The 144,179-nt window shown below is 38.2% G+C and overlaps 1 protein-coding gene across 4 annotated transcripts; it reads left to right on the top strand.

Moving 5' to 3' along the window:
* Nucleotides 1-32,836: 32,836 nt before the first annotated feature.
* DTHD1 (death domain containing 1) lies at nt 32,837-97,769 on the top strand. 4 transcript variants are annotated; one of them, XR_006887849.1, is made up of 11 exons: nt 32,837-33,223; nt 35,205-35,820; nt 39,508-39,838; nt 42,416-42,595; nt 43,710-43,954; nt 58,210-58,374; nt 60,071-60,360; nt 67,240-67,484; nt 85,645-85,930; nt 92,084-92,141; nt 96,155-96,229. XR_006887849.1 is itself a non-coding variant. In XM_046655663.1 (10 exons), exons 1-10 carry the CDS (start codon nt 32,953-32,955, stop codon nt 96,472-96,474), a joined length of 2,658 nt encoding a protein of 885 aa, XP_046511619.1. In that variant the 5' UTR covers nt 32,837-32,952; the 3' UTR covers nt 96,475-97,769. The 4 variants fall into 4 exon arrangements, 3 of the variants coding, with proteins under 3 accessions (XP_046511619.1, XP_046511618.1, XP_046511620.1); XM_046655663.1 differs by lacking the exon at nt 85,645-85,930 and having other exon boundaries at nt 42,479-42,595; nt 96,155-97,769; XM_046655662.1 differs by lacking the exon at nt 85,645-85,930 and having other exon boundaries at nt 96,155-97,769.
* The last annotated feature ends 46,410 nt before the right edge of the window (nt 97,770-144,179 follow it).

The raw sequence follows: 144,179 nt of genomic DNA, 5'->3' as shown, positions 1-144,179 counted from the left end.
TCCCGTAGAGAGAAGGGATAACCATGCCCTGGTGCCTTCTGGCAAACTCTTAAGGTTTCTCCCTTAGAGCTGGACCTTGACATTGCTCTTAGAAGTGATCATAAGAAAGCAGCAAAAGACAATAAGGGGATCCCTCCCCAAAGAATCCGTGTGTGCCCCCGAATACCTGAGTCTATAAAATCCACTTGTTTGCTAGTGAGTTCAAAGGCCAACTCCTTATTTTTATTTTTTTAGTAAACATCTCTTCACAGACTGTACCTGAAATTCTCTCCCTTAAAAGATGAAATGCCCTTATCTTTCCCCTGTACCTGTTGATGGAAGTGAAGCAATTAGGGAGGGCGGTGAGCTTATTATGAAAATGAGATAATTGGTGAAGTCCAGCGTGTGGGAAGCTTCCCAGGAGCCCAGGCCCTGGGAGGCGTCATCTTCATCAAAATACCTGCCAAAAAGCAGCCCCCTGCCCTGGGGGGGACTCAGAAGGCGCTGTGACACGCTCCAGAGACGCCAAACCTCCCGTTTCTTTTGAGCCAAATAAACTATAGCAAGCCCTATTCCACCAGGAAAGTTACCTTGACATTTCCTCAACCTCAAGAATTGTCTTTTCTTTGGATTCCTGTAGAATGTTATTGATATGGTTCTTTCCTGGCTTCATTGAAGGTCCATACTCTGTTTTGTTTTATTTTGTTTTCTCTCTCAGAGTTCTCACATACTTTTCATTTATTTATATCTTTGTAAGCCATCTTAAATCCTTTTCTGAACAAGGTGGGTTATAAATAAACAGAAATTCTGACATCAGTATGGTATGTCTCAGAAGGTCAAGCATTGCTTTGTCCTCAAGTTACTTCTCTTGGTGGATTTTATAAACTAATTGGGACTTTGTTCCACTTTCCAACAATATCTTAGTTTCTTCATTATTATTGTCATTATTGTTTGGAAAATTTATTGAGCACTTACTTTTTGATGGTTTGAGAATACAGTGGTTAGCAAATACGCCATGACCTGTGGGTTTATAGTCTTCTCTTCAGGGAAGTAAAGTTAAGGGCTCTAAGGCTCACCAATGATTTAATAATAGCTCTGGGAAGTGAAAGAAAAACAACTGGCCCTCCGTTGAATGTATACATCGGTTATAAGATGCATTCTGATTTTAAGAACCTTAATATATGGAGGAAAACAAAAGATGTCTGAGAAAATATGGCAAAAACTACTTTTTATTAATTGCTCATTAATCATACTAGGTTTTAGTCAACGCCTAACATGTATGTTCTATATGTACAACAATTCTATGAGTTGGAATTCTTCTTCCAATTTTATAAATCTAGGCTTAATTGAGACTTAGGTTAAGTAGTAAATAGTGGATAAATTGAACACATATAGGCTGTATTCCTAGGCTATATTTATTTAGCAGCCCTCACAGTGAGGCATTCAGGGAACAAAGTAGAAGGAAAATTAGCTTTATAAGAATTAAGGTATGAAAATCTGTTTACTGCCAAGGCCATTGGAGTATATATTCCCAGTAATTTCCATCCAGGCTGGATTTATTCCAAGGTGACCCCTCCCAACCCCATTTCCTTGAATTTTGGTAGGACGGCAAGTATAGCTATGTCCTTGCCAGACCATGTGTCTTTGCTGGTCCCATCTCTCCTACCCAGAGTGCACTCTGCTTCTGAAGGAGGCAGTTTGAGACAGTGGAAATCCTCCTCTCCTCCTCCTCTCCCTCCTTTTCCTCCTTCCCGTTTTCCTTATGTCATGGAGGCTAACACCCATAGAATATTTACTCCCGCCCATTGCTATTCTCAGCACTTTACTCATAAAAGTTCATTTAACTATCTCAGCAGCTCCTTGAAGAGAAAGTGTTATTATCCTCGTGATAAAAAAAAATTAGAAAGAGAGGTTGAGTAGGACCATAAGGAAGAAAGAATTCCAACCCAGTGTTCTCAGGGTCCACCCTCTGCACTGGATGGCCTCCTAGGGAAAGGGCAGTGCAGGAACTGAAATGGCCTGTGCTCAAAATGAAGCCTGATCGGGTAGGTTGCGGCATTTTGAGTAAACTCATTAACTTATCTGAGTCTCAATTTCCCTATCTGTAAACTGGAAATAATAATACCTAAGAGAATTTAATGTGATTGCATATCTAAGGCTCCCAGAAAATAGTAGTCCCTCAGTACATGGAGTTCTATCCTATCTTCTCCAGTTATCCTTCAAGACTAGGTTCAAATTTTACCTCCCTCTCAAGTCTTTCCAAATCTCTGATACCCAGAATTATTTACACAACAGAATTTAAAGTAATCTCTCGATTTTCCTCTAAAGGAAAATCCAATGTTATTTTTGCCAAATATAAAGTTTTAAGAATGTAGATGAAATAGATGTCTACTTATAATATTTAATTCATCATTTTAAATAAATATTTATAAAAGTAAAATTACATATTAATGCACAAATACTACTTTTCCATTCATATATTATAAAACAATTTTATCCAAATTTTAATCTTTTTTTTTTTTGAGGAAGATCAGCCCTGAGCTAACTGCTGCCAATCCTCCTCTTTTTGCTGAGGAAGACTGGCCTTGAGCTAACATCCATGCCCATCTTCCTCCACTTTATATGTGGGACGCCTACCACAGCATGGCTTGCCAAGTGGTGCCATGTCCACACCCGGAATCAGAACCGGCAAATCCCGGGCCACCAAAATGGAACTTAAGCACTTAACCACTGCGCCACCAGGCCGGCCCTTATCCAAATTTTAAAATGCAACTTTGACATCAATGACTTCATCATGAAAGCCACATTTTGAATCATCAGTGTTTTTTTTTTTTTTTCAGAGCATATTATTTTCACTTCTGTCTGAATTTTTGATGATACTTAATTTTCTGAATCCTTTTATGATTCTGTCACTGGGAATTTTATTACAAACCACAAGTTCCCACTTGCTTTATATTAAGAAGTTGTTTTTTCTCATTTATCTCAAATATGTACATTAGTGATCTCCACCAGTTTTTGTTTTTTTGAATGGCTTTTAAAATGATGCTTGTACTAACATGGAACACTTAAAATTGTGAGGTCATGTCCCCCCGCAAATAACTACTTAATCTGTTTTAAATCTCTTCACCTCCTTATTTTTTAAACCAATTTTGTGAGATGACCTCAGTGTGTATCCTAAACTAGAATCGATTGAGGATGTTTCAGGCTACACACCGCTAGCCCCACTCCAGTAGGTTACTGGTTTGCAGTTCAGACTAATGTACAAGAATTGAAGGGAGGTAGAGATCCTGTGATACATAGATTCCATGTACCAGATATTGTTACACATTATGAACTCTTTTAATCCTCTCAAGGGGCTAGGTGGTAGATACTATCATTATCTCCTTTTTTAGCTGGTAAAGAAATAGACACAAAAAGGTGTCTCATCTAAGAACTCACAAGCAGTAAATAAGGGAGAAAGGATTTGAACCCATGTAATGTGGATTCAAAGTCTAATGCCTTAAGCATTCTGCTCTGATGCCCCAGAGAAGACTTCTAAAGTTTCAACTACAAAGACCTCTTTTCTGGTGCCTAATTTTTAGGGGAAAATGATGTGACGTATTCAGGCACATACAACGCTCCTTCCCAAGAAGGAGCCTTTTCCCATTGCCTTTTGTGTTTACCACTATTGAGGTACCCTTGTCAGTAGGCTTTGCATTGGGGATATTGAGAAGCTTTTCTTATTACCATCTGTATTCCTGAAATACCATCACCCTTACAGAGTGCTCTTGTCAGTCAGCCTTGCATTGTGGCTACTTGGAATCTTTTATTTTGATTTGAATTCCCTGAAGTACCTATCATAAGGCCTTAGATAAATGTTTGTTTTATTAAATTTAAATGCTTATATTCATTAAGTTGTCTCCTTTTGGTACTTTGTTACAAGTTTTGAGAGTTGCTTTGAAAGTTTTTTTTAATTCTTTCTCATCACCAGAGAATGGCTTAGTAGATGTCTAAAGGAGACGAAGGACCGGTGTAAAATATCCAATTCAATGATTGACCAAAAGTTGATGGTATTGTGGAAGTAATTTATTTTAAAATATAAGGTTTTCAGAAACTGTTAAATAATACCAAGAAAAAAGTGATCATAAGTTTGTCTGTAAAACTAATATTTCAGAAACTCATTTAGGCAGTAGAGATTAGAGGATTTCATTGATACCAATACACAGATTTTTACATTTTACTACTGCTGAAATGGGGATTCATCTTAAAATGAATTGTTGTTGGCCAGGCAGTAGTCAAAGCATCGTTGTCATTGCCCACATGTCCATAAACTTGATCACAGGGGCCAGCCCGGTGGTGCAGTGGTTAAGTTCGCACGTTCTGCTTCTCCGTGGCCTGCGGTTCACTGGTTCAGATCGGGGATGTGGACATGGCACCACTTGGCAAAAACCATGCTGTGGTAGGTGTCCCACATATAAAAGTAGAGGAAGATGGGCATGGATGTTAGCCCAGGGCCAGTCTTCCTCAGCAAAAGGAGGAAGATTGGCAGTAGTTAACTCAGGGCTAATCTTCCTCAAAAAAAAATTTTTTAAATAAAAAAGCTTGATCATAGATGTTTGTGTTGTCACCACTTCATTTAAGTTACTTGTATTGACAATGCTACACGTTGAATTTAATTGTCATTTGAAATGTCTTAACAGGATTATACTAGGTTTCTGCAGAAAAGCAAGGAAACAGAGCATATGATATTTGATAAAAATCTATGTCTAAATAATTCTCAAAGAGCATTTTCATGTATATACATAATAAAAATTCTCAGTGAATAGTGTTATGTCATAGTTTAGGTGACAGTGATATATTTTTTCTCATGGTATGGGAAATATTCATGTATCTGAAAATATATTGCATTTTAGAGTTGTTGACAGCCAATAGTTTCTGCCACTGCTAACATAAAAATCTAATTTTATTTTTCTAAGCAAAAAAGTTCCTTAAGGAAAAATCATTAAGAGAAATCCAGAAAGCCTAACTATTGCCCAATGGATTTGCAGATGAAATACATCAACTGAATGTAAAACCATTGTAATATGTCAAGTTTTCTCATATCTTTCTGAAATTGAGTTTACTAAACACATCACAAAATTCTATTTCTGTGTGCTATAGCTTGAAAGCACTGTATAGCTCCACTTTTTTCCTTTTTGCTCAAAATGCTACCTTTATAATAGATAATTAACCTCGAAAGCTCTTCTAACATCTAAAAAAGAAAGGGGAAGGGATTTAGAGAAACAAAAGATAGAGAGATAGAGATACAAAAGCAACAGCTATAAATAGATCCCTTATAAAGCAATGAAATGAAATTGTTGAAAAACTTGTTTGAAAGCACAGAATAATATCAGAGTAAGAGATAAATGAAAAACAAGAAGAGGATTGATAACACCTCATACCACAAGACAATTGCATAGAAGCAGAGGTCACAAACTAGCTGCCCCCGGGGCAGCACGAAGTCCAAGTATCTTTCAGACCACATAGACCTCAGCAATTTTTAATTAGTTTCCCAGATTTAGAAGATTTTACATTACAATATGAATTTTAAGTTTCTCTTGAAAAATCACAATGTCTGGTAACACTGAACTCGCAGTCCCACAAAGCAGGTCTTCACAGATTGGAAAACTGGCTGCGCTTTTTGGACTGGATGTACACTCTCTAGTTTGCTATTGCATCTACTCACCCTGTTTCTCTGTGAGGTTATAACGTAGGAGCTGTGGAGATTGAACTGTGGGATGTTGCCTGAAATTATGATCAGTGAAAAGACAAGCTGTAAGTGTGACCCTTGAGGCAAGCTGGTAGATTTCTGAAATGGAAATCTTAGAATATACAGTCCAGATCAAAAGTTGATACCAAACATATTAAAAATGTTTTATCAGCAGAAGCAGCAGCAGCATGATCATCATAGCTAACATCTACTGAGCTCTTAAAATAAGTCAAATAACCTGTTAAACACTTTGCAGCTATTATTCATTCAATTAATTTTTGTAGGTATTGTCAGATGTGATGAGTCATAGAGATGCAGAGATAAACAAAGTAGACATACTTCACTATCTTTTTGGAGCTTACAGTATGATAACAGAGGCAAATATTACCCAAATAATTACATATATATATATATATATATATGGCAGGCATATATGTTATTATACACACATATAGAGATATATATATAACATATAGTAAGAATATACTATATGTATAATATACATATACAGAGATAAATATATAAGATATACTACATAGTATATCTATGCTTTCATACATATACATTTGTATATTTACATGTGTATATGACATACATATGTATGATTATGTTTAAACCATATGAATTTGCTATTTGCCTATATTTAACCTCAAAAATGGTCACTGCATATGATTCAAATTAATACATTTTAATTGAGAATGGAGGAAATGCTTTTCCCCTGCTCCCGACCTTTCCTTCATGCAGAGGAGTTGCTAACCCTCCTGGCCTCTCTTTGCCCCCATGCCCCTCTGTCCACACATGCTGCCCTGTGATGGTGTAGTAAGTGATTTATTCTGTGTATTTGGAAGGAGGAACTAGCCTTAGGAGCCTTGCTTCTTCATCTCCTCTTTCTCACAGGGAGCCAGAATTCTGTCTGGCTCTTCCAAGCTGTAAGGCCTATGGGAGGTTTGAATTTATCCATAACTTCCAGAGCCTGACGTGTTGTTTAAAAGTAATAAAAGTAACATTTGGTTCCTCATCTGCCTGATTTCTGTCTATCTTTTCATTCATTTCAAACAAGGTACCTGTTCCGCCACACGCCCAGCTGAGTGAGCAAAGTGGACTAGGTTGCCAAGAGACCAACAACCTGGAGACAGTGAACAAGACATATGGCTTTACTGGGGAGTTACTTACAGGGAAGGTCCAGTGGCGGCTGGCTGGACAGGTGATGTGCATCCACTATCGCTCCCTGAGAGAAGCTTCCTTAAGTAGGCAGAAGAACAAGGCCTGCATGCTTGCCAAGGGGGACTGTCCTGTATGACCTGCATTCAAAGGATCAGAGGCATCCCCCACCCCAGAGGGCCTCCGTGTTCCCTCAGACCATGAGGGTCTCTGCTAACTCTCCCATGAGAAAGCAGCTGTGTTGGCCAAGCCCAGGACTATTATCAACATGAGTGCTGGCACATAGCCCTGACAAGGAGCCTCAAGGACATGTGGTTTTAAAGGGGGCATGCCAGCTAGCACCCCTACAGTACCCCAATGCTTCTGGTATTAGGAATGAACAAGATTCTATGCATGAGAATAATAAAGGGTAAGAATGGGTTTTGACTGGTAAATCAGAAGAGTTCTCTTTAAACAAGTGATGTTTAAACTGAGAAGTAAAGGTTGGGTGGGAGTGAGCTCTGTGTGCTGTGTGTGCTTGTGGGAGGACAGAGATATGTTCCAGGCAAAGAAGAGCATTTGTAAAACCTCAGAGGCAGCAAAAACCAGGAACTTGTGAGGAACTGAAAGAAGGTCTTTCAGTCAGATAGTGAATAAAGTAGAACAAGATGAATTTGGAAGGACAGGCGGGTACATTATGTGGAGCCTTATAGGTCATGTCTGGGTTTGGGGATGGGAAGTCATTGAAGGGATTGAAGCAGGGGAGAACATAATTATTTCCCTATCTTATCTAGTCTTCAAAACAATTCTTGATGGAAGGTATTATTATTATGCCCCTGTATCAGCTGAATAAACTGAGATGCAGAGAGGTTAAACTGTAAATGTATTATTTGGTAGCACATATGTATGATTCCAGGGGCCATCCTTTTAATGACTCTTCTATTCTACCTATCAAAAAGAAGTACATAGTCTAATCTATAGAAATTTCAGGGCATATGTGCATTTGTAGATTATGACTTTCAAATAATAGATATGACTAACCCACCAGCTTTTTTAGGGATTGATAAAAATTATTTGGTATTTGTAATTCCATACCTCTCTGTGTTTAGGGAAATAAAATGGACAATCAAGGCAATTCATCCTTCCAGTCTCTACAATAGTATTATAATGTTAGGGAAGATTTAATTTTTTAATTGTGAGGTTCCTCTTTTGTGTTACATAAACAAATTCAATAATTTCTCCCAAACAAGGTAATTAAAAATAGATTGAAGGAAGGGGAACAGAGGATAAGAATGTCCTAGCACTTCATGAAAAGCTTTGGTAGACTTGAAAATGAAGATGCTAAATTATTCTCTTCATATCTAAGAGTGCCAGAAATGGACACATGATTTTAAAGTTCATTCATCATTGACTTCATGTACAGTTTGTACATTGGTTACTGGTAACTTCTATGCCATCCGTGTCTGCTGTTCTTAGGTTAGAAAACAAAGATCCATATATCCTGTTTCTCTGTCTGAAAAGGTTGTGTTGTCAGTTTCTTTAGAAAAGATATCCATCTGCCATTTGATCATTTTCTATGTGTGAAATATGACATACCGTCTCGGTTATGCTGAACAGCAGGTGCTCAGACCTTCAAAGACCTGACTCTCGAGCTTGCATTTCCTTCACTCCACATGGCTTCTGTGGCATCCTGTGTAATGGTTTTGTACTTTTTCCTGTGGAAACTCTCATACCCGCACTGCTTCAGCTTCAGTCTGGTTTAGCAATCAGAATACATGGTGTCTGCCCAGGACATTCTGTAAGCATAGTAAGGAGACCGTGGCAGTCATGCCTGACTGAATTTTCTTTCTCTTGTAAAGGAACTACTGCTCATGCGTTCATTCAGCCGTGAATGCTTGGCTTTTTCGTTACAGTTACTAGGACACTGAAAAAGGAAGTTATTTTTGTTTTTCATTCATCTCCAGAAAAGCAAGAAAGTAAAATAGCACTGGAATCAGTCCCTTGTCTTCATGCCCTGGGTGGGGACAATTTTTGCTAAAGCAATAATAAAAAGAAAAGGACACCAATTTAATTCATTAGATTATCTTCATCAAGTGCAGAGTGCATTTTCAAATAAAAAGCAAAACATTTATACAATCATCAGATGTGTAAATATTGTATTAAATCAGCTGAATTCAATAGAGAATTATTAAACATAAAGAACTCTGGTCTTTCTTTCATTGTCCCTTCCAAACTGTGTTTTTAGACTTACTCCTGCTCCTGAATGAAAGATAGGGCAATTCCCCTAAATTTTCTGATCTGTGTTAATGAGAAGAACAATCTAATTTATGTAATAAAAAATGTCCAATCTGAGCTAGCATAACAGACTAATTCCAGTACTGTTCATTTAATATAAAATGCACTGTCCTCAATTACCACCCCCTTTCCCACAAGCTTGCTTCAGGTCTGGAGGCCTTCCTTGGGGTGGTGGGGAGGCTCAGAGGGCTAGACTTTTTTCTCTCTCTTGCTCCCCTCTTCCCTCATTTACTAGCTGCTGCATCAGACCCTTCGAGGGTCAAGTCAATGTGAAACAGAGAATGCGAGGAAGGGCAGTGTCTGAAGTGGTGGGCGCAGCGGTAATTTTCTGAGTCTTTCTCTCCTAGTTCTCCGGACTCTGTCCCCTCTCCGCTCTCTAGCCCCCTCCACCAACCACTGCTGGAGTCTGGGCTCTACCTGCTGCTCCTGAAATGTTGGAAATACTTCCTCTCAGCCGGCAGCTTTTGACACCCCTCCTCAGCCCCTTTTTAATACATTGTTTCTTTCTTTCAACAGACTGAGCTCTTACCTCAAACTTCACCCATACTCTCCACAACCTTCAGCAAGATCCAAGATACACAGCCAGCATTTACTTCAGATGTGTGAACTGTTGTCCTACCTTCTTCAAGGCTAAGACTTCAAACTGTTTTACATACTACATCTAGCGTGACTAAGAATAATAAGCAAGAGCCTGTGGCCAAGTACACCATTGGGTAGCCACAAATTATAAAAAGAACATGCCACTACATCAACAAGATAGAGGTCTTTCATTTTTGCAGGAGTGCATGCATGCGTGCATGTGTGGGCGGTCGTATTTATCAACTACTACTCATATTTATTGATACTAGGGTCATATTTATTAACCACCCATATGCAAGCTCAGCACATAAACTATCTCTCTTAATCCTCACACTAACTCTATCAATTAGATTCTATTATTAGCCTAATTTTATAGATGAGAGTACTTAGAGGTTTACGAGTTTAAATAACTTGGCAAAGTTCACACACCTTGTAAATGGTAGAGCTGGAACTCAAGCTTAGTACCACTGTCAGATGCGTAGGCCTAGCTCACTGTAGTTCCTACATCACCTTCCCTTGGGACCAGAGTGTTATTAGCTTAAGTAATGAGTGGAGCCGGGCTATTAAAATGGATTCTTGCATCCGTAGCCAAAAGTTTGCCCAGATAATACTTTAACGGCAGCTTTCATCTCTGTGTTATTGATAGAAATCTTTCACTGAGCAAGGTGTGTCTTGGGTACAGGCCTATACATGACTGTAATCTTCCTATTAAACAATACAAAACAATAGCAACTCCAAGTATTCAAGTAGTCCATCCACTCCCTCACATGCCTTGTTGCATATTGTATCAATAATATAGTCAACAATGTCGTTATTCAAACTTCTTCTGACAGTTAATGAAATTTATAGTTTATTTGGTTATGATTTCTAGGAGTCCAGCCATGCATTTTGAATTCCAGTTTACAGGTAACTTGTGGCATTTTTGAGCATTGAAAGTAATCTTATTACTCATAATAGCTCCTGAGAAAAAATGAGTTCAGTCAATAATATTACCAAGCAGGTCATCCACAAGCCACATTAGGATCATGGTGAATTCAGAGCAAGTGGATTTGCTTTATAGCCAAGACAGCATATTGAAACCTTGAAAAAATTAAGGTTCTTGGCTATTAGGTCTAAAGGAACCTTGGTGGCAAGGTTCAATGGAGAAAGAGAAAGTCATAATTGGTCCGGAGAACAGGCTCTAGGAATGTTCCTTATGTTAATGCATACTGTCTAAAGGGATTTAAGAAGCAAAGTATAGATCCAAGAAACCACTTGACTAACGGTTTAATCTGACAGGATGGTTGTGCCAACAGAAAACCCATTCAGCTCCCCACTGGCCCTGCTTAAGCCAACCATAAAATTAGCATTTCCAAACTAGGGTTTCATGTTAGTTCTATACAATGCTTTACAAAAACAAGAGCTACTTGATCAGGTAAGTTTGGAAAATATTTCAATCAGTACTCTCACCTAAAGATTTATGACATATATTATTATATTAAAGCTTTCACAGGAGTCCTGAAAACAAGAAACCTGTTTAACACTGTTCGACTTAGGATTTCATAGATTTGTTTGATCAGGAAACCATCTTTTGTGCAACACCTTTAGTTTACTGAACGACACTTTCAGAAAAACTGATCCAGTGTAATTAGGGAACTCTATATCCTATGCTCAAAGAAGTCATGCTCAAGATTAGTGATTATTACTTCTTGTAGTAAAGCTATTGAGAATGTTTTGGTAGCATGGTTTAAAGGAAATGATCTTTAAAATGTTACCAGCATGGATATATTCTAGATGTCTGTTCAAGGTCCATAGACTTCAAGGTGGAAATAGGTTGACAAACTTGAGTGAAAATTAGAGAGCCTCCAGGAATGGGCCTCAATAGAAGGTCCATCTACCTCTTCATATAAATGAAACAAGATGTCCCTATGGATAAAGTTAAGGTTTTTACTTAAAAGTCAATTCTAGAATCCAATCCAACTAAAAGCCAGAAAGTAATAAAGATTACAAAGTTCTATACCATAGAAAAATTTAACCTAGAAAATTTGTCAGTGGATCTTCCTCTATTTTGTGTGTGGGATGCCAACATAGCATGGCTTGACGAGCAATGTATAGGTCTGTGTCAGGCATCTGAACCCGTGAACCCTGGGCTGCTGAAACAGAGTGCATGACCTTAACCACTATGCCACCAGGCTGGCCCCCTAGCTAATATTTTTGAAGGCCTACTTTGTGTCAAGCACAGAGGTGAGCACTTACACGAATTAACTGTTAATCCTCACAGCAACACACATTTTATAGAAGGGAAAGGAAACTGAAGATATGAGACTTTAAGTAATTTGTTCAAATTCATATTGATAATAAGTAGTTGAGCCAGAGTTACCACTCTATTCAATAGCCTAGTATGGAATTTTTATGTATTTGGGTTTTATGAGTTAGGGTACTTGTTTGGATGTAACAAAAGTCAAAATAACAGTCACCTAAATAAAATAGGTTACTCCTCTCTTAGTTCATGTAAGAGTAGTTCAGAACTGGATAAAGCACTTTCCATCTTTATTAACATGTAGTCTATAGCTCATGGCCAAATACGGCTGCTCCAGATCTCACCATCACATCCACATCCCAGCTGGTAAGAAAGGAAGAAGACAGCGCAGTGTACTCTTTTAGAGGCCAGATCTAGAAGTTGCCTATTACTTTTACCCATACCCTATGGACTAGAATTTAATTGAATGGCTATATCTAGCTTCAAGGAAGGCTGAGAAATGAAATCTTTATTCTGGGTGTTCATGTGCTTGGTTAAAATCCCAGGGTTCTTCATGCAACTCAACAACAAAAGAACAAACAACCCAATCAAAAAATGGGCAGAGGATACGAACAGACATTTTTCCAAAGAAGATATACGAATGGCCAATAGGCACAGGAAAAGATGTTCAACATCACTAATCATCAGGGAAATGCAAATCAAAACAACAATGAGATAGCACCTTACGCCTGTTAGAATGGCTATAATTACCATGACAAAAAAATAACAAATGTTGGAGAGGATGTGGAGAAAAGGGAACCCTCATATGCTGCTGGTGGGAATACAAACTGGTGAAGCCACCATGGAAAACAGTATAGAGATTTCTCAAAAAATTAAAAATTGAAATACCATGTGACCCAGCTATTATGCTACTGGGTATTTATCTGAAGAACTGGAAATCAACAATTAAAAGACACTTGTGCACCCCTATGTTAATTGCAGCAGTATTCACAAAAGCCAACATGTAGAAGCAACCCAAGGCCCATCAGCTGATGATTGGATAAAGAAGATGTGGTGTATATATATATTATAAAGTATTATAAAGTCGTTGGAAATTATTGTCTGATCAACCCAGAGATCAGAAATAGTCACCATGTCTTTGTGGTGCCATTACGGTACAGATTGTGTTAAAGTATAAACGATAAACGTTGAGTTAATGCAAATGAGTCCATGAATGATACATATTTACAAGGGTCAAGGAGTAGTCACTAAAGCTATTAGCAGTCTCATTTATTCCTACTGGATTAAATGGATCACAAATAAGAAAACTAAATGTGAGTCAGGTGTTACCAATTAAAAGTCACATCATAGGCAATAAAGAATATTTATCCTAACTAAATACACATGTGAAAACCATCAAGCTAACTAAGAGATTAAGTTGGACAACATATTAGAGAAAAATCTACATTAGAGCAATCCATTTTGAAATCCATGAGGATAGAACACATCAAACAACTCTGTGGTGGGGCCAGCCCTGTGGCCTAGTAGTTGAGTTCAGCATGCTCCACTTCGGCAGCCCAGGTTCGGTTCCCGGGTGCGATCCTACACCACTCATCAGCAGCCATGCTGTGGCTGTGAATCTTCCTCAGACAAAAAAAAAAAAAAATTCTATAGAAATGTCTATTAAGAACCATTTTCCTTTGGGAAAAAAATATGTGAAAAATCTATGGAACTACACAGAAATTATTACAAATATCATAAGTAAATGGCTCAATGTTTGAAGAATAATATTTTGCTTTCTTTATCTGAAAAACACTAATAGGCAGTGAATTTATCAGTTTGACAGAAGTAAGTCAATATATATATACATATATATATATATACATATATATATATGTATATTTGTGTGTGTGTGTGTCTGAGGAGGATTGGCCCTGAGCTAACATCTGTTGCCAATCTTGCTCTATTTTATGTAGGATGCCGCCACAGTATGGCTTGATGAGCAGTGCTAGGTCTGTGCTTGGGATCTGAATCTGTGAACCCCGGGCCGCTGAAGCCCAGCACGTGAACTTAACCACTCAGCCACTGGGCCAGCCCCAGAAGTAAGTCAATTTTAAAAAATTCTGTTTTTATATGGCTTGCACTGATAAAGAGTTCTGATTTCTTTTAAATTTCTATATCTTCATTTCCCTTTCTTTTCTTTTTTACCTTTTCAAATATTTTCCCAGGTATTCACTTTTCTTGAGAAAAGCACTTCAACTACCTGCACCTCACTTTTGTTAGTACTTTGTAGCTTTCAAATCCCTTTCATATGCAATTTTCATTTACTCCTTGAAACTAACTCATGTTAATGCAAAGTGCAATGTCTTATTAGAAATCTTTGAAGCTCAAAACATTTCTTAATTTTCTCTTCTTTATCTAGTGAAATCCAGGCATTCTGATTTATGATCTTTTTAATTGATGGGAGTTCTTGTACTCTGGAGCCTCCAAAGCACTAAGTGTAGCTACCACATGTTCTCTAATAAGTTCTTTGGACCCACAAATACAATTTCAAGGAATGTAGACCTTGAGTTTCCTGGGAGGTCATGTACACACAGCAATATTCTTTAACAGATAAGAGGGAAATTTATTCTTTTTAAATGTTATAAAACTTGGGGGAAATTTTTATATTGAATCCTAAGAATCGTGGGCCATGTAAATATTTTTTTATGTTTGCAGTAGTGGTCTTAGCTTGAAACTTAGGTATTTTTATCTTTGGATTTAGATAAATTTGGGCACATCTGAAGGTTCTATGCTAGTAGTTTTGAAAATCTTTTTGTAGCAGAAGATTCCTTTGTTCTAAAGAAATCTTCAGAGGAAATGAAAATAAAACAGATAAAATTGATGATAACCTGGTTGAAGTAGGGCAGGCGTGGGTGTGGGACCTCTTCCCCTCTGTGGGAATGTGGGTAACTCTGAGTACTTCACTCTATCAGTGACACAGATTGCCCTTCAGCTCAGCCCTATGACTCAGACCTCTACCATAGGGTAGGACCTATAAAAGAACAGACTGCAAAAGTGAAAGCTGTTTCTTACATGTTTATGAGATACTGAGAGTCCAACACAAAAATAATATGTACAGTATGTCAAAGAAAGCAGCCCTGGAGAGTGGAGGTTATACTATGATGGATATTTCTGAAGCAAGGAGCAGGCGCAGCAGATTGAGCAGCAAATTGAGTAGTAGGTCCATATTTGGGCCTTTAAGGGCAATCTCATCTTTGATGCCCATCAGCAGGACCTAAGTTTCACAGCTTTCAAGGCCTTGATAGCAGAAATCCCAAGGAACTGGGAAGCAGAAGAAAATTGCAGATGTGCCATAGTAGCTGATAGGATGTTTCTTGAGGACATTTAAGACATACCCTTGACTTGAGCTTGAGCTTGACTGATCATACCTGCCCTTAAAATTTCCTTGACTTAAATGCATTCCTTTACTTTCTAGGATACAGAAATCTGGGGTTTCAACCAGGTACATTTGTAGGTATTTATATTTATTTAATTTTTTTGGGCAAAATTTTGACCCCACACATCACATATTGTGAAACGGTAGGATGAACTCTTATATGGGAAAACAAGTAAGGTACTTTAATCTTGATGACTTCTGGTCAGTTTTCTTCTTGCATATTTGGCATTTGAAACAAATGGATTGTGCTTGCTTTAATCCAAAACATGAGATATCAGAATCTGAAGGCCCACCTCACAGATCTCAATCCCTAGGCTAGGCAATACACTGCCCATTCATTCAACAGATGCTTATTGCACTGTTACTCTATCAGTCAGAATTCAGGCAGGGGAGGAGAATCCCTATGTGTTCTGGGAAAAGGGCTCTATTATAGGAATTAGACTTTGCAATTGTGGGAAGAGCTAGGAAAGTGAAGATCTGGAAGGGAGAGTCTAGAAGATCAGAGAAGTTAGCAAGCAGCCAGTCTGAGAAGGCAAGTACACCCAATTGCTCAATTAGAACCATAAAAGAAGATCCCATGGAAAGCTTTATGGAGAGTTGTTCTTTCTATGGAGACCAACTCCAGGAGGCCATAGCCAAGCGTCTGGGGGTCTGCATGAGGCCACTATTGATCATCAGGGCCAGCAGACCAGAAGATGTACCAGCAGAGCAGAGGAGAACCAAGACACGCTCGATCTCACTGATGACCACTTCATCTGTCCGTCACCTCATCTGGCTGCAAAACAACTTTCAGAGAGTAATGTCTGCTGCAGCACTAATTTTCAAACCTCTTGCAAGTTCTTTTGGCTAACTCTATAGGTAGGGGGACCATAAGGTGAGTGGACTCTGGAAACTATAGCTTTAGGTTTTACCAAGATGACATAATAGTCCATCATAGCTTGTCTGAGCAAGAAACTTATTAAGTAATCCTCTGTAAAATGGGAATAATAGCAGGGTGTTTGTGAGTGTGAAATGACATAATGCATTTAAAGATTTTAACAGTGTCTGCCACATGGTGCACACTCAAACAGTGATTTCTATTATTATATATTAAATAGATAAAGAAAATTGGAAAGTAGTATGATTAACACTACTCAAGGTAAATTAAGGCCATTATATGTACATTGCTGTGGTGGCCATGAGAATATGTTTCTTAGATCTCTGACTGCTGAAAGTGTAACTAATGGCCCCAGCTGCTAAGCTCCGGAACCCACTACCTTAATTGTGCTAGGGCCATGCCTTCCCAGTGGGCTTGAGCCAATGACTGGGTGTGGCAGGGATACTAAGGCAGGTCTGTTCCTGGGAGATCAGGGATTCCTCTAGTGTCACTTTGGCTGAAGACCTCCCAGATGGCCGTGCTGAGATTTTCTTAGAACGTCAAGGCCCATCTAGATTCCTTCCTTCAGGAAGGAAGAAGGAAAGAAGGAAAATCCTGTTATCCTGAGACCACTCTGATGAAAACCCATGGAAGCCACTCCCACTCCATGTCTCCCTACTTTCTTATCCACTTTCATTGGGCCTTTGGCTGGAATGAAGCTATCCTTGGGAGAGTATCCTGAGAAGAGTATCAGCTTTTTCCACATCCCAGGAAATCCAAGTAAGTGTAGATACAGTTCACCCTGCAGTTTATAATACATCAGTAAATAAACTGGCATCTATTCTAGCCCAAACCATAGTTAATATAATATTTGAATAAGACTGTAAGAGATGTTAAAAGATAAACTGAGGTATATTAAAAATTTTAAGAGTTTATTTGAGCAAAAATCAATTAAAACTGGGCAGCACCTAATCCAAAGCGGTTAGGAGCGCTCCCCCTACAGGAGCCAGGGGAAAGACACATATGGAGAAAGTGCAGAAGCAAAGAAAAGAAATTACTTGATTGGCTACAGCTTAAAGCCTAGCTGGCTGCTTGTGATTGGTCATCCTTAGCGTTTTGATTTTGTGACCCTGAGGCATTTATAGCCCTAGATTTTGGTTTGCTTACCAAGGCCACCATGGCATTATTACAGCCACATCAGTCTAATGGCCTCCTTGTTTAACGTTCAATGTTAAGTGCAGGGATAAGCTAATCCCCGTTTCTTCAATTGCTTTAACCTCTATTCCTGTTTCAGTTGAGATTATTAGCAATACGCTATCTAAGTGAATACTCTGTTGTCCTAAAGAAAATTCTTTTCCAGGAATACAAGTTAACGTTCAAATGCTTTCACTGGATTCAATCGAAGAACCATGAAGAAATTTTGATTCTTTTTCAAATTCTCTTTTGGAGACCTTCATTATTTTAGTGTTCTTTACATAAAGATCTGTATGTCAAAATCATATAGGATTCAGTACCAGAATGTTTTATTCTGTCTTTCATCTAAAAATGGTAACAAAAGATTTCATCCTGCCATTGCCCTGCTGGCCAGGAAGCTCAAGTTGAAGTTCAATGCTTAAGAACAATCTTCTCTCTTTTCTAGTAATTTTTTTCTCTTTTTCGCTGTATGATTTCTTATTTTCCTGGTTTTATTTGTAATGATCATATTGTATATGAGTATAAGTACCCTAAAATATTTGGATTTTCTCAGAGGGGGGGGGAATAAGTAGGCTATTTTAAATTAAGATTCTTAAATTATGTATACCAATGTTTACTCCAAACAAACTGCGATTACAAATTACTCACCAAGTTTTGGAAAGAAATACTACTTAACAGTTGTGAATAATTTAACAGTTCTAATTCCAATTCAAGTGAGTGTGTGAAGTTTACATCTCATAGCTTTTCTATTTAAAAGAATGAATCTTTCCCTTTCTCCTGAGTCAGGTACCAGAAGTGGGACAGGGAACTAATAGGCAGCGAATGCAGCTCTGGAGTAAAACTCATCCGCCCCAGCTGGCTCTTCCCTCAGTGTCCTCATTCATAAAATGAGGAGGTGGGAAGAGAGGGGCCTAAGGGATCATTGCCAGTCCTGGAAGTGTACATTTCCTTATAAGTTTAAGCTAACTTGATTTCAATATTTAATTCACCTCTAATTATCGTAAGAGAACTCATTCAGGAACGACAAAAAGAGGTGGCATGGGCGAGAGGAAGTTTCCAAACTCGCATCTATTTACAAAGACCCGCTCAGGAAATGGACTCTAAGGAAGCATTTCTTTTCAAATTAGATTTGAATATTATATCACATAAATCACATAATGAGGCTTTTGAAGTTCCAAGAACTCAAAATTCCATCCAGTGATCTGACATCATGAAAATGGATCCTTAACCAGTCAAAAGAACTAATTCATTATGGGGAAAACTGATACTAAAAACATCTACAATTTCTTAGTGATTATAGTACTTTTGTGAAATATAATCAGTTTGAAAACACACTTTTTTGATATGTATCGTGTAAAACAGATACTGTGCTTGACAACGGTGGAGAATAGTCTTAGTAAATATTTGGAAATAGAGCGATTTTTGTTTCAAGCATAACTCACCAATTATTTTATTCTAGCAGTCAAGATAAACAAAACAATCAGACCTGAAAGAATTTGGTGTTAACTTAGTTGTGAAATGTCAGATAAACTTTACATGCCGCAACAGGTTGGGAACTGCTCTTTTCCCTGTCACACTAAGATAAACTCCAAACAAAAGTATATAATAAAGGCAGATTACATAGCATCAGAACTGCTAAGCTGCTGGCACACAGTAGATACTTAGCAAACATTTGTAATGAATGAACATAATTGTATGTTATCTGCTCAATTTAGGGTTTAAAATTGAAGTTATTAGTCCTCACCAAAATGGATGGATTTTATTTCTCTACAGCACATGGAACACATTTTAGAATGTGTAAATATGTAGGTGTATATAGATACCACTGATATTATATTTTTGGCGTGGTGTACAGTTGTTTGAGGTGGTTGCTGTTGGCTATTTCTAAAATATTGAAAACGAACTTTTTACTTGTGGGAATTCCCTTGAGTCTGAACTTACAAAGTGCTATAAGCTCTATTTTATCTTGGTATTGAGGCTCTCCAAAGGATGTAGTGTTAAAAACCTCAAAGGAAACTGTATTTTATGTAGCAGATGCAATCAGCCACAGCACAAAAACAGCACTTTACTGAAGTCTTCTGAGAGAGCCAAGTGCTTTGAATCTCAAAATTCAGCTGAAAGGGGCTGGAAGCAGTTACTGGACATGGTATACTTCCCTTGGTTTACTATTTCTATATCCCAGAAAACCATTTGAGAGTAAACATAGGGAAGAACAGTCATATTGGCAATTAACGTAGAGTAGTGTTAGAAATCCAGCGATCCCCTAGAGAAGAAGCAAATGTAAGCACAACTGTTTCTTTCAGTGCCTTACACATTGTAGGTCAGAAAAAACAAAACAAAACAAAACAATGCTTACATTTTCATTCAAACTCACATCCACCAGGTTTTTTCTGGGCCCACCGAATTCAATGATATAACAGTCTGAGAGTTTGCAGGATTGAGCAGAAAAATGTCATTGTTAAAAATAAATTGGTATATAAGCTAGCAGAGTTTTTTTTTTTTGAGCTTAAGATGTTGGCTGCTTCACAGTTCTTGTCCCCACGGAAACAGGATGTGCTTGGTATAGCTCGATGACGAGTGAAATAACAGCCTCGTTGCTGCGGCTGCATCCCTGGGGATGGTTTCGCTGTGGCTTTCTCCCGACTGCTGCACTCTGGGTTCATCTGTGGCTCGGCTGTTCTTTCTACAAGTTGGGGAGTTTGCCACAGGTTTGAAGTTGCATTTGAGGGTGTCTAAAGTTACTAATATTTAACATCCACCACTCCACTTGTCTTCTTATGCTATTTGTTGTTTCTTCCCTTTGCTTTGCTTGTTTAATCTATAGCATTTGTTCTTTTAAAACTCTATTTAATATATGGCTAATTTTCTCTTTTGATGTAAATTTACAGTTTCCTTTGATCCTTATCAATGCCTTGTTTAGTCACTCCTACTAGATTTTTAAGATCCACAAGGACAAGAATTATTTCTTTTAAACCACCGACAGGATTAGGACAGTGCTTAGCACATAATGAACCCACAATATATGTGGACTGGTGGGTAAACATCTCACTTCAGGGCTCCTTGCTCTGTAATATGTAGATGTACAGGTCAGTTGTCCTCACGTTTATTCAGCAGAGATTTGTTGATAAACCCCTGGCTTCTCTCGAGTGGATTATCCTTGATGATCTTGTTTTGCTGTTTGTGCTACTCATGGCTCATGGGTGATCTTTGTCCCCAGATGGATTGCAATATTTATTATTGGCCTAAATCTGCAGTAAACTCCAGGAAGGATAGCACCACTATCACATTTAAACAGTTAACATTGTATGGAAGTTGAAGCTGTGTCCACACAGCCAATTTTCTCAAGAATTCACTTGCCTTATTATATTCTGCTTCTTTGTTTGTTTTGTATCAAACAAAAGGCCTTTGCTACAGCTGCTGGATTAAGTAATGGCTCAAAATATCAGTCTTCAAGGTCATGCAAACACACTGCTATTTTTTCCTTTGGACAAGGATAAAGATTTCAACTCCTGTAAAAATCCTCAAAACATCCCTATATACTCATAAATAGCCTCGCATGGGTCACCTCTTCCTCTCAAAAACCATACGAAAGATAATTTTCTTGTTTTTTTTTTTAATTCCCAGCACGGTCCCTGCTATCTATCTTTGAAGTGTTCCACTCGCTGAGTTCTTAAGAATGTTGAGATTGTTTTCCAGGTATGAAGTTTAGAGCTTGTTGCTGAAATGAGAGCAAATGAAGTACAATAAAATATTTGAGAGTCTAGTACTTTTAAAAAATCTAGAATTTCTTAATGGGAATATTTTGAATATGTTAAAAATGCATATTTAAAATTTTATAGCTTATCCTACAAAGTAAAGTCCGAAGGCTCTTTGCGCTTCCAGTTATTGAATTGGTAATTATCAATTCTTTGTAAATTGCTCCTTTTTACTATTCTAAGCTATCAGTAAAATTTTAAAGCTTTAATGAATGAAGTGTCGTTTTTAAAAGTGCCCAAAGGAGTCAGTTCTTCCCATGGATGAATACATTTGAAATAAGAGAAATCTTCTAGTATTGAACGTACTGGCATATTTCTCCTAGTACCATCCATCCCTCTTAGGAGGTAAATGAGACAATTAAGGATTAACTCCTTCAAAGTACAGGGAAACCACTTCCCATACAGAGGAGTTGATTTACTGTACTGTCCTGTGTAATCAAATGAATTCATATGGCACCTTTACTGAAATGCAATTAAATCATTAATCCCTAAGCACCTAGTTTATTTCCCAGGAAGGATCTTAGCCTTTAGGAAAATACAAACCAGTTTGAGATTAAGGAGGTATTGCAACCATGTGTTCGTAGCAAAAGAGAGTATAAGAGGAGCGGTGGGGAAGACAAACTGGACTGCACTGTTTAAACTAGAATTCTCTTACTCCCACCTCTACCTGGACAAAACGGCTTATTGCATTCACTTTCTGTATGGATTTTTGCTTTTAAAACAAAAGTAATATTTTTAAGCAATAATTATGTGTATATAGTAAAGATGCGATTTTAAGACTTGATTTTCAAATAGCTCCCTTAGTTTCTTTGGAGGTAGCAGCCAAAAGTTGAAAACGACCCTCATCTTATGTTAGATAATACCACAGAGAGTATTTCTAACTTCAGCTTTAGTTTCTGTCTACTGGCTAGACCTATTTTAAATTTGCTAACCTGTTTAATGAGCTCCAAAAATAAATGTATATTATAAAGATCACTGAAGCACACTCACTATATACAGAGAAATGACACGGAGAGGGCATTTATGCAGTATGTGACCTCAATAACCCAAAGCAGATTTAATTCAATCTGGGAACCTGGGATTACATTGGAGCTGGTATCTGGGTCTGCTAGTAACTGTAACAGTATCTTTAAAACATGGCAGAATCTTGGATCGTCTGTGTCCTCACAATGATTGAGTCCTTTGTGAAAATAGAAGTTTGTTCTTGTTCTTGTTTTTATCACGAGGAGTTAAAAGTAAAATTTTTAAATCAAATAAAGTTCCCTTAAAATTTTATAGCCAATTCTGAATTAAGAAATGAACCAGTAAAAAGTCATGCATTTCTGACAGTGCTCAAAATAACAGGGGGAAAAAATGTTCCCCATGATATCACTTCACTGTGCAGACATAACACATAGGCTGAGAGGTACCTGGAAAGGTAGCCCATAGAAGCTTCCATTTTACCATTACAGATTCATTCTTACAAAATTCAAGTAATGCTGGTGAGGAAACTCACAGACCTGCCAAGACTCTGGTGCAAATGGGTTTATCCAAGTGATTTTTGGCAGGTGATTCAAGGCAACAAGAGAAGAACAACACGGAAGATGTGCTGAAAGGGAGAGGCAGGCGGGAAACAGGGCCAGAAAGGAGACGCCAGTGATCATTTCATAATAAAAAAGCTGCCTAGGACCAGCTATGCTGGCTGTTCCTCCCACCCATTTCTGTTCACCAAGATCCTAGGGTGCCTTGACCCTGGTGATGAAAGCAGTGAGGAGGGGAAGAGAAGCAAAAAACAAAGATTGATAATTTTTTTTTAATGATACTGCAAATGGTTAGCATGGTAGTGGATGTAAATAATTTAAGACAGCAGTTGATAATGTAAGATCAAGTGCGTCAAGATAACAATGGTCTAAGAAGGGAGAATCTTGTGGTTCTAAGGACCTTAATACTTTCCATTTATAATGAATTTCATTTCTCAGCAACAAAGACACTTGAGGATTCAGTGTGTACAATGTCATTCCCCTAGTAATGATGGGCACTGGCGGGGAGGGGTGGGTCCTGAGGTGGTCTCAGCCAACTTGAGTTGTAAGTTCAATTATTTCCGAAAAGCAGCAAATTGGGAATCCTTCAGCATCCTTTCCCCACTTCAAAAAAGAGTTTTCATGATGTCGAGGGTGTAGTTCATGTGGAAGAATTTGTTTTTTGCAAATTTATTCTTGCAAGTTGAGGAATAAGACTTCTGATGACAATTCAACTTTCAAAGAGAAGAGTCCTTGTATGACACGTCCAGGAATAAGTCTCTAAGAGATGCCGTAGAGTATGGGTAGAAAGGCTATTCTGTGGAGGTGAGATCTGGAACCGCACAGCTATGTTCCACTGGATTTTGTTATGACTGTCCAGGGGAAAGGAGGTGAACTTTGAGGAATACATAGCATCAAAACTTATTACACTCTTTCTTTATCTCCTTTTTAAAAAATTCACTTTCTTCTTTCAGTTACTTCCTCTTAAATGTTTTTTTTTTCTTTCTCTTTACCAGAACTATATCTCAAATCTCTAATCTTGCCCTGGTAGGAGTCAAGGGGTGAAGAAGGTAAGGAAGCGCATTCTGAGTGCGGGGATACCATAAAGCACACTGTAGCAGTGCGTCTGGTACACTCTCATTTGAAAATCTGCCTTTGAAACTTTCAGCAGAGAAGAAAACTGTCTAGTATTCAATTCACATGAAAATTTACTTCACTGGGTTCATGTCATAGGCCCATGACTGTGTAACGAGTCATAATCTTTACAAACACAATGACTCAACAGAGAAATGTTACAAAGCTGTAATTCAAACACATTAATTTCAGAGGCCATTAATGCTGTTAAAAAAGGGGTTTTTGCTAACCAGATAATGGATACTCTTAATCACCTTTCAATTATAATACAGTTACTGACACTCTGAACAAACTATTTTCTTTATATAATGACTATAGGACTTGACAATAAGAACTTTCAATACTCAACTCCCAGGTATGAGAAAACATCTCGAAATCAATGATTAGTGTAATTGAATGGTAAAGATTCAAGAATTTACTTAAACACAAAAAAATGAGTCTATCTCTGCAAATATGTCTGCTACAGATTTTCAAATCTGGTGATTTACTCTGAGTCAACTCATTGACTTCTAATTCTCATCAACACATAAAAATGAAAAAAAAAAAGAAAGATGAGTTTCAAATGGTGCTCCATCACTATTTTTGTTGGCATTTTTTAAAAATTTCATTTTATTTTTAATTGCTTTTTCTCCCCAAATCCCCCCAGTACATAGTTGTACATTTTACTTGTGGGTCCTTCTAGTTGTGGCATGTGGGATGCTGCCTCAGCATGGCCTAATGAGCAGTGCCATGTCCGCGCCCAGGATCTGAACCAGTGAAACCCCGGGCCACCAAAGCGGAGCATGTGAACTTAACCACTCGGCCACGGGGCGGCCCCTTGTTGGCATTTTTGTAAATGACGTTTTCAATTGTTTTAATTCATATGAAAATCATTAACAGAGTTAGTTGCCTATGTGGAATCTATTTGGAGCTTAATTTTTTAAAATTGTTTAGCAAAAAAAAGAAAAGCATTTGTGACTTTTATGAGACAATTGAAATAGAAACCCTGTCCAAGTATTTGATGATATTAATGAATTTTTTAAATTACGTTTTTAGGAGAATAGTATGATGATTTTTTTTTTTAAAATGTGTGGATTGTTTATTAGATTTCATCATCATCTTAATCATCAAACATTTGTTGACCTCTGCTGTCTCTAGAGCTCTGCGCTCCAGATGAATTATTTGATATTGGGCCATTACCAGGTGGTAATTATTCCACCTCTGTTTGAAGATCATGTCCAGCCCACTTGACTGCTTTTAATTTAAGCTCATTCTTGGACACTAGCCACTGAATTCCAAGCATTTTCAAATGATAAATTACTCTTTATCAAGTTAAAATAGTATGTGTTAGCTGTTCTAAAATAACCAACCTGATGTGAATATGTTATGTTAACTTTAATATCATTGCCAAAGGATCGGTAGTAAATGCAATATTTGGCCTTAGTTCTTTTTTAAGGTGGGCATTTAGTTTATATCAAAGTAATACTGTGTATATAGTTTTTAAAGAATCAAATAGTATGACAAAAACTTTGAAGAAAAGCAGCAGACTCTTGCTCCTTGCCCTCCTCCTAACCCAAATACCAAGGTATCTGTCAATACCCTCCAGCCAAAGGCTACCAGGAACATACCTGTAATTGAACAAGTAGGGCTTATTACTCATTTCAGTGAGGGAGAACTCACACCATGGGGAACTATAGGGTGTCTCAGTTAAAGGGTGTGAAAAGGGACTTATTATAGGATTGGGCTTTGGTTTGTAGATGAGGAAGAAATATTCCTCCACCCTTCTAGGTTCTTCCGGATGGTTTGGTCTGGGAATTAAACTGACACGAGACAGAACAACAGGAGAAAATTAAACAAAGTTAATAACATGCATAAAGGTGAGAAACCCAGGAAAACTGAGTAACTCCTCAAAATGACCAAAACCACCACCTTAAATAGCATCTTCAGCTAAAGACAAAGGAATATTTGGAGGTAGTGGTTTGGGACTTCAAAGGTGAGGAAGGCAATTCACATGGAGAAGGAAAAGCAAATGTTTGGTAAACAAATGTTTGCCATACCTTGCAAAGACAGTGAGACATGGAGAGGACTTTGATCAAATGGGCCTCGCTAGCTTCCTCTCTGTCTATCACACCTAGTTCATATTATACTACAGTTATCTATGGTATTAGCTCCTTCCTGGAACAGGCCTTCTATCTTAAATTCGTTTAAGCAGTTGGGGAGGAGATCAAAATTTCTTCCTGAGTCTTTTGTTCTTAAAAATAATCAAACCAAGGAGACACACTTTGGGGTAGCAAATTCTGCTCCCCTCCAGGTTGTAGTTCCTTTGGGACAGTTTCCTGCTCTGGATTAGATGCTGTTTAAAAGTGGGGACAATTCTGTGATTGGATATCTCAATAAATCATGTCTATTGGGAAGGCAGTCTAGAAAGATGCTAAAGCTAGAGCTATAAGAAGCAGCCCTCCCTCATATTAGCTAGAATAGGGAGATGTTTGGTGTTTTGTGGTTTGAGGAATGCTTTTGTCTTGTCTGTGTTTAGATACAATTATAGAGTGGTCTTCATTTTGCCTTGATCAATCTTAGTCACAGAGTGGCCTTGTCTGATGTTAATATTCTGTGAAATTCTATATGTTCAGCAGGAGAACACCAAGGCCTAGCTGTGAGTGTCAGGCTAGCCCACAGCAACACCAAAGCCTGGCTGACAGAACTAGTTCCTAGAGGTCAGCAGTTGCTTTTCTCTTTCCCACATCTTTCCCCAGAGGAAATCACATTCAATTTTTAGCAGTTTCTTCTAGCACTTACCTCTAGATTCCTAAATATTGTTTCTCCTTATTTTTAAATATTTGATTTATTTTTGAATATTTGACTTTCTACTGTAGGACGAAGCCCTCTGCTCTCATATCCATCCTACCATAGTCATTCTCCACATACACACCTCCTGTGCCTATCCTGATAATGTAATTATATCATCCATTTTAGTTAAAGTAATTATAGATATTTTCATTATTATGGCTATGTAAATTTTATTCATATCAGGACTGTATAGTATACTATGACTATATTATCTTTTCCTTTAGAGTTTAGTTTTACCAATGTCTCCTTTTGTTTCCTTTGCTCAGTTATCAATAATTCTTCTCTAAAATGCTCTAACAGAATTGCAAAACTTCTCTTAAAATGCTTAAAACATTAGTAGCTCCTTGGTTCCATTCTCCCCCTCGCAGACTGCCCATCTGGGCTGCTCAGATGGCTGCTGCGATCTGGACCAGGAGCTCGCGAGGCCTGTGGCATTACCGTCACCCTGGGATTTAATTTTACGCATGCGATTGACCTCTATCCTTGGCTGGATTTTCTGTTTCCTGACTTTCTTGTGCTACTCCATTGCTTTTGAAAGAGGATGTCTCTTAATAGCTTCCCAAGAGAAGGCACAGTTTTGGATATTTGCTTCCTTTTTCTCTCCCTGCATACCTGAATGATCCTTTGGGGGAAACAGAAGTCTAAATCAGATAGAGGTTTACCTTAGAATATTGAAGTCACAACTCTGTTATTGTCTAGGTCTTGGTGGTGTTGTTGAGATGTCCCACATCTTCTGATTTAAATGTGACCTCTTTTCCCTCTTTGGAGGCCGTTAAGATCTTTGTCCTTGCTGCTTTGAATATTCGTGATATGACCAGTTATGATTTTTTTTGAAATGTGTTGTTCTGTTTTCTTTTGGTCTGGAATACCAAGTCCTTTCATTCTGAGTAACTTTCTTATATTATTTCTTTGATAATTTCTTTCCCTCTGTTTTTTCTCTCTAGGACTCTGAGTTGACCACCTGGATTGAACTGTTAATACTCTTAACTTCCTTTTTGTCCTATTGTCTTTTTGTTTGACCCTCTGGGAAATTTTCTCAACTGCTTCCTCTTACCCACATACTGTTTTAAAAAGTTTCTGTTATCATGTTTTAATTTCTGTGATATCTTTCTCATTGTCTGAATGCTTCATTTTTTAGAAAATCTTTTCTTGTTGTGGGTGCATTATCTTCTCTTATCCTAGACTCTAAGAATGTTAATCATAGATTCACTTGGTATTTTCTTCTCTTGCCTATGTTGACTCTATTTTTTTCAAGTCCTTTATTCCTGTTTGCTTTAGTCTCTAGCATTATATTAGAGACTTTTTTAAATGCCTGACCTCCTTGACTGTTATTCCATCCTTAAACGTGAGGCATGAGGAGTGGCGTTTGGAAACTTTATATGCACAGATAGGGCTTATGACTGGCTGCTTCATTGTGGATGATCTGGCAGAGGCAGGGCAAGCTTTTGAGGGCGGGGAGTAGGGGAGAGGGACACTAAAATTTTCATTATCCATAGGTTTTTTTGGGGGGGTGTTCAGTTACTCAAGAGAGGAAGCCTCTAATTTTCTGCCTGAGAGGTTCTTGGAGCTGGGCAGAAGAATAGAGTCGGACTTCACTATCTAAAATTGTAGTATTTCACTTAACTCATTGTCAGAATGGTACCTCCCTTCAGTTCTCAGCTCAAGCCGGGCCTCCTGCCTTTCTTCTGCAGTTTTTTCAGAAAGAAAAGTCTAGCTTCTGATGTGTGGGAGAGAGATGTCCCTGGCTATTTGGGGCTGAGGAGAGAGATCTAGGAATCTACTTGCTCCCCAAACTGAATTTCAACAGAAACTTCTTTACAGCCCCAACTTTACTCTCACTTTCAGAGGTACTGGATGTTTTAATTCCCGGGACCTTTTGAGATTCTATAGCAAGAACTGTCCAATTTTCCACCATATAGGTAGTCTTTTTGCTTGATTGAGTCATTTATGACTTGTCCATGTGCTTTCGATCTTCCAAATGTTTGTTGATATCTTTTTTCTGTCATCATCGATTCTCTTTGTCCTTTGGGGTCTCTATATTATTTTATCATTTTCAGTGGCATTTCAGGAGGAAGCAGAGATCGAATATGTATCTAATCTACACTGTTTAACTGGAAGCCTTAACTTTGATTTTTACTACTTGCTCTTTAAAAACATGTTTAAATTAGTAAGCATATTGAGATTCTGATAATTAATTTGTATTTTTTCAACACAATAAGTTATGGGGGAAACAAACAAAACAACTACTTTTCCTTCTCCTTCCACTCATCTGAGTTTGTCCTAAACGGATAAAAGATGAACAGACATTCAATAAGAGTTTTCCAACAGGGCAAAATTAATCTGGGCTGATTGCACCAAAATTTTCTGATATAGGCAACTATAGAAACTCAAAGAAGACAAAATCAGGTAACAGAGCTAATAATATTGACTCATAGTACCCCAAGCGTACTTTTGCTTACATCTGACTTATCCACCACTACTCACCATAAATTCCATGGAAAATAGCACACTTTTTTACACTTCAAAACTTTATTGTCCTCACCTCTTGTCCAGTCTATTGTAGTGTTATTTCTTCAGGTCATAAACAAGTGATTATCCTACTTACTTGAATTTTTATCTCTGCTCACTTTGATACTTTTAGTGTTAAGAAGAACTGTTGTCTTTCAACTACATAATGTTTTATATGAATTCAAGACTGCATGTTAGTGGAAGTGCAAGACTTCAATATTAGTAGAAGCAGAGAATTCTCAGTAAAGAAAGTAAAAGAAAGTATTAGTAGTCATAATAACTAGTAGCCACAATGAAGATGATAATCAAATGTTAAACCCACCAAAGTGGATTTTTACAGTTAACATCTGTGGGTGTCAAAATCTTGATTGCAAATGTCAGTTCTTTCCGTGGTTAGTGACATCAATTATTTGGAAACAAGGTGCAGGAGCACGCAGATGCTTGTTTCAACAAGTAAACGCAGTGTGGCATGCGGTAGGTAGGTCTCACTTTGCAAATATTACATGCTCTTCAGAAGGCAGACAGACAGCAAGTTTCGACTTGAGGATAGCACAGGTCAAGGAGGCGAAGGAGAAAGGTTTTGGGTTCTTTTCCTTGCCCAGAGAAATAATTGCCCCACTTATCTACAAGGAAAAAAATGTATATTAGTCCAGGGATTCAGCATTTTATTATCAGTTTTATTCAATACCTAAAATGTGCATAGTATAAATTCTCCGTTGATCTCTTCTGCTTTCAAGGGATCGTTCGCCACCTATTTATGATGACATTCAACTATGCCAATATTTACTGACATTTCTTTTGAATTTATAACATAGTCCAAAGAATTGTGCTGTGCTGTCTCAAACTCAACAAATCCAAAATTAATCAAATTATCTACCTATCAGGTCTAATGTTTTTCCTAAATCCCTTAACTCGATTAATTGTCTCACCATCTAATCAGGCATCTAAACTAAAAACTTTAATGATATTCCGCTACCAAGCACAGTCCTTGCACCAGCACCAATAAATGTTTCTCAAATAAATGGATAGATAGGCTTTCAATGCTTTCTATTCCCGTCCTGCTGATGATCAAATTCTGTTCACCCTCCTTCAAATCCCCTCTCAAGACATCCCTTCCCTTGATGCGCTATTGCTGCTCCAATCCAGGCCCTCGCACCTCCTAACGCTTGTGTCTCTACTGTTTAAGGCGGCTGTATCCATACAGCACAGATTTGGTCATATTTTAACTTGGTTCAAAAATATTTAATTTCTCCCTTTTGTCTGCAAAACAAAACTCAATTTCTCCTCCTGACTCTCCACAATTATTAGACTCTTCTCTTGCTCCTTCCCCTGACTCATTAACTGAACCATCCTTTAAAGCCATACTTTCTGGCTTTTGTTTTTGGTGTTTTTTTTGGTGAGGAAAATTGGCCCTGAGCTAACATCTGTTGCCAATCTTCCTCTTTTTTTTTTTTTTAACTTGAGGAAGATTGTCCCTGAGCTAACACCTGTGCCAATCTTCCTCTATTTTGTATATGGGACGCCACTACTGCATGACTTGATGAGTGGTTTGTAGATCTGCAGCCAGGATCTGAACCCACATACCCCAGGCCATGCGAACTTAACCACTACACCGCTGGGATGCTTTCCCATTTTTGATTCCACTGTGTCATTTCATAGCTCCATGTCTTTGATCATATTATATCCTATGCTCGCCTGTTCCTTTCCTCTATTGTCTACCCTGCTCAAATCCTGATCATCCTTTTTTCCATGTTTGAATTGTTCCTAACTCTAACAACTCCCAGGCCTCTAATCAGAATTAATTTTTTACTCCTCAAAACTTTCATAATACTTTATTCATACTTCTACTATAGTTTTCAACACCGTTGAAGCTGTATTTTATAATCCATTCATGTGTCTGCCTCTTTCTGAAGTCCTAAAAGGCCCTGTTCCCAGCACCTAGATAATACCTGGCCCACAGTAAATGCTATAGAAAGTTTTCAGAATCAGCATTGAATTAAAGCCATATATACATTATTATTGAGAATCAAATATATATTTCACAAGTTGAAGGAGAAAGCTAAAATAAAATTGAACCACAAAGTCTTTAGTATTGAGAAGAGAATGAAAAATATTAAAACAATGTCATCCATGATGTGATACGGACTGACATCTCAAAAAAGATCGTCTTTTCAGTGAACAAAAGATCACTAAAAAGTAAGATTTCTACTGGAGAATGAGCCTCCACTCCCACCCCCACCCTAGCCACCACTCCTCAGACAGCTCCTTTCCTTTTCCTTCAGACTCTGGACCACAAGCAGCTTGTGAGGACAGTATTTAGGCCTTGGTATTCATTCCTTATTCTTTATTTACTGGGTTTGTGTTCGCCCATCTCATCTTCAAGGTGTCATGAGTGTAGCTCTTAGAACCCCAGTGCTTAAGATGAGCTAATGCGATGCCTGTGGGAGGGAAGCATTCCGGTTCCCCTTGGAAAGATTTCATGTCATTCCAGTACCTCTGAGAGAACGTGGGCCTGTCTGGAATGTACTGCCCTCTCTCTGGTGCTGTGTTCTCCCTAATTAGAGGAGAGGATTGGAGAGGAGAAAGCAGGCTGTTTTGGGCTCCTCCACACACCCCCAGGGTCCCACACTCCCTGTAACAAGTTCTGTATTGCAATGGCCTTATATACAGTGTGCCAACTGAGGGGCCAGAAATGGTGAGAATTTGCTGTCTGAATTTTAATTATACTTGGCGAAGACTCATTGCTAGTTGAGGGAAAGCTACTCTTCAGGTTAACTTTCATTTAGTGAAGGGGCACTTTATCCAGTTAAAGAGAAATTATCTGAGAGCAGAGGCCAAGTACCCATCTCAATCTTACTGCAGACCAGCCACAGAAGAAGGTACTGATTCCACTTACCCAACGAATGGTAACAGACTCTTCTCCAGCAAAGCAGTTGATTTTTAACTCTTTATTATAAAAAAATTATAAATATATACTAATTAGAATTGTAAAGATCCCACACGTAATCATTTTCAGCTTCAACAACTATTAACAATTATTATCCACCATTCCCACACTCCCACATTGTTTTGAAGCAATTCAGACATCATATTATTGCATTCATAAGTTTTGCTTTTTTTTTTGAGGAAGATTAGCCCTGAGCTAACTACTGCCAGTCCTCCTCTTTTTGCTGAGGAAGCCTGGCCCTGAGCTAACATCCGTGCCCATCTTCCTCTACTTTATATGTGGGATGCCTACCACAACATGGCGTGCCAAGCAGTGCCATGTCCACACCTGGCATCTGAACCGGCAAACCCCAGGCCGCCAAGAAGCGGAACGTGCACACTTAACCACTGCGCCACCAGGCCGGCCCCTGCATTCATAAGTATTTTTAAGTCTCACATAGGAATCTTACTGGCAATATTGTTGAAACACTTTACCTTTGATTAATAAACTCATTCTACCACAGAATTCATATTTTGTTGCCTTGAAACAAGCATAAATGGGGAGTCCATAGTATATTGAATGTGTAAAACTTCCACGGAGAGTTGGATTGTGTAAGCTGGCTCTGTCCCTGTGATTAATCTCTTCTGTACACAATGGCATCCAGGGTGCAGGAACGCCCCTCCCTTGGTCACCTAGTAACTTTTCACTGGTCAACAACAAGCTGAATAAACTATTATGTTGCGGAAAAGTGCTTGGCTAGCCGACTTGGATTATCTCCTAGATTTTAAGAGAAATAACCATCGCCAAGTTTGAATTTGCTAAACCTTTGGGCTTTGCTGGCAGGAAAAAAGCATTCCATTTTTGGAGCATAAAATGGATACAGAAGACATGGGCTCAGGTAAACTAGGCCAAATATTGAAGCAGATTTGGAGACAAAACCTGATGCTAAGGCAGGCGCTCCAGGGCGATGACCATTGGGGAGGGGCTAGTGGGGCCACTTGGATAGCCACAATGGTCTTTCTGGGTCAAGAGCTCAGTGGAGCCCTTCACCAGCTCTTGGAGCACACTGCTGGGACCCTGCGCTCCACCTGCCAGCAACTGTATATACTGCTTGACAAGGAGAATCACTGTTTCTGGAGACAAGGCAAGTATTTCTTTCATTTATTCTTTCTCTAAGAAATATTGATTGGGGCCACTCTGAGAGGAGTTAAGGAGCATACAAAGAAGGCTAAGATACAGTCTCCGCCCAAAAAGGACTAACAATTTAATAGGGGAAAGAAGATAAGACAAATGCACAATAAGGGAAGGGACATTGAGGCCACTTCCATTACAGACTTACAAATGAAGTGTGTTAAGACTTCATAAGCAGGCAAGATCCCATATTTAGAGCAGGGAAATGGGCATTTTGCTAGAACAAATGTGGTATTTAAGCTGAAGCTAAAGGAACGAATTGGATTTATGCAGCTGGAACTTGGGAATCTTGAAAGAACATTCCAGGCAGAGATATTATTAGCAGGATCCAAGACTTAGAGGTAGGAAAATATAGGCCAAGTCTGAGGCAGAGCAAGTAGTTTTTCTATATTGGAATATGATGTTCTCTTTTTAGACTTATTTGAGCTTGACTCTATTAGTTGCAAAAACACTGGGAAGACTGGGGTGAGCTAGGATATGGAATTGGACCCTCTGACACACACTAAGAAGGGTGCAGTTTTTTGGGAGTAGTTATAGATGCTGAGAGGTCAGAAAAAAGGAAGAACATGGTATCTGATGAATATGATCCAAGACAACAGGTCTCTGAGATCTCTTGTTACGCTAGACAAGAAATTGGGGGGCATCATGAAATCCAACTCAATAATACAGCATCAAGGCAAGTGGGCAGGTCTCACCAATCAGGAATCCAGGGCACAAAATGTTAAGAAATTCAGTCTAGAGGGCAGATAGTGGGCTTAGGGGAAGTCTGTCCAAAGGCAGCAAGACCCAGAGACCATCAGCTGGAGCTCATAGCCAGGACTCAAGACTCTGGAGAGAATTGAGTGTGGTCCTAGGTAGCATATCAAGACGAATACTTATTCATGAAAATGATAAGGACTCAGCTACCAGAACAGGAGTTGGAAATAAAGACAGGGTCTCAGGTACAAGATAAAAGAACAAATTGTCAGAACTAGAGCCCGAAGGTCAGCCCAGATTAGTGAAAGGATGATTTAGTGATGATTCTGAAAACACTGAGTTATGGAGCCTTAACTTACATATTCTTTAGCTCAGAATTGAATTCTAAAGATTGGAAAGTTACTAAGTCTGCAAGAAGCCATCAGGTGACCCCAGCTGTGAGGAGAGGAGGGACGAACAAATAAGAGAATGGTAAGAAATGAGGATGGAGTGAGAGATGATATCACATCAGATCGTGGCGAGGGTTTACACCAGAGAGAAGAGGCTTGACTTGGTTATTAGTCTTTGATAAGCCACTGCAGGTTCTAATCGGAGAATTGGTACAATTAGAGCTATTCTTTGAAAGACTAATTTGAAAATTGCCAATGATCACCAGCTCAGCAGGAGGAATAGTGTACACCTAATCCAATTATCATGGCAAACAAAGCACACAGTAAAATAACAGCACCTGCATCCGCAGAAATAATGTGGCTATGGTATGCCTGCTACCCAAGTTTCATCTGGAATGTTCTGCTTAATTTTAGGCAAATAATTATAAGTGGATCATTAATAAACTATATAGTAAATTCAAAGGAAAGGGAACAATTCTCGTAACCATACCAAATGAGGAACGATTGAGGGAGATATTGACTTCAATTGAACAGAGTCTTGGGGTGGGGGCGGGGGAGCACGGTCATGATGTGTCTGCAAGTATTCAAAGTGTTTTCAAGATGGATTAGAGGTACTCTTTGCTGTTACATTAAAAGGCAATTTGTCCCCAATTCCTGGATGTGTTAAAAGAGTGACAGTTGTACAAATAACTTCTCCTTCAGGAGAGAAAGAGACTTAAATGCCTGGTGAGGGTCTTTGTAGGTTTCTAAGATAATCTTGTCATACCTCATTACATGTTAGTGGAGAAACATAGTTTGCTTTAGTTTTGAATTTATTCTTTTCATGTGTCCGTGTGTGTATGTGTGTAGAAATCATTACTTTCATAGACTGCCTCATGAAAATAAATGAATATCTGGGGAGCACTGTTACGCTTCTAAAGAGAGAAGAAAAGGAGATGTGTAATTTATGTGGCATGCGTGATGAATGTGATCCACTGCAGACAATGCCTGCCATTCAAGATATCAAAGCAGCAGACATTGCTGCAAGAGAGGAACAAAATGTCATAGAAACAGCTACTGTTTCTCCTGCAGATGGAGAAGAAAGTCATTACACAAACCAGGTCCAGTTAAAACAAAATAAAACACATATGAGTTCAGAAATAGTGGAAAAAGAAAACAAGACATCATTGAATGGAGATGGAACGGGGCAAGAAGAGTCACAGAACAAAATGTTCCCAGATAATCCAGAAGTTGAAGATAATAAACAAAAAGAACACATGACTGTTGAGAACATAAATGGCAGCAGGGAAGAGATGCATGACGTAATCCAGACAACAGAAAGAGAAATTCAAGGGACCTCAGAAAGTCAAAGAGAAGAGATTACCACATCCTCAGTAACATGTGATATCTCCAATGAATATGTGAATAATGTTCTTCCCAATGATTCAGAGAGTCTAAAGCAAAAGAATAACATAATGGAAAAGGAGTAAGTAAATGCAATGTGAGAGATCTTGTATATGCTTACTTATATGTGTGTTTCTATAGTTAGTATCCATAGTATTTATACATGAATAAAATTTTATATTTCCATTTCAGATCCCAAAAAGGTACTGTAAATCAATAATTCAGTTTAAATCACTTCCATAACAATTTATATGGCTGCTATTACTAATATTATTTATTTCTTATAGCTTTAGGAAACAAGCATTAAAGGTGTCTTTAAAGGAAGAAGAAATTGACTATATAATAAATTATAATTTTTATTATAATTATTTATATTTTTATTATAATTTATTATTTATATAATAAAATGGTTAAAATGAATGATTGTCCAGAACATGGACTCCTTTCTAAATCGCTGCTCTTTCAATTATAATAAGTACCAGCTAAGAAGCTGTGGAGTGTTCAAATATTAGGAGAGAATTTTCTAGCCCCAGATTTATTTTATTTATATCCTGAAATAAATTGTCAGACTTGTTTTATTTATAAATCGTTATGAATTCTTACCCTGTGTCTATAGAACTCTAGGGGGCTCATGGATAAGCTTTGGGAAGTTGTTAAAATTGAATGTATATTTTCATACCTATTTTATCTTTATGGAGATAAAACAGAGCCTTAATCAGATTCTCAAAGAGCCCATGACTTCAAAAAAAATGTTAACGTTGACTGATCTATTTTATGAATTATCTCCCCATCAAAGGGAGTAAGAATCCCTATTTGTCCAAATAAAATAAAATATTCACAAACCATATTTTCCCAGCAAACTTAACACCTTTAGAAGGCAATGAGGAATAACGAAAAAGAAAATCACTGGTTTGGGAGTCAGACAGCCTTAAATTTTATCTCCTCTTTTATTACTCCTAGTTCTGTGACCCTGGGCATCTTGCTTTATTTCTTAGCCCCATTTTCTTCTTTGTAGAAATCATATATACTTCCTGGGCTTATTTGGTAAGGTGAAACGAGAAAATGAGGTAAAGGGTCTAGCACTGTGCCATTTTGCCGATGTTCACGCTCAGCTCAATGTTTGCATGTCAATTTATTTCACTCCCAACAACCCTCACTTTCTCTAGCTCCCACACACTACCAACGTTCAGTTATCCCCACCCTGCCATGATGTGTGATGCTCTTTCAGATGTACTATACCATTTCCAGGACAACACAACAACTGAGTCTCTGAGCTCAAGCAAGCCATTTTGCTCATTTTGACTTTAGTTATCTCATCTGTAAAATGAAGAGGTTGGGCTAGTTTAGCTGTGATGTCCCTACAGGTCTGAGAATCTAATGAATTCTGTAGATGTCATAGCAGTACATTTATGGTTTGAAAGACTTACTGCCCCTGCAAAACAACTATTAAAGTAGTCAGTGTGTGGTTGCCCACTGCACTTGAGAAAAACATCAACACTTCATATCCTCCCATTCAGAAATGACTCAAAGCATCAACAAATGAGTCATTGCTGAACCACTCCCTCTAACATCTCTTTAGGTGTTCCCTAGTTAGTGATTTCCTCTTTGTGGCATCCAAACCAATTCTGCTTGGCTTGCATATTTAAGGAGATGACTATTCATTTCAATCCCTCAGGCTAGGAAGCCATCATGCCACATAAAAGATGTGTGTTATAAACAAAACTGAGCTCAGAATCTGTTGTGATTCCTCCCTGGATACGTTTTTGAAAAAAGCCTATCTCTTCTAGTGTAGTCATCCTAATAGGTACAGACTCAAAGGGAAAGAAAACTAGAATAAACCAATGTGATAATTTCAGCAGCTGGACTAGATCTATATGATTAGGGCTCGAGGCAATGGAAGCATTTACAGATCTCCTCGCTCTACCTCATACATCAGTCTTTTGGAAGAAGAGTGTATTGAGATGGTTTCCAGGGCACAGAACAGAGTCATTTTTGAAGTCATACGAGACTGGGTCACTGTATCTTCTATTAAGCAATGTTCCTCATTTCCTGTCACCATCATGAGAGAATACTCAAATAGACCAACGTACTGGGTAATTTTCTATTCCTTCTAACTTTATGGGTTCAGAATTGTAAATATAAATAAATAACCCTCTCTACAATTCAACATTTATTTTAGATTTCTGTGTTAAAGAGCACTGTACAATTCAATTTACTAATAATTTAAAAATAGTTAAACCTGATTATTCTAGAACTGGTTGTTAATGCTGTATTTGCTATAGAAGCTCTTATTTCTCTTTGATGTGGCTTATATTTCAGTCATTCCGTTGGTATGAAATGAGAAGTAGTAAAAGAGGAGAAACTCAAGCTGGTAATTTTAATATAGAGATCTAACATTTATTGAGCCCCCATTTTATGCTAAACCACTATTATTAAAAGCTTAACTATTTTATCTCATTCAATCTTCACACCATTGTGGAATAGGTATTATTTTCAGTTTGTAATGGATAAAACACCAGTTCTGGGGCCGGCCTGGTGGCGCAGCGGTTAAGTGTGCACGTTCTGCTTCTCGGCTGCCCAACATTAACCAGTTTGGACCCCGGGTGCAGACATGGCACTGCTTGGCAAAAGCCATGCTGTGGTAGGGGTCCCACGTATAAAGTAGAGGAAGATGGGCATGGATGTTAGCTCAGGGCCAGTCTTCCTTAGCAAAAAGAGGAGGATTGGCAGTAGTTAGCTCAGGGCTAATCTTCCTCAAAAAAAAAAAAAAAAACAGTTCTTTGAAATGATTTGAGGAGGTATGATATTATACTAGAAAGCTTGGGCTTTTGGGTCAAAGATAGATATCTGTGTGATCTTCAGCAAGTTACATTTTCTAAGCCTCAGTTTCCTTATCTGTAAAATGGTGATGATAGTTGTACCTGCCTGACCCCATAGTGTGAGGATTGAATGAAATAACGTGTAGCCTAAAACCTGGTCCATAGAAAGGGCTAAATATTAGCTCTTTTAATAATAACTATTGCTATTTAAGGTCAAATAGTGACTGATGTCAAATTTAAATTCCAATCTACAAGACTCTAAAATCTTTGGAGAAGGTGTTGGTATAAAAAGCAAGAGTAAAACAAATGGTCAAAATAAGCTTTTGGATTGATTCGTTGAGAATTGTAAATATTCTGTTTCTAATTACCTCACTTAATCACATGTTTGCTGTACTTTTGTACCTTTCTCAGTTTTTCTAAAAAATGTAATAAATATCATCATTTGATCTAACATATTTAGACAATTCCAATACTGGATATATATTTACTCCTTTTTCTCAAAATGTAGGAAACTATTCAGGTATTAGTATTTGGTTTATCAAGAAGCTTCAGCAATCTTCGGATTCACATTATGAAGTGAAGTGAACAAAACTGAGGAATGAATCAACCACTTAAATAATAATAGTAATAGCAATAGTCACCAAAGTAGTAATAGCTAACATATATATCACTGTGACAGGCACAGTTTTTTAATGACTTAACATATAATAGTTCATTTAATTCTCACAGCCTTCTTATGAGATATGTATTGTTCTATCCTCACCATTTTACAGTTGAGGACACTGAGGTACAGAGAGGTTGAGTATCTTGCCAAGGTCACAGAGTCAGTAAGGAGGAGAACTGAGATTCACACCAAACAAGGTGGCTCTCGAGTTTGTGCTCTTATGCATTTAGCTATATATTACATAAATCAAATAATTCGAAAATGTTTTCCTTTTCTTTCCCGGCAGGTATCTTCATGTGCTGAGTGATGATACTGGCCCCCAAGTGTCTTGTTACATTACAGCACCAGCATACGTTCTACAACATCTAGAATGCCGGATAATTAATAGCATGAGTTCTTTAATAGTGAGTGATAATGAAGAGTTGGTCAGCAATGTCATCACTGTTGAGTGCTTAGATATGGAAAAGAGAATTCCATTTCCAATATGCATTGCAATTCCTTTTACGGCACGTTACAGGGGAAATTACAGAGACATCATGGTGAAAGTGTCTGATGTAAACCTTCAGACAAGTTACCTAACCCCAAAGGCACTGGAAAGACCACGAGGAAGTTACAAGGTTGGTAAATTCTTGGCTGCATCTGCATTTGTTGTTTGACTCCTCTTCTAAATATTACTCAAACTACCAGATTTTAGTGTAGATAGAACCGCTCCTTTGGTAACAAATGGAAAGGTTGGCAAGATGTATGCCAGTGAATTCGTGCTTTTTTGGCCATCCATAAAAATCAAAGAGCGGAAGTTATTGCCCAAAGTTAGGAATGAAGAACTAGGATCTAGGACCCAGCAAATGTTGTATTTTCACCTGAGAAACAAAACCAAAATCATGGCTTAATTAGCTTCATGCCTTACACTAGTTTTAGACTAACATTTCTAATGTGATAGATCTCTGTCTAAATTTAAGAATGTTGAATCCCCAGATGGTAGTAGCTTTATTTTTATCATTCATGGCTTGGAGAAATATGTTAAAAATGAACAATTGTGTGTGTGTGTGTGTATGTCTTTTAGATAGTTATTAAGTCCATAAATGGTGTTTAGTCTATACATGGTAGACAGTATATGTGGTAGTTAAGATGTGGGTTGTGGAGGAAGATTGGTTGGGTTTGAAATCTGGTTCCTACACTTTCTTGCTGTGTGAACTTGAGTAAATTATGTAATCTTGCTATGACTCAATTTCTTCATCTAAAAAATGAACGCAATAATAGTGTTTACCTGATAGGATCATAAGGAGTAAGTGAGAAAATACACTTAAGAAGATAAAATGAAGCCTGTAAACACACGTTAGTAGTTACTAAATTGTCATTTTTTATGGTAGACTCTATTGTAATAACTCTGAGGCCCTCTAGGGTCCCAAATTTGTATGTTTTAAAGAGAGAATATACATAATTATTAAACTTAGCATTAAGTTTATGGGAACTAAGGTTTAAGGTTCTTCTGTGGGCCACTGAACTTATTTTTAAACAATTAAAATATTTGTCTTTTCAGCTATTTATGTAAGTTGTCATGGTTTGAAGAGGAGAGCAGGGAATAAATGCAAAAACAATTCCATTAATGTAAGAAATTCTTTATAGTACATCTCTCCTTTTACTGATTTGGGTCTTTTCTGAGTTTCAGACAAGGTTATATAGTTGGTATGAAAGCTAAGCCTGTTCTAATTATTTACTCCAATTCAGGCAACTGATACATTTTATATTTAGTCTAGGAAGCCCGTAAGTATAGTAGTCTGGTCAGTATTGCCCTTGATTGTAGCTTTTTCATCTTGACCAGTCTGTGTGACTGTCATAATAAAAACAAAAACTGCTCACAGCACATGTACTTTTCACAAAATGGGCATGAAAAATGCTTAGTAAATGGATAGTCAAAGCAAAAGAAAAAAAAATTAAGGGAACCATTGTCTACTGGAAAGAATAAAAGCATATAATTTTCTTTTTACAGTTTTCTAATGGTAGTTATTCCTATTTTTAGATCAAGAAAATTTAAACTCTGAATTCTTTTCAAATTTTTATGTGGTTCATACAGCATTTGAGAATTCTAATTCTGGAGTCAGATAAAGCATCGTCAGAGTTTTGTTCATGACACTCCCTTGCTAAAAAACATTGCCAGTTCCCCAGTAACTGTCAAATGTGCTCTACACTCATGACAACCACCGTCAGTTCCCAGAAGATCCTCCTTTCTTACCTCTCACCTTTTTCCCTCCAGCCAATTAAGAACATTCATCGCGTCCTTTATTTTCCCAGTGACGGATATATGCAGTGATATTGTGAAATCTCTTCCTTAGTCAGTTTTCAAATGACAGATTACTTTCCATTGTGATTGTCCCTGAAATGTTTGTGTGTGTGTCTGCATGATTATCCACTCACGCTGGGGTGGAGTCAGGCTGCTGTTTTTGGAAGCGCGAATAGACCAAATTTCTTCTAAGTCCTGCTCAGTTTAAGCTTTGGTGATTATATAAGTAGATAATTTTGTTTTCATTTACGTACTCAGTTCCTTTTTTGTGTGACAAAAAGGCTTAAATAAGTGCCTGCATATATGCATTACAAATTTACACGTCACTATATAAAAATAGTGTCTTTTTGCAATCATTTGCTCCTGCTGCATGGAAGAGAGAAATAGAAAAAATGACTTTACTGAGAGATTATGAGTTGTCAGAAGGAAGAATTTGCTGACAGTACAGGTGCTGTAGCATTTGTGTAAACTACCCAAATGATGAAATTTCAGTACTTGGAATTCCCTAAAACAGAGTTGAATCTTCTGGATAAAGGCCAATATTTAAAGTCCACTCTGGTAAAGGAAGATAGGATTCCAAAAATAATTAATACTAGTGAAAACACTAAATGCGATTGCCCATTATACATATACATTTTGGGGGGAATTTAATATAAATTTAAAACTACATTCTTTCTTTCTTTTCTATCGTGTGGTCCAAATTTGAGAAACTCCTAGTATCTATTCATACTTCATCTCATGAAAAGACCATTCATTTGGGGTTAATGAAATCATCCTCAATTGTGGGAGATTACAGAGACAACATACACATTTTCTTTTCACAGTCGCAGGGTACGTACAGCACGTATTTCCAGAACAGTGCTGTGTTAATGTCCTTTGATGTCCTTGTCTTAATGTCCTTCAATCCTTACAGGGGACCTGTGCTGAAGTGAAAGTTTACAAGTTGGGTATCTTTTCTGTTGTGTCTTGTTTAAAGAAAGAGTCCTTCACAATAACAAAGAAAGGCCTTACTCTTAAGCCAAGCATGGATTCTCGAATATCCTTAAATTACCCTCCAGGAGTGTTCAACTCGCCAGTGCTTGTACAGTTAAAGGTAAATATTAGAAACTGGTGAGTTCCTTCTCACAGGAAGGAACTGTAAGATCTGTGAGATCTTGTGGGTCATCAAACATAGTCCTAAAAGGTGAAGAAGATAGAGATATTTAATGTAACAGTAGATGAATTCATCTCCTACAATTTTAATGACCTAACATAGAGTGTTATTAGTAATGAAGTGATGTTTTGGAGGATATTGAATCTCATCCCAAAATAAGTCCCTGCTTTATTTGAAAGGGTTTCCTAGCTAATATTTTGTGTTGTTTTATTTATGATGCTTATTGACAAAAACATATGTTGAGTATCTGTGATAGAATTGATGCCAGACATTGGGAGATTCACATGATTGGTGATTCTACCAGAAAGGATGGTAAAAAAGGGTACTTACTTAAAATATTTATGATTATGAATATTTGGTTATACTAAATTATAAAACAGCCATTTTTAGAACAAGGATTTAACATATACAAACACTATTTGCAAGGTGTGTAATGATGTATCAATGCACATTTTAGAAGACAGACTTTCTCCACATTCCCTGTCCTTCTAGCTTCAACTCTCCCCCATGCTCTCCGATTTCTTCTAGTTGTTACCATAAATGGTAAGCAAGGAAGAAAAGTGAGGAAGAAATGTTAGGAAGACAACATATTGTGAATAATTTATTCATAAATATTTTCCATAAACTTTGAAATATTGGAATCATGCTAGTTATTTTTATTAGTCATTCTTATGTAAGAGGAAACAAATAAATATAGTCTTGTTTCTCTAATTTCTGAAGATCACTTGATCTAACAATAGTTCTAATTAGAAATTATGTAAAACGTCTATTTTGTTTTCTAGGTCATTTTGTTGCCTACAATTAAGAGCGTTTCTCAGTTATTTATAACATAGGACAGGGAACCTAGATTTCAGAAAGACTTTGTAAGAAGGAGACCAAATGCTGTGCTCTATTTTATAAATTAATGCAGTGTTGACGCCAGTAAATAATGCATACAGAAATCAATGGATCTATGTTCCATCAAATATTCAGAAACTTGGCTTAGAAATGTGCTGATACTTTGAATCTTTTGCTATTAAAATATAAGAATATATACATTTTTTTCTTTGTTTAGGTCCAACCAGTTGACCCCTCTCTGGTGGCATATTTAAAAACACAGCAAGATACTTCCTACCTGGTACTATGCACAAGTCCTCTGATTCATGTTCAGCACCCATCAACACACCCTTTGCAGGAGCCAGTCACTGTATTCCTACCTTGTTCTCCACAGCCTGATAAAAAGAATCTTAGGTCTGAGATAGAGCCTAAAAGAACAGCTAGTGCCACAACAAACAAGATTATACCTTTATACCTCAACAGGTGAGTTAGATCTTAATATCTCTAACTGACTTGATGGTAAAGAAGGAAACTTAAAGGATTAAAAAAGGTAATCAGATGTCTTGTATTTAAACATAAGCATTGAAATATTATGAAATATTTTTAATATAGAAATAAAATATTGTGGATCTACAAAGGGAAATAATTTTAGCTGTAATGGGCCCAAAAGTACGCTGTGTGATAAGATCGATAAAAAGAGGTAAAATGAATCCTTGCTTTCAAAGAATTTATAATATGGTTAATTACAAAGATGTGATATGGTGATTTTAATTAATTTATTTGAGTGTTCTGTTAATAGAGGAAAAAGATTAACCTGACCTTTCCCAAAACAAATTAAGTTTGAATCTATATTTGCCATATAGATGGATTCCTTCCTTTCCTAATTTTTATAATTTAACAAAATCTTCACCAATAAGACAATTATACATATCAAGTTACCAGCCAGAAATGAAATTGGAGATGAAATGCCAACAACAAATAGGGTGCACTGAATAATAGTAATCCTGATCTTAACTTCTGTACTTTCATTTAATACTTTTCCTAATGAAAAAGGTAGAAGGGAATTTTCTATTCTTTGATTCTGAAGGGAAACTTTTTTTCTTTGAAAAACTAGAAGAGGAAGAAACTAGTTCAGACACTTAATTGAAATAATAACTACTGTTAATTGAAAAGGTTAATGTGCCAGTTTCCTCATGTATAGTATTTCATCCAATCTTCCTATCACTTTATCTTCGTTGTATCAGTGAGAAGAGTGAAACTCAATGAGACTAAGAACTTTTGCAAGTACCTATACCTACCAACTGGTGCAGCCTTGGTGTAGACTCACACGTCTCTATTTCTAATCGTGACTCTACCTACCGTCATTATTTAGTTTGAGGTTGCAAGGCTAGAAATTGAGAAGTGGATTATTTTTTCTTTCCCACTATGTTTGCAATTTAGAGGGCTGGAAATAGTAGAAAGTTGGGTTGTAGCTGGGAGAAGAAATCAAACTTTCTCTAGTGTTAGATCAATAGAGAGAAGATAGAAATATAGACATGATCCCGTTATATATACTTTCGCTACTTGGATACATATATATGTCTCAAGTGGCAATTTAGTTAATCCATGTTCTTGTATATCATGGTAAAGTAAGATTTAAAACCAGAAATGTACTGGAGATTCCAATTTAAAATGTATCAGTCTGATAGATTAAGACATTCTCTTTAAATATCCCCTAAGATACCTATATATATATTTAAAGATAAGAACTTAACCCTAAAAATTGATTCTGACTGGTAACCTGTGGTTAGAATCTAGTATTTCTACTGTCTATAGAGTGGATGGCAAAAGATTAATGAAAATAATTTGTGACTGACATGTACTTTATATCATAAAACAAAGCAGCGGTATTTCCCAGAAAGATGATAGAAAAAACTATTTGGCTATTCCCGATTGTGTAACTGATAGTCTACGTATACCGATGAGAATATAAATTTATCCCTGTAATGTACAAATATCATTTTTGGAAGTGATTGGATCAGTGTTCCTTTGCCCCTCCTTTGTTATATTTCCACATACCTCAGACACAGAGCAGAATGTAGAGAGAAATTGGAGGCAGCATATTGCATTGCCAAAAATGAAATTCCCACAACCCTAGGGGTAAAGGTAGGTGCAATAAGAGCCCTAACAGAAATGCATACTGAGGCTGGCACATTTTCATACTCTCAGTCGATTCAAAGCATTCGAAATCCAGTTAGCACAGGTAGGAGAGGGTTACACCTTAGTCCAGAGGCATTTATACCTGGTAAAAATGACTGGACACTGAAAATTTGTTTAGAAGTGATGCATGCGGATCTGCCCTCCAAATATGTGAAAGAGATTCAAATGGCTACCAAACTGAAACTGGGTAGATGACATTGATTCAAGGATAAGAAAAAACAAAATCCTACATGGTATCTTAAGGAAAAAATCAATACCAAACAATACCAAGATTTCAGAAGAAGAATGAAAGCAACAAAAAAACAAGCTATAGAAATGAGGAAAAAGAACATCATCTTGACATTTCACAGAAATTTGAATAATGAGAATTATAGTTATCCAGAAAATATTACAGAAATCTATTTTGTAGGTTTAGTAGTAGGCATAATTTCCAAGAAACAGAAAGTCATCAGGACAGACCAGGAAAAGATGAAAGAACAAGAGGATGAGATACAAGATAATAGCTGAGATGGAAATCAATCAAGGCATGATAAGGAATCTTTTGAAGTGATGTAACCCAATAATTATAGTACCATTAAAGAAGATACCAACACAAAAACGTAATAATCAAAGGCACCGTTGAATTTAATTTTCTGATGTTGATTACAACCTTGATTTAGAAAGTGCTGATTGATTATGAGACAAAATTTACGAGAAAAATCCCATACTTAGACATAACATGGCAAATTGAAATGCAAGTTTAACTAAAATATAATTTTATAAGCATCCACTCAGCAGAAACAGATTAAGTAAAAAGGAGTAAAATTAGTCTAGCCTCCATCTCATTCTTCTCAGCATGAAATATCAGGAAAAAATGGACAAATTCCTTCACAGTTTTGAAGGGAAGATGTTGTGAAGTCAGAGTTTTAACCCAACAAAGTTTTTTTTCTTAATACAAGAGGTCATAAAGTGTACTACTCACATGTTATTAACAAAATAGATAAATAGATAAAATTAATGAGCTGACTGGATAAAGTGAAATTTAAGAAATCAAGAATAGAAGTCTTTTTTATTTTTAAAAACCTAGTATTGAACATAAATAATATAAAAGCAAAAGGAAAAAGAAAAAGTGAAAAAAGTTCATATAGCAAAGAGATAGAAAGAAAACAGCATGGTGACATTAAAGAGAAAACTTTAGATAATATAAATAAAATCATCAATTGTGACAATAAATAGAAATGGGTTAAACATAATTTATACTGTTGTCTATCTTAATCTTTAATATTTTTAATACTTCATAGGCTGTATTTAGGATGATTTCCTTGGATTTACCATATATTTTACCAATTTTCCCATCAGTGTTTAAATTGTTCATTTTAATTGTTATTCTCATTTCTAAAAGGCTATGACTACATTTTAAAATTTTTTTCCAGGCAGCTTCATTTTTTCTTTAGGTTTTCTATTTCTTCCTTTATTCCTTTAATAATTGTAAACATACTCATTTTATGGTCTCATTCCCATTATTCCATCTTCTATTAGTGTGGTGTTTCCCATCGTATCTCTTAGCATACTGTAATCTAGTACATTGTCTATCACGTTAATTCCATTCTATGAATCTTCCCCTTTGAAATTCATTTCCAAGTATTGATTATAATTTTTGATCAGATCAACTTTTGTTCTCCCCTGCTCTCCCACCCAAAGCAGCTATTGTGTGCTTCTTTGTTGTTTCTTGAGCCAATGTTCAAAGGGATTTTGATTGTTTTTGTTGTTTCCCCTTTCTGGGCTAATGCTGCCCTTTTGGGATTCCAGTTTTATAACTGAGTTAGTTCCAGCTAATGGCTAGAGCCTGTATCTGATGTCCCCGAGTACGTGTTAAAATGCAGCCCCCACACACCTAGTTTGTGTGCATGGCCAGTGGGATGGGGGCAGGCTGATGAGGGTGGAAAAATGTCATTTCTCCCTAATGCTATTGGTTTTACGATTATCTTACGCAAATGTAATATGTGAGTGATACACAAGAATATTTGTGAAATATGTGTGTTTTATCACACACTAATAAAATGGGCAAATTGGTAAAGCTACCACATAATTTAAGAAATTGGATATTATCAATACAATTGCATCTCCTTACTTGCCCCTCACTGTCCCATCCCATCTCCCTACCACAACTGCTCCTCATCCTTCCAAAGTTAACCAGTATTTGGAAATTTCGAATTATTCCTTTGCTTTTATTTACTTTTTTTTTTTTTTGAGGAAGATTAGCCCTGAGCTAACATCTGCTGCCAATCCTCCTCTTTTTGCTGAGGAAGACTGGCCCTGAGCTAACATCCATGCCCATCTTCCTCTACTTTATATGTGGGATGCCTACCATAGCATGGCTTGTGGAGTGATGCCACATTGGCGAACCCCAGGCTGCTTAAGCGGAACATGCGCACTTAACGGCTGCACCACCAGCCGGCTCCTTTTATTCACTTTTTAGTTTTGTCGTATATATTTTTATTCATCCCTATACAATGTCTTGTTTGGCTTTGTCTGTGTTTGAGGTTTGTAAAAATGCTATCCTACTGTGTATATTGTGATGGTCTTGCTTTTTCATTTATAGTTGTGTATGTTCATTCTCACTGCTATGTAATATTCTATTAAATAACTATGTATTTTATTTATCCATTTTCCTATTGATGGCCATTTGGGTTGTTTTCAATTTTTTGCTATAATAGTACTAATGTGGGCTTGGTGAACCAAGGAGTCGAAAGAAAGATTTCTTGGATTCTCAAGGTCTGGTAGTAGTGCTCCTTTATTCAGGGAATAGCATGGGGACAGGACCCATGGGCAGTGAAGAGCTGCAATGTGTTGAGGGCAGGGCTAAATTTATAAGGCATAGGTATGTGAGTTATTTCTTTACAAGACAAAGGAAAGATTATGTGAAACAGTCGTTAAAATGGTATCAGTGCAGGTAGGGTCTAGTTATTGAGTGGTCCTATAACTTTGGATATGAATCAGGTCCGATCAGGTCAGGACATCCTATACTTCCAGGAAGATGATGTAGATTGGTGTGTAGGGCAGGACGCCTGGGGCTTCTCTCCCTGAGGCAGCCTTGATCTTCACCAGCACTATTATCACTATTCTTGACTCAAAGAATATTTGTGCAAGTACTTCTTCAGGGTATGTACCTAGAAATCGAATTGATGAGTAGTAGGATATGCACATGTACGGTTTACAAGTTTTACAAAATGGTAGAACTAAACTACAATCTCCCACTCTTGCTTCTCATCTTCTCCAGTCTTGCATATTGTCAGATTTTGTAATTTTGAAATTCTAATAGGAATAAAATAGATCTCATGTAATTTTTGTTTTTTTTTTTTAAAGATTGGCACCTGAGCTAACAACTGTTGCCAATCTTCTTTTCTTTTCCTGCCTTTTTTTTTTTCTCCCCAAATCCCCTCAGTACATAGTTGTATATTTTAGTTGTGGGTTCTTCTAGTAGTGGCATATGGGACGCCGCCTCAACATGGCCTAACGAGCGGCGCCGTGTCCACGCCCAGGATCAGAACCCTGGGCCACCGAAGCAGGGTGTTCGAATTTAACCACTCGGCCATGGGGCAGGCCCCCCTCATGTGGTTTTAATCTGCAATATTCTGATTACAATGAAGCTGACATCTTTCATAATGTCTTTTCTTAGATATGTTTGTTTCCTTAGATGTAAAATGTCTGTTAAAGTCACGTTTCTTATATATGAAATGTTCGTTGGTCGTTTTGAATTTTTTACATTGATTTGTAGGATTTCTTCTCATATTCTCAATGACAATCCTTCACCAGTTTCTGTCTTGTATTTTCATATTTATGTGCCAAATTTATCTTTTTTTTTTATGATTAGTGCTTTTTGTCCTGGTCTTAAAATACTTCTATCTCCTGAAATGATGAAAATGTTCATCTTTATTATTTTCTAATTTTAAAGATTTGAATTTCATATAAGTCTTTAAACCATCTGAAATTGACTTTTGCCTACAGCGTGAGGTAGGAATTCAATTTTTTTTCACATGGATAACATTTTCCAAGGATTGTTTATTGAATCTTTTTTCTTTCCCCAACAGTCTGCAATGCCTCCTCTGTCATAGAACACATTTCCTTATTCTGGGCTGTTCCATTGGTCAGTCTTTTAATCTAGTTTTCAGTCAATCTAACACTGTCTTAATAATTATGGCTTTATAATATGTCGATATCTGGTGGGTAAATCACATCCTATTCTTCTTCAGGAGAACTTCGGTTTTTCTCTTCAAACTCTCCCATTCAAATAAAATAGAATTAGTTTGTCAAGGTTCACAAGAAAAAACTCTGTTGGGACTTTTATTGTAATTGCTTCAAACCTATAGGTCAATTTGAGGGAAAATGACATCTTTACCATATTGAGTCTTTTAAGCTATTACTATAATCTATTCTCCTATTTGTGTAGTTCTCTGTCTTCCAATGAAGTAAAAAGTCTTCATATACGTACTGCACTTGCTTTGCTAGACTTATTCCTAGATACTTTATTGTTTTCGCTAGAATTATAGATAGTATTTAAAATTTTTGTTTCTGTTTGATGGGCAAGTATATATATATTTATATATATATGGATATAGTGGATTTTTCTATATTGATATTGAAGCCAGCCACCTTTCTAAACTCTCTCAATATTTCTAATATTTTTTTGAGAATTCCTTCAAGCTTTTAACATAAATTCCTATATCATCTTTAAGCAATGACAGTTATGTTTTCCCTTCCAGATATCATGTTTAAGTTTTTAATCCATTTTGAGTTAACTTTTGTATACGGTTCCGATTTTGTTCTTCTGCATGTGGATATCCAATTTTCCCAAAACTATTTATTGAATAGAATGTCCTTTCCCCATTGTGTGTTTTTCACATCCTTGTCAAAGATCAATTGACTACAGATGTGTAGATTCATTTCTAGGCTCTCTGTTCTCTTCTGGTGGTCTATTTGTCTATTTTCATGCCAGTACCACGCTGTTTTGATTACTGTAGATTTATAATATATTTTGAAATCAAGAGTGTGATGCCTCCAGATTTAGTCTTCTTGCTCAAGATTGATTTGGCTATTCAGGGTCTTTTTTGGTTCTATATGAATTTTAAGATTTTTTTTCTATCTCTGTAAAGAATGCCCTTAGCATCTTGACAGAGATTTTATTGACTCTGTAGATCACTTTGGGTAGCATGGACATTTTAATGATGTTAATTCTTCCAATGCATGAGCACAGGATGTCTTCCTATTTGTCTGTGTATCCTTTTTTTTAAATAGAATTTTGCTAGATGTTTCAGTTGTCTATTCCTGCATATCAAACAACTCCAAACTACTCCAAATATTTTATTATTTCTCATGACTCTGTGGGTTGTTTGGGCCTCAGCTGGCTGGTTCTTTTGTTGATCTTGCTTGAGGTCTATTCTGCATTCCAGTAAGATGGTGTCTGTGGGTTGGAAGTCCAAGATGGCTTTATTTACACGTCTGGAGGTTTGGCAGTGATAGCTGGAAGCCTGGCCTCAGCTGGTATGCAGAAATGGTTGGGCCTCATTTTCTCTCCATGTAGCCCCAAGGCCTCTTTCTTCCTACCTGACTTCTCCATATGGCCTCATTCTGTCATGTGGTCTTTCCAGGAGTGTAGTGGGACTACTTATTTGGAGGATCAGGCCTGCAAAAATGCAAAAGCAGTTGCTGCCAGACTTTCTTAATTCTTAAGCCTGGAATTATCAGATCATCACTTCTGTAGCATTCTATTGGTTTTAAAGCGAAACACAGAGCTGCCTCTGGTTCACTGAAGGAGAGTGCTACACAAGGGCATGAATACTGAGAGATATGGTTAGCATCTTTGGAGACTAGCTACCACGTTTGGCATAAGATTCTAGACTTACATTGATTTTTTTCTCCTCTCTTTGGAGATATTATACCACGGTTTATGGATTTTATTATTGATGTTGTGAAGACCACGGTAAATTTAATTTTCATAACTTTATGGGTCACCTGTTTTATCTTGCTGGCTGTTTTTAAGATCTTTTCTTTGTACTTGGTGTTCTGCATTTTTCTATGATGTATCTCAATGGGAATTTTAAAAGCTTTTCCTGAGTGCCGTACATCGTGCTTCCTGAATAGATAGATTTATGTCTTTTCACATTCCTGGGAATTTCTTTTAAGTTTTCTAATCAAATATTTTCTCCGCTCCATTTATCCACTCTGTCCTTCTGGATTTCCAATTAGATGTCTATTAAACCACCTCTTTCCAAATTCCATATTTCTTTTCTTCTCTTTTGTATTTTTCATCTTCCTGTCTCTGTGCTATATTCTGTGTAATTTCTTCACATTCCAGTTCAAATACCACAAACATCATATACTTTTAAAATCTATTTTTAACCTATGAATGAGTTATTGTTTTCAGCAATTGTCTTTTTTATATATTAAGGTTCTATTTAGCTCTTATTCAAATCTTCCTAATCATTCTTGATTGTCTCCTGCTGCTTGCTTATTTTTATGATACTGTCCTTTATCTTGTTAAACTTTTCATATATCGTTGTTTTCATTTTGTATCTACCAACTCCGATACCTACAGTCTTTGAAGGTGTTGCATGTTGCTTCTGCTGACTGTTATTCCTGGTATTGACCTCCTTACTTGTTCGGGGACTTTTGTTTGTGAGCGTGTGTACCTGAGAATTCTGCAGGCATAAATGGACCTACTTTCCTCCAGATGGCGTTGGTTTCTGTCTCTGCTGAGAACCAGGTGCTACTTACCTGGGACTACTTTAGCCTCCTTGGGAGTCTTTGTCCAGGTCTCAAGTTCGCCTTTTATGGATGGGATCTCAAGGATCACCGTTTCTTGTTCTGCTCACTTGATTATCACTTACAGTTTTATTCTCCTGTATCTAAATTATTGAGAAGGAGTCTTCCCTTCGTTAGATAGATTACTATTTAATCCTATCATTCCTGTCTAGTTGTGCCCTTTCCTTCAACCCTGGTTTACAGGTGTTTTGAAGAGAAATTTGGGACATTCCTTTAAGAGTCCTCCTGCATATGCAAAACAACAACAACAATGTATTAAAAAGCATGTTTATCAGGATCTAGTTGGTTAGCAATAGGCAGGAAGAGGCCTGAGATTACTTATTCTCGATTTGTTATTTGTTAACCTTGTGTTTTGTATATCAAATTTATAATATTTTAGAGAGGCAACCTAAAAACAAAAGGACATTTTATCTATTTTTTTCAGCTTTATTGAGGTATAACTGACAAATAAAATTGTAAGATATTTAAAGTGTACATCAAGGTGATTTGATATATGTGTACATTATGAAAGGATTCCTTCCATCTAGTTGGTTAACACATCCATCACCTCACATATTTACCTTTTTTTTTTTTTTTTGGTGAGAACATTTAAATTCTACTCTCTAGGCAAATTTCAATTATATAATACAGCGTTATCAACTATAGTCACCATGTTTTACCTTAAAAAATGTAATTTTATGAATAGTAAAATCACAAATGTTTTATTTTCCTTTGTATTGTTCAGCCAGTAGTATATTGTCAACACAGGTTGACTTCATTTAACAGAGTAAAATGGTTTCAGCAAAATTTTGAAGCAAATACTTACTGAGCAAATATGATTTTTCACATTTATTAAACTTGGAGGTAGTATACTGGAAATATTTTCAATTTATTATATACCATTGTACTTAAAAGCATGTAATGTTACCAGTGGATTGGAAAGCCAGATAAGGTAGAGCTCAATTTTATTTTTCATATCAAAAAGAAACTATCACCCAGAATAGCCGATATAACATTAAAGGAGAAGAACAAAGTTGGATGACTGACACCACCTGACTTCAAGACTTACCACAAAGCGACAGTAATCAAGACATGTGGTATTGGCAAAAGAATAGAAAATAGATCAGTGGAACAGAATAGAGAACCCAGAAATAGACCCACATAATACAATCAACTGATCTTTGACAAAAAAGAACAGGCAATACAACGGAGAAAAGAGAGTCTTTTCAACAAAAGGTGCTGGAACAAGCGAACATCCACATTCAAAAAAATGAATCTAGATACAGACATTATGCCCTTCACCAAAGTTAACTCAAATGGTTTCTAGACATAAATATAAAATGCACGACTATAAAACTCCTAGAAAAGAACGTAGGTGAAAATCTGGATGGTCTTGGGTGTGGCAATGACTTTTTAGATACAACACCAAAGGTACAGTCCATGAAAGAAATAATTGATATGCTGGACTTCATAAAATTAAAAATTTCTGCTCTGGGAAAGAATGTCAGGAGAATGAGAAGATGAGCTGCAGACTGGGAGAAAGCATTTGCAAAAGACACATCTGTTAAAGGACTGTTAGGCAAAACATACAAAAAACTTTTAAAACTCAACAATAAAAAACCAAAAAACACAGTTAAAAAATGGGCCAAAGACATCTCACAGAAGAAGATATACATTTGGCAAATAAGCATATGGAAAGATGTTCCATATTATATATATATATGTCATCAGTGAGACGCACATTTTAAAAACAATGAGATACCACTACATACCTATTAAAATGGCTAAATTCCAGAACACTGAAAACCTCAAATGCTGGTAAGGATGTGGAGCAGCAGGAATTCTCATTCGTTGCTGGTGGGAATGCAAACTGGTACAGCCACTTTGGAAGACAGTTTGTTGATTTCTTACAAAACTAAACACACTCTTACCGTATGATCCAGGATCAGCATTCCTTGTTATTTACCCAAAGGGGTTGCAAACTTATGTCCACACAAAAACCTGCACAAGGATGTTATAGCAGATTTATTCATAATTGTCAAAATTTGGAAGCAACTATGATGTCCTTCAGTAAGTGAATGGGGTAAACAATGTCTATAACAACAGAATATTATTCAGCACCAAAAATAAATGTGCTATCAAGCTACAGAAAGACATGGACAAATCTTAAATGCATATTGCTAAGCTAAAGAAGCCAGTCTGAAAAGGCTACATACTGTATGATACATACTGTATGATAGGTACTGTAGACAACGTCTGGAAAAGGCAAAGCTATGGAGACAGTAAAAAGCTCAGGGGTTGGAGTAGGAGAAGGATGAATAGGCAGAGTACAGAGGACTTTTCGGATGGCAAAAATACTCTGTATGCTACTATAATGATGGATACATGTCATTATACATTTGTTCAAACTCATAGAACATACAATACAAAGAATGAACCGCAATGTAAACTATGGACTTTGATTCCCCAGTTGTAGCAAATGTACCACTCTGGTGGCAGATGTTGATAATGGGGGAGGGTTTACATGTATGGGGGCAAGAGATATGTGGGAAGTCCTGTACTTTCCTCTCAATTTTGCTGTGAACCTCTTAAAATTGGTCTAAAAATATAAAGTCTAAAGAAAAGAAAAAGAATCTATCCTTGGAAGTTTCTCAGTATTGTCTGTTTCTACTTGTAGAGACAAAATGTTGAGGGGCCTTTGAGCATATCTTTATTACCTTGGGAAAAATCTTCTGAGTGTCTTTTATTGTGTGACATTAAAGCATTTATATGGGAAAGATGTGTCAGGGCACTCTCACACCTGAGAAAGGCAGCCTGGAGAAGACACCTGTTACTTTGTTTACCCAGCCACTTTATTTTTGGGAATTATACCACAAATTCTGGAAATTGTCCTTTCTATGTGGATCTACTGGGAGTTTTCATGTTCTTCAATGTCGCTGTTCCTTATAATTGAACACTTGACCCAAAATAGGCCAATTATAATTACCTTAATGCCTGGAATTGTGGATATGGGAAGAAGCTTGGACTCAAGAAATAGCAAGGTTAGTTATTCTTGAAAAAACAAATTGATTTAATAAAGGTTGATTATATTTTAGGGAACTCCTAGTATATTAGAATGTTGTCTTTTGTGGCATATGATCACGTGCTATTCACCGCTAGGCGATGCTAGTTGTCAAAATTTGCTAATAGCATTTATAAAGGGAAGAGTTTATTTGCAGAGTCGTTAAAAACAGCTGGGATAAATAAGGATGCCACCAAATCATTTAATTTCAATATGAATTGTACCTATTATCACACTAAAATCTAAATTTGAGGTGGTGGGTGTGTTAACCAACTTTATTGTGGTAATGATTTAGCATCAAATCATCCCATTGTACACCTTAAACTTACATAATGTTGTATGTCAATTATATCTCAATAAAGCTGGAAAAAATGCAGTCTAAATTTGATCTTCATATCATTAAGAACTCTTGATTTTAAGTGACAGAAAAGCAAACCCAACGTTTTTAAGAAAAAAGAGATCATTTGGTCCATAAATAAATAGTGTAAATAAAAAGTCTGCGGATATCTTTTATCTTTTATCTTTATATTTTTCTTGAACCAGAAAGAACCCAGTCTCTCTGGGACCAAAAGGAAGATGTACTCTACAGGGCAGGTTAGCCTAGGTCATGGCATAATAACAAAAGCCCGAAATCTCAAGGTCTTATAACAACTGTCTTTATATCTCGCACACGCTATGCGGCCTGCCATCAAAGGATCTTGGTCACCCTCACTCCGAGATTTACGCTAAAGGGCAACCACTGTCTGGTTGCTGTCATGGTGGCAGAAGAAAGAAATTCGGATAGACCCACATTAACAATTAAATGCTCAGCTTCGCAGTGACATATTTCCTTCATTCATTATTCATTAGCCAGAACTAGTCACATGGCCCCACTCAACCATCAGGGACAAGGAAGTGCAATCCTATCATGTGCTCAGGTTGTGGGAAATTGGATATTTTGGCAAATAGCATTAATGAATGCCAAATGCACTATTTTGCTCAGGTCATATGCCCACCTGTCCCTGGGAGTAGGGTTAGCCCACTGCAGTCGGGAACCTGTAAGTCCCCATCGAAAAGTGAGGCTGTTGGGAAAAAAAAGTAAACATTTCCATCAGATAAAAAAAATCAATATTGCATTTAATTAAGTCAGTTTCTAGTAAATGGCCAAAGTTTTGGATTCAGTATGAGTGCATCTCCTTGTGTTAAATTGTTAACTTCCAAGGGTTACAAAATTTACCATATTTGTGGTTATAAACCAAAAGCCAAAAACTAAATGTTATTTTTCCCATATCCTCCTGATTTTAATCTGATTGATCCTCTGAAGGAATCAACACAGTTTGACGTTTTCAGAGTAGACATTTTAAATCTAGTTCAGTTCTTAATATATGGGTCATAGCAAAAACTCAACCTGTGAAACTAAGATAGTTTTAAACCCATAACTAATTCTATTCACAAACAAGCATGTGGGATTCACACTTGGATCTTCCTTCTTAGTACCTAGCTAGGATGGTTCTGTCCCCTTGTGGGTTGTAGCATCACTGGACCAGATTTTATTTTTCTGCAAGATGTTCAGTATCAAGGACTTTTCTTCCTTTAATTGTGAGGAACAGATATCCATTTAAGTGAATTCAAGAAGAGGAGTTTATTGTAAGGCGACAATAGGTAATTTCTGCTTTCTCCATCTCTGGGACTACACTGATTATTTCACTTTGATTTTCTCCTTTTCTCTCTTAGCATCTGCTCTATTTCCTTTCTTAATAATTTCTCTCCCTATTCATTTTTATAGCTCAGGGCACTGCAGCCAAAGGACAATGAGAAGTTACAATCTCTGGGCCTCTTACTTAGCCAAGTTCCAAAGAAAAAGAATCAAATTGGCTGAGTGTTGGAAATTAGTCTACTGTTAATCAAATCAGCTCTGGTTGGGGGAAAGTATCACATGGTACATACAACAGCCTCTTTCAGGGCTTCTGGGTGGGGCAAGTTAAGCCAGAAGGAGAATTATACAAGAAGGCTAATTGGCTCTGTCAGCTGTAGGAATTAGGATGAGAATATTAATATCATTTATGCTTACTACAATTATAAGTGCTTTATAAATATTAATTAATTTAATCCTATGACACAGATACTATCATTATCCTCATATTATAGATAAGAAAACTGAGATCCAGAGAGGTCAAAAAACTTGCCCATGGTCATACAGCTAACAAGAGGCAGAGCTACCCAGGATTTGAAAGCAGTCTTGGTCCAGAGTCTGTGGTCTCATCTATTATGCTATACCAATACACCACTACTCTTGGCTATCCTAAGCATCTGGGTTTAAATGAGCAAGTTTATTAATGTTTCAGGGGCTTCTCTTAACTCTTTTGCCAGTAGTAAAATGCTTCTCATTCTCCAAAGTTCATCTCAAATATCAGCATTCTCACTTTGCAGGCTTCCCTGAGCACCTTCCTTCTGCTGCTAAACCACTCTGTACCTTCCCTTAATTACTACACAGATACCTTGTCCTGAATTGGATAATGCTGTAATACTGTGAGCTTCTGGAGAGCAGTGGCAATATATTTCTTATCTTTGCATTCCTAGTGCAGAGTGTGATTATTGGCATATGGTATATACTTAGTAAATTGTTGCTGGATTATTCACTTGATGAAAGTATGAATGCATTAAATATGATTTATACTATACAAATTTTACCAATTTCTCTTTTGCTACTGTTATACAGGACAAAAAGTGCCTCTATAAGAAAACCTGGGAACAATACCTGTGAATGTTTGAAATTACTGGGAATCAGAAGCCGAGACAGCGGTTGGTTTGTGCTTGATGATGTTGTGGTGAGAACGATGCAGAGTGGCTTGATATCATTTGAACTGTGTGAACATTTAGAGAGGTAATACAACGGTAAACAATAAAAGATGATATTCTATCTATAATCGATGTTTGCAGAAGTGGAATCATAGGATTAGATTTTTATTCCTCAAATAGAAATATGAACAGTTCTTTAGGGTGTGCCTAAAATGTAAACCAGAATTGGCATGAATATGCCATCTATAATTTCACTCATGATAGTTTAATAAGTGCTTTTGGAAACCACTCATAACTTAGATTTATTTTTACAGGTTTCTTCTAACTCCAAAACAGTTTTAACATAGCACCTTCATTTTTGAAATTCCATGGAGATAGTAATTAACTCTTCATATTATGCTCATCTCATAACTATGTATATATAAACTGAATTTGTTATTTCAGTGTCCTCATTTTGCCTTCTCATTTCCATGTTTTCTAGACAGCTCATTATGAGAAGAGTTTTAGACAATTTTAAGGTTCATGAGGAGTAGACACTCATAAAGAGAGGGCAATCATATGTCCAAAGATAGCCTTTAATTCAAAATGGAAGATCTTACATCTACAGTTGGCTTGGGTCAGAAATAGAGTCCCAGATGAGAATGCAAGTGATTTATTGAGGGAGGGCTCTCAGGTGAATCCTGTGAGGGAGTGAAAGAAGCAGGGAGGGCAAGGGAAGAGGATGGAAAACCTAAGGTTTCAGCAGAAGTTTTATCTCAGCCCAATACCTCAGGAGAACCCTGGAGTGTGAGTCCCAAGGAGGCTGGCTGACATCGCTGCATCAGTCAGTCCTTGTCTTTGGGTGCAGAGATGCTCCTGGTGAAGGGGTTCCTGTAGGGCAATTCTCTGGACAAGAGTTGGGCAATGGCTGTTCCATCCCAGGGAGAGGTATCTGTATTAGTTTACTAGGCTGCCATAGTAAAGTACCACAAACTAGGTGGCTTTAAGCAGAAATTTATTGTCTCACAGTTCTGGAGACTAGAAATCCAAAATCAAGGTGCTAGCAATGTTCATTCCTTCTGAGGACTGTGAGGGAAGGATCTGTTCCAGGCCTCTCTTCTTGGCTTGTAGGTGGCTATCTTCACGTTCACACAGGCTTTTCTCTGTATGCACATTCCTGTGTCCAAATTTCCCCCTTTTGTGAGACTACTCCTATCAGATTAGAGTGTACTCTGATGACCTCACATTAACTTGATTACCTCTGTAAAGACCCTATCTCCAAACAAGGTCACATTCTAAGGTACTAGGGATTAGGCCTCCTAACCTAAATCAACATATGAATTTGGGTATAGGGGACACACAATTCAACCCAAAGCAGGGTCCATCATAACAATCCTTACCATTCAGTGACAGAGATGAATGATTCAATCTTCCTTTTATTATGGCGTATATTCTCCAACCTATTGATAGTAAATGGATTCTCTTTCTCTTCTATGTTTTAAAGTAATACTCTTTGGTAATGCTGGTTAAACTATAAGTTAAAACATTTAGAGTGGAGCTGAGACTGGATGGTTTCTTTGTCTACAAGCATCTGTATTAGAACTTGGTTTGATTTAGCCTGGTTTCTGACTGCCAAGAGTTTCATTAAAGTCATTCATGAACCTCACCAGTTAGTCATCAGAATGCTTGCTTTTAAAGGAAGTTTGGATGATCATGGCTCTTTTCTTGGGTGTCATTAGTTACCAGTTACATTTTTGAGACTGTATGTTCCCCTTAGGTCATGCCTCCTTTCTCCCATGCAGATTCATTGTGCTTCACCTGTCTTCCATTGTGGACAATAGCCATTTGGTTTCTTTTGTGAAATCTTTAGAGGAAGCCATGCTCAGCACCACCGCCTGCATTGTACTGTATCATCAGAGAGACAATCCACACAGAGTTGTTATTTTAGTGGTGCCGTCTAAAGATTTAAACCAGGTGCTCAGGAACTTGCGTTTGGAAGCATTCGGCAGTCCTCCAGAGCCCTCTCGTCATTTCCAAGTAAAAGAAGGAGAACAACTTCTTTTAAGGTTTACTGGAAACATATTTGCTTCAAGTAAGTATAAAGAAATCTTTTTGTGTATTCTATGGGCTCTTAGCCACAAACTTCAGAAGGAGTTCCCTGAACCTATCCTGCTAAGGAAAACTTCAGAGGACTGAGGGGAAGCTTTTGAAAAGGAGGAAGAGAAAAAGACTTATTGACTTCATTCCAGTCTTTCTTGTCTTTTTAGGGCATGCATGTTCCTTTATGGACAGACTCTAAGGGACACTGTTTTCAAAATAGTCTTTTCCATGATTACTATCTGAGTCCAAGCTGGGATCATCTCTCTCCTACACCAATGCAGCTTCCTCCTCAAAACTCCTGTGCTTCCACTATCGGCCACACGAAACCTATTTCCATACAGTAACAATTGTGATCTTTTAAAAACATAAATCACACATTATTACGCCCCTGATTAAAACCTTAATTCCTCCTATTCTACTTAAAACAACGTCCGAACTCTTTATGATGTCCTTCAAAAAAATCTAACCTCGGGTCAGTGGACCCCAAGTGGGGTCCCAAGAGTTGTCTGGATAGAACTATATTCCAGTAGAATTACCATATTTATATTTCCATTTATTTTATTTTATATATTTAAAAGACTACTCTGAGAAGGAAACGTTAGATTTCACCAAACTCCAAAAGGGTCCAAGTCAAAAAAGGAATTAAGAGCCTCTGATCTAGGTGACACACCCATGCTTACCTCTCATCCTCATATTTATCCAGTGCTTTTTTGTTTCCATTCTAAATCTCACCACAGTTTGAAATTATTTAACTTATTTATCTGCTTACTTTTCTTTCGTATACTTATGTTATGTTCTTCACTGGGGTGTAAATTTCATGAGGACAATGACTCTCTTTCTCACTGTTTACCCCTGAGCCTAGCATACAGCCTGATACATCAAAGACTTTCAATAAATATGTAGTGAATGAAAGACTACATGGTAACGCTGAGGAAAACAAACAGGGTGAATGAATATGAGAGGTGGCAGGAGAGGTGGGAGACGAGAGGGAATGGATGAGACAAAGAGAGAACAGGAGATGAAGAGAAAGAGAAAATGAAGAAAAAGGAGAGCACAGAGAGAAAACAGCTGTATGAGAGAAAAGAGAAAACGATCTTTGGGGGAGTTGCCATCACAGCAGTTTCTTTTTCATTAATTCAGCCCCTTCCCCTCCCTACTTCCTTTCCTTGAGGTGAAATAGGATCTAACAGGAACATGTAGCGATGAAGTATGGGAAAGAATTCATGGATGTTTATGGGGATTTCTGCTCCAGGAGTCGTGCTGTAGACTTGACTTGAGTTAATAGTTTCTGTTCACTTATAAATTAATATAAATCCCGTTGATTTTTAGAGATACCTATTTTCTCTCTGATTCTGGAAATTATTCCAAGCTTCATTGGTTCTCTGTTGCTTCAAAAATGATGCAGCTTGAAGCTAACTCTGCCGTTTTTCTGGTATCTCCGAAATAAGTAAGACCCAAAGTGCCCTAATTTGAAGCATCTCTCCACTTTCACATGCAGAGTCTCGGCCATCTGAATCAGCTGACAGGACTTAGTGAGTGAGTGACAAGGATGTTAGAAAAAGGGGAAGGGAAGGACGAGGAGGGAGAGGAAGGAAGGGTGGGAGAGATCACTTCCTACTTGGCTTTTGAAGCAGACACTACAATGTCTACACTAGGACAATCCCTCTAAGGAGAGAGAGTCAAAAACCGGAAGTGTCCCACCAAAACTAATGATGCAAATGATTTGTACTACTTGGGACAGCAGCTGTGTTTACCTACTGCCCTAAACAACAGTGAGTTACTGCTCTTCTCATAGGCAGTAGTACTGAGTGTACACGTGCCTGTAATGGGGGGTGGGGAGCGTACGGTAAACTGAGGGTGCCTGAAGATGGCCAACGTGTGTGTAGTTCCTCCACATAAGGAATGGGGAAGAACTCATCTTCACTCAAGGAAAATAAGCCAGGTGGGATACCAGGATCATTTCTGCTTTGCCTTTACTAGAGACCTACGCTCAGATCTGGAGCCTCACTGGATTCTTCTCCATCTAAGAGGAGCCAGACCCTCAGTAAAGAATTAATACCTCATCCGTCCATCAGGGTAGACTCTGTGAATCTCAAAGACATGCAGTCAGAGGTTGTCTGCCTGGAGGATTCTTCCCCCCCCCCCCCAGTCCCCCCCCCCACCTCCAGTTAGCTCCTGCTTTATCTTCAGATCTCGCCATGAAGATCCTGTTCAGAGAAGCCTTCCCTCTCTGTCCTGATTATGTCAGTCCTTATTTTAATTCTTCAGAAACTTATGTACTTCTCTTTTGTGGACTTTGCCATAGATGCAGTCTTTTATTTATTCATTCAATTGTTTTCGTCAATGCCAGTTTCTCTGACTATAATCCCACTAAGTGTGGGCCTGTCCTGTTGGTGGGCACTATTCAATCCCCAGCACCTAGGATGGTACCTGAGAGCTAGAAGGAGTTCACTGAGTATTTGTTGGAAGAACGAAGACAAAGCTTGGGAAAGGACCTAACACAACAGTAATGCATGAATAAAAGTATTTAAAACTTTAATTAATGAATTTAGATGACTGCTCTTTGAGAAATATCAACATCTCTGTGTCCATTTATATAGAATAGAGATGATTCTTTCATGAGGTCATGGGACATGGACTTCATTTCTATTAAGAGAAAATAAGATAGATAGGTGCTCCCCTTGGTTTTTATTTTATTTATTTATTTTTGAGCAAGATTAGCCCTGACCTAACGACTGCCAATCCTCCTCTTTTTTTTTTGCTGAGGAAGACTGGCCCTAAGCTAACGTCCATGCCCATGTTCCTCTACTTTATATGTGGCTTGCCTACCACAGCATGGCTTTTGCCAAGCGGTGCCATGTCCGCACCCGGGATCCGGGCCGGGGAACCCTGGGCCACCGGGGATCGGAAGGTGCCAACTTAACTGATGGGCCACCGGGCTGGCCCCTCCTCTTGGTTTTTATATTGGCTTTTGGCATTCTTCTGGACACAAGCTACAGGATGCTTTCATTCTCTAGGTTAGAGATGTTAATTCAGCACTTAAGCTTTCTATTGCATAACATCTAAGCTCCCAGTGCACACAAAATCCAGAAAGTGCTTGAAATGCTTTTACAAAATTTTATGTAATGACATCTTGGCATTACTCAAGCATCTAGTAAAGCCCTATGGAGGTCAGTGTGTGGCAAAGTTGACCCCAGTGCCCCTGGTCCCAGGGAAGTGATTTTTCCCAGATAGATGTTTAGGATATTAGAATGGCCAGCCTTTTATTCATTCAAAAAAATTTCCTTACCCTTATGCATATTGTATTCTAGTGGGGAGAGACAGAGAAGAAGCGAAGGAATAAAAAAATGGGCGTAAGAGTGCCCTAGAGAAGAATGAAGCAGGGAAAGGATGTAGAGAGTCTCAGAGGGAGTGACAGAATTGCAGTTTTAAATTGACTCATTAGGGAAGACCTTTTTGAGAAGGTGGCATTTAAACAGAGATTTGAAGACTGGTGAGAGCGCAAGCCTTAATCCTATCTCAGGAGAGTTTGTCCCAGGCAGAGGGATTACAGATGCAAATGAACTGAGGCAGCAAGCAGGCTGGGACAACTGGATGAGAGGGAGTGAGAGAAGAGTTGTAGGAGATAAGGTGAATACTGATCACTGTCTTGAGGGCTGTTGCAACGACTTTGCCTTTTATTCTAAGTGATTATTACGCAGTTGTAATCTGACTCAGAGGCAAGGGAAGAATCAGGGAGACCAGTTAATGAGCCATTGCAATAAATCAAGCAAGGGATGATGGCTGCGTCCGGGTAGAGGTGATGGAGATGTGTTAGAACACAGAAATGCTCTGAGCCAGTGGTTCATATAGGATTCTTCGTTTCCCATATTGCTGGCTTTTCATCTCCTCGTCTGACTTTTCCAAGCAGAAGCATATATTTCTACGTTTGTACTTTCTATGCTGTCAATGAAAAATATTCCAATATCCATTATTGAGAAGAAAATATATTGCTATAAGGATTATCTAGTAACTCACAAAATATAAATAAATTCTGTATTCCTTATATGGCAAATATTTATTGAATAGCTACTATCCCAAGGTCCTACTAGGAAGCACATACAAAACATTTTGAGGAGAAAGAGGTTCTCAAAATGTCAACTAATGATTGATCTTATAATTTTAGTATGCAACAAATGGCTTTCGCTTTTACTTCTCCTTTAATACGCCAGTACGGGAGAAAAAAATAGAATAGTGTAATTTCTTTGTGATACTTGTCCTTTTTGGTTCTGTTGTTTTCTATGCAAAGGGTCTTCAAAATATAGTGTTATATTTTGGCAACAATGAAATTCCAACTTAAAAAAACTCTACATAATGCTTTCTGTTTATAACACTATGATCATGCTAATTATTACTGGTGAATCCTCAATAATTTCATCCCTATTTCATATATAAATGTGACTGTTAGAGACTTGCATTACATATCTTTATTTTTAAAAATTAACCAGAAAGAAGAGGTAGATAAGTTTTAGATCTAAATTGAATCAATGTAGCTATGCCTCACCCTTAATTCTTATATTCTGTACACAAATTATTCCTTATGAGTAATTGTATATCTGGAAGGGAGTATAAAGTCTTTCAAAGGATGGAAGCAGAAATTTACTAAGTTGTATTCTATTAGGACCAAAGTAGCGACATTTCCTTGATGGTACTCTGGTGGTATGAAAGTAGAAGTTTGCCAAGCGTTACTCCAGTAATCTGGAAACTCATTTACTGTTTACCAGATGACATTTCAATGACTCCAAATAATTTATCTTTTTTTTTACCAGAGTGAAACTCTTTTAAGAAGGCAAATCCCGGGGCTGGCCTGGTGGCGCAGCGGTTCGCACATTCCGCTTCCCGGCGGCCCGGGGTTCGCCAGTTGGGATCCTGGGTGTGGACATGGCACAGCTTGGCAAAAGCCATGCTGTGGTAGGCATCCCATGTATAAAGTAGAGGAAGATGGGCATGGATGTTAGCTCAGGGCTAGTCTTCCTCAGCAAAAAGAGGAGGATTGGCAGTAGTTAGCTCAGGACTAATCTTCCTCAAAAAAAAGGTGGCAAACCCGAGCTAGTCATTCCTGTCCTTTAAGTCTGTTTTGTTCAAGAGGCAGCTTTCCTCCCAAATATGGATGTATTCAAAGAGACGTACTCCTATACCTTCCGTTATCTAGAATTATTCTAATTCTAGATTTAGCTATGCTTTAGAAATTCACCAAAATGACCTCTAGCAGTCACAACAGGGAGAAAGTGTTGGTGTCATCTACATCTCTCACTGAACTCTTATTTCACTCTGCACAATGGGAAGGTGTTCCATGAGAGAGAGCTCTGGGTAGTCAACTTGCAGACTCCTAGGAGTAGAAGTTGCTTCTTAGATATAAAAGCTTCTCCCTGACATTTCTTTAACAAGTGTAAGTGGGTTGCTTTTTGCTATACAGATTCAAAAGAGTGGAAGAATTCTGCTTCTCTCTTATCATTTACTATCATTTATTGACCACTTATTTTGTGCCAGGCCCTGCACCAATCATTTTATCCATATTATCTCATTTCATTCCCAGAACAATCCTAGGAGGTAAGTTTTATCTCTCCTTTTTTAAAGACAAGGAAGGTAAGTCTCCAGGAAGCTCAGAGATGGGAAAGAACCGGATAAGTACGGCAGTTTTAGATGAATAGTAGAGGCTGGACTTGGCTCTAGATATGTATGTCGGAAACATATCCTAACTGCTACATTATAGCTTACTTTTAAAGTTTGCTGATAATGCAGAGGGTAATGCAGACATGCTTTAGGAAACAGGCAGCGTCTGTTTTACTATTGCAGCGACAAGGTAAAAATATCCTGAATGACATGGTAAAACCCCTATGAGAAAAGGTTATGGTCACTAAAGCTCCAGTATTTTCAGTGAGCAATTGAGAAAACTTATCATTGTTTGGGGGAAATTCGTCAGGTTTTTCATAGAAGATTCAGTAAAATGAATCTAGTAACTGTTCCATTTGGAAGTTCTAGAACAGCACTATTTCTGTGATGGTGGAAATATTTTATACCTGCACTGTCAAATAAAGTAGCCACTAGACATATGCGGCTATTGAACATTTGAAACGTGGCTACAGTGACTGAGGAATTGATTTAATTTAATTTAATTTTAATTAATTTTAACTTTAATTTAAAAAGCCACATGTTGTGAGTGGGTACCATATAGGAAAGTGCAGTTCTAGAATGTCCATCGTGAGGTCATGATAGTGTGCAATATGATATGAACAGTTAGGGGAAAGGAAAAAGATAATTATTGAAAGGTGAAAATAATTTTCTAAATACAGAAAGAGCTGAATATTTTCAGTGGTTTCTTGTTAGAGCAAAATGCAATAGAAAAAGAACATCAAAGATTATTAGATCTAGAAACAGCCAGAGAAACCTGGTCCAATTACAGATGAGAAAACTTTGTAGTAATCTACACAGTCTTAGCCCATTGCTGCTTTGTCAGGTTATGTTTTAACAAGAGGAAATAAAACAAAAAAGCTTTAGTTTATTTAAAAAATGAAGCAATTATTTGGATTTTAAAAAATTAAGTAAGACAGGGGCTGGCCCCGTGGCCGAGTGGTTAAGTTCGCGCACTCTGCTGCAGGTGGCCCAGTGTTTTGTTGGTTTGAATCCTGGGCGCAGACATGGCACTGCTCATCAAACCACGCTGAGGCAGTGTCCCACATGCCACAACTAGAAGGACCCACAACGAAGAATATACAACTATGTACTGGGCGGCTTTGGGGAGCAAAAGGAAAAAAATAAAATCTTAAAAAAAAATTAAGTAAGACAACGTGGTATATCTTAATAGTAACAAACGCATTTTACTTCTACGCAGGCAATGGGAGGGATTATGGAAAAGACCACAAGCTTATTTTTCATTTACAAAGAAAACCCAGGGTGGAACTCCAAATCAAAGAGGTGGATGAATTTGGAAACTATAGCTGCCCTCATTATAAGGGCACGATTGAGGTTTATAAAGTACCCAAGGAAAAGACAGACCCCAGCTTGGATCAGTCTGTTACACTCAGTGAGAACAATGATCAGCTGCCAATTTGCAAATTATCGTTGAGATTGCCAAAGGTGAGTTATTTTACTTTCCAATTACCATGTTTTTTTAATTATTTATATTTCTCTACCAAAATCAATACTGCAGGCATATGGATACTTAAGGTTAAAAAAGAAGGTAGGAATAAAGTTGATAAGGAAGAGTGAGTAGATCCGCTTTCAGAGTGGTAGAATATTCATGATTTCCACTTTCTTTCATATCAATTTTTCTAACAGGAGCAATTCAAGTTGATCTGGTCCCAACAATATGTTGTTAGTGACTATGGAAATAATGTCATTCATTTTCTGTAACTGCATCAGAGTAATTGGGAAATTATTTATGAAAACACTGAATATATTTCAGAGCACAACACTCTATGAAAAATTCATGTGGCGAGCAGGAAATTGACATCAAAATATTTTTACTGGGACTTACCAAATCCTACACATTTGTTTATCTCTTATCTAAAATTCATATTCTTATTAGGAAAGTAGGATTGAATTTCTTCTCTGAACAAGTCAAATAATAATTTTGTTGCTATATATACTATTTCTTTCAGTGAACCAGGACTTAGTACTTCTCAGCTATATTCTTAATGAGAAACATAAAGGAAAAATTCATTTTATCATTCCAGAGGAAGAATAAACCATATGTTTTAAAGAAAGCCAAAACTATTTTTCCATGCTTTTACTTTTTGTGTTATGAATAACAGAAATACGTTTCCATGGGGTTAGACTTTGTACTGATTTTAAACAAATTAGTAAATTAAGTAATTAATTTGAGAAATAGTTATTGAACTTCTGAAATAGGGAATGTGCTATGTTAGGTGTTATGATAAATATGGAGCCATAGAGGATAATACATACCCTAAAATTGTGTTGTCTCAAATGGTAGCCACTATCCACACGCGTCCAAGGAGCCCTTGAAATATGGCTAGTCCAAATTGAGGTGTGCTGTAAGTGTAAAATACACATCAGATTTCAAAGACTCAGTGCAAAAAAATATAAAATATCTTGGTAATAATTTGTTTGCACTGATTTCATAGTAAATCATAATGGTTTGGCTATGGGGTTAAAGAAAATATATTACTAAAATTAATCTCATGTGCTTTAAACATTTTTTTTATGTGGCTAATTGGAATATTTTAAATTACTTACATGTCTCAAACTATCTTTCTATGGGGCAGCATTGCTTTAAATGATTTATAATCTAGCAGATTATGCAAAACATGTATACAAAACCACCCTGTAAGATAGTAAATGATTAGGCTAATGGTGTAACCGTGTACTAATAGTTGTTCAGAGGAGGGGAGTGGCTTTTCTGGAAGCTCAAATTAGTAGAAGTTTCATAGTAGTTGTGCCATTTTATCTGAGCTTTGTAGGTTGGTAGAAATCTGGCCATTGAAAATGAAGAAAAGAGTATGTTAGGATGAGGAAATGGAATGAATTTGAGTGGGGATGGCGAGTATAGCTTAGCAGGAATTCATAATTTATATAATAACTATTATAATAATTTTGAATATGCCAAAAGTTTTTCAAGTGCTTTACATGTTTTGTATCACTAAATCCTCACAAAAATCCTATGAGGCATTATCACTGTTTCCAATTTACAGGAAACTGAGGCATAGAAATTTTAGGCCACTTGCCCATAGTCCCATAGAAGTAAGCGGCAGAGCTAGCATTCAAACCCAGAATATCTGCTTCCCACACATGCAACCACTGTGTGCTGTTGACTCTTCAGCAGATAAAGCTAGGATTCTCGGTCTAGGATACAGCATAGATTTTAGGACATCCAGGTTCACCCTTGAACTTGTATGACGATTTCCTGTACACCACGCTTTAGTGTAGAGACGACATGAAAAGTATTTAACAAACGATATGACATGGGTTCTGGTCATTCAAACTGAAAGTAGCCATTTGAGCAGAAGTTCAGGATCCTAGAGACGTTAACTCTTGACTTGCTGGTTTTGGGGAGATCCTGGGGTTCCTGGAAGGCATGTGTGGGGTGGCAGAGTCTATTGAACCACTGATTCTGAAATTATATTTAAGAACAATATAGCCATATAGGTGGATACCCACTCTTAGCTTTTCCTCTGTGCATTTTTGCTTCCGTCTCATGGCCTCTGCATTTGCTGCTCACTCTGCTTGAGGCCCTCTTCCTTCAGAGAGTCACAAAGCTGCATCCTTATCATTCAGGTCTCAGCTCAAATATCACCTCCTTATCCTTATTCCCACATCACGTTATTGAAAGTCGTTCTTTAACCTGTTACCCTTTTAAAATGTACTTCATAACACTTAACGATGATTGAAATCATTAGATGTATTCATTTGTTTGTTTTTCTGTTTATCTTTGCTCCTTGAAGAAGCAAGCTTCATGAGTGAAGGGCCTTGTCTACCCTGTTCTGGCCCCATTGCCATTGATCAGAACAGTGCCTGGCACATCATAGGCACTCTAAATCATTGTGAGTGGATGCTGGAGGGGACATCTGTTCCATTCGATTCTACTTGATTCTAAAATTTTAGGAAGTATTGACTTAAAGGAATACTGGAATTCTCTCGAATTAGTGGTTTAGAGCCTCACTATACAAACTCTCAGCTCGCAGGCTAAGGAGTTGGTTTGGATCAACGTGAAGATTTGAGAGCAGAGGAAGGATAGATCAGGGGAGCCCTCCAGGCAGCTCAGTTTAGCACATTACTTCCTGCGATCACTGTGTGGTCCTGCCGCTGTAGGGTAACTAGAGGGAAAGAAGTAGGGGGCTGTTGAAATTCTCTGGCACGAGGTGCTGAGGGCCTCCCTGTGATGAGGGCAGACAATGGAAAGGAAGGCCCTTGTGTAAGAGAACACAGACTGGTGGTCCCAAATGTGACATGCATTCAGCTTTCAGTTTGCAGTGTTTTCTTTGGCCTATCTGACTTCACGAATTATTAGCCAAATTAACCAAACTAGATAACTTAGGGGTTTATATAGATTTTGCTCAACAGAAGTCTGTGTTAGTGATTGCCCAGGTCTTGTGCATAAGCTCTTCCTCCGCCTTGATTCTAGCACACGACTCATTCCCCACCTTCTTGTCTGAGCAATTCTTAGTGGTCATCCCTTACAGCTCTGCTGAGATGCGACTTCTCCAGGAAGCCTTCCCTGACCTCTTCCTCCATACTAAGTTAGGTGTTCCTCGTACGTATTTCCGCAATATCCCGTACTTTCCCCATCACTGTAGTTATCATATTTTACTATAATTATGCACTTTCCAATAGACAAGTGTTTCTCAATCTTTTTTGCTTATTTGTTTTTCCTCTCCTAAGGAGTCTTTTTAGACATTTTTTCCCCTAACCACCCTTCCTCATTAAATTTTAATATCACAGATATACTGTGTCTGTTTATGCACTGTATTTTTTTGTATTTTATAATTAAAAGTGTAAGTGTTTTTTGTGTTGCCCAAGAGCAAATTTTCCCTCCTGGAGGGTGACATTACCTGGGTTGGGAATGCATGCAATCGACTCTGCAGGCACATCCATTTTCCTGCTCAGTTTGTACTGTCAGTACCAGGCATATAGTACATGCTCAACAATTATTTGTGAACAATGAAGAATGAGACAATTTCTTCAGACCTTAAAATTGTCCAACCTTGAAATTGATAATCTTGAAATTATATTGGCATGTTTAAAAATAGTACATTTTAAACATATGCTGCCGGGGCCAGCCCGGGGCTGAGTAGTTAAGTTTGTGTGCTTCGCTTCGGTGGCCCAGGGTTTCACCAGTTTGAATCCTGGGCGCAGACATGGCACCGCCGGTCAGGCCATGCTGAGGCGGCGTCCCACATGCCACAACTAGAAGGACCCACGACTAAAAATATACAACTATGTACTGGGGGGCTTTGGGGAGAAAAAGGAAAAATAAAATCTTTAAAAGAAAAAAAAATAAAAAAATAAATAAGCATATGCTGCCTTTCATCTATGAATCTACTGCCTGCATGATATCCGTTCTCTTTCTCTCCCAGACGGATTTGTATAGGTTCTTCCAGGGTCACTCTTTTGGCCCTTCCTCATGCCTAAACAAAGTCTTTACAGGTAAGTTTGTTGAGGTTGAGAAAGCCTCTGTGGCTGTAGGAACTTTTTCCTCTTTTCAAACTAACATACCTAAATGAGAATTAAAACCATGATCTTTATTTTTGTGAGAATAGATTTCTTCTATAAAGCTCAGAGTTCAAAAAAAAATTGACCTTAGCTAGGCAGCGTTAGAATGTGCTATTTTTCAGGAAACAGAAGTAGCCTTATTATATGGAGCTTGGCACTAGTGAACATTACCTATGCATATATTTATACATGTAGCATAAATTAGGTGAAGGCATTTGTCAAAATTAAAAGTGCTTTCCACACAGAAGACAAGCAGTAAATATTTACATGTAGGTATGTAGATATAAACACACTCACATACACATTAGTATAAGTTGTGACCTTAGTGTACTGTGTCTGATTCCCAAAGATGTGAAAACGTGTCACCCATTACTTCATGCTTGTGAGGATCTCTGCACATCTTATCTTTTAACCTCCATATCCCATTCATTTATATGTTAACTCATTAAACTTCTTGTATCCCATGCGCCGGACATACAGTGGAGTTCCTGTGTATATGGTCTTATTTTTCCCTTACCTATCCATAGACTATTCTCAACTCAGATGGCAGAGTGAGACTTTCAACCATCAGTCAGATCTTCTCATGCCTCTGCTCCAAACCCTGCAATGGCTCCTGGTGTCACTCAGAGTACAACTCTATTTGAACTCGTCCCCATTGTTTCTAGGACCTTCTCTCCTATACTCTCCTCTCCACTTATCCAACTCTAGCCACAGTGACCTTCTTGCAGTTCTTGGAATTTGCCACACACACCTCTGCTTTAGGTCTTTGGGATTGTTTTCCATTCATCAGATAGCTACAGGGCTAACACCATCACTTCCTTCAATTCTTTGCTCAAATTTCACTTCTCTCCGAGGCCTACCCTGATTCTATTTCTTATTACAATCTACTCCTACCCACACAACCTGATACTCCTGATCCTCCTTCACTTGCTCTGATTTTGTTCTTTCCTCTAAAGCATGGTTACCTTCTAAGACTTATTTCCTCACTTAGTATGTTTATCGTGGGTGCACCTCCACTCCCCAACTAGGACATAAGCTCCTTTTGGCCAGGGATCTTTATCTGTTTCATTCACTACTGAATCACAAGGACTTAAAATATTGCCTCACATATGTTAGGTGCTCAATAAATGTTTGTTGAATGAATGAATTCATAAATGGAACTTGCATTTTAAGCACCAAAAGTGTGAAGAGGACAGGGAAAACTGTCAAGAAGGAAAATACATTAGCATCAGAGAACTGGCAGAAGTGGTGGTGTATTCTTATAGATGAGATGATCAGGGAAGGCTTGAGTGTAGAAGTGCCTTCTGAGCTGAAGAGCAGAAGTCACAAGAAGCTCACCTGCCTGTGTGGCCACAATAATGCTGCAGTGAGGGAAATGGCAGGCACCAAGACTGATGGGTGTGAGCTTCTAATCAAGACTCGATGGAAGACTATCATAAGAGTGTGCACGTGAGGGATACAGAAAGGCGATGAGGTCTGAGAGACAGAGAGGATCCAGGTGAGAGTTCACATTTCAATTTGATCTGAAAATGGTCACATAATCAATATATGTGAAAATGTGTGGTTGAAAAGAACAATTTTCTAAATTCTGCTTCAAACATCCTCCTTTTACAAAATATTCAAGTAAATTCAATTCATTCTATTCTATTTGTGCTTTGGCAGAAACAAAGTGAGTTTCAAAAAAACTCTCAAAGATTTTTTAAGTGGAAGGAAGTGGTGTGTGTGTGTGCTTCTGAAATCGTCATGTAGGTGACTGTCTGTGTCGTTTGGTTATTTGTGCCAGCTTGAGTTGTGAATGCATTTTACTCTTCCTGTCTGCTCAGAGGCTCTGCTTTGCAGGAGAGAAGGGCTCTGGGTCTGGTGGTTGTTTCTGTGGGAGTCTGCAGTTTCCCAGTCACACCTAACCTACATATTTACGTAAGGTGTTGACCCAAGTTTTGCTTAGCCTGAAACTTCCTCTTTTCTTTTTTTAACTGAACTCATGGCATGTGATTTCTAGCAAATAATGATGCTGCCTCAACACTTGCTTTCTCACCACATTAAACAGTTTGCTGTGTCAAAGGGAGGAAGCATGCAGAAGCTGGTGCAACATTCAGTTCATCGGCATCACCACTTTCTCCCCACTTTGGACGTTCATTGCTGTCTCCCTGCCCCGCCAGGGATGGCTTTTTTTCCTAAATGATTTTTTTTCTAACCATATGAAATACTGAAGAACAATCTCAACTAAATAAATGAGAAGATTCCAAGCTACTGAAAATTTTTACATTCAAGGGCACTTCAATTCTACTGAGGTTTTTCAGTTGTAATAACTTACAAAATGAAATGGCACTGAACACCTTAGTGCTAGCTCTTAAGAAAGTAGATTAGAAAAAGCATATGTTTTTAAAATAAAACTCTATAAGAGAAATCAGGTTTGTTTGTGTGTGTGTGTGGGGTGGGAATAGTGAACTTAATGGTGATTTAAAAATTTTCTGCAACTTAGTTTCATGCTTTCCACAGTAGAGTTAATTCCAATAACATGTAAGTTATACAATCATAACAACAATTATGGAGGGAAGTCACCAGAATCTTGGTAAGCAGAGGTATCATGTCAATTTCTTTACCTGTGAACATTTTACAAGCCTTTTCACTCTTTCCAGTTGTTTCCATTGTGGCTCTTCCTTGGCATGCCCTCCATGCGCGCAGTCTAACCTTCCTCTAAGCCATCAGAATGACCTTAAGAGACAATGACCTTCAAAGACACAGTTTTGACCATGTCACTGAAAAATCGACTTTACATTGCGCATGAGATGCGAAAGGGAGAAAATGAGCAAAACTCATTTAGTCAGAAATAGGATCCCGTATTCTCTTTTGAAAAGTGCTTTGCCCAACAATTTAATCAGAAGAGAATCTTTCTCTTCTCTTTCCCCCTCTTCTTCCTCTTCATCTTCCTCCTCCCTTTTCTTTCCCTTCTTTCCTCTCCTCCTCTTCCCTCCCTCGTACCCTTTCTCCTTCTCTGTGCCTTCTCACCCCTCCTCCTCCTTCCTCCTTCACCCTCTGTCCCTAAAAGGGAAGGTTTTCTCTGCCCAGTGGGCAGTATAAGTAAAGCAGGAATTGTGCACTACGTTGTCATATTCCTGTCAATATTCCTTTTACAAAGGAAGCACATATATTCTTGCCTGTTTGGGAAAATTTAACAAAAAAAGTAATTGATGTGTATTTATTCTCTTAAAATTGTAACATTTAATAGGTTGAATATGATGTTCTTTAATTCAAACAATTTTCTACTTCATAAACTCCAACTGTTATTTTTTTCTGTAGCTGTATCAGTCAACAGGTGAATTAACAAATACTAATTAAATGCCTCTTATATATGAGATATTGTGTAGGGCCTAAAAAAATAGTAATATGTACAGGTCAGTCTTAGCTTTCAAGGAAATTACAGTCAAGTTCAGGAAATAAAGCATAAACACTTTAAAAGTTTACACCCTATGAATAGCAGCACAGCATTGTCTGATGTAGCACCGGAAGATGAGATGATGGCCAAAAAGACCGGGCAGGGTTCCGATCTGCTGTAGACAGGTCACTAGGAGTTGGAATCAACTTGATGGCACTAACAACCAAATAGCTTAAAAGTTATAAAACAATGCAAGAGATAAATAATAATTGAATACAACAATACATTGATATCACAAGACAGGAACTGATGATTAATTGCAAATGAATGACCGAGATGGTAAGTGCTAGGGCATTTCAGAGAAGGGAGTGATTTCTGTGGGCTGAGGTGGTCTGGGGGCACTTCACAGAGCAAGACAGATGTAGAGAATGTTTAGGTTTTGGAGATGAAGAGACAAAGAGGCAATGGGTTCCACACAAGAGGATGGCACCTGCTGAAACTCTGAAGTAGCAAAGCACAAGGTATGTTTCAAGAATGGACAATAAATAGACTTGTTTGGCTGGAGTGGAGGATTTAGAAAAAGCATACTGGAAATAAGTTGGGGAAAGATTATGGAAGGCTTTGAATGCCTTGTTTAGGTAAACCGTATGTCTCTGTGGAATTGTTATAGATGAGGCCTTTTGTCAAAATTTGTCAAAAGAATGTGGCTGATTTCATGATATAGAGATCATGAAACGATCATGTGCAAGGTAGAGATTCAAACCAGAGATCCTTAGCATATGTGTAAACAAAAAAAATTTCTCAGCCACTGGTATTCTTCAAATGAGTTTGAATAACTGAGTGTGGAGAAGTAGGGATCTAGTTAGTTTATAATTAAGCTTATCTTTTAACCTATAAGTAACGGCAAGTCATTGGAAAATTTTAACCAGGGTGTGACATGATCAAATTTTGTTAGCAATATCACTGTGAAAGCCTATAAGGATAAGTTAGAAGAAGATGAGCTTAACAACAGTAAAATAAAGGGCAAATGAAGAAGTTCATGGAAGATATGGTGATGGCCTGATGTAAGACCATGGGAGTAAAGATGGAAAGAAGAGAACAAACAGGGTTGGAGAGAGATTTAGGATTGGGGATCAACTAAAGTTGCAGATAGAATGAATATGTGTGGGGATTGGGAGGAGGGGGATAATGGAGACAGCCGTGGAGCAGAGGCTTTGGAGGGGGGCTCCCAGGATACCGGTTTGAGCTGTTGTCCTATGATACAACATAGTGCTGCATTGTTTTTACTTTGGAAGTGTTTTACACTTGCATTTCATCTCTACTTTTCCTTGTATTGCCCTTTCCAATAGATGATTGCAACTTTCTCCTGGAGGGCGTATCACCAGTCCCCTTTTCTGCTCCAGGCCACATAACAGACAAGGCGGTTCTTCTCAAAAACAAGTATGATTTTATCACTGTCTCCTAGAAATCCTCAATTGGCATTTTCTCCTAAAATTTCTCAAATGACACTTTCTATCTATTGGTCAAAGTCCAAGCCACTTACCCTGGCATATATGGCCCTTCACAAACCCCCACAGCCCCTTCATATTACATTTATCCAACTAACATCTTTTGCTCCAGTTCCGCTTAAAAATTTCATTTATTTTATACATTATGATCTTAACTGCCTCAGAGGCTTTTGCACAGCTGCCCTTGTGACAGCAATGACTCCACACTTAGCTCCATCGTCATCTCTTTAGAAGAAGCCTTTAAATTCCTCAGGCAGAATTAGGTGTTACATTGTAACTACAACAGAAACACTTTGAATATATACTAATGTATGGTCTGTTATATTTTTTATTTATATAGCAATAGTGGTAATGATAATAATAACCAATATTTATTAAGTTATTCCTTGATCTTGAGAAAGTATCTTGATAAAGCCTTCACACATATTAACTCATTTACTGAAAAGGTAGGTGATTGACGAAACTGAGGCACAGAGAGGTTTGTTCGAGGGGAAATAACTAAGAATAACAAAGCTACTATTTGAACCCAAGTTTGTCTGATTCCAGTGGTGGTGCTCCTAACCATTACACCTCCTGTCTCTTTCTGTGACTGAGTTCCTCAGGAATGGGAGCACAGTTCATTCAATTTTGTAATCCTATTTTCTAGTATACATTCAATAATATCTTGCTGAACTATTTTTTGAATAAATGAATGCATGCTGGGAGCATTGATAAAGCAATTGAAGGTAGAGTCTTAATAGCTCACAAAGTTTTACTTCTTTCTTTTCCCATGTAACAGTTAAGTTTAGCAGAAGCTATTCATGCCTTCAAAAGAGTGACTAATGTGGGGATTTCACACAATGTGGCAAGACCTGAGAGGAAGAGGTGGCTATGCAGGCCTTTCCCTAAAACATTCATATCACTCTGTCAGAAAGTCTATTCCTATCAACAGGCCAAAACACAAAACAAAACAAAAAATCAACAAATTTTTTTAAAAAAACCTGCTTAGAATATTAGAAAGAACACTACTCAGAGTTGAATAGGCACCTTGACACGTCTTCAGAATTGACAAAAACTTGTTGAGATTATAATTTTAAAAAGGAGCAATAAAGAGAGGAGTTTGAAGTTTATGTAAGTTCTAACAGTGTAGTGTATCTTTGATTTGTTGAGCTACTTTTAAAATCAATAGCGTCTCCTATATTGCTGCATTTATGGGTCAAAAGCATCTGCTTTTGATGAAATTGCTTGTAATAGTGAGCAAAGTTTTAAGCATATTAACAGTAGTTAACATTTATGGACTGCTTGCCAAATGCCAGGCATGTTTGTAGTGTTTTACACACATCATGCCATTTAATTCTCACTGCAACCCCATGCGGTCTGTCTACCGCTTGATCCTTTGGGAGACTAAAAATGAGATTGGAGACATTAATTTAGATACTAGATTTATCTATTCCAGACTGCTTTTGACAACTTTTCTTTGCTGACTTCATATACATTCCATTATTGAGATCCTTGCTTGCTTAATATCTTCAGCCATCCCGGAAAACCTCTTCCTTCTATCTGTTCCAACTCCATATACTCTGTCTATCTGGATTGGTCTATCTGGTTACCAAGGACCTTAAGGCTTCTCTTTTGTGATTGATGTCTTCAAAGGCAGAGATATTTAATTCCTTCCTCTTGACAAGCCATAATCAGATTGAAGCCTTAAAAAGAGTCATTTTCTAAGAGACATTCAAAAAGATAATGAAGAAACATAACATAAGTTTGGTTGCATTAAAATGTGCATGGGTTTAAAGAAAGAGCTGAGCTAAGCAAAGATATGGATTGGCATTGCTTCTAGGATTGGTAGCAGCCTGCTTTCATTTCCAGAAAACTTAATTTCTAGGTTTATCTCCAAGTGAGACACTCTGGGTCAGCTCTTCTTGCTCTAAAGTCAACTCTTATTTTTTCCACAGTAATCTTACTTCTCTGTGGTTTTGTGCTGGTCTTCAGATTTCTCTATGTAGAAGTACTTCCTTTTCTTGTGTGGGTCAAGCATTTTGGCCCATGCCTTCAGGAAGTGCTACACTGACTGTGCAATTATAATAATATCCACCATGAAAACAACATCAGGGTATTTACTGACTAATGCTCGTGTCTTTTCATTTATTTATTTTAAAAGGTTTGTGTGTGTGTGGGAATTTTCAAAGGCACACAAAATGAGTGAAAATATGCAATGAGCATACATGGGCCCATCACCCATCATTTTTTGCCCTTGGTTAATCTCATACCCTTGGGTTTTCTTTGTTTGAGTATTTTAAAGCAAATCACAGCTATTATATCACTTTACTTATAAATATTTCTGTAGTATGTTTCTCTAAGGGGTAAGGACTTTAAAAAAACATACAACCACAATAACATAGTACACCCAATAAAATCAGTAATTATTACTTAATAGCATCTTCTACATAGATGTTTTATATTCACCTACTAACTCAATTTTCTCTTTTTATAGTGAATTTGTTCAAAAAAATGTCCAAAATATATCCACTCATTGCATTTGGTTTGTGTGTCTCTAGCACTATTTGTTGAATTCTGAGTATAGGTAACATCCTTTACAGACATTATATTAATTGACCCTCACAGCATATTTCAAAGGTAAGAACCAGCATCTCTCACCAGTTAGAGAGTTGAATAAGAGAGTTTAGATGGCTTGCCTCAACTCGCACAACTTCACGGGGCCAGAGGCTGTACTAGGACCCAGACTTTAAAGTCATTCCTTTTTAATGCTGTTCCACCTCCCCCTATTTTTTGAGGAAGCCAGCTCCTGGCTTTCTTGATGTTTGCCACTTTTAACCCTTTGTCATATTGCCTCTCATATCCTTTGCCCCTTCGGGGTTTGGCAAATCTAGATCTTTCAAAGAGCCAGACTGCTTGTACCTTTTGCTGAAACTGAGCTTTGGAACAGAGCCGCCATAGCCTAGGGTGGTGGTTTTCTTGTTATCTTGAACTTTTCAGCTCCTGAGGCAGAAGCAGTCTTTCTCTATTATCTGGGTTTTAAATGTGTAGTCACTTCTGAATAGCCCAATAAGTTCCTCTGTCCCATCTACGTAGTGACATCAGCTCACAGCTCCTTGTTTTCTCTTCGTTGATGACATAACTCAGATGCCCTCAAAATATTCTCTATGCTTTTAAAAGAACAAAAATACTTCACATGCATGTTTATAGTAAAAGATATAGATATAATTCCCCGGGCTGGCCCCGTGGCCCAGTGGTTATGCTTGCGCGCTTTGCTTGGGTGGCCCAGGGTTTCGCCCGTTCAGATCCTAGGCACTGACATGACACCACTTATCAAGCCATGCTGAGGTGGCATCCCACATAGTACAACCAGAAGGACCTACAACTAGAATATACAACTATGTACTAGGGGGCTTTAGGGAGAAGAAGAAGAAGAAAAAAAGATTGGCAACATATGTTATCTCAGGTGCCAAACTTTAAAAAAAAAAAAAGATATAGATATGATTCCCAGCAAGTAAAAGGGGATGCTCAGTTATAGTGCTTTTTCCAAAATTCTGGAATTTCAAGTGGTTTTTTTGGGGGGAGGGGTGACAATAACATACCAGCTTTAAATAAAATAGATTGACATGGTGAGGAATTTATTCTCTTTTTAATCCATTTTCTGTTCCTCTGAATAGACCACGGGTTAGTGTTATCATGTTTTCACATCTCTCTAGCACAAAACCTGATCTGATAACAAGCTGAGAACAACTCCCAGGCCCAGTGATCTTGGCTGGCAACAGAATTTAATAATATTGTTTTGTTTTAATTGTATTTCTTTTTAAGGTTTCCATGTGTTTATAAGAGTGAAATTGTTTTTCCACTTATGATTGAAATATGAGTTTCTTTTAAAAATGTACTTGTGTAGGATAAAAAAGTAATTTTAAAGAAAAAATATTGACTAACAACAGCTGTTACGTTGAGCACTTAGTACATACAATGCCCTGTTCTAAGCTACATAATGTGACTCAATGTTTCCTTTAATGGGACGATGAAGCAGGAACTATTCTCACGCCCATTTTATAAATGAGGAAAGGGAGGCACAAATGGAATGCTTTAAGAACATAAAGTTAATAACTAGTATGGTTAGGAGTTAAATTCCATCCCTCCATCCAAGTCCAGAGCAGTGAAGTTGATGTATGTAAATGGTGAACATGATGCAGGGAGGTACTGGAATGGCTGAGTGGAAGGCCTGCCTTACAACCTTTACTTTACATACCAGTTTTAAATTACAGGTTATAAATAAAGGATCTGCAGTCTTACAAATGTTAGTTTAAATATTATATCTGTCACTTAGTGTGTTTGTTTCTGGTCAAATTATTTTAACACTCAACCTCAGTTTTCTCCTTTGTAAAGTAGGCATAATAGCAACCACCTCACGAGGATATAGATACACTATATACCAAGATTATACAATATACTTTAAGTTGTTAGAGTAATTACTGGGACATGGTAAAAAAAAAAAAGCTGCTATCATTTTCTGGAGGCAATATTATTTACTGTATAAGTTAGGATTTTAGACAGACCTGGGTTTCAAGATTGGTTCCACGTTGCCTTGGAAAAGTTAGATCTGTGAAGTGAGGATGACAATTCTTCAAACCACTGTTATGGATTTAGAATGAAATAATACAGTTGCACATTTAGCCCAATTCCTGGCATTTATCCTCAGTATTCTCTGAGCTCCCTAGATGTGTGGTTTGGGGTCTGACATTAATTTAGGGAACTTCTTGCTCATTATTATTTCAAATACGTCTTCTCTTCCTTTCTGTCTTTTCCTTCTGGAATTCCCATTACATGTATGTTTTTTGTACTTGTTCTGTAGTTCTTGGAATGTTCTGTTTTTCTCTGTCTTTTTTCTCTTTGCTTTCCAGTTTTAGAGCTTCTATTGAGGCATTGTCAAGCTCATAAATTCCTCAGCTGTGTCTATCTACTAATAATCTCATCAAAGGCATTCTTCATTTCTGTTACACTGTCTTTCATCTCTAGCATTTCTTTTGGGTTCTTTCTTATAATTTCCATCTCTCTGCTTCCATTCCCCATCTGTTCTTGTGTGCTGTTTACTTTTTCTGTGAGAGCCTGTAGCATGTAAATCATAGTATTTTAAAATTCCTGGTCTGATACTTCTAACATCTCTATCATATCTGAGTCTGATTCTGATGCTTGCTCTGTCTCTTCAAATTGTGTTTTTTGCCTTTTAGTATGTCTTGTAATTTTGTTTGATAGTCACACATGATGTACTGGGTAAAAGAAACTGCTATAAATAGGTCTTTGGTGATGTGGTGGTGAGGTACAGGGGAGGAGACGTTCTATTCTACAGTCCTGTGATGAGGTCTCAGTCTTCGGTGAGCCTTTACCTCTGAACTATGAACTTCACATATGATTCTCAGTCCCTGCCTCCCCCACCCCTCCTCCCCTTCATGGGGACAGGATGGCTAGAGGGGCCTGGAGTTGGTATTTCCCTTCCCCCAGGTCAGTTAGGCTCTAACCCCAGCAGATTAGGCTCTGGTTAAACAGTTTCTTCTGAGGGCAGGACTGGTTAAGAAAAACAGAATGCTCTGGTGTGTTTCAAAGTGGTTCCCTTTCCCCTCTCACTGCCAGAAGCACATGGGGATTTTTCTCAGATATTCACTATGAAAACCTGGTTGAGCTCCAGGAAGTAAAATTCACAAAAGTATGGGAACTTCCCCCATGACTAGGTCCCCCCAGGAATTTTTAACCCTCAGACTTGTCCACACCCAGCCTCCTGCAATTTGTCAATTACAGTTCCGGTTTCCTTCTCTGGCCTGGTTCCCGCCGTGGTTTGTGCTTGTGGGTTTCTGCTCTGGTAACTTGTCATTCTCCCCCCTGTTGCTCTCTTCAAATTTGGGGCAGAGGTTTGCGCTGTGACCTTCCTGCTCTGACAGATCTAAAGAGAGTTGTTGATTTTTCACTTCGTTCTGCATTGTACTTGTTAGCACAGAATAGGAACTTCCAGTCGCTTGCAGCCTGACTGGAAACCGGAAGTCTAGCCCAGTTCTTCACACCAGTATGTCCTCACTCAACACTGATATATGCTCTTATTTGATTTGTAGTTATGCAGCACAAAGTTTTCATGCTAACATTAATTTTTTGTAACAGCTTACTTCTTTGATCAATATTCTAACTTATTTACAATGTAAACCATTAAGAATTTTGTAGAAGTTGTACTTTATAAAGATTGAAAATATACAGTTTACTATTATGATGCAATAAATGAACTCAAGTTAAACAAATGGCAACTATTACTTAGTTGGAGAGGCCTCTGCAAAATAAATACAGAGTAAATAGTGAAGACGTACTTAGTTATGCTATCTTAAAAGCTTCTGGTAAAATTTGTGCTAAAGATACACAGAAATATGCTAATTATATATGCTTCCTTGCTCTATTATTATTCATACCACTTTCACTTGCATATCTTCTAACTACAGAATAAATGATCTATTTACCAGAAAAAAAATCTACAATAAGTGTGTGGAGTGGGAGGAATGTGGATGAATGTGGATGGAGGAGTTGCTGGCACAAGAGATTATAATAATTACCTGTGAAAATCTCTTTATGCATAAATGCCTTAGGGTAAATGATAAAAAATAATAATGTCAGCAGAGCATTTTTGTTGTTGTTGATCATATTGCACTGACGTTTGGCATCCACGTTAGAGGGTACTTCAAGTGTCAGAAAATCCTTAGCATGTTACTTTACACAAAATTGGTTCTTCAATAGAGACCTCAAAAACTAGTAGGGAGGTAGAAATTTAAGGGGAAAAATCTGCCACTTGTTATTTCCATATCTGCCAAATAGCAATAGTATTATTGTGGGTACCATTGAAATTAGTGAGCACTTGTTACAACTTAAATTTAAAATTTAAAATGAGGTGTTGCCCTAGGAGTCAAGGATCTCATCATTTTATGTCATTGTTTCCAGTGAGCACTTAAACAGCTGTGTGAAATTGTGGGAAGGATTTATAATTTTTTCTTTTTCCCTTTTTTTGTTCTACTTTTTCTCCCCAAAGCCCCTAAGTACATAGTTGTATATTTTAGTTGTGCATGCTTCTAGTTGTGGCATGTGGGACGCAGCCTCAATGTGGCCTAATGAGCGGTGCCATGTCTGCGCCCAGGATCCGAACCGAAGAAATCCTGGGCCGCCAAAGCAGAGCGCGGGAACTTAACCACTCGGCCACAGGGCTGGTCCCCTTTTTTTTTTCTTTTTTTTTTTTTTGAGGAAGATTAGCCCTGAGCTAACTACTGCCAGTCCTCCTCCCCTTTTTTTTTTTTTTTTTTTTTTACTTTATATTAGCTTTTATGGATTCTTGTGGTGAGCCCTGTAGGAGTTTCAGCCCATTATCTTTGCTGAATTCCCAAATTTAACCCATGTTCATTCTTTTAGGTTGAGAAGGGGGCACAATGATGACATGAGGTTACCAAACAAATCAGCCCTAAAGCCGACCCATAACGGCAGTTGTTTGCACTGCATTGTTTTTCCCTTTTTTTCGTGCACATGTTTCTAGAGTGAGGTTAACTTAGTTAACTCCAGTACTATCTGAAGCTCCTCGAAAGCACATTATAATGAAAGTGAGTCCCAGCCAAGGTTAAAATACTGAGCTTCTTTCTAGGACTTGTGAGAGGCTAGATGGTCACGAGTGGCTGAAGCCGGGTCAACTGTGAGACCCCAGGGCAGGAAGGGTGTCCAGTGCTGTTACATCATGGTAACACTTGGATCACACCTTACCATACATAAGGCTGTACTTACAAGGATTAGCTCTAGTCACAAACGGATCTTTGGACAATCATATATGTACCGGAATTTGAGAGGTGTAGAAAGCCTCTCTGCCTGAAAAATGAGACTCTAGAACTGTCAAGACTTGTGTGACAAAGACAATTGAGGGACTTTTATTGAGTACCCACTATGCACAAGAAACTGAACTAATCTTTTCCATATTATTTCATCTAAAATGCATTACCTATTTTATTTCATTTAAAGCTCACTGCAAACCTAGGAAGTCAGTAAGATAATGATAGTGATTTTAAAGTTTAGGAAACTGAGGCATGAATTGCCTCAGGAGTCAAGAATTGACAGCGTGGGGTTTAAGTTCAGCCTTACCTGAGTCCACATGCTCAAGCAGCCTTGTAGTAGGGGAAGAATCAGCTTGGGAGTTAATCCCAGCGGCTTCCGCCCGCTTCTCCCTCGCTTACTCACTCTGAGGGCTCTGCGTGAGATCCAGCCACCCTTGAGCCTTGATCTTCTCACTCAGCAGAGAGGAAATGGTAAGAGCACCTTCATCTTCCTCACAGTATTTTTAGGAAAGACAGATGAGATAACCAAGAAGAAAACAATTTGTAAATAACTCTGAAGCAGGCTCAATTCAGAGAGTTTCAGACATGCCTGGTACATGGATGCTGAGGATCTACCAGCCCAGAAGATTAACTGCATGGAAGCTGAGGTGCTTTCTGGGATAAGAAATTAACCTGTGTTCACTGCTGAGTCTGAAATAACTAACTACAGGAGACATGACTTGACAGAATTCTCTTTGCAGGGGCGTCAGGGTGGGTCTGCCTAAAAACATACACATATTTATATATGTTAAATATACAGATATATTTTATTGAATACATATTAAATATTTGTAATATATATTTAAGCATGTATTTATACATACTTATATATTTAAATATATATTTATTTAAAGCATAATACATATTAATATATATATAAAGCATAGAGGCCATGGGGTGTCTAGAATAGGCTGCTATAGTTATTAGTGAAATCTGTCTCTCAGTTCAGCCCCTTGGATGCATGACTATGTCCTCAGGGAAAAAATTTAAAAAACAGAAGACCTATTTCATTAAGCTCTGTGATCCATCAGGGCACAGCCACTATTACTCTAGTGTCACTTAACACAAGGGGTAAGGAGCCACTTCCTTCATTCTATCACATTTTACCTCACAACTTACATGCCAGCAGGGCTTAGGGCAACCACTAATGGAGAATTGCTTTGCTTGGGAGAAAAGTGGGAGAGACCATGAGCTCCCTATGGAGCAGGTCAGAATGGTATGGCTGCTGGCAGGATCCAGTGGAACAGTGGTGGGGTAGCAGCCGAACAAACCTGTGGTAACCACTGATGTCGAACAACTGTGCTTCTATGGTATCTCAGGAGCGAATGTGGAGAATGGTAGAAACCATCACGGCTCACTGCATGGTATGGCACATAATAGTCTACATGCAGACACAGGAAGGGAAACTGTTGTGCTCACAAAAAGAGCATGGATGGCTGCATTGCCTGGCCGAACATTGTTTGGTAACTCGTGGAACAGTGTGAACACCAAGAGAGTAAGACCCATGGGACTGCCAAAACACTTGGAGAGGACTTTGCCAGAAGCTGGAGATTCTGCATGAGGAGGTGTGCATCACAGCCAGGTCATCTGTGTGACACCTGTGAGGTAATCTATGAGTTAGAAATTGTTATTTTACTGTGTTCCTATAGTATTAGGTATGTAAGAAGCAATCAGAATTCACTTTGGTCCTGACACGATACTGGAAATCATCATTTTTTTGATAAAGATGTTTCTTTCATTTTCCCATGCATTCATCAGGATACATTTGAGGTGTAAGTTGATAACTGAAGTCCTAGTTGATAGTGTTTTTCTAAGTGCAGCCCCCATACTTAAGTTTCAGAATCACACAGTTTGCTTTGTTTTAAAAGTGGCCTTATCTGAGTCCAATTGAATCAGAGTGTGAGCTTACTTTTCTACCTTTTTCTCAAGATTCATTTTCATGAACACTAAGGTTTGAGATCTACTGCTTTATTTTCTCAGACAGTAGAAGATAAAACACGTTGCCAAGACAGTGGTGGGCAGGGGTGAAGTAGAAGTCTTGCAAAGAGTGGTAAAGATTTGAAATATCTTCTGTAGGGAACGGTGGGAGACATCTTCAGGGATGCATACAAATACCGCTGAGCAGTCCTGGGGCCCAGCTGAGCCTGCAGACCTGAAATTTGTGGGGATGAGAATCCTCATGGGTATCCACGGAGGGGCCCCATGGCTCTCAAGTATTTATTGAGGATATGTTGTGGTAACCATGTGTAAATATAACTATTGATATGAAAGAAGACAGAAAAGGATACAATAGGTTCTACCAGCAGTGCGTTCACAAAGAGGTTTAAAAAAATGGTTAAAGACAATTTAGGTGATAAAAACAAACTTTATTTAACACCTCATGAAGTGAACAATCTCCTTTTGAAGAACCGCAAAATGGGACAGAAGGCAAGAAGCTTTAATAGGATGAATAAAGAACAGGGAAAGGACTAATAGAAAATACCTGATTGGCTGGGGCCACATAGTCAACCTTGTTTGGGGTGAGAAAGCCCAGAGCTGGCTTGGCATTTGGGGACTGGCTGACTGGATACACTGCATTCACGAAAGTTATCTAAGTTTCGGTTTGCTGATGTGGCACCCCAGGCAGGAGAGGCTCCATTTTGGGCCTAGAAAGTTATTTCAACAGAGGCACAACCTGTTGTGAAAGGAGCCACAACATGCCGAACTCTGGTTAACGGCTGGGTCTCCAATTTGTCCACTGCTTCTCTGTTCGCGTCCGTACTGTATTCCCAAGTAGCAGGAAAAAGGCAGCCCTTGGACATCGTTGAACTGGGAGAATCAGAGGAAGAGGAAGTGCTGGAGCCTGAGAAAGATTTCTAGCAGTTCCTGCCTCCAGATATCAGTGAGATAACAGGAGAATATTGTGCCTTGCACTCAAGGGCACAGGAAAGTCTATGTGTGGAATAGGAACAAGTTGTAGGAGATGGAAGATATTCTCATCCAAATGAAAAGCCAGCTGTAAGCCTTGGAGGAAAGTCCTCTGAATCATATTTAGAATCCAAGCAATGGAGCTGAGGGCACAGTGACCAAAAAGAGTGAGAAGGCTGAGGAGAAGGCCAAGGAGATTGGGAAAATGGCAGAGGTGCTGGTCGACCTAGTCCGTTGGACAGAGAAAAGCAATTGTCTTGAAGGAGGGTTGGTGGTTTACAGCCAAAGGAATCTGCTAAACTGATGGAGATTGTCTGACACTCTCCAGAAGCTGAAACCAGAGAACCTTCTGTTTTCTTTCTCTCTTTTTTTTCGTCTACATGCTGTACTCACTTACTCTATGTTTCTGTGATGATCAGTGGTTCATGACCTCATATGAATTGTGACTGTTAAATGTTTTTGTTTGAGGAAGTAATTTTTATTTGGAAAATGCTCTCACATATGAGAATTAAGGCCTAGAATGTAAGCTTTTGCACCAGTCACCTTTGTTCCTGGGCTTTGGTTATTTTTAAAATTGAGGTGATTTGGTCTTTCTTGCATGACCAGATAGCTCCCTGGACCTTCTGGTCTATGTATGACACATGAGACTCAGAGCTGGAGTTCTCCAACTCTGGAGCTGCGGAAGGAGCTGCATTACTTCTAGAAGAGGACTCCATGCAGTAACTGCTAAAGAAGCTGAACAAGGGACCAGATTTCCACTGGGAATGTGATGCGCCTGACTTGCCTAGGACTGATGAATCAGAGGAGAGGGTGGAGGATGGTATTGTCTGTATTTGGGATTTTAACTTCTGTGTGGGACCAAATGAGGAGAGATGTCTTTTGTTCAAGACTTAAATTTTATCTGGGACAATATCTGACGTAACCTGTCTGGTCAGTTTCTTTGGACAACTAAACTCATGGAACCTAGAATAACAAATGAGATCTTGGTGTTCTGTACAAGTCGAGGTAATAACCTGATGCATTTCAGAGGATTCTGGGCATAAAATAAAAGAGATATTTGCCAAGGGCTCTGAAGGGCAGGGAAAGGAAAGTGAGGACTGTCTATGTTGGACCCTACACTGCACAGGGAATAGGTATCTTCAAGCTTCATAAGTTGTCCAGCTATAAGTTTATTTGAGTAGCAGACTTGACAAGTATTTGAGGTCAAAAGATCCTACTATGAGGGAAAAACATTACCATTTTAATAAAAGTATTAATTTGCTTGAAAAAGAAAGGATACAATAAAGTATTGAAAGCCTAGTTGGGGAGGGAAAACAGGCACATATGAATGGCATTACTAACAATACAAGACAATGTTAAGGTAAAAGATAAGTTGAATGATAGTTCATAAATTTCAAAGTAAGAAACCAGAGACCAGAGTAGTTGATAAAAGAGGTGGAATTTGACCAGTGCCTTGAAAATATGATAGGATTTGAAGGAGGAGATCATTCAAGTCAAGAGAAGATATCATCACATCAACTAAACAATTTTTACTACCCTATGTGTACAATACCATGTCAGGCATTGTGAAGAATTGATACAGGAACAAGACACATTATTGGTCCTCAAAGAGATTACAGTTTAACAAGTTGAGCCATGATCATGGCTGGCTCTTGGAGTGCTGAAAAGACCCAACAAAGGGATATTTTTGGAGGTGCCATGGCAAATAATGTCGGGTAATATAAGAAATGTGTCCAAGTCCAGTTTTTCAGGTTGCACACCAAAGATGAAACTAGCACATGTATGAGCTCAACTGAAAAATGGTTTGCTTATTTTTAAGAATTCAATAACAGGGTTGTATGAAGGCAGTACAGAAAGAATAGTCAGTAACTGAAGGAGTCTTAACTACAATAACTTGTAAAACTCAAGACACAAAATCCCTTTCGAGTCTAAGTGGCTGTCTTTGGTTCCAATTTTTTTAACCACTTCCAAGTCAATGAAGCCTGGGTTATGCTTAGCAGCATAAATAAGGCACATCTGTACATATCTGAATTTTTTATGCTTTTTCACTGATGCCCTTGGGGGGCTTACAGTGAAGGGAAAACTGTCCCATAAGCCCCTCCACCTCCTTTTACCAGGTAGATATGTATTGGGGAGACAGTTCATAGAGAGCTTGACAGCCAGGTGTAGATTTGCCAAACAATCTTCCTGAGCAGTAACATGTTGAAAGTGACCTTTAAGAAACTGTATTCAGCCAAATAAAATATACGACGTTAATATAAAAGCAGGTTCCCTGAGAGGAATAACAAACCATCCTTTAACAAATGGTAGAACCTGAGAAGATGCAACAGAATAGGACCTTTTGATTGAAAGAAGGAAAGAGAGGACAGTAGGGACAAATTAGAGCCAGTCCCACCAATGAAGGCATCCACGGGGCCACATGCAGACACTGGTAATCTGTGGGAGGGGACATACATAGGACAAGCAGAGGCTAGCAGAGGCTCCCCTGTTTGGCTTGGAGATGACCCTGAGCACCAGTGAGACTTCAAAGGTAGAGCACAAGGCAAAAATAGTGCATGGATGAAAATCATTCAAAAAAGGAAAAAAGAGGGGAAAGAGAAGGGAGATTGAAAGTCCCTGATGAAGAGGCCATGTGGAGACCAGCATAGTGCCTGAAAGTCTAAAAGAGCCAGGGATTTCCTGTGCCTCCACGATGCACTGCTTCTACAGTTGTGCACCAGAATTTTCTTGTATGTGGAAAAATACATATATTTAAACACTAGAACACTCTGAGTGCATCAAGACGCCCTGAGACATTTGTGAAGAGAGAATGACTGGCGGGGGGCGGGGGGCGGTGAGAATGATTTCTACAAAGAAAAAAAAATCCAATGTGTTTCTTTTGTCCTAGGCTGAATCCAGGCCACATGTCCTTTGATGAGAATGATAGACTCCACTGCACTATTTAAACTGGTGTTTCTCTCTCATTTTTTTTTTTTTTTGAGAGGTTTAAGTACATAGTTGATGCCTTGAAAATCCTATGCCCTTATTTTCCAGCGCTACAGTATTAATATTCTTGAACTTATGCTGTTCTGATGTTGTTTCTTAATCTCCTCCCATTAAAACTTCTCAATGTAAGTTTTATATACATGTTTATGTAACATCTATGACAAGAATATCTACAAAATATGGTATTCAGATTTAATCAGCTTGTATTGAGTACTCACTGTGAACCAGGCAGTGTGCTGTGCAATAGCATAGAGCACGTACGTCATCCTTCTATTGTTGCTGTGAAGTAGGCTTTTAAAAAAATTATTTATAAATAATTATTTATTCACAGGAAGTTGCAAAATATAGTACAGAGAGGTCTCTGTATTCTTGACCCAGTTTTCCTCAGCGGTATATCTTACCTCACTATAGTACAACATCAAAACCAGGCAGTTAACATTGATCCATTGTGTGTGTGTAGTTCTCTGCGATTTTATCACATGTGCAGAATTGTGTAACCACTGCATCCGAGATAAGAACTATTCTATCACTGCAAAGATCTCCCTTGTGCCACCCCTTTATACGCATCCACCGCCATTCCTAATCCATGGCAATCACGAATCTGTTTGACATCTTTGTAGTTCTATAATTTCAACAATGTGACATAAATGGAATCAGAGAAGATGTGACCTTTTGAGACTGGATTTCTCACTCAGCACAATACCCTGAGGTCCACGCAAGATGTTGCACGTACCAATGATTTGTCCTTTTTATTCCTGAATAGCATCCCATAGTGTGGATGTACCATAGTTTGCTTAACCATTCACCTGTTGCAGAAAATTTTAGTTGTCTCCAGTTTTTGGCGATTACAAATAAAGCTGCTATGAACATTTGTTTGCAGGTTTTTGTGACATTTTTTTTTTATTAAATTGCTTTTCAGAGCTAAGACTAAATAAGTTATCCAGAGCACTGTGCAGATTTCCAAACCCAGATGTTTTTACTTTATCTCCTGTGCTGTTTCCATGATCCCATATTAACCAAGAACCAATTGTTCTGCAGAAAGTGTTGAAAAGTAATGATTACATATTTGACTTCTTTTTTTTTTTTTTTTTTTGAGGAAGATTGGCCCTGAGCTAACATCTGCTGCCAATTCTCCTCTTTTTGTTGAGGAAGACTGGCCCTGAGCTCACATCCATGCCCATCTTCCTCCACTTTATATGTAGGACGCCTGCCACAACATGACGTGCCAAGCAGTGCCGTGTCCGCACCTGGGATCTGAACCGGCAAACCCCAGGTTGCCAAAGCAGAACGTGTGCACTTAACCGCTGCACCACTGGGCAGGCCCCTGCCTACTTCTTGATAAAACATTGGTTTCAGAATAATATCTGCTCAAAACTTGATTGCTTTTAGCATTATGGATGCACACTGATTCATTCATTTATTCACCACAACTATTATTTGAGTACCCATTAGGTGCAGGCCCTGTGCCGAGCGTCGGTCGAAGCAGGTGCCTGCCACATGTGGACTTTAACAAAATACTGTTTGCTGCATAGAGGTAGCTTGCTCCATGTTCGATGATTTTAACAGTTTTAAATTTTAGTTGGAAAATGTTTATTCAGAGTTAATGTGACTGCTATAATAATATTTCAATGTGTATTCTTAAATTTAAATTTGCTGAAAGATTTGGGTTAATATATTTTGCCTTATCTTAGGAAAGCAATTGCTGAGCATGCATGTACAAATACACAATCTAATTTTGTAAGGTGTGCAATTTGTAAGGTGAGTACTCCTTTCAAACAGGGGTATGGGTCAGATGGATTTTCATTTATAGCTTGTTCACAAATTAATGATTTCTTCTGCTTATTCTATGTCCCTTTCTTCCAATAGCATGAAAAATTAATCAACCATCCACAGAGAACCAAAAGAATTTCTACAGATCCTCTGGGTAAGGAGTATTTGCTGTGTCCTCATTACAGTGGTGCCCTTTTTCTCCTCTATTTTGTATTTTATGTGAATCTTTTAACAAAAAAGAACAGAGAACTTTGCAATTAAGCAACCGTTAGGTTTATCAGCCTAATAATTGAATTTTCCTTCAGAAGCCATACACATATAGTCTAAATCATTCTCAAATACGGATGTAATTAAAACTGTTACTAAAATCTACAAGAAATATGAATGCTACTATTATTTTACTAAGATAACTAGTAGTTGCTTAGTTTAGTAAACAGACAACTATAGCTGGTTCTGAAATATGGACTATTAAGTTGTAAATCTTAAAGTGTGGTCAATTCAAATCTACATATGAAGGCAATAGAGCTATATTGGTATGAAACCACAAAGGAAACGTAATGTTTGATTGTGGTTATGTGTAATTCAATTACATAAATAGGATGCAGATTTCAGGGCAGAATTTGACACTTTTATTCTATTGTAGCCTTTGAAACAATTCATTTTGTGATGTTAATAGTTACTACTGTGATAATTTATTGGTCTTCAAAAGACATCAGTGAGTGTGTTTAGTCAGGCCCATCACTAATGGCATAGCATTCCATTTAGGGGTTATCTTTATGGATTTGTACAGAAAACTTTACTGACTTACATTGGAAGTAAGTAGGATGAGAATGAATCTTAGTGTTAGACACTCTCTCAGAAGCAATAAAACTGTTTTCAAAGAGAGAGCAGATGATGCGGCAAAAACAAAACAAAACAAAAAAACACCAAAGCTCAAACCCAAAACAACAGCAGCAATAGATGAAATCTCAGCAAGTTTAATGATGTTGTTAACTTTTGAAGAATTCGATGTTTAAATAAAAGCATTCTCACTACCCTTGTCAACAACCACCAGAGAGAACAAGGGTATCATGATCTTTCCAGTGCATGCCAGGAAGTCCTAGGCTGTTACACAGCGCGGTCTTGCATGAGCAATGACCTCTGAGCTGCTGCAGGAAGGATGGTGGCAGATGAAGTTAGAGCAGGATAAAACTACGAGAAGTTTTAAATGCTAAGGTAAGAAGTTTAGACAATAGGAGGCACTTACAAGAGATTTTTTAACAAGGAACGGATAAGATCAGATTAGCTTTGAAAACTTCTCTCTGTTAGTTGTGTGGAAGACAAAAATCAGTCAAATCTGATAGCAGAGATATGAGGTAGGACCTTGTTTTTGCAACACTCCAGAAAGGAGAGGTGGGACATGATTAAAATCGAGTCTGTAAAGCTGCAAAGTTGGGGAAATGCCTGAGACATGTTTAGAGTTAGGGCCAGTAGGACTTGGGTGCCTAGGATGAGAAATAGGTTTTGTGAAATTTGAATGACATTACACGCTTTAGCTTACTCACCTGAGTGGCCACAGTCACTAGGAAAGTGAATAGAGTGAAGGATCAGATGGAGAGGGGAAGGCCAAAGTTGATTTTGATTTTGGAAATACGGAGTTTGAATTGACTGTGGTATACACTGGTAAAGATGATTAGGAGACGAATATTGCAAATGCTATACCAGAATTTAGGAAAAGACAGCCAAAGATGAAGATACAGTAGATCTGGGATATTTCGCATAGAGGAGTTGGTTAAGGCAGTAAGAGTTGATGAATTCATCGAGAGGGGAGGACAGAAACAGAAGAGGCCTCAGAGAGGAAACAGTAATTCAGTAGTATTAGGAGGTAGAGAGTCAGCAAAGGGGAAAGAGAAGGAAGAGGAGAACCAGGGCTGGCTGTGGAACCGAAGGGAAGGAATAAAATGCTTTGTGGAAGCCAGAGAAGACGCTGACTGAGGGTCAGTTGCTGTACATAGTAATTAGGAGGCCTCTAGAAAGATTGGAAAGAAAGGCTTCAAGAGCGTTCTAAAAGAGGGCTCAGAACTCCTGAACAAGGGTTTAAGGAGTGAGTTGACTGTGATGAACTCGAGGCATCAAGTTTATATTAGGTGTGGAAAGATTTTATGGTAAAGGGAAGGGAGAGAGAACCCCGTAGCTTGAAAGAGGAGAAGAAGCAAGAAAAGAGGAGGCTTGAGTGTGTTTGTAAGGAGCATGGGAAGAACCTGTGGCGACGAGGTGATTAAGGAACAGGCGGGCAGGAAATTACTTGATGAAAAACACGGTGGGGGACAGAATCTGGCGAACACAGAGGAGTGAGGTTTTGTAAGAAAGTGATTTTTGAGATGAAAACAAGGTTATGAGGACTCAGGTCAAATGGCTTGGGTAAAGTTGGAGAAACAGACACTGGCTGAGTGAAACAGAAAGAGAGTGAGATTGGGGCTTAAGGATGGCAGAAAAGTTTAGGGGCACTGCTGTGGAAAACTTTAAGTTGAATTCAGGAAAAAGATTTTTTTAATGGGTTTATAAGCCGCTAAGGGTTCAAATGGTGTAAAAAGCATAGAGTTTGTTGATCACATTCAGCAGAGTTTCATAACCCTGGGCATCCCAGGAATTGATTGCAGCGTTAATATAGCAGGATTGGCAATTGACAAACTGAGAACAATGAAAGCTACAGAAGACAACAAATTTTATGGTGGATGCAACACCTTGATGTTCATGGCTGATCATTAGGAGCAGTATGGGTACAGAGGTATGTGAGATCCAGTAGAGATGACTGGGTGATTGGGGACATCAAAGGAATCACTGTATTAGTGATGGGGGCAAGAAACATACTAAGCAGGAGCAAAGGAGTAGAAGCTGTGAAAGTTTAGAGGTGGTGCCCAGCAATAATATTGAGAAGCTGAGACCATGGAGGTGGAATAGTTCTGGCTGATGATGAAACATGAGGATTAGCCATGAAAGTTAGTTTCTAATATGGAGTCAAGGCACAGATCATTGATGCTGACAATATTAAGAAACCCTGTGGTCAGTGGTGTGACATTATCAACTGCATTGCTGATGATGTTGCCTGCTGATGGCAGGAGAGAGATGATGTGGATGGGGAGAAGAAGGCCTACCCATGTTGCATGAACATTAAAATGAATACCCTGCGTGATGAAAGCAGGATGTTGACTTGAAAGGGACATTGGAGAGCAAGGATGTGTTTGTTCCATTAAATCAGGTGCAATTTGTGTGAGTGGGTAGCTGGAAGGAATAGTTGAGTAAAAGGTGGCAGACACTTGTTCACACCGGACCAGGGAAACTGGTGCAGGGGTTAGCATGAGAGTGAGAGACCATGACTGTGATGCAGGCTCGGGCTGGTGGATGGAAAGAGGGAGACAGTAGGGCTTAGGGATTTTACTGAGAGTGATGGATCTGAGTTACACAATGAAAAAATAACCACCAATCAACAACAGAAAAATGGAATCCTGAGTTTAGGTGGTGGACAGGAGTTGCAGGGTAAGGGAAGGGGTATGCTGAACTTAGAGGATATATTCAGAGGTCATGTTTCTGGTTCTAAATAGTCCAGAAGCCAGGAGGAAAGCTGGGGTAAAGGACTTTCCACAGAACTGCTCTTTGGGTAGCGGAGCTTGGTGAGTTTGTGTGTATGTGCAGTCGGGGAGGCGGGTGGTGGTGGTGAGGATTGCCAAGCTGCTGGTATAATTTATGCATCAGATTAGTATTAATTAAGAAAAGGATTTTATGAACCTAAAAATATCCTTTAACTACTCAAAGCATGGTTGGGGACCCCTGCATCAGCATATCATCTGGGAACTTGTTAAAAATGCCAAGTTTTTCCCCCACCGTAGTCCTACTTAACTAGACTATCTGAAGCGGGGCTTAGAAACCGTGTTAACAAGCCCTACAGGGAAAGTTAAAATTTAAGCATTTCTAACCCTCTCCCATAGTTTAGTTGTCTCAAGAGAAGACCCTAGAAATGGTGGGGATTCAAAGGCTCTTAACTGCCCACCTGGGTGGTCCCAAATCTTTCTAATGCTGAGAGGCCAAAGTGGAGAGCACGCAGATTCCGTGGGAACAGGTGTGGAGGGTTAGATACTCACAGCCTCCAGGAAAGAGTCCTCATGCTGGGTGTTTATGTGTGCCTGACAGACGCCCTGTGGGAGAACTTGCTCTACTGGCTGGCGGAGGAGCTCTCGGAAGAAAATGCCGTGTGTCTCTCCTCATCCCTCCCTCTGCGCCGCAGCACCATTCAGCTCATCAAACTGAAGAACCCCGATGATCTCACTGAACAGATCCACGCACTCCTTTGCTCCTGGAAAAAATCACTCCCAAATTCCACCGATAAACTCCGCCTTCTGGCTCGCCATCTCCGCAAGATCGGCAGGAGCGATCTTTCAAAAGAGCTCAAATTCAAGTGGGAAAATAAAGTGTTCACTGAACCACAGCAGTGGTTTGCTATGGCAGAGTAATGCCAGCTTGCTCCTTCTTTTGCCCTAGAAAAAGGTCAGAGTTGGTTTTAAGATTGTTTCTGTCAATATTTTACCAGCAGTTCTCAAGTAATGTTGTTTGAAGTGAATCTTTTTGATTGATGTGCTGTTGAGACAAGCGGAGAAGCACTAATCAGGCCATAAGAAGCATTCCTGGGTTTGAGCGTCCTTCATGGTTCAGAGATGCATGTTCTGCAAGCATGGTTGTCTTGAGTTCAGCCAAACCAAATAGCGTTGTAATCGAGTTTGCCCTGCTTACATTTTAATAGCTGAGGTTGCTTTCTAAGTGAAAAGGAAAGATAATGACATGCAGAATCCCTTTTTTTTATTGCTACCTACATAAAAGTAAACTAGTTATGCAGGATTCCAAGCAACTAATTCACATTATGCGCATACCATGGAGCCCGCAGGTAACAATGAGAAAGAAATTGGGCTGCAGAGCCCTGGTGTGGAAGACGGCAAATCACTTTAAGAACACAGACAAGCTTGATTAAAATTAAAAACAGAGTAACACTTCAACCATTTACTGCCACAAATTTTTCTTTTATTAAAAACGTAGCTTGGAATAGGGAAAATCTCATATTTTAGTATGAGTGAAATGAGAGAGTGCACAGAAAATGAAACATCAGTGAAAGAATTCAGGGCCTTTTTCACCTGCTTAGGAAAACAACCTGCTTTCAAATCAGTTTGGCAGAAACCTTATTACTTAAGCTCTATATGTGCATCATTAAAAAAACCTACCTGTAAAAAACCCCAAAACTAAAATAAAAAACTAATAATCCCAATGCCCTCTATCATTGATAATCCTGATCCTGTGTAGCATATAAGCTTTGAGACCTTGGAAAACCTAAAGCACTGGGGCTCCCCACTGTGATACCCGTGGGGGATTGCTGTTACCAAATTGCTGTTACCAATTCGTTAATGCAAAACCATCGGGGCCTTGACCTGCAAACATCCGTAGTGATTTGTTTATATTATTGAATATCTGAAAATTAATGAAATTGGATGGAACATTAAATATTTATATGGTTTTGAAATGTAAAGACAAGATTTCCTTCTACAAATTAACCAGGGACTTAGATGTCTATTTGGTTATATATTGGAAAAGAGGACTCCAATTTTCCAACACATTCCTATTAAGAAACATTTTGTTAGTCAAGATTTGTATTATTTTTACATGTTTCCAGAAAGGTACAATATTTTTCATGTGTCCTTGGAATGAAGGAAACACTGAAATGTTTATTGTTCTTATGACTACAAAATAACAAAAAGGTAAAGAAAATAAAATTCACATCTTCTTCCAAAACTGATTGCCATTATGAATATTTTGGCATATTTTCTTCCAGTTTTTCTTTTTTCCTGGAAGGACGTGTTCCTATTTCTGTGTATAGATGTATATAAGCACAGTCACCTATGTGCTCACGCGCGCACACACACGAATACATATAATCCCCTCACACATATTGCCTCACCCATTCACCTCCTCCGTACTCTCTCCCTCACTCACATTTCCTCACGCCCCCTCTCCATGTCCTCATACCCCCGTAAGGACTCTCACTTATTCAAACACACATCCCCTCCCACACACCTCTCACAAACACACTCTTGAACACATACCTACCTCTTACACGCACACAGACTCACATCCACATTCGTCCTTGCGTGTACCCTGTCACAAACACAGGTCCACCCATGTACCTCACTCCCACCTCTCTCATACCCACTTATGTACATACAACCCTCTCATGCATACAGTCTCTGATCCACTTGTACACTCTCACATATGCTTTCACAAACTCTCTCACACATACCTCACTCCCGCGTCTCACACACATTACTCATTAATATACATACCCCACAGACACAGGCGTGCAGACAGATACACCATCTCACATTACCCGTATACCTTCATATACCATACACGGCCGTACACTCTCTTCTCACACACCCCACTCCCACCTCTCTCTCTCGCTCATTCTTGCTCTCTCACTTTCTCACACACACACACTCACTCATTCATGCACTTCACATACATACCCTTACAGGCACCCATCACTTCATACACACACACTTTGACACACATCTTTTCCCAGAATTAAAAAAATGCTTATCTTATTGCAACAGTAAAATGATACAAAGGTAAATAAAGGAAAAAATGGATCACCTCTTCGGCACTTCCTCTCCCTTAGGTAATAGAAGGAATCAGTCTGATATGTGGCACGTGGCTCACGTGTTCAGGGTGCCACATCCACATCTCACCCTTGTGCACCCTCTTCCCTTTCTGGTGGGCTGACCTGTGTGGACCTCATCAGCAATGCTCCGGCTTCTCGTTGGGTTTGGGGAATGGGGCGCCCCAGCAGGAGACCGGGTGGAGGGAGGAGAGTGAGTTAGACTATTGCCCTTTCTTCCTTCCTTTGAATTCACCAGGGCCAGGCTGTGTCCCTCACCCAAAGGCCACTGCTCCCCTCCTCGCTAGGCGACTCTCTCTCGGGTTTTGGGAACTGCTCTTCCTCTCGTCTCTTCAAGTCTGGGGTTGTCACAGCTCTATGGCTGCACTGTCCCTTGTGGTTCTCCTATATCCTGCCCACACTTTTAAGATAAAACCTCCTCTGATTATCCTAATTTGAGTGGATCATAAGTTTTTTATTGAGACTCTGACAGACACTTTTCATAGGGACCATACATATATTTTTTTCTAGAACGGGGTTCATATATTCTACAGTTTTAAATATTAGTCTTATATTAAATTACGAGCATTTTCCAATGTCTTTAAATGTTTTAATAGCTGCATAATATCCCATTTCAGAGTCATGCCATAATCTTAGTATTACCTATTTTTTAAAATTTAAAAAATGCAATGATGCGGTATATATTCTCTTATCTCTCGCTTTTTTTATTCAACTTTATGTTGTTGAAATTCATCCATGTTGTTTGTATGTCCCTTCTTACTAATGTATAATATTCCCTTTTATGCATGTACTACAAATTCCATCCCTCTTCCACTGTAGATGGCATGTCAGTAGATTCTAGTTTGGAGCTATCATGAACAATGTTTTATGAAAATTCGTATATACCTTTTAGTGAACATATATATTTATTTCTTCCAGGTATATACCTAAGAGTACAATGATTAGTTGCCATAATTGACTTAAACTTTCCCCTTTTGCTGTGTATTCAGGTGACTTCCTTCTTTTCCTAAAAATAATACTGTGGTGGCCATTTTTCTACCCATGTATGTAAATTATTATTTCACTAGCATAAATTTTTAGAAGTAGGATTACTTGCTAGGAGCATTTTCAAGGCTTTTGATACACATTGCCAATTTGCCATTTTATATTCTAATCATCATGTTGTAAAGATTCTTAGGAAAACAGTATTTTTAAGTCTATATACAAATGGATTAACTTGAGGCACATAACATGATATTCTGTATCATAGATAAGCTGGATTGTCTTCAATTGCTCTATTGAGACAAAAAAGAGACTGGCTTAAATATTTTACAATATTTTCTCTACTAATGAAGAGAGTACATTCCATTGCCATTGCCATTTTTAAAAGTATCAGAAGGAGAAACAATATAGAAGACATATGAACAGATTCCAGGATGTCAGACAGCTTGTGGTATCAATACATAGCTAAATTACAATGAAAGGAATGTTAAATTCATTCATTCAATAGGTATACATTGAACACAACCTCGGGAAAACGCAAGCTGTCCAATGCTAGGAACACAAAAATGAGTAAGAGACAGTCACCTGGGTTAGGTCTTCTGTTTAAAGGAAGAATGAATGACCAAGATCAACATAGTGTTTATTGCCTGTAATGAACCAGGCTCTTTGTGCTTTGCCCTGTACAAGTACTCACTTGTTTAATCCTCCCAACGTCCTGTGAGGTAGTACACCGCCCCATTTTACAAGAGAGGAAATTGGAGGTTAGAAAGATTGAGTGCCTTGCCCAAGATTAGAAATGAGTGACAGGATTCAAATACAGGCAGTTGGCTTGGCTTCCACCATACCATGTTGCCACCAAGCTAAGGAGACGAAAGAAAGGAAATGGACATATCTATCAGCCTAAAATTTCTTTATTCCTACTCCTCATTTTGCAAAACAACATTTATAATTCATATCAATGGTGCAAATAGACATTAATTTTGAGGATAGGTGGGGGAGGGGCAGGAGGTGGGAGGAGAGTGTGATGTTGACATGATTGATATTTGTCTCAGATCAATTAGTTAAATGCTCTCTTAGACTTAAGAGACTGACAGGTTAGGGTAATATTGCAAATTGACCTAACACAAATTGGTGATGTGTAAATATTGGGCTATTTCCAGCAGATATCAGTAGTCACCAATAATTAGAGCTACTTTGACACAGCTTGGCTACTCAGGCACATCAAGAGCCCTTCAAAATAGTGGTTGCAAAACAGGACCATTTAGCAATTAAGCATTGGGTACCATTCCTGAGGTGCCTGTTTTATAGCATAGATGGGTAAGAATGCTTTTACCATTTAGAGTCAATCTACATATCTTGAATAACAACCATTTCACTAATGAAAACCCATTCATCATTTTCCTAATTATTAAGCACGAAATTTGACAAATAAAATGTTCTAACACTTATTACTCTGATTAACAAGATCTATGATAAACCATAGCTACCTTGGTCAAATGCTTACCGTATCTGGAATGTAAATTCATGATTAGAGCAATTGATTATTCCTAAAAAATATAGCTTAAATGAACACACACACAATGTCACATTGTATATTCCAAAGTATTATAAAGTAAAATTGAAACACTTTAACAAGTAAGCTGGGTAGGCTTTGCATCATAATCCAATTTTCAAAATAGCTAAATTTTATGGGGCGAGTTCTGTTTTCCTAATCCAGTGTTTCTCAATCGTGGTCTTATTGGCATTTTGAATGAAATATATACATTTTAAGTCACCTGAACTGGCTCATGCATTGCAGGCCATTCAGTATTGCTGACTTCTGTCCACCAAATGCACAGAGCACCCCCTCACCCTAGTAAGTGTGAAAAACAAAATTCCTTCCATGTAGTTGCAGTCATGGGGGTCGGGGGCATTGGGAGAGAATGGAAGCGCTATACTGGATTTAAGAATTGGATACCGTGGACCTTGAGAGAGGATGTTGAGAACCACTGTTTTAATCAAATTTTGGCTTGAAGCAGGGCATAAAAGAAACAGGTAGAATAAGTTAAGGGAAATTTAGAACATTATAAGCAAAAGAGGACCCTACCTTAAACTCTTCAACTGCTATCAGTGTTTGCAAGAAATGTCCACTGCCCAGAAACATTCTCAGTGAGTGGTCTCCTTTGAATTATAATCCAGAGCTGTGCTACAGAACACGAAGTTTTTCTAAGGTACAGAGTCAGACTCCCTGAAGTTAGAAGAGCAGCAGTTCAGAAGAAGAGGGAAATACTGAGTGAGGTCAAATGGTGGCTGATACAGGTCCTGGGTTTGCCCCGTAGCTTCACCAAACACGTCTTCTGTGATCTCACCTCATCAGAATGCCCCTGTGCTATGTCTAGATGCATTGACACACGTCACATCATTTAATCCTTAATTGGCTCCTTCTCCCTTGTTTCCTCCACTGACACTTTCAAGGTCCTCTACTCTGCAATTAATTACATAACACAGTGAATAATTTGCATTTTACTTATGGTTATTACTTATGTTTTGAACGCCCCACCTTAGTGCATGCTATGCAAAGGTCAGGGAGCTTGAGTCTTTTGTTCAGTGATGTGATCCTGTTACTTCGAATTCTGTCTGGCACTCAGTGAATGCTTGTCTGTTTTGTTATCCTTACTTCACAAATGAGAAAACTAACTCAGACATAGAGTGACACTTAGCCAGTGGTGGAGCCTGGCTTAGAGCCCAGACGATTCCGTTTTCAAAGTCCTTTGTCCCTTACTTCCAACTTTCTGCCACCAGCTACCCCCCGACCCCAAGTCTTTTCTCTTCCATAACTCTAGGTAATATTTCTAGTTCTGTGAACACCCAAGACTGGGCTAATTGGCCAGGGTACCCTAGTCTGAAGTCTAGTTATAGCAATTCTATACCCTGTTGTAATTGCTTATTTATCTGTGTTTTTCTCAAACCAGTTGGTAAGTTTCCTGAGGGCAGAGACTGAACTTTGTTCATCACTGAATTTCTAGTACCCTGCACGGGTCCCAGCACACAGTAGGCAGTCAATAAGTCTTTGTTGAGTTATGCATGAATAACATCTACACACTGACATGCTAGGACTCTCTTTTACTGTTCCGTCTTCCTTCTGGAAGCAACCCTGTGGCGGCAGATGTCATGTCTGAAAAGGTGAAAGTTAGCTCGGACTATAAACATCTGCCCCACCATTGATTAGGCTGGAATAACAGACACAGCTGAAGCCAGCTGTAAAGTTAACAGGATTCAATATTAGTCCCCAAGACACACCGCAGCTATAAAGTGTCACCTTCTTTGAGTGACTGCTGCCTTCTTACACACTGAGAAACTGCTCTCCAAAATCAGAGACTATCAGAAACTTTGCTGTTTGAAATCAGATCAGCAAGAAAGAAATACCCCTCTCTTGCCTGGAGGATTTAAGTCACTTTGACACTGAAAAACAGTCTCAACTAACAACCCAGGCGCAGAGCTTCAGATAAAGGGTTTCTGGATACGACATTGCAGAATTATCTCAAGATTAATGTTTCCAACGAAACAAGGCTCAAGGTCCACTTAGCCATGCCCATCTGATGTTGATGCCCTTACATAAGCTCTGCTTTGTTTTGAGCCTGTCAAGATGCTTAACTCCACCCTACTCCTCTGTCCTAAAATAACTCTCTTTGCCTTTGTCTAGTGAGACACCGTTGTTCCCTTGGCATGCAATCTCCCTCATTGCAATGAGTCAATAAACTCCACTTTGCTGAACTTTAAGTGTGTCGCTGGTGGTCTCAGGCTGATTGGGCTTCGACACCTTTGCTTCTGTGCTCCAGCCCAGTGGTGCTCAAATTGGCTGCACCTTAGAATCAGTGGCGGTGGGGGGTGGGTGCTGGGGGGGGGTGGACCCATCCTGAGAAAATTCTGATTGAAGCAGTCCAGAAATCAGAATGTTAAAGCTCTCCAGTTAGTCTGCAGCCAGGGCTAAGAATCATTCTTCTAGCCAAAGGGATCCAGAAAACCCTGGAGTGGGTGTTAAAATTCAGTTTCAGAGGACTGCAACTCAGCCCTCTAAATCAGTACCTTTGGCTATAGACCTGAGGAATGTGTATTCTTAGTGAATACCTGAAGCGATGTTGAGGCACGTGGAAGTTTAAAGACATTGCCTGCTGGATTTACTTCCTGTCTAATTTTTATTTTTCTTGGTTAGCACAGAACCAAGAGTAACATAGGAAAGAGAAGGAACAGGGCAGGCTCTGTGCTGTACTGAATAAAAAAGGCTTTTTCTCTTAGTTTATAGTCATCTTTGAGACAATCTATCTGTTCACAAGACTAAGCAGGGTGGAGTTGGGAGCCGAGACCAGGAATTGGGATAGTTGAAAAGGAGGAACGCTTGACCCAGGCCTCCTGGTAACAGAGGAACCAAATACAGAGCTGTAGGAATCTCTCTGAATGAGAATAGCCCTGCCACCATCACAAAGATGAACCGACTCCCTTGGAAGCTGATTATTGTGCATCTTTAAATCTGGTCCCATTAATAGACTACACACCAATCATAAACTGTGATTTAATATTTTTGATCTTTTCTCTCATTTTAAAGAGCAAAATCATGTTCCATTGTACTTTTTGTATGCTAGCAAAATTTAAAATGCACTGTATTACATTATATTCTTTCTAGAACTTCTGTTTGATCATTTTTACATATGCTTAGGGCCTCAGAAGTTGAAAGGGACCCGGGCCTTGCTCCACCTGAAAGGCCCTGTCCGCGCCAGACTAGCTGAAACTCTTCTTTAAAAACAGTCACTGCAAATGCCCAGATGCCACCACAAGAGGGCCTCTGTGTCTCAGATAAAGTTCAGGACACTTTCAAGACTTTACAGAGAAATGTGTTTATGTTGTCAAAGGACTGTTTTGTGTGATACTATAAAAAAATTTTTTAATAAAATTATTTTAGATTAGAGAGCATAAATTGGCCCATGGCCAACATATTGTTAATGTGCATCACTTTGTGGCTAACTTCTCTTCCAATATTCTGTAATGTCCAATTCCCATTTGATATGAAGAATCAAAGTTTACAGAAACTACTGAATTTATAGAGGTCTTTATGTTAGATTGCATCTTCTGTTTCTTCAACCAAATCAACAGAAATAATAATGCAATCTATTATTGATCATTGGAATTGATGTGTGCAATCTCTTTGAAATTGCTTGGAAATAGAAATTGAGACTATAAACTATTGATAATTCTATGGAATAAATGTAGTTTTGACTCACTTCACTTTTCAATAAATGCTATTGACTGACAGGATTCCTAAAGAATTATCTCCCACTTTTTGAAAGGTTCTGAATGGAGCATTGGTATGGATTGTCAGTACATAAAAATGGCTAGCATACATTAAAAATGGATTTCTGAATTAAGATTATTATTTAAAAATAAGTGATTTTTTCAGTATATTATTTTTAGTTGTGACTTTAAAATAATATATTTCCTGAGATAAATGCTAAAAAAAGCTGAATGTTATCCCTCCCTCAAAGCATCACAAAAAACATATGTTGTGATGGCAATAAAACAGCTCCAGAACATAAAGCAAAAGAGCAGCACGACTGAAAATAGTCTCATACACAAGGAAGACCACTAAAATGTGATTGAGAATATTAAAATATTTGCCACTCCTCTTTGAAAGAGGATTATACATTCCTATCCCATTGATGTTACTCTTGGTCATATGATTTAGAGTGCCCAAGGAAATATGAGTGCCATGTTTGAGCAGAAGTTTAAGAACCATTGAGTGGCTCCACCATGTTTCTTTTCTCTCTTCCTTGAGACCAGCAATGTCCCGGTGTATGCTCTTCCATTAGTCTGGATCCTGGAGCATGGAAGAGATCCACAGTCTATTTGTTACACGTATGTGAAAAATATGTTTTTGTTGTTGTAACTCTCTGTTATTCCGATTGGCACAGTTAATTTACCAAGCATATATCAACGCTATCAGACCTCAATGAAGAGAGTAAAGCCATGAACTCTATAAACACGGCAAAAAAAAAAAAAAAAAAAACTGATGAGAAGGGCAGCAAAAACGCAAGATTAGAATCATTGTTAGTGTTAACAGCAGACTGCTATAGCAAATGGGGGAAATTAGTCATCCTTATAGGAATGGTAAGCCTAGATATTATGCCACTATAGAAAGATTGATAATAGATACCAATTTATTGAGTGCCAGCTATGTGCCAAGAGCTTTCTATGTATAATTTCATTTCATTTTCATAAGCATCCTTCAATTCGATGCTATTATTTTTCTTTCCTACATGATGAAACAGGTTTTGAAATGTGAAGTTCATTCATTTATGCATTCCCTTGTGCATTTGTTCACTTATTCACTCATTCATAATTCAATCAACACATATTTATTAAGCAACTTATTACATCCCAGGTAGTGAAGTTAGGTTTTTAAACCCCTTCTTATCTGATTTCAAGGTCTATGTTCTCATCATTCCATAAAACTCTGTGGTAGGTAGAATTCTAAGATGACCCCCAAGATTTCACACTCACTTGTCATATACACTCTGAATAATTCCCAGGACTGTGAATATTTTGGATTTAACTTCCAGGATTAGGTTATGCATATGATGTAGTTGAGTTTATTTACTTATTTATTTTTTATTTTTTGAGGAAGATTAGCCCTGAGCTAACTGCTGCCAATCCTCCTCTTTTTGCTGAGGAAGGCTGGCCCTGAGCTAACATCCATGTCCATCTTCCTCTACTTTATATGTGGGATGCCTACCACAAGATGGCTTGCCAAGTGGTGCCATGTCCACGCCGGGATGGAACCAGCGAACTGGTGAACCCCGGGCCGCCGAAGTACAACATGCGCACTTAACCGCTGCGCCACCTGGCTGCCCCCGCAGTTCACTTTAAAATATGGAGACGATTCAGGTGGACCTGATCTCATCTCACCAGCTGGTTTCAGAAGGGGAAGTTAGAATTAGAGTATGAAAGAGATTCCAGATGAGAAAAGTTCTCAATTCCTGAGAGAGGGGGCCACATGGCAAGGATCTAAGTGGTCTCTAGGAGAAGAAAGCTGTCCCCGATGACAGCTAGCAAGACAATAGGGACATCAGTCCTACAACCACAAGAAATTGAATTCTGCCAACAGTCTGATGGAGCTTGGAAAAGTACCCCTAGTCATACCTCCAGATGAGGACACAGTCAGCCAACATCTTGAATTCAGCCTTCTGAGACCAAGCTTGAGCAATGGACTAGCTAAAATGTGCCAGACTCCAGACACATGGAAACTATGAGTACGTAAATAGGTGTTTTTCAAATCAATAATTATGTGATAATTTGTTACACAGCAATAGGGAATTAATGTATTCAGCTTTAGGCTGATAACTTTGAATCATTAATAAAAGTATACTTTATATTCAGAATTATTTGCTTGAGAAAGTAGGAAATATGATGGTAGAGTTTGGAAATATGTTCAGTCAATAAAGAGCTAGGCAAAAGAAAAAGTGTTGAGAAATGGTTATAAGACAGGATCAGTAGAAGCTTCCTTCTAAATCCGGAGGCTATGATTGTATTTTCTATGATTTCATGACCTAAGTCCCTTCTTTTCAAATTTATTCTATGGATTTTATGAATTTTGCCAGATAAGCTAATCGAGTTATTTGTTGACTCTGGGTGAAGGCTTGTGGCAGTAGTGATCCACCCATAATATGACTTTGAACATGAGATATTTTCCAGGGCCAGGAGTCATTTAATTTAAACATTTCCATTTAAAAAAAGTTGTTATGACTACATAAGTCTCTGCAGCAGCTGGCTAGATGTCTTCATTTTTTTCATTTATGTGAGACTCAGAGTCTATTCCAAAGCTTTTCTCGTGAGAATAGTAGGAGCAAATGTAAGGGCACTTTCATTATTAAAGTCTTTTATTTCAATGCGCATATTTCCTACAATAACTTTGACCTCTCCTCACTCATGCCTTTCCTCTGTTCTAATTTATGTAGTAGAGGTTAAATATTCTTTGAACATTTGAGATATTTTTGACAAGTCTCCATAATTTTTGTGCAAGATACTTTTTATTTAGCCTTAGCAGTAGTCTGTAGCAAAAGCTTCATGAATAATTTTTACCTTCCCTATTCATATATGCTTCCATAACAAAATGTCACTTAAATAAAATACATGGAAAATAAATGATCTTTATTTTAAGAGAATTCTTTCCGTATTTTAAGATCTATGTGAAATATTACTTGGTATTATTAGAAGAGTTTGAACAAGACGCTACATGAAAGGATTTAAACAACATGATCTTGAAAATTTACTAAGTCTAACAAATACAAAAATAAGGCACAAATGCAGCAAACTGGTCATCCAACCCACAGAATTATGAAGTGAAGTCTTGCCATGAGAAATTATCCTCAGGTTCCTAAGTAATGGATCTTCTTGTAGCGTCTGCCTTGAAGTGGGCTCCATTATTTATTAGTATTTACTGTCAGGATGCCCTTCATCCAGGTTCCATTTCCTTTTGTTTCATTTTAATTTGCTGCATTGAATTATAAGTCTCCGTTCGAGAAAACAATCCTCTACTTCTTTGTTCTCCTCGTGTATTTGGGAATGTAATTACCTTTGGATTCAGGATGTTGTTTCAATTAACGTCTCCAGTTGTCTTTTTAGAAGAGGGTTTTTCCTGTCTTGTCTATTTGGGGTTTGCATTGTTTTGAATAGCATATAAAAAAGTTAAATTTGCCACTCCTAGTCATTAAATAGAATACTGTAGTCAGCTCTAAAGGAGTTAGTTACCTCGTTTATAAAATCTGGCAGAGAAACAACTCTGCCTTCGCAGAAGAGTCTGCATTAGAGTATGTAAAAATTGCATAGTACAAGCTGTGAAACTACTGCCCTGTGACATATGTGAAAGCATCCGTGTTAGATTATGGGTCAGATGTCCTGAGTCTCTAGTTCAGGCTCTGAAACTAATTCACAGTTGACTTTTGGCAAGCCCCTTACTATCTCTGTCTTAATTTCCTTCACTTAAAGATGAAGGGATTGGATATATTGGGGATAGCATATATACTGCTTGAGCGTTGTTATCCTTCTCCCATTCCTGCATATGTCCATAAGACAAAGTTGATCATGACACAATTCGTTCATTCATTTATTCAAATTCAACCAAAACCCTCATTCTTAAACTCAGCAGTTTTCAACATACTTGTTAACAAAGATATCACTTAACATGAAACAGTATACCACTCCTGGAATTGACAGTCTCCAATCCTCTTCTATTTTTCTACTGTTCTACGTTTCTTGCCTGTACAAGGAATTTTGCATGACCTCACAAAGTGCTCCATTTTGCTCCAGTTCTTGCCTATGTGCCTTGCTTACCTGCCCTTCCCTTCCTGCATGACACACTTTGTTCCTGAGTAGAATGGACCTCTGGGACGGTGATTCCCGAACATGAGTAGGCATCAACATCTGTTGAAACACAGATGGCTGGGCCTCCACTCCCAGTTACTGATTCAGAAGGTCTGGGGTAGGACCCATGAATTTGCATTTCTAGCAAGTTTCCAGGTGATTGTGTGACGCTGGTCTGAGGATCACATTTGAGAAACACGGCTTTCTAGAAGAACATTCCTAAACCTAGAGTTCATATATCTCAAAGGCATTCATGGATAGAATTCAGAGTTGATGAAAAAAGATGGGATAAAATCCATATTTTTACAAGCATAGTTTTACTAACCTACTCTGAATATAGGCAATAAATCACAGAAATATTAATACTACTTGATTTTGCCACAATAGAAATCAGAGATATTTTCATGTCTTACAATTGTTTCAGATATCTTGAAATATAGTATGTGCACATCACTACTTTGACGTAATATTGGTTATTCTCCTCTCATTAGATTTTGTAACTTTATGAGTTATTAAAAGACCAGATATTACTATATCTCAATTAAAAATTTATTGATGCCTGTATTTCCATGTAGTTTCCCTGTTGTAATTTTATATATTTTATTTTAAACATGGAAAGTATCATTTTGAATAGAATTCATAGGCTTTCTCCATCTGCCTGAAGCGTTCATGGCAGGGGACAGGAACTCCTTTCCTAAAGGATGGGTTTAGTGAAGACTTTAAGAGTAAGTCGTAGTTCACCTACCAGGACCATTCTGGTCGTACAAACACTATCCAAGGATCTGGTAGCAACAGAATTGGAGGTGCTGGGTGAAGTCTATCTCTAATCCTCGGTGCACCTGAGGAGGGAAATGTCAAGCTATGTGACTGGACGACGAACTACACATTAAATTTTACGTTTCCTATGTCATTTTGCTATTGGATATGGCACTACAGGGAGATGCTACTGATACTTTTTTTAGTTTAATTTTCCCTTAGAGCAACGGTTCTCCAAATGTGGTGGTGGGGGCTCAAAACTCTTTTGGGGGATCTGGGCAGATGAAATAATAACACTGAACTAACATATTATTGGCCCTCTTTCGTTCTCGTTCTCTTTTTAGTATCCATTGGAGTTTTCCAGAGGCTACATAATGTGTGATGACTGAGTGTAAAAGCAGATATGAGACCCCAGCTGTTTTTTATCAAACCGGGTGTTAAAGAGATTTACAAAAATTTAAACAATTTAAATTTTTTTTTTTGTTTTGGAAAATACAGTTATTTTTAGCGAAAATACGTTTTTTATGTTAACATGCACTGGATTTATAATTGTTATTTTTAAGTGAATTAACCAATAATTGTTTAAAAAATTTCTGTTTTAATTTATAATGTGGCAAATATAGCTAGATATAACCAACGGAAACAAAAGCACGTGGAGATCTTCTATTTTTTAAAAGTGGAAAGGGGTCTTGAACTATAATGTTTTTCCTTAGAGAATTTATAGCCTAAGGAATATAATTATTAAAATATCGAAGAGTCTGTTAATGACCATGTACTCTTGCCAGGTCTGAACCAAGCACGTAAAAACTGGCTCTTCCTCGGGAATTTACTAAGACCATCTACATTGACAGGAACTAATACATAAGTATAAATATTTATCTGTCTGTCTGTCTGTATATATCTATAGAGAGAGAACAGATCAAGCAGGAAACATACGTGATTTAAAGAGGATTTTTACGGAGGTCCAATAGCTTTAGGGAAGGACAAGGGTAAACGGCAGCGACGTTGGAGCACCAGGTTGAGCTGGTGGCCACACCTGTGGCATGTGACGGCATGTCAGGATGTTTTCCTTCCCTCCAAGTCTCCTTTACTTACTTGCCGTTTTTATTACAAGAAGCAATAAGACAAAGTACGAATGTTGCAGACCGAAAACGCCCTGAGTAAAATTCTCACTGAAGTATGAATAATTGCCGTCCAAACCCCTAGAAGCCAGGCAGGGAATGCAGGAGCACAAAGCCCTGACGGTGTGGGGCAACGTGGGATCGTAAACTAGATTGCATTTCATTCAGATGCTGATCTAGCAAAAGAGGCCCTGGCTACAGTCTTCCCACAGGGTAGCGTATATTTACAATCCTCTTAGAGGAAGCTTTGATAGAGGGGAGAGAGAGATGACCTAAGGAGGCCCTGAAGGAAATGCCAGCCAGTGGGAAAAGAGCAGATTCCAATACAACCTTTATTCACTTCAAAATAATGTTTTGAGTAAACGTTGGTAAACCTAAATCATAACCAAGTGTGAAAATCGTGTCTGTCATTTTATAGACATTAGCAGGTAGTCTTCCGTGGGAAGTTGAAATACGTAAACCTCTTCATCCTCGTTCTAAGTGCCTCCTGGAAGCAGAGGCATTTGCACTGTATTTTGATAGTCTGCTATTTGGGAAAAGGAGTGCATTGCCTAAAAAATACATTAATATGGATTAATTAATATAATCAGTTCATGAGGCTCGCATAAACCCTTATTGAATGAAAGATCACGTTAATCAAATGACTAGACTTATTGGCCAAGTGCAAGCACCAGAGCAGCACCATCCCCAAAGAAGCAACTAGTTATTTGCAGTTATCAGTAAGTGTGGTACACCTGTGGGCAGTTGGTCACCAAAATGCAGAGAGGTTCTCTATTTTGTTCACTTATATTTCCCAAGTGCTGAGCATAGCATGGAACACACAATTGTTGCTCGATAAATATTTAATAAATAAATTAAGTTGGTTTAGGGTGCAAGAAAGACAAAATTTAACTCAAAGTAGTTTAGATAGTAGAGTGAATTTATTAGTTCACATAATTGATAAGTGCACATGGAAATTTAGAGCATCCTCTCCTGTAAAGGGAGGGCTTTAGAGCTTTCGTACTAATTCTCAGCAATTCTCTCAAACCCACTGTTGTCAATGAGTTGTCATTGTCTACAGGTTGGCTTTGCCTATAGTTGTAGCATTCTAGCTTCTTTCACATGTATCTGAAGAGGAGACTTCCCCAAAATGAATCATTAAAACCTCCACCTAACAATATTTGGACCATCTTGAATATATCCTCATGACCAGGAGGGTACCAGATGCTGGGACACTCATGGTGACAAGGAACAAAGCAATAAACACACCCATCTGTGATCGTGCTGAGCATCATCTCTTCTCCCTTAGAGCTCTGGTACCATCTGGCCCCAACCTTGGATGAGAGGCTCACCTTCCTTCTACAATTAAGCATTAATTAAGGCATTTCCTTCCATACCGTTATGGTATTTTACTAGAAGAAAAAAAATAGATGCAACAAAATGTTCCTCACTTTGTTAAATTCTAAAACAGTGGCTGCAAAACCTGGCTGATCATGAGAGTCATTTTTGAGTTTCCCAAAAATTCAGATTCCTGGTCCCAGAGCTGGTGATTCCAATTCAGTAGGTTCCTCAGGTAATTCTGACAACAGTTAGGTTTTGGAATCATTGCTATGAAGCACCGCAAGAACAAATGGTACAATATTTGAAAACAAAGCTTGTTTGTATTGGGTTTGACACTCATCCTTGTAATGTTGGGTACTTACTTGCCTGCATTTTCCCTGAGATTGTAAGCATGTTAAAAGCAAAAACTGTTTTACGTATATTCGTGCCTCACTGTATCACTATACTTGATATTTTGTGCATGACATGCATTCAACAAATGTGATTGGGTTTGACATAACACCACAAAGGAGAGGGGTAGGGGTTTGGGACTAACACATCCAGAAGGTTCACTTGGAGTGTGAGTCTGCTTTTGGAGACTGAGAGATCTGTGCCTCACATTCCACCTGGAAACAACCATGGAGCTCAATGAGGAGCACTGCTCTTCCACAGTAATCAGGAAATCTCAGTATGATTAAAACCTGTATTTTACCTACATAGATGGAAATATTTCTAATGTAAAATTTGACATCTGCAAAACATCTATGTCAACATTTATCAAATAAAGTTAGAGAATAAGAAGAGACTCAATGTAGATTAAAAATTCAGTATTGCTTCTGGAGACAACCAGTGAGATGATGAGCCAAGGAATAAACATGCTGGCACATATTTTCCACTATTATAAATGACATTAAATCTTGTGCTTTTCTATTATAGTAAAAATTCAACAAGAAATTTTATTTATGTCTTAAATATAGACTTAAATTGAAATCTTGACAAGATTAACATTAACACTTAAATATAGTATTTATTTGGATACTCCATTTAGAGTAAAACATGAACAATAAAGTGACCACATACATATATTTTATGAAAATATTCAGATTCTGGATAATTGGTTCTTTTGTAAACTTTCCTTACTCTTAGAAATCTGGGGTACAATTCCATGGGCATTATTAAGGGAAAACTCACTTTTTTGCAATTTTTCAAGTGGTAGATTTGGCATCTGAAGCTACGTCTTGCCAATAATTTAATCAATTGTTGAAATTAATGGACTCCTCAGCCAGTAAAGCACAGGCACCCTTTGTGGTCTACTTAATATCTTCACTTCTTAAAGCAACACGGCATTTGGTGCAATTTATCAAGTACCTAACTTGCTGCCAGGAAGAAGTTTGCTTATAGGGACAACTTGTCTCTCTGAGTTCTAATTTCAACACTCTATTCAGTCAACGATGTACACACCATTAAAAGCAAGTGAAAATATGTGTTTCCCTACCAAAAATATGAAGTATAAAGAAGTTGGAGCTGGAAAAGAGCTTAGGGATCAATGTGATATGACACCTTCATTTTGCATATGAGAAGACTAGAGTCCAGAGTTTCCGTAGGCTATGCACCTAATCATTGGCAAAGCAGGGGTATAACCCAGGTTGCTTGAGATCCAGTCATTTATCTTCCAGTATAGTAGCATTTTTGAAAGTCTGATATTTATAATGCTGGTGGTAAACTAGATGATTCCAGGTGGATATGGATGAACATTAAAAAATTATTATGCATTCATTTTAAAATGTTTTGGGGACTTCTGCCTTCTGCTTAGGATATAGAAATCTGAGAAAGGCATTGCTTATACCTTCACAACCAGAAAAAGCACGATAATCTACAAAATTATGAATTTTCTTGAATCCTTCAGAGAAATGAGATTGCAGGTTCACTAACTAACCTGAAGTTAAAGGAAAGACAGGTGCCTACAAGGAGCTATGGGTCATATGTACTGACCCAAGTGAGATATCACAGGTAGAAGACAGGGCTTTCCTGAAAGTTGGTAGGAAGAATTCAGCTAAAAGTTTTCATGAAAAGTTGCTAAAAGTAGAGCGTGGGCAAGTGTAAGAATATAAAACCCTTAGGAGCTGAAGACACAAAGGGGATTTGCACCCACTCAGCGGCTCTTCTCCATAACTTTTCACTGGATGCTCACAAAAAGATAGTGAAGAGGTAAGAAAAGACAGAAATCTTCCCTCATGGTCCAGTCAGGAGAAGGGGAGGGGCCACTGCCAGGGGGGAAAGGCAGAAAGTCTACCTAGGTACTTCCCCAGGAAAAAAAAGCCATATGTTACCAGAGGAAGAGTAGCAAGTCCTGCCACACCCAGGTCACAGGTCAAGACTCGTTGTGACTTGGAAAAAGGAAAAGGAAATCACTCTATATCTTGACAGGGGCAGGAAATCTCCTGGGCCCAGACCATAAAAAAGTATCCTACCGGGGGCTGGCCCCGTGGCCGAGTGGTTAAGTTCGCGCGCTCCGCTGCAGGCGGCCCAGTGTTTCATTAGTTCGAATCCTGGGCGCGGACATGGCACTGCTCATCAAACCACGCTGAGGCAGCGTCCCACATGCCACAACTAGAAGGACCCACAACGAAGAATACACAACTATGTACCGGGGGGCTTTGGGGAGAAAAAGGAAAAAATAAAATCTTTAAAAAAAAAAAAAAAAAATGTATCCTACCCCCGAGGGAGGGGAAGGATTCCTGAGGAAGATCTGAGATGCAGTGATACAGAACCAGCATAAGAGTAAAACAGAATGAAGGCAACAGCGGACCCTGCTTCCCTCCACCACCAGACTAGCAAGCACTTAGTAACAAGCAGCAGCAGTCTTCTGCTGGGAGATGGACAAAAGCTTTGAGAGAGAGCCTCTCTGAAGCACAGGTGCACAGGGAGGTCCTAAAGCTGAGAATGGAACAGGAACACTGTGAAAAGCCCTCCAGCAAACCAACCCTCACCACAAGCACAAGGTAACAGGAGAGGAAATTGAAGTCAGTGATGCACTGAATGTGAAAGCCATTGTGATAATAATATCCTTTCCCTGACTCCACTCACTAAAAGACTAGCAGCAGAAGTGTGCCTACCTCCGAGCATAAATACTGATCTCTCCTCTCCCACACACAGTATTAAACTTTTAACAAAAATTACAAGACACACAAAGCAGTAAGCAAAAACCAACACACCATCAATGAATAAAGCAATAAATAAAATCTTATTCACATTTAATCCAGATGTTAGAATTATTAGGCAACAATTTTATATAACCATAATTAATATGTTAAAGACCTAGTGGAAACTGGACGATATGAATGAATAGATGGAGAATTTCAGCAGAGAGATGGAAACTATAGGAAGAAGTCAAATGGACATACTAGAAGTAAAATTACAGTAACAGAGAGAAGAATGCATTCCATGGGCACACAGCTGAAGAAAGAATCAGTGAACTTGAAGATAGGTTAACAGAAATTGCCCAAATTGAAGCACCAAGATAAAAAAAAAGAATAAAAAATAAATTAGAAAAATATTAGCAGCCCATCAAAAGTGTGATCTGAATTCTACTAGTTAGATGAAGTTGAAGTGAAAAATACACAAGTTAGCATCAACATGCATAAGTCATATTGACAGTATGTAATATGGATATGATGTGATGAGGATGGGCACTTTACCTCTGTGGTCTTCCTTCCAAAAATGTATAACCCCAGTGTAATCATGAGAAAAACATCAGATAAATCCAAGGTGAGAGACAGTCTACAAAACACCTGCCCCTTACTCCTCTAAAATGTCAATGTTCTCAAAAACAAAGGACGTCTAAGAAACTGTCACAGCCAAGAGGAGCCAAGGGGGAAAGGAGGATTAAATGTAATGTGGTAACCTGGATGGGATCTTGGACATAAAAGGGACATAAAGTAAAAACTAAGGAATTCCAAATAAACTATGGCCTTTATTTAATAATATTCAATCAATATTCATTCATCAATTGTAACAAATGCATCATACTAATTTAAGATATTTATAATAACAGGGGAAATCACGTGTGGGGTATATGGGAACTCTCTGTACCACTTTAACAATTTTCTTCTAAATCTAAAACTGTCCTAAAATAAAATATTTATGTAAAAATAAATACTTTGATTTTAAATCTCATTTAAATAATTACACAGGTAGTATGCAAAAATGATAAAAAACTTGTGAAGGTAGCATGGGAATAACTGACGTTTGGGAAACAATGCATTAAAACAGTTAAGTGACTATACTGTCCATGCTATTTGCTAACTTATTTGGAAAAATTCTGAATTTCTTGGTCCTGGGTCTATATTTTTACTCAATACCTTAATGGTGTTTTCTGGTTCCATAACTCCACAACAGCCAGCCCTGGTGGTCTAGTGGTTAAGATTCGCCACTCTCAACACCATGGCCTGGGCTCGTTTCCTGTCAGGGAACCACATCACCCACCTGTCAGTTGTCATACTATGATGGCTGCGTGTTGCTGTGATGCTGAAAGCTATGCCTCTGGTGTACCAGCAGGGTCACCCACGGTGGACAGGTTTTAGTGGAGTCTTCCAGATTTAGACAGGCTAGGAAGAAGGACTTGGACACCCACTTGTCAAAAAATTGGCCATGAAAACCTCATGAACTGCAGTGGAACATTGTCTGATACAGCACTGGAAGGAGAGACGATGGAGCAAAAAGACTGGGCAGGATTCCACTCTGCTATACACAGGGTCACTAGGGATTGGCATTGACTCCAGCGCTAGCAATGAAAAGCTCAACAGCATATCTTTCTCTCTAACTGGAAGCTTCCTTAGGGCAGAGCATATGACTTCCTTCAATTCCCTTGAGGTCCTGTATGATAATGTTCAAAATGGATATGGAGCATTTATTCACAAAACCAATTCCTAGGAAGATGAATACTTCTTTGCATCTTTCTTTAATTTTGCATCACTAATTTCTCTCTAGTGTCGAGAAGCCCAGATTACTGCTATATTTTCCTTTTGAGTAACTCTAACATTTTGGTCTTTGATAATCACAAAATTGTCACAGGCTTTTTTTTCTGTGATCACTTGCACCATCTTATATTGAGATCAAGATAGGTGAATCTCTTGATCTCTGCCAGCGCTCAGTGAATCTGCTTAGAGCTGGAGAGCAAATAGTTATCATTTTATAGGCTAATTCCAATCCTTTGTCAATAGCTGTCCAGAAATCTGTCCTGAGGATTCTGAGACCATGAATGCTGTGACCAATCTAAGGGTGAAGGAGAGAATGATGATGCCATGTGGCTCATGTGTCATATATCTGGAAATTCAATTTGAAGACTATTTGGTACTAAGTGTTATCACTCTCATAAGAAGCCTCTGAAAGCCTGAAAAACTTAAATATTAAAATATATAGATTTCTATTGGCAAATTTAGACCAAATTTAGACATTTTGGCAAGTGGCAGGTGGTAGGGTAGGTCAGAAGTCTTCCTGGCCTCTTTCAGTTCTTGCCACAAAGAAGGTTATTAAATTTGCCTATTTGTGAGGCTGCTCCTTTTGGCAGTTTTTCATACATTTTCATCAAAATCTTTTATGAAACAGAGAGAAAACTCAATTTTTAAATAAAAATTGTGAGTAAAAAAAATACTACCATTAATATCATTACTGCTGGAAAAAATTAAATTCAGATGAACATAGAGAGGTAAAAAGCTCCATTTTATAGCATAGGATTTTGTTGTTGTTGCTGGAAGAGGAAAGACCAAATGACAATCTCTCAAATTTAAAAAATGTTTCCCAGTTAGCCTGGCGATGATCCAAGGTCTGATTTCTGGGAAAGCTCTGATTCACCTCTTGCTTACCATATATGCCAATTTAAGTATGTTTCCTCCCAACTGAGGCCAAAGGCAGTCAGTCACCTCCCTATATCACCTCACCTGCCACCCTACTTGTTTCTGGCTAAGAAAGATGCTGCTGTGATCACCAGTGAGGTACAACTTCTCGAAAGGGTTTTTAGAATTTCCGTTTATAGGAAATGTTTCCAGAAGGCTGATGACTGAGCACACTCTCTATTACATCACTTACCAGCTAGATTGTAAGCTTTTTGGGAATTGGAGAGATGTTTCATTTATTTTTGCACCTCTGGGTCCTAGGGCAAATAAATGAGATTGCCCGTCCTCACACTGTCTCTGTGTTGCTGGCTACTTGGCTCTGGTATATGAGGGTCCCTCCCACCTGTCCATCTCGCACTCCATCTATTCATTGCACTAATCAACAAAGATTTACTGAGCACTTACTATCATCAGGCGTAAAGAGGTGAATACATAAGTTTTTGCCCTCAAGAAAAATCACACTTTAGTGTGGGAGAATTATAATATAATGCCTCCAGTTCAGTTTTCTGTAGATAGATCAGAAGTGTAATTAGTGTCTGCCCAGGGTTCAGGGAGAAATATTTTTGAACAGTAAAAAATCTAAATGTCAATGCTTTCATAAGAAATATCAGTTCTGAGCAGGCTTTTCTTATACCTTGGGAGTCAAAGTATGGGGAACTTAACGGCTGACGATAAAGGGCGCTGCAATTGAATGATGAGTTCTGTTCAACAGGAAGCACCTGGATCAATGGTGAGGCCAAGTAGGTAAGAACAGGAGTACGCCCCTCCCTGAGCTCTGGCAGAAGCACGAGACTGATGGATGTTTTCCTTGCTTTAGAGAAGGACACCTACTCTATCATTTTTTTCCAGTAGAAATATTTGTTCCATTCGTTAATCTGACAACTGAACACCAGAAACATGCATGAAAACACATCCATCTCTCCCTACACTCTGCAAAGATACTTTCCTTGGCAGCTGAAAAGTCGGCAAGCGTACCTGTGGTGACATTGGCACCAGGAGCAACAGGAACAGCTGCAGAGCCAAACCTGCCATGCACACTTCGCAAGTGTCAATGGGAAGGTCCTTCTCCATTTGTCACTCTGCAGCCTGGGACCTCCGTAGCACTCTGTTCACCAGGCAAACTGGGAATGCATTCATTCGGATATATTAGGATGATAGAGTCAGTGGATAGATTAAAACTTTTGGATATCTTTTCTATTAGAGAAAAGATCAGACAGAAATATGAGATAGTATCCATCCCTTTTAAAGAGCTATACATTTTTTCAACAGAAATCATTTCATTCATTGAGTCAAGTCAGTCATTCGTAATTATTTTTTCATCAAATTAATTATTGGATACGAACCAGCTCAGAGTCAGGTACAGTCTGGATGCTGTGACTTCATCAATTTGAAAAAGTTCTTTTTCTCGAGAAGCTTTCGTTCATTCATTCTTTCCTTCAGCCTATATTATTTGAGTGTCTATGATGTGCCATATATGATGGTAGGTTCTGAAGATTTAATAGTAAACCAAACTAGACACGGCCAGGTCCTGCCTTCATTATTTTGGAGCTTTCCCTTTAATACTTTACTGAGAATAATAGTAAAATCTATTGCGTTCTCTGCCTGTGGCTTGTGGACGGAGGAGCAGACTAAGAACTCGGGGCAGGCAGGGTGACCCATTCTTCTAGAACTGAAGAATCAGGGAGAGGAAAGAGGGAGAAGTCTCTTTCCTACACTGGAGAGGAGTCCCAGTTAGTCTTTGCCTTGGAAGTGAAAGTTGTTAACTAAGCTGATTAATCTGACATATTCTTACCCTATCAGTATATTATGCTGAAACGTATAAACATATATTATGAATTTTGGAAAGTACAATTATGGTACAAAACCGATGAAAAAACTCAGAAAGACAGTAATATTATTTTACTCTTTTTATCAGTATATTGTTTTCAGGATACTTTGACTTTCCACATTTGAAATGACATGAAATGGTACAAAGGGAGCCTACAAGGAAATAGAATAGTGACACAGCTGGGTTTTTTGATATGGAAATTGCCGACATATGGCATTCCTAAAAATCTGGGCAGGAGGTTAGAATTTAAGTGTCCTTTATCTCACATGGCTAGAAGAGGACAGAGATTTAAACAAAATTAAAAAATAAATAGGTTTCAAGTAGAGGCCACACCAAGAAAGTGACATGAAGAAAATAAAAACTATGGCTAGTTTTTAATGCTATTTCTGATTTTTTTCCTAAGAAAAGTTGGAAAGTGTAGTGTGAGATGATTGAAATGAAAATCTGTTATGTGGAGCTGAAAGGGAAAAATTCTAAGTAAGAGGAGAAGTCAGTGCAATCACTCTCCTTACTACCCACAAACAGGTCACACGTAGCACTGCCTATTGCACAAGCTGATCATCCCTACCTGGAATAAACTTCCCTTCATTCAGATGTATTAAACTTCTAGCCAAATACAATACTTCTCAAATCTTCCCTCCTTCATGGCTTTTCCAACCACTGTGATCTCCTCTGAACTCATTATATTTGCCTGTATCACTCACTTCTCTGTTTAACTATATGTTGCTTTGTGAGTTTATTTTATTTTTTTAATTTTTAAATTTTATTTATATTTTTTGAGGAAGATTAGCCCTGAGCTAACATCTGCTGTCAATCCTTCACTTTTTGCTGAGGAAGACTGGCCCCAAGATAACATCCGTGCCCATCTTCCTCCACTTTATACGGGGGACACCTGCCACAGCATGGCTTGATAAGCAGTGCATAGGTCCATGCCTGGGATCCGAACTGGCGAACCTCAGGCCACTGAAGTGGAGTGCACAAACTTAACTGTGATGCCAAAGGGCCAACCCCATGTGAGATTTTTTTTTCAGACCTCTCACTTGTTTTTACTGTTAAAGTGTCCAGATCAGGCCCAAGATGGAGCACTTATGCTAAGCTCCATGTTTCTATATTTGCTTCTCTCAAAAATGGCAGGCCTATGCCATCCAATCAGTGCTTGCCTGCTCAGCGCAAGCTCCCTGACCTGGCTCCAAGCCTTCCCTTTGCTCCACATAAGGAAAGCAAGCCTGCTTTAAACAATCAGAAGTGTCCTGAAGAAGTTCCTTGTTCCTGCTTTCTATAAAATTCTCTCACTTTGTGTTACTCTTTGAAACTCTTTTCTATTTTCTAGACAGGATGTTTTCTGATTCATGAATCACCGAATAAAGCCAACCAGATCTTTTCAAATGTTCTGATTATTGGACTTTTCCTTTATTGTTACTTAGCTCTTCCAGGTGTACATATCTCATATTTTTTCCCACCCCAATTGTAAACTTTTAGGGATCAGAAGAGTTTTAGGGAGCTCTTCCACATATTTCTACTTCCATCACGTGGACTAGGCAGAGAATTAATATGTGAAGCACTCCACGACCTTGCGTAATTCGGGAACTGCTCTCTACATTTGGAGCAAGTGGATTTAGGAGGCAGCTGGAGCAGAAAGCAAACTTGCAGATCCCATCTGGGCCTCATACATCCTTTGTCCTGCTTTGGCTTCTTTTATGAATAATTTCTGGATCTTTATAATAAATATTTGTTGAACAATTAAATAAATAAATGAGTGAATTGTGTCCCATCTGGTAGTCTTGTTATGCTTCCAAAGATAAGGAATATTTTGGATACTCGAGATGAGAAAAATCTTTGGGAAAACTCTATTGGGTCAGAAGGCTTGAAGGAGACACAGGGTAATTTCCTCCGTCTCTTGTCAAACACGTAAAATGTTGTAATTTAGCCTTTGCTTAAGGTAATACCTTGTCAGAATTCTGTCGAACCAAGAAGAGTGTTATTCCCTGGTTTCTCCAGCCTCTCCCTCATGTTTCACCCATGTCTTTAGTGGGAGGAGTATACTCTGAATAAATTAGTTTTTTCTCTCTTCCAAGGCTATACTGCACAACCTTTTTGCTCTCTACTTTAGGGTCCTTTTTCCTTCTTAAGCTTTGATATTGTAGTTACTAGAAAATTCTAATAACACTATATCCAAGAACTTGGCTAGTACAAAGTAAAAGTAGCACAAACACTGTCAAATTGATTGCACCTCTCTTTAAAATTTCAGAAGGTCCATGAACCTCTTGATATATTTTAGAATAATTATTATGAACACAAATTCCATGTGCCTCGGGAAGAAAATAAGTGCTTCGAGCTTTCTATTTACTTGATTACTGTATACAAAGGGATTTAATATTTCAGTTTACTGGGACACGGAACATTTATTTTCCTAACATCAGTTAAGACGATACAAACATAAAAATAATAGTTAAATATATTAAGTACTTGCATTTCCTGATTACTTTACATGTATTATCACTACTGTAAATTTTCACAAATATCCAGTGAAATATTTTTTTACTGCCATTGCACAGGTAAGGATTGAGATATATAGAAGTAACTTGCTCAAAGTTACATAGTTAGTATATTGCAGAGTCAAGATTAAAACCCAGGCAGTCTGACTCTGAACGCATACTCTAAAAATTCTGGTAGCAGGAACTGGTTCCTTCTGGCTCATGAGAGCTGGTTGCTAAATTTTCAGGGATTTTGTAAGCCAGTTGATGTCCTATCAGTAACTTGAAATTAGCCATGGTGGGTGCTGTAGGCAGAATACTGGTCCCCCAAAGTTGTCCATGTCCTACTCCCTGGCACCTGTCAATGTGTTACTTTACATGGCAAAAGGGACTTGGTAGATGTGATGAAGATTAAGGACCCTGGGAGATTATTGTGGCTTATCTAGGGGGGTCAGTCTCATCAAATGAATCCTGAGAAGGGAAGAACCATCCCCACCTGCAGTCAGGGAAGGAGCTGTAAAAACAGAAGCAGGGGCAGAGAGAGACAGTGTGAGAAGGAAACTGCTTTGGCAGCAACAGAAAGCTGAGGAGTTTAGTGGGAGTATTTACACTACAGAAATCAGCAAATGGTATAAATTGGCTTTTATGGTTTTTTTTCCTGGAGAGACAGTTTTTAAACACTTACCAGCACATTACTGCTCTTAACCATTATATTATGTTTGATCCTATTTAGTGGATGAAGAAATATAGAGGTTAAGTAACTTATCCAAAACATAGATAGAGATCTGATTGTTTTCACAAAAACGTTTGCTGTAATTAATATATAAGCATGTTTTTAATGTTTGCAATAACCAAGAAGTTTAACTTATTTTTTTATTGTTGTACAATGTATTTAAGTTAATTATATTTAAGTAGACTCCTTCTCTGTCACAGCACATCTCTTCAGGACCCCTATTTTTCCTGACTACACCTTAGTGTATATCACTGTGTCTCTGAGAAATAGTCAGGATATGATCCAAGGACATGCAGGCCACTTAAAGAAAATAGAGAAGCAGTCAGTGAGTATTCACCCATCTCTCTAGCCCTCCAACCATATATTAATTTATGCATTCCAACAATAATCCAGTTACATCTTCAATTTAATAGATTCTTATTGGTGAGCTACTATATGCTCAGTTCTAGATATTTGGTTATTAGTGGATAAAATAGTCAAAAAGTAATAACAAAAACCCAGAAACTACCACGCTCTCATTGAGCTTAAGTTCTAATGGAGCAATACACAAAAATTACTCCCAGGCACAGAATATCAATTTGGAGAGTAGAGACTTTCACATAACTAGATGTTGTCATTTTGGGGAAGTCCATGACCAAATAAAAGAGTATGGGGTCCACTCATGTAGCCTTCTGGCCTTTCAATGCCCTTTCTCCTTCTCATTTTACCCTTTTATATAAAGTGGATCCACTTTAGAAAGGTATCATTAAAGGTCCTGGCAAATAAAGATAGGATTCAAATAAAGAGCCACTATTGTAGCTACTACTTAAACAAGGATGATTAAAGCTATGGGAATGACAAAGGATGGTGGGGGCACTCAGAAAGTAACAATGGCAAGTTCCTGAACCTTAAAGGAGTTGCCCCTGGTTAGGAGCTATGCCCACGGAGAGACATAGCCCCTGCCAGAGACACAGTACCCAAGCAGGGAGGGAGTAAGGAAAAACACCATGATCTCACTCCTCCTGCCACCTTCTCCTGCTGGTGTCTCCCCTCTGCCAGCCCAACCAGAAGCCAGCCAGCAAGGGAGCCTGGGTGATGCAGTGTGCCATGGTCAACACCTGGAGTGCAGAGAAGGTCAGAGATTGAGTCTGGGTAGGAGGCGAATGGAGAACAAAGAATTATTTTGCAAATGGGTAAACTACGTTATTTGCTTGTTAATAAAGGAATATACCTTAAAGATTTAATCTTCTAATAGTAAAATTTAAGGTATTGTTAAAAAGTCTCTTGGGCTGATGAGAGCTACCTGTTGGCCCTCAGATCACTATTGGTCTCTTACAAGGTGCCAACACTACCACAGACATTCTGTGCTCCTGGAACTCCCTGCTGCTTTCAGTCACCCACTAACTTTCAAGTCAGCTCCATTTGCTGATTTGCCAGGTTAATGTGTTTCAAAGGAAAGGCCACAGGTCTCAGATATAGGAGATGAGAAGGTTAGGATATTCCAACCAGATTGCCTTTTATCCTTTAATTTATTAGTGCTTATTTGTGTAACATGAAATCTTGTGGTTTAAAGAATGGCTCTATGGAACGCATTGGGTGAAAGGAAGCCTTCCATTCCTGTGGGTATCGTCCTTCCATGCGTACTCTTGGGGAGGTTATCAACTGATATTTTTGGTAAAAAGGCAAATGAGCTTTTGCACCATGTATACCCTTAACCAGCAGATGTCATGCAAAGTCCTGTGCATGTCTGTTTCTGCTTGTTGTTGTCAGTAGAACAATAGTATATGAAATTCAAGGAAAAATTCTCATACAATTGTAACACCAAGAACTATCTCCACTGTCTTTGAGAAAAAATAGCAAGTTTAATAAAAAAAATTGTATTTTAATATATTTGAGGGGAAGAGAAGCAGTCAGACATTTGATCTATTTGGGGAGAAAGGCAATCAGGAAAAGAAATAATCAGATAGTCTCAATTTGTATCTTAATCTTAAAATACAATTATTCTAATTATTTTCTACTTGTACTCCAGCCCTGTATAGTTGTTTTAATAATTGTACTGTTCCAAAATGTGTGTTTGACAGGGTACATTTACAGTACCTATCACTGGCATTGATTTTGTTCCTTTGATCAATAGTTTGAGGTATTTTTTAAAACTAAAGCATATAGATTTACAGCACAATGCTCTAGACTGAAGAAATGCTATTATTCTTCACCAATCTCCTTGTTAAATACACAAAGAGTAGATTCCCCCACTGTCACACAGAAAAGCACAGTCATAGCCTGTCTAAGACCAGAATATTGTTTTCACTTCATACTGTATTGATATAGAAATTTTCCCCTATGGAATCTCACTCTGTTCATTCTGTATAAATAAAATTCCCTGAAAATATGTTTACTCTATTTTTTCCCCATTGTTGTCAGCTGCATTGTTTACAATCTTTGCATCACCCACATATTTTGTTAATTTGCTATTATGTTTCTCTTCTAGATCCTGAACAATTTCTTCAACATCATTGGGCTAAATGTTGGGTTTTGTGTGGTGCTCTTTTGACCATCTCCTAAATATTTGGAAAAAAATACAGTGCATCATTATAATCTAATATATGTGATTATGTTTTAATTCAAGCTAATGTGAAACACACAGTTTACACCCAGTTGGTCAATAGATCAATTATGGAAGAAGAAATGATCCGTGCTAAGCAAGCAGTGATTATTGATGGCAAATGTTTAAGATAAGTTTTAATTTTTTTCTCACATTTAACCAGAACTTCAGAGTTACAGATCATGTATTAGTCAGGATTCTCCAGAGAAACCAAACCAATAGGATGTATATATATGTATAGAAAGAGATTTATTCTAAGAATTGGATTATACAATTATGGAGATTGACAAACCCAAGATCTGCATTTGGTAAGATGGAGATCCAGGGAAGCCGATGGTATAGTTCAGGTCCAAGTTCCAAGGACTGAGAATCAGGAGAGCCAATGCTATAGATTTAGTCCAAAGGCCTTCAAGCTCAAGACCCAGGAAGAGTCAATGTTTCAGTTCCAGTTTAAAGGCAGGAAAAAACTGATGTCTCAGCTTAAAGGCAGTGAGGCAAGAGGAATTCTCTCTTATTCAGGGAGGGTCAGCCTTTTTATTCTGTTTAGGCCTGAACAGAATAACTGATTGAATGAGGCACATCCACATTATTGAGGTCAATCTGCTTTACTCAGTCTACAAATTTCAACATTAAACTCAGCCAAAAACACTCTCACAGAAATGCCCAGAATAATATTTGGCTAAAATATCTGGGCACCCCACAGCCCAGTCAAGTTGACAAATAAAATGAACCATCACAGACTATAAGACACTTCTTCACTCAGTTCCCTCACTACAAAATGAAGGATTAGTTGTAGATCAAAGGTTTCCAAGTCTAGCTGAACTTCAGAATCAACTGGATACCTTAAAAACAGAGATATTTTTGTGCTCACTTGAGAGCTGCTGAATCAGACTTTGTGTCTGAGAATAGAGCCCAGGAATCAAGTCATTCTGATTCTATATTCTGCATGTTGATTGAGACTCTGCAAACTGTATATCTCCATCATCAGCTGATTTCTTAACATCTCTTCCAATAGAGTTCTCTGGAAAGAGACTGAAATGCAGGAGGAGGGAAGAAAGGAATTTTTCCTTTTTGCTTTCTGTTTCCTGTCAACATCACTGGAGAAGTGACCCTTTCACCCTGGAAGAAGCAATTGATTCCAGTTTTCAATTTTTGTTGGTATTTTTAGAACCAGTCTCATTTGAACTCCTGAGAACCCCATCTTAAATTTCTACATCCTGGTCCTCCAGGCTCATCATTTGACCTTCTGAGGTGTCAGTACAGATGGGCAATGGTCTTTCCTATGAGGTATGAAACCAAATCTTATGGGATCTTCCTCTGAGCTCCTGAGGTCCCAAAAGCAGATGATCAGTGCACCATCTCACATTTCTGAGCCACAGTTCCACGGCCAGTCCTCTGAGCTGCTAGGCGCAAACCATCTCAGACCACCCATTTGTTTTTCCCACTTGCAGAGGTGGTAGCTGATTCCTGCCTTTACTCTCTGGTCTTAACCTTAATGTTGCCTTTGGCTGCTCCTATTCTTCACCATCTTCTTCCCCAATCCCACATCAAATCTTCTCTGTTGAAAGACTTAATGCCATTTGTGTTTCCCGATTGACAACTACCTGCAGCAAGTTAGCAGACTATGTGTGTCAATGTCTAGGTGAGGAATCGTCCATCCGGGGAAAGAGCAAACTCAAAGCCCTTGAAGAAGAAATATGCCTGGAATGTTTGAGAAACAGCAAGGAAGCCACTGTGGCTGGAGCAAAGTGAGTGAGAAGCGAATATTTGGAGATGTCAAACAGGGCCAGATCATGAACAGCCTCGTAACTTTTGGCTTTTATTTTGAGTATGAAGGGAAGCCACTTCTCTTTAAGGAGAGGAGTGACATGATGATAATTTTGTTTGAAAACTATCACTCTGGCTGCTATAATTAGAATATATTTTGGGAGACAAAACCAAAAACAGAGATACCAGTTAGAAGCGAATTATAAATATCCAAGGAAGAGATGATGGTGATTTTTTTCCCCAGGGTAATAGCAGTGGAGGTCATAATAATTAGAAAGATTATGAATATATTTTGGTGGTGGAATCAACCAGGTTTGCCAAAAAATTGAATGAAAGAAGAGAAAAGTCATCAAGAATAGCCTCAATGTTTTGGCCTGTGCAACTGGAATAGTGAAGCTACCATTAACTGAAATGGAGCTGTTTCTTTTTGTTAGAGTAGGGGATGGATATCAGGAGTTATGTCTTTAACATGTAAAGTTTCAGTTGTTAGGTAGATAGTTGTGTATGTGGATCTGAAGTTCAGGGTAGAGGTCCAAGATGAAGATATCAATATGAGAGACTTCAAAATAGACATGATATTTAAAAGCTATGAGACGGGATAAAATAATCTAGGGAGTGTAGATAGAACAGAGCAGAGGTGCAGGAGATACCAACATTGAGGGATTGAGAAGATGAGAAGGAACCATCAATAGTGACTCAGGATCCAGAAAAGTAGGTGGGATACTAGGAGAATGTAGTATCCTGGGAGTCAGTGACGAAGGTTTCTAGGAGGAGGCAGGATAAACAGTGCAAAAGTTGCTGATAGGTCAACTGAGATAAAAACTGAGAACACACCAAGTGACTTCAGCAACATGAAGGTCATTGATGACCATGATAAAGAGCAGTTTCTGGGGAGCGGTGGGGTTGAGAGTTTGGAGTGGGATTAAGAGAGAATGGAAGTAGATAGATTGTAGCCAGAGTATGGACAACTTTTTCAAGTCATTTTCTTTCTTTCCTTTCTTCCTTCCTTCCTTCCTCTTTCTTTTTTTAACATAAAAGAAATGAAGGAAATGGGATGGTAACTAAAGTGGGAAGAGGGATTGAGAGAGTTTTTAAAAGATGGTAGGAAAAACTGCATATTTGTGTGTTGCTGGGAAAAATCCATGAGAGAGGTCAATTTGCTGATTTGGCAATGAGGAAAGAGCTGCTGGAGTGACATTGTTGGGTAGGAAAAGGGGGATGGGATCTAGGGCATAATGTGGAGAAATTTGCTTTAAAAACATGGACAATTCATCTATAATATTTTTAAGTCATAAAACATATTATTCCATTCTTCCACGTAAAACCTATGAATGATTTCTCCTTGTTTTAGGAGAAAACCTACAATCTTTACCCTTGCCCTCAAGGTTAAGGATGAGCTGGATTTTGCCTTTCTTGCTGCATCACCTCTAGCCACTCTCCCTGCACCACTGAACTCCGGCCAGACTGGCCTCCTTTTTGTGTCCTGAACACACCAACATTTTTCTTGCTCTAGGGCCTTTGAACTTGCTATTCCCTCTGCCTGGTAACCTATTCTCTTGGCTTTTTATTGGCTTCTTCTTTCCCATATTTTAGGTTTCAGCCTAAATATTTCTCTTTTCAGAGAATCCTTTCCCAATAACCTTATGTAAAGTACCTGATCAGAAATTACTCTCTATCGTTATGCACCGTTTAATAGCACTTATTGCAATTTGTAATTATCTTGCATGTGTTTATTTCCTTGCTCTTTATCTTTCTCCCAAAACAAAATGTAAGTTCCAGCTAGATCTGCAACACTTAGTACAGTGTCAGGCTCACACAGGTAATCAATAAATTATGTCTGTGACATAAATACTTCTTTATTAAAATAATAATTAAAATCTAAATGTCCCAAAGTTCTCTTACCTTTAGGGTGTTTATTACTTTTAATAGACATGCAACAACAATCTGAGCTCATAGGCTGGATAATTGCAGGAAGTCGAACTCTTTTCCCAAATATTTCTGAGATCACTCCTTGTGTGTGTTAGAAATCTACCCTGTTTTTCTTGTCACTCCTTTTTCTCCCTTATAGATTGCCTCCAGCTGTCTCATCACCCCTTTTTCATTCCTGAGCATACTTCATCCCAAAGCATGGACACAGGCTCCTAAACACAGCTACAGTATTGCTCTCATGTTTAAGATTTTACTAAATCTTGGGGATGATCATAGTGTTGGTAGTAATAACAATCATATTTAGCACTTGCTAGGACTAGACACTGTTCTAATATATATTATATGTAATATTCTATATATGTGATATATATGTAATTGTGTATATATATATAGAATATATATCACTTAATTATCCCACCAATCCTATGATGTTGATATTATTATTATCCCCATTTTATAGATAAGACACCTAAGCACTGGGATGGTATGTGTAACTCAGCACTGAAAGAGCATATGTAACCCAAAGACATGTAATTAATAAGTCATTAACCCGGGATTTAATCCCAGGCAGTGTGGCTGTAGAGTCCACTCTCTTAAAGGGAAAAGAATTATAATGTAGAGAAGGAATGGTTAAAACTGGCTATCTGATAACTTTCTGCCTTTAATGTGTTGACCATTCTCTTTGATTTGAGTTCTCCTGCTGGACACGTCTTTCTCAGCTGCTGGTTTATTTCCATATTGCTGAGGCTTGATTCTCTTTCTTTGGGATGAATTCAGCTTTTCTAAGCTCTTTATTCATTTTCACTACCTGCGCTCAGCCAAAGAAAATCAATATATCTTAGCAACATAATAATTTTTGCAAAGACTAACTCAACTCAAAATCAACAGATCCTTTTACATGAGTAAATATGTAAGAACAGTTTGGTCTGAGGCATGTGTATTTTCATTTCTCCACTGCCTTACAGATGCATGGCTCACAGGGTCAGCAAAGAGGTCCCTATGCGAGCAAAGGGAGGATGTTGGCATTCACTCTAGAATTTAGAAATGCCTGTGGCCTTTAAAATGGCACACTCCTGTCCTGACTTCATATGCAAAACCCTGCAAGGGTTACATAAAACAATGATGGCATTTGCAACGCCTAGGCACTAACAGGAGAAAAGGAGACAGCATGACTCACGACTTCAAGTGTTATAAAGTAAGTAGCCTCTGAGTCAGAGAAATGGCAGCATTTTGTTCAGCAAAGATATGCTACAAAGCCCAAGGCCAGATGTAAAAATCCAAAGTGACCACCACAAGTGTTTCAGGGGGCATTCATGTGAAGACTTTTGGCGGAAATATGCTGTTAAGCAATGAGGATGTTAGAAAAGACTGATTCTCATGGCTAAACTCAGAATGTAGAGACCCCTGGAATATTGGAAACCCAATGGCAAATCTGTCTTCCCTAAACATCTTGAGGGCAGCACATGTCTAGGTGGGTTGGAGGTTTAAAAAAATACATCATGATATCTCTTTATAAATATCATACAGCTCAGGAGCTTACATTAACAACAAATACAAGAACAGCAGTAAAAGCAGCTGCCATTAATTAATCAATTAATTGATTATATAAAAGATTATTAAGTGGTGCCAGGAGCTGCAGATCTAGCAGTGAACAAAGCAGATAAAAATCCCAGCCTTCATAGAGGTTATGTGTACGGAGTACTTAGTGTGCCAGATATTGTGTACTGTTTTATAGACATTTATTACAGTTATTCCTTATGACAATTTTTTTTTTTTGTGAGGAAGATTGTTGCTGAGCTAACAACTGTGCCAATCTTCCTTGATTTTGTATATGGGATGCTGCCACAGCATGGCTCAACAAGCGGTGTGTAGATGTGTAGGTCTGTGCCACCCAGGATCTGAACCTGCGAACCCCGGGCCACTGAAGCAGAGCATGCAAACTTAACTACTATGCCACTGGGCTGCCCCCTCTCATGACAACTTTCGAGGTAGTTTTTCTTTTGGAAAGTATCATACCGTTATAGAATGAAAAGAGTGAGACTTAGAAGGACTAAATAAGTGATCGAGGTCCAGTAACCAGGAAGCAAGAGAGCCAAGTCTCAGACCCAGGCCTGCCTGACTCTGAAGTCTAGAGGTCTGATGCTTCTAAACCCTATTTGTGTTGTCTCCTAATACACCCATTTGAGTTCTGTGAATTCCCTCAGCTATCAACTGTTAACCTCAGTCTACCAATTTGGCTTTGTGTGTCTGCTCTATTCATATGTATTTCCATTTCACAATAGATTTTTGTTTACAGGTATATATTTGCTGATTCCACCAAGACAAACACATAATCATAGCAACACCATTAGTGCTTTATGTTTTTTTCCTACATTTCTGATGAGAGCATTTATCAAGCCTCGATTCGTAGGACGCTCACTAAAATATCATTATCTAGGTCCATTCAGTTGTCTAATAAATGATGTATTCCTGTTCTCAAACAGCCAAAAGTGTGTTCTAATAAAGTCCTGCATATAGGTAGACTAAGATTTCAAGCACAGATACATTTCATATTTATATCTGATTTTTACAAGGATAGAGTATATATATGACATTTGCTAGGGTGAACTTAATTAGGCTGGGAGCTATGTTTCCCGGTATGCTTCCAGATTAGAGTTGGTCCAAAGGACTTTTGTACACTTGGAATGCAGAAATAAAGGAGCATCTGTTGTTCTCTGAGAGACTTTTCCCAACCATATCTGGTGCAAACATTCACAGAGGTGCTTTCTCTGTGTCCATTTATTCCTCCAGCCTCCTAGCCATGCTGACTAACAGTGACCTCAGGCTCTCCCAGACACTTGGCTGTGGACTCACTGATTCAGTAGCTACTCAGGAGCAATGGCTTTGCACAGGCTTCTCCACAAACTTGCCTTTCATGTTTCTGCATCTATGGCTTGTAGGACATGGCTTCTCTGATTGACTGGTTGGTGATTCAATCTCTGATCCGATCCCTCTTCTGGATCTGTATTTTCCAATGATTTTGTAAGTTCTACATCCTATAGTAATTTCTTTATTCAAAAGACTCAGACTGACACTTTTCTACTGATTGAAACTGGGTTGCTTCACCAACAAAAGATGAATGCTAATCATTAGCGAGCAAGAAAGAGAAAGACAAATACCGTTTTGATCTCATTTATTTCTGGAATCTAAAAACAGCTGAACTCCTAGAAACAGAGAGTAGAATGGTGGTTGCCAGGGTCTAGGGGGTGGGAGAAATGGGGAGATGTTGGTCAAAGGGTACAAATTTCCAGTCGTAAGATGGATAAGTTCTGGGACTCTAATGTCCAATATGGTGACTACAGTTAACAATGCTGTATTACATACTTGAAAGTTGCTAAAAGAGTAAATCTTAAATGTCACCACACACACACAAAAAGCTAATTATTAAAAAAAATAGAAATGTTGTCTTATTTGGAAAGTTAATATACTACACATGGCGCAGTATTCTATTCTAGCACCTCAGATATTTTTAAAAATGCTCTATTTTGTCTTCTGTTGATTTGAAGAAGCAGTAGATTGAAATTGACACAGCAAGAAATGACAGAGCAGCTCTACCCCAAATCTCCACACAAGTTTGATTTTGCATGTAATACAAAGGACAAAAAATTACTGATAAATCGTTAACTCCATTCCTTTATTATCTTTTAAGTCTTTACTGTGAAACATAAAAAATTGTTCAACTGAAATTAATTGAACCACAAGTTGTTTATGTAACTGTTTAAGGATAGTATGTCAAAGAATATTATGATTCCTAGTAAACTGACAGGGAAAAAGGATTTGTTAGTTGTAGTTTGAAAGGATAAAAAAACTGTCAGAGATCATGTTTGAAATATACATTCTGCCTCACTGAACGGCATAATTTATATCAATAATTTATGACCATACTATTTTTTACTTAATGTGCACATTAGCTTTTATGAGCATGTTGGGAATTATTGCAAACTGAATTTCCTATAAACTATACCTGTATTTCACAGGACTTTGCTTTACGCATTTTAAGTACCTTACTCAATGTGTAGCTGATCCAATTTTTTTCATTTATTTTTTAAACTTTTCATTTTTTAACTGTTTTGGATTTACATAGAAGTTGAGAAGATAATACAGAAAATTCCTATATAGCCCAGGCCCAATTTTCTCCTATTATTAACATCTTATATGACACTTTTATTAAAAGTAATCAACCAATATTGACATATTATTATGTAAAGCCCATAATTTATTCAGGTTTTCTTAGTTTTAACCTGATGTCCTTTTTCTATTCTTGGATCTCATCCAGAATATCACATTGCATTTGGTCATCATGTCTCCTTAGCTGCTCTTGACTGTGACAGTCTCTCAGACTTTCCTTGATTTTGATGACCTTGACAGTTTTGGGGAGTTCTGTTCAGGTATTTTGTAGAATGTCCCTCAATTTGAATTTGTCTGATATTTTTCTTATGATTAGACTGGGGTTAGGGGTTTCTGTGAGGAAGACCAGAGAAGCAAAGTACCCTTTTCATCACATTATATTAAAGGTAAGTACCAGCAATGCTACTCATCACTGGTCATGTTAACCCTGATCACCTGGGTGAGATAGTGTTTGTCAGGTCACTCCACTGTGGAGTTACCCTTTTTTCTCTTTCCATACTCTGCTTTTTGAAAGGAAGTCACTGTATTAGTTTTCTGGGGCTACCGTAACAAAGTATCACTAACTGAGTGCCTTAATATCAGCATCTCGTAGTTCTGAAGCCAAGAAGTCTGAGATCAAGGTGTTGGCAGGGTTGGCTCCTTCTGAGGGCAGTGATAGAAAGCCTGTTCCAAGCCTTTCTCCTAGCTTCTGGGGCTTTGCTGACATCTTTGGAACTCTTTGGTTTGTACACACATCACTTGGATCTCTGCCTTTATACTCAGTTGGCGTCCTCCCTGTGTTCATGTCTATGTCCAAATTTCCCCATCTTATTTATTTATTTTTAATTTTCCTTTTTTTCCCCTTTTTTTTTGTAGGGAAGGATTTGCCCTGAGCTAACATCTGTTGTCAATCTTCCTCTTTTTTTCCCCCTCCTCAATGCCCCAGTGCATGGTTATATATCCCAGTTCTAAGTCCTTCTAGTTCATCTATGTGAGTCACTGCCACAGCATGGCAACTGACAGGTGGTGTGGTTCTGTGACAGGGAAATGAACCCAGCTGCCAAAGCAGTGAGAGTGTCAAACTATAACCACTAGGCAATCAGGGAGGTTTGAAATTTCCCTGTTTTATAAGGGCACTATTTATATTATATTAGGGGCCCACCATATTCCAGTACAGCCTCACCTTAACTAATTACATCTGTAATGACCTTATTCCCAAATAAAATCTAATTCTGTGGTACTGGGATCTAAGATTTGAACATGTGAAGTTTGGGGGACACAATTCAACCCATAACAGTTACTATGCATGATATGCACTTAGAGAGTGGGGAGTTATGGTCTACCTCATTTATTTATATTAGTATGGACTCATTGGTACTTACTTTATGCTTTGGGTTATCATCCAATGCTATTTTGTTTTCTTATTTGGCCATTTGGAGCTCTTTCATTTGGGTCCTATGTCCCTTTAAAATACTCCTATCAACATAGTTTTTATTTTTCTTAAAAAATTTTTTTAGCGCTTCCTTAATTTCTGACACCACAATACCTTTTATTGGATAACAGTACAGGCATATCTCATTTTATTGCACTTTGCCTTATTACGCTTCACAGATATTGCATTTTTTACAAATTGACAGCTTGTGTCTACCCTGTATTGAGCAAGTCTATTGGCGCCATTTTTCCAGCAGCATTTGCTCACTTCATATTTTTGTGTCATATTTTGGTAATTCTTGCAATAGTTTCAAATTTTTCATTATTATTATATTTGTTTTGGTGATCCGTCATCAGTGATTACTATTCAATTACTATTGTAACTACTATTACTATTGTAATTGTTTTGGGGCACCACAAACCACACCCATATAAGATGGCAAACCTAATTGATAAATGTTCTGACTTCTCCATAGACCCGCCATTCCTCTTCTCTCTCCCTCTCCCTAGGCCTCCCTATTCCCTGAAACACAACAATATTGAAATTAGGCCAATTAATAACCCTGAAATGGCTTCTAAGTGTTCAAGTGAAGGGAAGAGTTGCAAGTCTCTCACTTTAAATCAGAAGCTAAAAATGATTAAGTTTAGTGAGGAAAGCATGTTGAAAGCCAAGATAAGCTGAAAGCTAGGCCTCTGTGCCAAAGAGTTAGCCAAGTTGTGAATGCAAAGGAAAAGTTCTTGAAGGAATTGAAAAATGCTACTGCAGTGAACACAGAAATAATGAGAAAGTGATACAGACTTACTGCTGATATGGAGAAAGCTTCAGTGGTCTGGATAGAAGATCAAAGCAGCCACAATATTCCCTTAAGCCAAAGCCTAATCCACAGCATGGCCCTAACTCCCTTCAATTCTAGGAAGGCTGAGAGAGGTGAGGAAGCTGCAGAAGAAAAGTTTGAAGCTAGCAGAGGTTGGTTCATGGCATTTAAGGAAAGAAGTCATCTCCATAACATCAAAGTGCAAAGTGAAGCAGCAAGTGCTGATGTAGAAGCTACAATAAGATCTAGCTAAGATAATTCATGAAGGTGGCTACATTAAACAACAGATTTTCAATGTAGATGAAACAGCCTTCTATCGGAAGAAGATGCCATCTAGGACTTTCATAGCTAGAGAGGAGAAGTCAATGCCTGCCTTCAAATCTTCAAAGGACAGGCTGACTCATGTTAGAGGCTAAATGAAGCTGGTGACTTTAAGTTGAAATCACTGTTTACCTTTCCAAAAATCCTAGGGCTCTTAAGAGTTATGCTGAATCTACTCTTCCTGTGCTCTATAAATGGAACAACAAAGCCTAGATGACACCACATCTGTTTACAGCATGGTTTACTGAATATTTTAAGCCTCCTGTAGAGATGGACTGCTCAGAAAGAAAGATTCCTTTAAAAATATTACTACATTGACAATGTATCTGGTCACCTAGGAGCTCTGATGGAGATGTACAATGAGATTAATGTTGTTTTCATGCCAGCTAACACACTATCCATTCTGCAGCCTGTAGATCAAGGAGTCATTTTGACTTTTGAGACTTATTATTTAAGAAATACATTTCATCAGGCTATGGCTGCCATAGATAGTGATTCCTCTGATGGATCTGGCAAAGTAAGTTGAAAACTTTCTGGAAAGAATTCATCATTCTGGATACCATTAAGAATATTTGTGATTTATGGGAAGAGGTCAAAATATCAACATTAACAGGAATTCAGAAGAAGTTGATTCTAACCCTCATGGATGACATTGAGGGATTCCAGACTTCAGTGGAGGAAGTAACTGGAAATAGCAAGAGAAGTAGAATTAGAAGTGGAGCCTGAAGATGTGGCTGAATTGCTGCAATCTCACAATAAAATGTTAATGGATGAGGAGTTTCTTCTTATAGATGGAGGAAGAAAGTGGTTTCTTGAGATAGAATCTACTCCTGGTGAAGAAGCTGTGAAGATTGTCAAAATGACAACAAAGGACTTAGAATATTACACAAACCTAGTTGATAAACTGACAGCAGGGTTTGAGTTTGAGAGGATTGACTCCAATTTTGAAAGATGTTCTATGTGGATAAAATGCTATCAAACAGCACTGCATGCTACAGAGAAATCATTCATGAAAGGAAGAATCAATCAATATGGGAAACTTCATTGTTGTCTTACTTTAAGAAATTGCCACAGCCAACCCAACCTTCAGCAACCAACACCCAGATCAGTTAACAACCATCAACAATGAGGCAAGACCCTCTACCAGCAAAAAGACTATGACTCACTAAAGATTCTGATATGGTTAGCATTTTTTAGCAATGAAGTACGTTTTTGTTTTTTTTTTGATGGGAACAATTCACCCTGAGTTAACATGTGTTGCCAATATTCCTCTCTTTTTTTCCTCCCCAAAGCCCCAGTATATAGTTGTATATTCTAGTTGTAAGTCCTTCTAGTTCTTCTATGTGGGATGCTGCCACAGAATGGCTATAGACAGATGAGCAGTGTGGTTCTGTACCTGGGAACCGAACTTAAGCCACCAAAGTGGAGCATGTGGAACTTTAACCGCTAGGACACCAGGGTTGGCTCTTAACTACTTTTTAACTATGGTGGGAAACCAAAAAATTTGGGTGACTCACTTTATTGCAATATTCACTTTATTGCAGTGATCTAGAACCTAATCCACAATATCTCCAAGGTACACCTGTTTTAGCAACAAAGATCAGTGTACCACGTGTGCTCATTGCTACCAAATTGTTTCTAGGCTCTCAGCTGACAAAGCAAGGAGATATATGTGTATATACTATCCTGTGTAAATACACAGATCTCTATATATTTCCATATGTAGCTGTTTGAACCTATATTCGGCTAAACAAGTTCATACTGTCTCCAGCTCTAATCCATTACCATGCGAATCATTCTAGCCTCTTCCCCTTGCTTACGTGTAATCTCCCGGTTCAACAGTGAGAAACCTGGCACTTTACCACCCACCATCCATTCACTTAATTGTTCAATTCTAGTATACATTTATAGCAGGTTTTCATTTGCTTTTAATCTACAGAATTATTAAAGTATAAATATTTATAAACCAATCATAAATATTTAAATATGCAAAAATTCCACACAGTAATGGCTTACATTTCCTAGGAATAGCTGCAGACTAAACTGATGAAAATTAATTTCTTCTCTGGATCACCGTTAATGAGGACAATGCCATTACTGAAGTGGAACTGACTTTCTGCTTAATGTAATATGTTAAAATATGCAATAGACTCATTAGAATAAATGATACAAACATCAATTTCATGTTTGCATCAGAGAAGTAAATTATAAAGTTTATGTAATCTCTCTCCCTCTCTCTCTATATATTTGTTGTCATAGGTTGTACATACATGTACTCTAAATATCCTTACACACACATATAACAAAAATTTCATTATGAACACTTCAGAAATATTGAAATAATTATTAAGATAAGATCACCCAAAATGGAAATGAGAGACAAAGATAAAAGCTAAAGAGTATTTTCAGTATATTAAACGTCTTTGACTATAAGAGGAAAGGAAGATCATGATGGTAGAGGTTTGTATTGGTAGAATTCCAACTATCTCAAATGTATCAAAATGTACAATTTTCTCTTTGCTCATCATATGCAACACTGGATTTTTGCCTGTCCTTTATATACTGTATTTGGAATAGTATTTATCAATAGTGTTTTTCTTTCTTTCTTTCTTTTTGGTTATACATTTAGTTATAATTGCAGAGTCCCACATGCTTCAAGGCAAAGAAAAAAAGTGAATGTGTGGGGAAAAGTCCTAAAAATTAAATTAAAAACAAATAGAGTTAATATACAAAATACATGCATGGATCCTCTGCACCAATTATCTACAGCTCTCGGTTTTCCCTCAGGCCCTGTGTATCAGACTCCACCTCTGCACTGCTTCAGAGCCTCTCAGCCTCCCTTGTCTCTTGTCCCAGCTGCCACTGTGGTGGTGAGCTCAGCATGGACTTGGAGTGACTTTGCACAGATACAACATGCAGCCCCAAGCCCTGAACCTGAGCCACATGCTCTCTCCTTCCATCCTGTAGCTTCTCTGTTGATATTGCTTTGGGATCTTCACTCTGAAACCTCATCAGTGTCATCATTAAAGGAATAAAACAGGGGGCCGGCTTGGTGGTGCAGTGGTTAAGTGTGCACGTTTTGCTTCTGGGGCCCGGGGTTCATGGGTTTGGATCCCGGGTGTGGACATGGCACTGCTTGGTAAGCCACGCTGTGGTAGGTATCCCACATATAAAGTAAAGGAAGATGGGCACAGATGTTAGCTCAGGGCCAGTCTTCCTCAGCAAAAAGAGGAGGATTGGCAGCAGATGTTAGTTCAGGGCTAATCTTCCTCAAATAAAAAGGAACAAAATAACCTTTTCTCTTCCCAACTTTAATCCTGGATGCTGTTTTTCCTTCTATTGCTCTTTTCTTAGCAAACTCTTATGCATCTGTCTAATTATTGTGTGATGGAGAAAGCCACAGACACCAAATGGGGGCCTATCCTGTGTGAGCCTCCGAGTCTGTCATGGGGAGAATATGGTGATTCATTATGACTTTAATAGAGTTCTTAATAGCACCTTTTTGACCTTCTTTATTTGCCTTAAGAGTTTAACACGCAGCTGTTCAACATGAAGGACTTCACGTACATCAGGAGAATAGCTGGTTACCCTTGGTTGGTCAAGGGAAAAGGGATTTAATTTTTAGTTTAGGCTCACTGAGATCTCTTAGAGGGGAAACTTTGTAGGTTGAATTTAAATCTTAGCCCAAGCTCAGTATTACCCGGGCAGAGGTCCTTGAGAGAAGTGTCTTTATCAAGGCCTTCGCTCCTGATCCCAAGTCACATAGAACCCATTCACTCGACTTCATTTGTGACTAACTGACTGCTTTGAAAATAAAGCTTATGTCCTGCTAGTCCTTCTTGACAATTCCCTTTGCAGCAGGGGAGATTGTTAGTGCAAACTGGAGAACACAGTAAGAAAAAAGAGAAGAACATTAAGACTTCCTCCCAAACCGTGCACAGTGACATTCAGGCTGTGGCGCAGTGATGCTTCCCCACCAGTGGGCACTTCCTAACCTTCTATTCATGGGAAATTCAATTAAAATGTGCATCTCTCCTATTTCCTGAAAAATTTAATTTGCATCTTAACTTGCTACTGCTGTGCCCAAGATTTTCAAATCAAATATTATAAATGAACTCGTCAACTCCAGCGGCTTTATGCTGGGAGCTAAACACTTCATAAATTCTCTTTCATTTTGTAGTCTATTAAGATACGCTTATAAGTGAATGTGTAGTGTCCTAAATTGTTAATAGGCAAGTTTTACAATGAGTTTTAAATTAGACTCTCTCCATTCACTAATCTACATCATTTCCTGTGTGTATTTTTATCTTCACGCCAGACTCATGATCTCAGACTCCAACACAAGCCATTGTGTTGTTTGCATAATCTCAGAAGTCCTGTAGTCTATCTTGTAAACTTGGTTTTCTCTTTTATGTTTCTGAACTATTTTAGATATACTTAGCCACAATGCAAAACAAAAAAAATCAGAATTCAGTAGACCTGTCTGGCTTTGAATGGAGAAATTATAGCCTATGACCTTTTTATTCCTTAATAAAATATTCAAGATTGAAATTCAAGATGTTTTTATTTTTTTTAAATGTATGTAAGAATTGACTGTCATATAGTGGTATCCTTTGTATAAGTCAGAATTAATTTTACTTGCAAGTGGGAAGAAAACACCTCACTAAATTTCCTGGATGTGATGAGGTATAGCTGACTTTAGGCATGGCTAGATCCTAGGGCTCCTTCAAATTATGTATCTCTTGTCGTCTCTTCTGTTCCAGTGGTTTACAAAATGGCTATTAGAAGCCCTAGGCTCATATCTTTCAAGCTTACTAATCTCAGTGGAAGGATAAACTTTCTAAATAGTCCTTAAAAAAAAATCCACAAAAAGGCATAGTTGTCTGGCTGGTATGACATGATCATTACTGAACTAACCACTCTGATTAGGGCTTTCCAGAGCCCTGTTTGGATAAACCTGGGTCACAAAAAGAACCCTATATGTGGCTCCATAGAACCACATGAAATAGATTTTCCCAGAAAAGAGGACTTTCATCACCAGAGAAAGGAGAAGGAAGAAATACTGAAAAGACAAAAAATAATGGTAGTTACTGCACTCTACTATTCTCTATTTCAGTCTCTCCTCACACCAGAGCATCCTAAAAATACGATGCCAATATTATTACTTTAAAAAAATTGTCATTATTTCATTTTCAGAGTATAATTCAATATTTGGCACTTAGTGGCTCTTCAGTTGGTGATTACTAATTATACCAAATAATTACATGTACTACTATTCTATTCTCCTGATCTCTGTTTTGACATTCTTTTATCTTCTTATTCAGTCTTTAGAAGTCCTTTCTTCTTATACTTCCTTTTAGAGATCCATTTTCTTTTCACTTCATCTAGTTCTTCAGTCACTTTCCTAGGAAGCCATATGACAAAAAATATGTAAGTTTAACAATATATTTTATTTACAACAGACACTTTCATGTTTGAGAGAGGGTGATCTCTTGGGTCTATAGAAAAAAAGAAACAAAGACGTAACACATTTAATTGTTTCATGCATGAAGCTAACTAAACATACCTAAAATCTCTGATCCCTCACATATATACATATATATATATATACATATACCACAGCTTCTTTATCCATTCATCAGTTGATGGGCACTTGGGTTTCTTCCATGTCTTGGCTTTTGTGAATAATGCTGCAGTGAACAGAAGGGTGCATAAGTCTCTTTGAATCATTGATTTCAAGTTCTTTGCATAAATACCGAGTAGTGGAATAGCTGAGTTATATGGTATTTCAATTTTTAATTTTTTGAGAAGTCTCCATACTGTTTTCCATAGTGGCTGCACCAGCTTGCATTGCCACCAGCAGTGTATGAGGGTTCCTTTTTTCCCACATCCTCTCCAACATTTATTATTTTTTGTCTTAGGGATTATAGCCATTCTAACAGGTGTAAGGTGATATCTCAGTGTAATTTTGATATGTGTTTCCCTGATGAGTAGTGATGTTGAACATCTTTTCATGTGCCTATTAGCCATCTGTGTATCTTCTTTGGAGAAATGTCTGTTCATATCATAAAAAGACTTTGTTGTTGTTTTTGTTGAGGAAGATTATCGCTGAGCTAACATCTGTGCCAATCTTCCTCTATTTTGTATGTGGGATGCCATCATAGCATGGCTTGATGAGCGGTGTGCAGATCTGCACCTGGGATCCGAAGCTGTAAACCTTGAGCCGCCAAAGTGGAGCATGGGAACTTAACCACTATGCCACCAGGCTGGCCCATGAGAATACCTTGGTTTCTTGTTGGCCTTACCCCTATCTCCAGCACCTTTGAGATTACTAATTGCCATTCTTACTTAAAATGGAATTAATTTTGATTGTGTAGTGTTATAACGCATATTTTGTTCTGGAATTCTGGCCTATTTTCTATCTTATTGGATGTTTATGAGTCACATGGATCATTATTTAACTTATTACAGGTCCAAAGCTAGTCTCATTCTAATTAAACCCAATGAGATTTACTTTGTTTTGGCAAGCAACACTACAGGTTTTGTCCCAAAGTCTTATGGCTGTAGGTCGGTCTTGGGTCTATTATAAGGCTGAGGTTACTCCAGATCAGGTGCTGGATTAGCAGATACATCCCAGAACACCACAAAGAAAGGAAAATTAATATAGTTTCCTACACAGCCACTTTTCTATACCAAGCCCTCTTCATAATTAATCAGTTCCCTCTTCATTCATTCATGGCATACCATGTTTAACTGAGTTCTTTTCAGTTACTTCTCTCTAGAATGTATTTCTGGAAGATTTTCCCAACTTATTTCTACTCATCTTTACATTCTCCTTCTTCCAAAAACCTTTTTCTAAACTCTAAAAAATAATTGAGTCACCCTATTGTGTATTGTGGTATCACCTTGTAATTTATTCACCATTTTATCACCAGTCATAATTGGATGTTTAAAAATTAAGTTTTGTGTTCCCTACTATATTGTAAATTCAGTGGAAGCTAAGACCACCTTGTCTTGTTCACTATTGACTACTCAGCCTAAATATGGCACACAGTAGGATTTTTCCCCCAGTGTTTCATTATTTTTGTTTTATTTTATTGTAGTAAGAACACATAACAAGAACTCTATACTCTTAGCAAATTTTTAAGTGTACAATACATTGTCATTGACTATAAGTACAATGTTGTACAGCAGATTTCTAGAGTCTATTCATCTTGCTTGACTGAAACTTGATGCCCATTGATTAGTAATTCCTCATTTCTCCCTCCTTTGAACCCCTGGCAACCAACATTCCATTCTTTGATTTTATGACTTTGACTATTTTAGACTTCATATTAGTGGAATTATGGAATGTTTGTCTTTTTGTGACTGGCTTATTTCACTTAGCATAATGTCCTCAATATTCATCTATGTTGTTACATATTGCAGAATTTTCTTCTTTTTTAAGGCTGTATAGTATTCCATTGTATGTATACACCACATTTTCTTTATCCACTCATCTGTTGATGGATATTTAGTTTGTTTCCACATCTTGGCTACTGGGAACAGTGTTGCAATGAACATCAGTGTGCTAATATCTATTTGAGATCTTGGTTTCAATTGTTTTGTATAAATACCCAGAAATAAGATTACTAGATCATGTGATACTTATATTTTTAAATTTTCAGGAAACTCCATATTGTTTTCCATAGCAGCTGCAACATTTTTCATTCCCACAGTGTGAAAGGGTTCTAATTTCTCCACATCCTTGTGCACATTGTTGTATTTTGCTTTTTTTATAGCAGTCCTCCTGACAGCTATGAGGTAATATCTCGTTGTAATTTTGATTTGCATTTTCCTGATGATTAATGATGTGTCATATACCAGTTGGCCATTTCTATGTCTTCTTTGGAAAAATGTCTATTTAAGTTTTTAGCCCAGTTTTAAATTGGGTCATTAGTTTTTTCACTATTGAGTTGTAGGAGTTCCTTATATATTTTGGAGATTAACCCCTTATCAGATGTATGGTTTGCAAATATTTTGTCCCATTTCA

Source organism: Equus quagga, chromosome 3, assembly GCF_021613505.1.
Source record: "Equus quagga isolate Etosha38 chromosome 3, UCLA_HA_Equagga_1.0, whole genome shotgun sequence".
In the NCBI taxonomy this organism is placed as follows: Eukaryota; Metazoa; Chordata; class Mammalia; order Perissodactyla; family Equidae; genus Equus; species Equus quagga.
Note: the sequence above shows the minus strand (reverse complement) of the source record. Positions and strands in the feature narration are given on the sequence as shown.

Bases quoted from the DNA above. Each gene is read 5' to 3' on its own strand.
- DTHD1 (XM_046655662.1), top strand. From the start codon at position 32,953: ATGGATACAGAAGACATGGGCTCAGGTAAACTAGGCCAAATATTGAAG. The intron at 33,224-35,204 runs GCAAGTATTTCT...GTATGTGTGTAG, and splicing joins TCACTGTTTCTGGAGACAAG to AAATCATTACTTTCATAGAC. The intron at 92,142-96,154 runs GTAAGGAGTATT...TGTGCCTGACAG, and splicing joins AATTTCTACAGATCCTCTGG to ACGCCCTGTGGGAGAACTTG.